Source organism: Periplaneta americana, chromosome 2 (assembly GCF_040183065.1).
Source record: "Periplaneta americana isolate PAMFEO1 chromosome 2, P.americana_PAMFEO1_priV1, whole genome shotgun sequence".
In the NCBI taxonomy this organism is placed as follows: domain Eukaryota; kingdom Metazoa; phylum Arthropoda; class Insecta; order Blattodea; family Blattidae; genus Periplaneta; species Periplaneta americana.
The window spans coordinates 151952118-152096296 of NC_091118.1; the positions used below are offsets into that span (position 1 = coordinate 151952118).

The 144179-nt window shown below is 33.4% G+C and overlaps 1 protein-coding gene and 1 non-coding gene across 2 annotated transcripts; one reads left to right on the top strand and one right to left on the bottom strand.

Moving 5' to 3' along the window:
- Window positions 1-28139: 28139 nt before the first annotated feature.
- Dfd (homeotic protein deformed) lies at window positions 28140-101241 on the bottom strand. Its single transcript, XM_069818697.1, has 2 exons — window positions 98698-101241; window positions 28140-35186 (listed from the first exon to the last, which is right to left on the bottom strand). Exons 1-2 carry the CDS (start codon window positions 99611-99613, stop codon window positions 34534-34536), a joined length of 1569 nt encoding a protein of 522 aa, XP_069674798.1. The 5' UTR covers window positions 99614-101241; the 3' UTR covers window positions 28140-34533.
- Window positions 101242-141711: 40470 nt separating this feature from the next.
- TRNAY-AUA (transfer RNA tyrosine (anticodon AUA)) lies at window positions 141712-141783 on the top strand. The gene has a single exon. It is a non-coding gene; the product is annotated as a tRNA-Tyr (tRNA).
- Window positions 141784-144179: the final 2396 nt, after the last annotated feature.

Below are 144179 nucleotides of genomic sequence, written 5' to 3' on the forward strand. Positions count from 1 at the left end.
AATGTTGGGTTAATGCATAAATTCGTAGCGTTTCCCGCTGTGATAAAGGTTTTTATTTGAGATATATAAAAGACAGAAATTAATCACTAATATATTCTCCTACATTATCTATGGGCAAATCGCAATATAGCGAACGTAGACGACCTCTTCCACTTTTCCATCTATAACTCTCTGCCAACGGTTGGGTAGTTTTTCGATTCCATGTCTGATGAAATCTGCTGATCTGGAGTTAAAGGAATCATCAAGTCAAGTTTGTAAAGTATCCTCGTTATCAAAGGCGTAAGCTCGGGAGAATATGAGAGATGTGGAACTATCTCCCAACAAAGCTCCTGGATCGTTGCTTTCTTCATATTAGCGGAGTGCGACCGTGTATTATGCAGTCTTCCCCATCGTTTTCCTTCAATGGCAGCCGCAAGGCATCTGAGTTGTTGACAATAAATGTCAGCAGTTGTGGTTAAATTCCAAAAAAACAATTCGTAGTAGCCCTACACGATTACTTCATTATCCCATCAGAAGCATAACATCATCTGTGGATGGACACTAACTTTTGTACGAGAAGTTGTGTGTTGAAACGACAGAATCATTTTCTTGCAGTGCTTTCTCCGATGGCATTCTCCTCGTACACGGCACAAATGTTTCGAGCCGCCTATGCTGCTTTTGATCCTCTAGTAAATTCAAACAGAAGAATAAGTCGGAAGTGGTCGTCATCCTCACCCCCACAAATAGCATAATCTTTCTTCAAATCCGACAAATTCAAGGCGTATTTAAGCACAACATTACAAATTAAAAATGATAAACGATAAACAGTCTCTTAACAACGTGATGACGAGCAAAAAAAGGCTACGAACTTAATACATCAACTTAATAAAATCACTACTTATTTAAAATTTGTCAAGAAAATACATACATGCTTAGAATAATGGCAAATACACCTTGCTCAAAACTTATGGAGAATATTGCCACCAGCGTGGCTCAGTCGGCTGAGGCGCTTGTCTGCCGATTCGGAGTTGCGCTCAGCGCGTGGGTTCGATTTCCGCTTGGGCTGATTACTTGGTTGGGGTTTTCCCGATATTGTCCTCGTCTGTAAAGTGAATGTCAGGTAATCTATGGCAAATCCTCGACCTCATATCGCCAAATACCATCTTCCTATCACCAGTCCCATCGATGCTAATTGACCCAATGATTGATACAGCGTCGTTAAATAACCAACTTAAAAAAATTACCACCATTGGTATTCCAACACTTTTCTACTGGACTTCCAAATTTTGCAGTATTCTTTTTAAAACTCCTTGGCCTTTGGCAGTGTTTGGCATGTAGAACATGACACGTTAGTCATAGGAACGCTTGTATAATGCTTTTAATCGTAACTTTGTTCTCTCGTCAGATATTTTCCGGCCTTCTCAATGTTGAATAACTCTTCTCGGGTTCTCAGCCAGGTGAGTTGGAGATTTGCTTCCAAGCTTTCGACGGCTAGCTCTGCCATCTTCTTCAGGGAATGAAGTGATGTGGGACCATTCCCTGAAGAAGGTGGCAGAGCTAGCCGTCGAAAGCTTGGAAGCAAATCTTCAACTCACCTGGCTGAGAACCCGAGAAGAGTTATTCTACATCAAACGCCGGGAAAGCCTCAAGTCATACACTCCTCAATGTTGTCCGACAAGGTTTCCAGTTGTCTTTTAGCTTTCTTGTGGCTTTCTGTAGACATAACTTTTTGAAGGTACACTTTTTACATCAAATGTAGTCCAAAATGCCCTTTCTCACACTTTAAATGAACCCGTTCTCCAATATTTACGTAAAAGCAACATAATGTTTAAAGAATTTATAATTCTGCAATTTTCAAATAGTGCTATCACGTTGCAGACAATTTTTCACTAATCGTCACAAAATTTCGCAGCATTTTAGCATGACGAGCAAGTTGAATATAGTAGTGTACGTAATATGTGATTGAAAAGTTTCCAAATGTAGTGACGTCTTGTGCTGAGTCATGTGTTGGGCCGAGTTCAAATCTCCAGCCGTGCCTGTGTAAACAGTTCTATCAGTAGGACATCATATTTTTTATTTTCAAATTAAGTGTGATGTCGAGGTCCTGATAAAATACAATTTAAAAATATTAGCATGTCCTTCATCATGAACAACATCAATGAATTTGTTTTTGATATGCTTTGTTATGGACCGACAGTCATTATTTAGCATCTTCTTTTAACTTCTAAAACCATTGGTTAGTATTGGTCTTCCTAAGCTTCTCTTTCCAATTGGAAATTTCTCCCTGGCTATTTTTACTATTCTGCTTATATGGTCATCCCATTATTTTCTTCTGCTTTTTATCCAAACGAATATTTGATCTATTTAAAAATCTCTTCTTATTTTTTGTCGCTTCTAATAATTTAGCTCTTTAAGGTTGTATTTGCTATTGCCTTCAGAACTGTCATTATTTCACGTGTTTCCAACAGACGTCTAGTTTCACTTTTTCCTGACCTAGGCGATTTGTATAAAATCTTCTCTTGATTAGTTTTTCTTCATGTAAAGATTCACCCCCCAAAAGTGTTTTTATGGGTTTATTATTAAGATTTTTAATACGCAATTATGGCTCAAGCTACAATATTCTTCAGGATGCAGGTGTAAATCGTTAAAAGTAAAATAATTTAATTATTCATTCATTCATTCATGATTCATTCATTCACCATCATTGCTGTGAGGATCTCAGTTATAAATATAGACTAATATTCAAGATTGGAATGTCATTGGACTTATAGCCTATTTGGTGCGCGAGGAACAATTCCCAAATTTACATTGGAGATCCTCAGAAAATTAAAGGTTCCTGAAAAGTCTCTTCAGATAATTGCATCAACCATTATAAAATCTTCATTGAACATCATCAATCACCATCTCTATTCATCTTTATAATATTCAGTGTATATTATTTATTTTCAATAAATTTTTATCGTTTTGATAGCTACCACATCTTGTCGCAGAATATTATTTTTTTTTAATTTAATTATTTATTTTTCTAACATTAATTTACATTTACTTTATTGTTCATTTGAATTGATTAGGATGCCGATATTTTAAATCCAAGATTTGGACAGCTATCATTTCCATTTACTACTTTATTTATTTATTTATTTATTTATTTATTTATTTATTTATTTATTTATTTATTTATTTATTTATTTATTTATTTATTAGTTTATTTATTTACTTTTTTATTTATTTCAATATATCCTGAACAAGATTAATCCAGTCCCGACCTCATATCCCACCTCCTTCAAATCTATTTTAATATTGTCCTCCCATCTACATCTTGGCCTTCCCAAAGGTCTTTTCCCCTCAGGTATTCTAACCAACATTCTATAGACCTATGCATTTCTAAATTCACCTATATGTGCTATACCTTATTTTATTTCAAGGAGTGCATTTCGGTGTTCAAAGGAGCCACCGAACTGCACTCCTTGAAATAAAATAAGGTATACATGCCCTACCCATCTCAAACATCTGAATTTAATGTTCCTCATTATATTAGGCGAAAAATACAATGCATTCAGTTCTGCGTTGGGTAACTTTCTCCATTCTTCTGTAATTTCATTCCTCTTAGCCCAAAAATTTTTCCTAAGGACCTTATTCTCGAACACTCTTAACCTCTGTCCCTCTTTCAAAGTGAGAGTTCAAGTTTCACAACCATACAGAACAACCCATAATATAACTATTTTATAAATTCTAACTTTCAGCTTTTTCGAGAGCAGACTTACTTACAAAGGCTTTTAAGGAACCTGAAGGTTCATTACCGCCCTTACATAAACCCGCCATCGGTCTCTATCCTGTGCAAGATTAATCCAGTCTCTATCATCATATCCCACCTCCCTCAAATCCATTTTAATATTATCTTCCCACCTACAGTACATCTCGGCCTCTCCAAAGATCTATTTCCCTCCGGTCTCCCAACTAAGACTCTATATGCATTTCTGGATTCGCCCATACGTGCTACATGCCCTGCCCATCTCAAACGTCTGGATTTAACGTTCCTAATTATGTCAGGTGAAGAATACAATTCGTTCAGTTCTGCGTTGTGTAACTTTCTCCATTCTCCTGAACTTCATCCCTCTTAGCCCCAAATATTTTCCTAAGAACCTTATTCTCAAACACTCTTAATCTCTGTTCCTCTCTCAAAGTGAGAGTCCAGGTCTCACAACCATATAGAACAACCGGTAATATAACTGTTTTATAAATTCTAACTTTCAGAATTTTTGACAGCAATCTAGATGACGAAAGCTTCTCATCCGAATAATAACACGCATGTCCCATATTTATTCTGTGTTTAATTTCCTCCCGAGTGCCATTTATATTTGTTACTGTTGCTCCAAGATATTTGAATTTTTCCACCTCTTCGAAGGATAAATGTCCAATTTTTATATTTCCATTTCGTACAATATTCTGGTCACGAGACATAATCATATACTTTTTTTTTCGGGATTTATTTCCAAACCTATCGCTTTACTTGTTACATGTAAAATTTTCGTGTTTTCCCTAATCGTTTGTGTGTTTGAGAGCAGACTGGATGATAAAAATTTCTCAGCCGATTAATAACAGACATTTCCTATATTTATTCTGCGTTTAACCTCCTCTCGAGTGTCATTATACTGTTACTGTTGCTCCAAGGTACTCGTGTGGTAAATTTTCAACTATGGCTCAAATATGAAGAGTCCACTGCAAGAATGATGGATGTCATTTGGAATACATTTTGCAGGAGAAGCAATTGAAAGTTTGAAATGCTTAGCGCTCAAAGCTTAACTGTAATTTTCCGATCATTACTGGACAATGACTATCAGTGTTAATGCCATGTAACTCTCTATGTACATTCTATATGTCTTAAGCTATGCATTGACAGTCTTGGTTCATTTTCGACAAGAAAGTGACATCCATCATTCTTGCAGTGGACTCTTCATATGCCTTAATGTCAATAGTTAGGTTACACATGTTTCCATACTAGAATCTAGTGCTCGTATAAAACATAATTAAGACAGAATAAATACAGTTTCTATTTACATATCTACACTTTAGCATGGTAATAGGCCTAATTAGAAAATTATTGCTAAATTGTAGAAAATAGGCAATTGTGGAATAACGTTCCCTGCCTTTCATGTGAATATGTTCACATGTTTGCAGTCCAGGGTGTAGTGCAGCCAGCATCATGGCCGAAGTGTCGGGGAGGCAGTGGGAGAGAGAGGCATGATTCTATTCGCTGATACAAGGATATCCACCCGTCCCCTAGTATTCTCACAGAGCCGGCCTTTTCTTCCATATACATGAATATGCTGCATCACACAGATTCTCAGCTTCTCTTCTACCCCCACCCCACCCCATTCCATTTGGGCTACAAACAAGACCTTTCCTTACCCTACGGGTTTCTATCCCCTCTTACAAACCAACCCTCCAGATGACGAAATCTAAAATGGCGAAACGTACATAATGCCTCTTTTCGGAGATAGGGGAGGAAAAATAAGAAAGCTTAGACATTGTTAAATATTTTTATCAAGATTGATGATTCTGCTCTCTGTACCACATCTCGAAATTAACAGATCACTGAATTTCTACAAAGAGTAGTACAGTTTTCTGAACAGAACTGTCACAATTTTATGCATGCTTGTTGCAGCCTGCATCAGCTTGAATAGTGGACGTGGGTAGAATTTTGTTTTGTTATTAGTAACCCATTGTAAAACGCTGATACTGAAAATTGCATTTTCCTGCTTTCAAACAGTGCAAAATTGTTTTGCTTATAGATATAATCGGAATTTTAAAGAACAGCGTAGACTTTCTTACAGATATGCAAAATGAAGAGGATAATTCTATAATAGAACAAATAATGTAGTCTAATGTATTATCTTATTGTATTCGCGCGTCAATTTTTTTTAAACCACGAAGACTATTCAGAAGTTGGACTTGTATTATAGCATTAGGGTAGGCCTATGCTATGGTGGCTTAAGAATTATCAAGAGAAGTGGACGTACCAAAAGATTTAATTGAATATGTTGTGAACGAAGCTCTGGTCACTGTGGTGAACTTACATACCACGCCAATCTGATGCTGGATCATGTACTGTATATCATTTCTAATTTGTTTCTTGTCAATTTCAATAGTTTAATTTCTATTCATTTGTTTAATAAATATTTGTGCTTGTGACTTAAATGTTTGTGTGTGAGCGAAATGTGTAATGTGTTTGTGTGAACTGTATAATGTGTGTTTGTGCGAGGGAAAGATATAGGCCTAATGAGCATTTGTGGTAGTGGAATGGGTAGACCTAATGTGCGTTTGTGTGAGTGAAATGTGTAAAGTGTGCTTTATGTGAGTGTAATGTGTAATGCGCGTGTGTGTGAAATGTGTAATCTGCATTTACGTGTGAATGAAATGTGCAATGCGCGCTTGTGTGAGTGAAATGTGTAATGTTTCATTTCATCGGTAGGGCCACAAATCACGTTACCCCCACTCCCCAATTTGTTTATTTCACAACTAACTATCTAACAACTAACGACTCATATACGTACACATACCTTATGTATCCAGAAGATCTGTGTGTGCACCGTCGTTATCATGACGTAGGTAACTGAATAGCCTACGACGCCATGTTCGACGAAAGGTTTTGCAAGGAAAATCTTGTGTTATATTCCTCAATGATTCTGCCACAGCAAAATTGCAATTGATTAATTACAAAATAAAAAAGAAATAAAAGATTAATATATTAAAAATATTAATAGGCCTATATTACAAGGGTAACGTGACTTATGGCCTTTCCTATATATTGTGTGCTATTTCTGCGTGTAATGTCAATGCATGCACTGTAGCTATGTAAGATGTAAGCCTACTATGCACTATGTAAGCTAATTTATGTACGGTATGTAGATGTATGCATGCATGCATGCATGCATGTATGTATGTATGTGATGTATGTATGTGTTGTATGTATGTATGTATATATGTATGTATGTATGTATGTATGTATGTATGTATGTATGTAGCTTATGTGTGGATGTGATAGAGAGCATGCAGTTAAACTATTTTTTTTTTAATATCGTCCAAAAATGTTTTCCTTTCGACGTAATACGACAAAAGTGAAAAATCTTAAGTCACCGTATTATGGTCCATGGCTGTTTTTAATTAGCCTATGTTTCAGCTATTCCCATTACCATGAAAACAATAGGTCTACAGTATGTCGCCGGCTGAGAATTGGTTTATTCTATCTCCAATTTTGGTGATTTTTTAAAATTAAGCAATTACATAACCGTAGGCCTATTCACACACTCATATATTTTTTTCACACAATAGGCCTAGGCCTATCCAAACATTTTCGTATACCAGGAACGAAAAGTAGTGAGTATGCAATCAATAATTGTATGTTCTGTATTCAGATGTACAGTCTTAGACAAAAAAAAATGATCGGATGCTAATCTGTTGGTTCTATGAGACCTTAGGTTTACACGTGAAGAAATTTATTACGCACGACTCCGTTCTGTTTTTCTTTTCTTTTGCTTGTTTGTTTGTTGTTTTGACTTAATAAAAACCAATTCTCAGCCAGTGATATGTTGATTTGTTTTCGTTGTATGTTACAAGATTTCTCTCAGGTCTGTCTATAGGTTAAATTTGAAATCATTAAAAATGCGTCGGTTTGTAATGTTGAATTAGCAGACATTCATATGGCACAAGGAATAGCTTACGATAGCCTAATGTTAATGAGGCCGTAATTTTGATTAAATAATTTTATAATTTTTTTCATTAAGTTACTGCTTTCATAGTAGTCTATTTCTGTTAAAATTTCGAACGAAGAGGTTCAGAACTTCAGCAACGTGATGATGAATTAAAGTAGTCATGAATCGATGCATTGATGAGACCCTAGTCCGTATTTAGAATTTCCAAGTTAACATTTTAAGGCACCTGATGACATTCATAATTATGTTACTTCCGTAGTCCATTTCTAGTTTCTTGCATATTCCTGGAAGTTACAAAATGATAACTGATGTAGCCTACTTTGAGAAAAATGTGCATAAATTTGACAAATGTCTCAGAAAACAAACTATTCCAGAAAAATATCATGTGTCTTACGCAAACGTTAGTCGAAAACTTTGAAATTACTAAATATTCAAAATGAACGTTACAAATGATTCAGAACAAGATGTTTAGTATGAATTGTAAGTCTCTCTTTTTCGAGGTTTCAAGTTATATGTCTTGATTTTCTTTGATTTCAAATTATAAGCGTACGTGATAGCTCCTTTAGATTTCAGTTATAGGCTACTCCCTAGCATTTTTCGGTTTCAAATTATGAGCGCCGATCTAACCGAGTTCCTTATACGCTCTGAAATTATATAGACTACATGTTGGTGTCGTTAGAACTAAAATTATAAACCTACTCACATAAATTTTAAAATATATGCCTTGCCCTAGAACTTCAAGCTATATGCCATGGTCTCTCAAAGTTTAAAGTTATAGGCATAGCCTACGCTATGGCTTAATCTGATATGCCCTAGTTGTCTTTGATTTCAAATTATACGCTCTGGTGTTGTTTGGTTTCAAATTATACTCTTTGGTCTTCTTCCAAATTATACTCTCTGGTCCTCTTTGGTTTTAAATTATACGCTTTGGTTTTCTTTGGTTCCAAATTACACGCTCTGGTCTTCTTTGGTTTCAAATTATACGCTCTGGTTTTCTTAGGTTCCAAATTATACGCTCTAGTCTTCTTTGGTTTTAAATCATATGCTTTGGTTTTCTTTGGTTCCAAATTACACGCTCTGGTGTGCTCTGGTGTTCTTTGGTTTCAAATTATACGCTCTGGTTTTCTTAGGTTCCAAATTACACGCTCTGGTCTTCTTTGATTCCAAATTATACGCTCTGGTGTGCTCTGGTGTTCTTTGGTTTCAAATTATACGCTCTGGTCTTCTTTGGTTTTAAATTATATGCTTTGGTTTTCTTTGGTTCTAAATTATACGCTCTGGTGTGCTCTGGTGTTCTTTGGTTTCGAATTATACGCTCTGGTTTTCTTAGGTTCCAAATTACACGCTCTGGTCTTCTTTGATTCCAAATTATACTCTCTAGTGTGCTCTGGTGTTCTTGGTTCCAAATTATACTCTCTGGTCTTCTTTGGTTTCAAATTATATGCTTTGGTTTTCTTTGGTTCCAAATTACACGCTCTGGTCTTCTTTGATTCCAAATTATACGCTCTGGTTTTTTTAGGTTCCAAATTACACGCTCTGGTCTTCTTTGATTCCAAATTATACTCTCTGGTGTGCTCTGGTGTTCTTGGTTCCAAATTATACTCTCTGGTCTTCTTTGGTTTCAAATTATATGCTTTGGTTTTCTTTGGTTCCAAATTACACGCTCTGGTCTTCTTTGATTCCAAATTATACTCTCTGGTGTGCTCTGGTGTTCTTGGTTCCAAATTATACTCTCTGGTCTTCTTTGGTTTCAAATTATATGCTTTGGTTTTCTTTGGTTCCAAATTACAGGCTCTGGTCTTCTTTGATTCCAAATTACACGCTCTGGTCTTCTTTGGTTTCAAATTATACGCTTTGGTTTTCTTAGGTTCCAAATTATACTCTCTGGTCTTCTTTGGTTTTAAATTATATGCTTTGGTTTTCTTTGGTTCCAAATTACACGCTCTGGTGTTCTTTGGTTTCAAATTATACGCTCTGGTTTTCTTAGGTTCCAAATTACACGCTCTGGTCTTCTTTGATTCCAAATTATACGCTCTGGTGTGCTCTGGTGTTCTTTGGTTTCAAATTATACGCTCTGGTCTTCTTTGGTTTTAAATTATATGCTTTGGTTTTCTTTGGTTCTAAATTATACGCTCTGGTGTGCTCTGATGTTCTTTGGTTTCAAATTATACGCTCTAGTTTTCTTAGGTTCCAAATTACACGCTCTGGTCTTCTTTGATTCCAAATTATACTCTCTGGTGTGCTCTGGTGTTCTTGGTTCCAAATTATACTCTCTGGTCTTCTTTGGTTTTAAATTATATGCTTTGGTTTTCTTTGGTTCCAAATTACACGCTCTGGTCTTCTTTGAATCCGAATTATACGCTCTGGTGTTCTTTGGTTTCAAATAATACGCTCTGGTTTTCTTAGGCCGGGTGCACACAGAATCAGACGCGGCGCGGCGCGTCTGATTCTGTGTGCACCCGGCCTTAGGTTCCAAATTAAACGCTCTGGTCTTCTTTTGTTTCAAATTATACGCTCTGATTTTCTTTGGTTTCAAATTATACTTTCTGATCTTTGGTTTCAAATTATACGTCCCGATATCCGTGGTTTGAAATGATACTTAGGCCTACTCTTTTCTCATTATTTTCAAATTTTAGGCTCTGGTCTCTTTAGATTTTAAACTTAGTCTATGTTCTAGTCTCCTTAGGGCTTAGCTTAGGACTATAGTACACACTGGAATTCTGAAGTTCAATAATTATGCGCCCAGAACTCCTGACTTTCTAAATGACAAGTCCTATTCTCCTTATAGTTGAAATTATACGTTTTGATTTAATGTCAGTTACAAGTTATATAGGGTATGTGCGCTTTCTTCATTATTACTTTAAGTTATGCTCCCTATTCTCTTCGGATTTGAATTTATGAGTCACAGTCTTCCTGAGTTAAAATTATTCTTCCTGCTTCGAAATTATTCATTATAGTCTCCTTACTTTTTAAATTTTAGGGCTACGTATTTTAGGGCTCAAATTATACGTTACGCTCTCGCAATGTTTCAAATTTTACCCTTCTGTTACCGTAGGTTTGAAATGTCCTGATATTGTTTGATTAATGATTACTGTACCTGTCCTGGCCTCGTTGAGTTCAAATTTATATACGCCTTGACATCCTTAGGTTTCAAGTTCAAGGTTTTACAGATACAAACTAAAATTTATGATATGGAAGTGTATTTGAAAATTAATTTGTTAATTGTATGTCTCTTTAATCTGCTCTGTTGCAGAATTATCAGTTTTTAGTTTAGTCAACTGTCCGAAAACAATTCTGGGCCCCACAAGTGACACCAACAAGGTATCAGTCGTGAGGCAACTAGGCCAGGAAATAATGGAGTAGAGTGGCCAGTTCCTTTCCACCTTCACTGCATATAGGCCTATCGCTGATTAGATACATACTACACTAGTCAGACTTCAGATGTATACAAAGAATTATTGACACACATCGTCTAGTGTAAAGGGTAAAGTTGCCTAATTCCGTGATACCTCTAATCCCGTGATACTTTTCTTAAATTGAATGTCAGTCAAGCCTAAAGCTTTACCGTTCGACAATAGCTCCAGACATTTTTCTCGAAAGACTGCATCTTTCGACCACTTTGAGACATCGATGAACTTCACAGCAAGATATCCAATACCGTGACATTCAACGAAAAAAACGTATCACGGAATTAGGAATATCTCGGAATTAGGCAGCTTTACCCTACTCCCTGATAATAGACGTAGATCTACATATCAGCCAGAACTTCAATCAGTATGTGGCATCGTTATATTACACTGAATAACTGAACTTTACTTCCTTATGTAACATAGTCTACTTTTTAATGTAAGAGTTACTTAGAGACAATGAGAAAATAATAATATTGCGATGATGAAGCAACATTGCAATGTTAATGACTACTCGGAGAAGATTTTCGATACAAGAGCATTGTTTACAAAAGAACTCATAGGATCTACCCGAAATTGAATCTCGATTTTTTTTATCGGTAAGCTTTCATTTGAGTATCGAACGGTCTGGTGAAAGGATGGCAGAAAAACGGAAGTAGCCGAAGAAAAACTGGTACAAAAGTGTCTGCTTCTCCGAAAGTCGAAGCTAGATCTCCGGCTAAAACTGTACGAGAGTCTTCAATTCTATGCATTATGTAACTTATCTTTCTTTATACAAATAATTATGAGTGAAGTAAGTAATTAGTATGCAGGAATTGTCATAAAAGTGTGATACAATACGCAGAAAAGTCGGTGAAAACCAGCGAAGAAGGGTTGGTAATCCCACAGAAGCTACTCGCACATTAGCGGCATTTGAGCAGAACTGTCAAGAGGAAGGTATTCGTTTTCTGCAGGGATTGACAAGGGGGTTGACAATGTTAAAGAGCCGAAAATGAGTGGGCTGAGCAAGCAATTAGCCGCCTGTAAACTATCCTCTTGAGAGATGTTTTCAAGAACGAAAGGTTTAAACAGCTTAAAGTGATATCCTAAAAGCGAAGTCCACTGTCTGTACCGGAGGGAGTGAAACATACATTTTCTGTGCCAAAAGTTCGTGGGAAAAGATTTTGAACATTAAATTTTCATGTTCTCTGTATAGCAAGACTTTTCTTTCGTTTGTAGCTGCTCATTGACTTTCTACAGTGTTGCCGTTTACTTCACTGAAATATATGTCGTCTAGTTTATAAATTAAAGATTAGCTACATATTACACTAATCAGACTTCAGATGCATTATATTATAAATTGTTCTTCCTATGATACATATCGTCAAGTGAGATGTACTGCCTGATAATAGATGTACATATCAGCCAGAACCTCAATGAAATTATGATTTTGAAAACATCCCATTCTTAGTCCACATTTACTCTTTCAGTTGGTTATATTAAACTTATTTGCAATAAAAATTAAATTCTTCTTCTTCTTCTTCTTCTTCAACATGGTTTAGACCTTTTTATAACTATTCCGGCTCCAAATTGCTGCTGCTCCCATGTTTTCTTGGGTCTCCCCAAGTTTCTTCTTCCTCGTGGTGAATAGTTGTTTGCTGCTTTTGTTATTCTATTTTCAGCCATCCTTGTTAAGTGTTGTTTCCAATTTGTTCTGTATTTCACTATTGTTGAATTATAATTCCTCCACTTTTAGTTGCTGTCTTATTTCTGTATTGGTTTTTTTGTCTGTTCTTTGATATCATGCTATTGGTCTGAGGAATTTCATTTGAGCAGCTTGTATTCTAGCAGAGTGTTGTTCTGTCATTGTCCATGTTTCGGATCCGTAAGTTATAGCAGGGACTGCCATCGTCTTGTATAGTTTCATTATAGAGTCTTTTCTGGCTTTGTTTTTTTTTTTTTCGAAGTTCTTTTTAGTGTTCCTGTTATATAGTTAAACTTATTTAGTTCATTAGTTATATCTGTTTCCGTTGTGTATGATATTTCGCAGCCTAGAAACTTATATTTTGTCACTTGTCCTATTGGCTTCTTTTCTAATATTATCTTTGTCCAAACTGGATGAGAACCATTGAAAGCCATTGTTTTTTATTTTTCTGATGATATTTCCATATTATATTTTTTTGATATTTCGTTTAATGTATACAATAACAGTTAGGGAAAAGGAATATCCCATAAAATATTTAAGTAATAGATAACTTACATAAAAATAAATTAAGGATACAATCCACCTTGATAACTCAATTGACAGAATGCTGGTTTACGAGCCAAAATCTTGCCGGCAACGTTTCTACCGACACTCTTTACAACTCCCCATTCATTAACATTTACATCTCGAAAAATAGGGTACCACTTGTGTTTGAGTAACACCGAATCGATCGTTTGCCATGTTGAATTTTTCTGGCGGTTCGTTCAAAAATTGGTAGATAACAATGTTGGAATTCTAGACGACTCCTTCAGTAGGTTTGCATAAAAAGCACTCAAATTACCCAGGTACTTACCTTTCTCCTTGATTTGGACATGACTTCTTAAGAAGGCCTAGATCTCTGAGATACGGCCACCAGAGATATGGATAAGGATTTGATGGCTGGACAGGAGTGCGTAGTGTGTCGGATTGCAGAGTCTGCTAAGCTGGACAGTAGAATCAGAAAGCAACTAATTCTATTATGCGTGCACAAAAAGCCTATTTGGGCTGCAGAGATTACGCATGCTACATGTTTCTCTCAATAAGAATCTCTACAATCTCTATAAATCGTATAATCAACATTTCTTTAATGTCGGAAAATATTTTCTGAGTTTTAGCCAATAACTGTTAGACGTTCACATGCTTAATAGGCCTATAACACATGGAAGAGGTGATAGTAGGAAAAAGAAGAAGAGTAGGCCTAATGTGCAAAAGATTTTTTATATTCTAGAGTCGACGCCAATTCGGAAGGCGGTTGTCTGCTAGCGTTTGCGTCGAGAGAGACAAATAGAGAGAGCAAGGCAGCGTACAACATTGCCACATCGTACTTCACGAGCACGTGCAATACAAATAGCGCAGGAGAGAATTTAAGTTATCAAAAGACAATAATGACCTTAGCCGTTGATTACTGTAAGCATGACACCAAACAAACCCTCTTTCCTTCACTAACAATATTTTTTGCACGGTTCTCAATCCCACACCACATGCTTCTCCAGTCGTTTCTTGCATGTTGGCAACGTTGCAGCCAGCATCAAGATGGCCGGCAGCGTTCTTCTCGTTAACGTTTTTAAAATAATTATACACCTTAAACACTATTTTCCGCGCCTGCTTGTGTAATACTTGTCTTTTTACAGTCTCGTCTTTCATTTATTTATCTTACATACACACAGTAAATGTTAGTTTTACTTATTCAATGTATTGAAACACTCGCACGTGAACAAATGAACTCGGGAAGTGCTTGTTATAGACTGATTCTGATTGGTTCTACTGTACAAGCTTGTGACGTCACATACCAGAAATGCTACGGCGCATATAGAAGCTAACCGCCTTCCGAAATGCCGTCTAGTCTAGTGATATTTAACTTATTTTATCTTCTTGTTTTCATATTTCCCGATAATGGTATATCTATAATGTGATAACTTGAGCTATACATAATCATAATTTTCCTTACTGTGTGTAACTAAAAATATTGTGTTCATTGTATGCTTTGTACTTATTATTATTATTATTATTATTATTATTATTATTATTATTATTATTATTATCATCATCATCATCATCATCACCATCAATATTATTATTGTCTTATATTTTTATACTTTGTATGTCTCATTTAATTTGACATACTGTTCACATTTTATTACGCATTTTTCTTTCTTTCCATATGTTAAATATTGTGTCTGATTTCTACTAACTTGTTGTTTACATTAGACTATATTATAGTTATCTTTTTCAGTTTCCTGTGTAAAATTGTAGTGTACTTTACTTTTAAATGTGTAGTGTTTTTTGTATCGCAGTTTTACTCCTGGTTGAATATGAGAGACGGCCGTATGGCCTAAACTCTGCCAGGTTAAATAAACAATAATAATAATAATAATAATAATAATAATTATTATTATTATTATTATTATTATTATTATTATTATTATTATTATTATTATTATTATTATTATTATTTGCTCATAATATGACGTTATTAGCAGAAGAACAGACGCTACTAAATAATATGCCACTGGAGTTAAATGAGAGCTATGAGCAGTATGAGATGAAGATGCAAACAAAACGAAGACCATGGTTATCGGAAGAAAAATGAAGAAGGTAAACGAAATAAGGCAGTAGAACAAGTGGACAGTTCAAATATTTGGTGTATACTATAAGTAATAACATAAGATTCTTCCAGAAAGTCAAGAGGAGAAGAGCAATGGCATAGAAGACTTTTAATAGGAAGAGCAGCATCTTCTGGGTAACTCTGGAAAAATATCTAAGAAAGAGACTAGTGAAGTACTCTGTGTGGAGTCTGGCATTCTGAGGGCAGAAATATGGACATTACGACGAAGTGAAGAGAAATGACGAGAAGCATTTGAAATGTGGATAAGGAGAAGAATGTAGCGTGTGAAATGGAGAGGTATAATAATAAATGAAGCTGTGCTAGACGGAGTAGATGAAGAAACAATAATGCTGAAACTGATCAGGAAGAGAAAAAGAAATTTGATGGGTCACTGGCTAAGAAGAAACTGCCTAATGAAGGATGCACTGGAAGGAATGGTGAACGGAAGAGAAGTTCGTGACAGAAGAAGCTATCAGATGATAGACAATATTAAAGTATAGGGATAATAATAATAATAATAATAATAATAATAATAATAATAATAATAATAATAATAATAATAATGTTGTTTTATTTTCGCTGGCAGAGTTAAGGACATAAGGCCTTCTCTTCCACTCAACCAGCCTTAATCAATACAATACATATTTAAATTACGAATATTTACACTACACTTAAAAGGTTATCCAGCAATATTCTTCAGTTAAGTGAACGACTAGTAGACTACATATTTATTTAAATTTAGATGAACCTATAAGGTAAAGTAGTAACTTAAATTATGAGCTAATTTAATTCAATCAATTATAATTAATTTGTGGTTTGAGATAGCTAGTAAAATGATAAAAATTAATTTAATATAAGCTTACTAGAACTATGTTACAGGGAGAAAGAAAAAAAAAATATATATATAAATCTAAAATATATTTATATAATGAGAATATTAATGTAATTGCCATTAGAGGTTTTGTGAATCTATTTAGAGAAATTAATGATAATAATAGGCATGGGCAGATGTTAGTTTCATTATATGTAATAAATATTAATCAGCAATTAATTTGTTAAGTAAGAATTTATGTAATTTTGACCTAAATAAAGTTATTGTCCAACAAACCCTTACATCATCGTATGCGGAGACAGAGAGGAAGGCTGAAATTAGGAAAGATTGGGGAATGCTGGGTTTGTAGTGAAAGACCTGCTGTATTATATGAAATAATATAATCCTGATCATCTAATCAGAATTATGCAAAGAAAACCTTTAATAATATAATAAAGGAAGACCACAGGAGGAGGAACGTGCGGGTTCTATTACTATGGTAGGAGAATAATTGTCCATTTCTTGCAGAGAAATGAACTCAAATGTATCGTTTCAACTTAAATCATAGAAGAGAAACGGTTATACAGAAATATTTTATTTATTAAAAACAAATTCATTTTGTGAGACAATGAAAACTGTACCGAAAAATGACAGTGTTAAGGGTATATCTACGTGGACGACCACAAATATTATTAAAAAAGGCAGGCTCTAGATTTCTAAAATTTTGTCAGGAAATGAACTCACAATTGGACAAAAATTACAAAGTACAGCAAGACTTATTAAAGCTTAAATATCTGATAAAAGTATAGAAAGGGTTGCTAATAAGAGTTTTAGGAATTCACTTTTTTTTTTTTACTTTAAATTAAATTTTCCAAAATTTGAAAATTTTCACACATTATTTCATAACTCCACAACCATTAGAGATAGAATTCTGAAATTTTGTACACTGATTTAACATGCATTTATGCAAAAGGTGGACTACAAAAATGTTCATTTCTTTGAAAATAGAAAAATTAGGTCACAAAATATTATGTAAATTTTAATATATTTTATATAGGACAAATACAAAATTAATTGTATTAAAATAAACAACTCTACATATATGAGAGTAGACTACCTTTCAGAAATAAGTGTTTATTACATGCAGGAAAAATATTAAAAATGTCAGAGAGACCATAACAATGTTATGGTAACCAAATGATGTAATTGGACAATTTTTTTTCATACTCTGATAAAACTGGTTTGAAAAATATTATTATTAAATACTTTTATCAGATACTTAACTTCTAATAAGTCTTCTTGTGGTACCTTGTAATTTTTGTCCAATTGCGAGTTCATTTTCTTATAAAATTTTAGAAATTTAGAGCCTGCATTTTCTGATAATATTTGTGGTCGTTCACGTACATGTACCCTTAACTAATAGTAAGAGGTTTTCAGTGTGCGTGTTTAGGGAAGGTACAGTGTTGTTGAGATATCAACAAATGTGTCTGGGAAAAACTGAGCGGGCGTGGTTCCAAAGACGAAAATTATAACCTTGTAAAAGGGTGAAAGAAATGACTTTACTGTGGGAAACAAGGCAGGTCAAGTTCTCAAGTGAGTGACAACTCTTCGGCTTCTCTTGGAACTGTTTCTCTATTCAGACAAGTCAAGTTTGTTGTGTCTGCTCCAGACCTCTCGAAACCCTCCGTATTAGGAAAGCTGTAAATTGTGTTTGACAACTGGTGATGATGAATTGGTGATCCATCACCCTCTGCTACTAATAATAGAACGTACCTAGGAGAAATCTCGAGGAAGTAACAGGTGTAATGGCATTGTGTTACTCAGGGAAGTTATTTTTGTTATTTGTAGCAGAAAAGGATTAAACCAAGAGACACAACTGGCGCCAGGAAGACAAGCCATCTGGTATGAAAGGGATACTTTCATTTCCTCTAAAATTGTACTTTAATGAAAATTAAATGTTTCTTTATCGCAACTCAATTGATGGTACACTCGTCTAGAAATTCAAGGGATAAAAATTCAATTCCCGGTAAGAACGAATTCCTTATCCAGAATTAATAATCTAATTTTATTTTACTTAATACATTTAATGAAGTAGCTATACTACGAAGTCTTAATTTTCAATCATTACATAGTTACCGACGGAAAAAATGAATTAATAAACTTCCGGTATTTTCTACGTGGTAGTAGTACCATTTCTAATGCCACCAATCAGTGGTTGGAACACAGATGGACGGACGGTATGTAGGCCTACTGCCCTTGCAACATGTTGACAACAAAACCAGGGACATATAGCATAATTATATATCTACGTAAAGATTATTATTTTTTGGTCCTACAGAATATATCTGTTATGGTAACAATTAGAGGAGAAAAATTCGCTCTGACGCCGGGGATCGAACTCGGGTCCTTGGTTCTACGTACCAAGCGCTTTCACCATTGAGCTACATCGAAGTCCAATCCACATGGCAGTTGACTTAATATAAAATGTCAACATACATGCCCAACTTGGAGTCAGGCCACAAAGGGAAAAATACTGGAGGAGGGGAGTTCGATCCGGTCCTGTGGATTGGATTTAGGTGTAGCTCAATGGTGAGAGCGCTTGGTACGTAGAACCAAGGACCCGGGTTCGATCCCCGGTGCCGCGCCGGAGCGAATTTTTCTCCTCTAATATTAATAATTATATATCCTAAGTTTCAGACTCAGTTTTTCAAAATTACATCGGTTATTTTGTGACGATGGAAATGAATTAAGGAATCCTAGTCACTGGGGTCGTTCATATACCTAAATCCATTTCACTTACCAATAGAACTCTGATTTCTATGATATAAAAATCTCTGGATATATGCATGCACAAAATATAACAAAAAAACTTTGAAATATGAGCAAAATTAATGCAATAATTTCCAAAAATCAATTAGAAGACTTTTTATTAACCATTCTACAAAATTGTGTTTTGACTATTAACACCTTTTATTGATCATAGTGGACTGTTTGAAATTATAACATAGAATGGGGAAAAGAATGGTGAAAAATGTGCAACGTCTGTCCTCTGCGCACTTTCTGTAAAGCTATGTTAACAGGATCACTGACTGTTTATGAATTACTACCTGGCAACCTCTTAAACGTCATATGTTTGGGAGAGATGGAGGGGGTGAAGGTGAAACCGAACAGCAACAATCTGGCCATATTTCTAACATTCTTTTGTCGTTTGAGATTTGACAGCTTACTACTGGCGAATCCAGTTACCTTCGAAGTTAATCATATAATAGTCGAAATGTATAGAATTTTCTTTTCACTTCTCTCTTCATGTTCGTATAAGTCGTGGTACTTTCATTTTGTCAGTAATGAAAGAAACGCAGTCAGAATTTTTCTTGAGTAATAAATGAGGTAGCATGGATCTACTTAAATACTGGCTTAACTACTTGAACTGTTGGACAGAAAATACATTTACAAACCGTATTAATTAAACTAGACTCTAAAGAGGCTCGTTAAAACAAGAATAATAATCCTGGGTTTGTAAATTGAAAATTATTTTGACTATAAACATCTCATACTAATTATGTTCTGAAACAGCAGTGCCTTTAAACAAAAGGAAAGCAGTTGGAGTATCATGGAAGTTGGACAGTTGGCGAGAAATAACTCGTTTATATCTTTTCATCACGATTCTTGTAACGTAACCTAATTAGTAACGGCACTTGGAGGAGTTTACTAATCTGAGAAATCGTTTTAATTAAAAGAATAAAGCCTGTGTACTGAATAATCCAAGGTGAGACAGTATAGATGTGCTTCATAGTGTGGTGATATCGGTTTATCTTACTGGCATCCTCGCCGACAAAGAGTTATTTTCAAATATTTCTTTATCTCATTTTCGACGAAGGGAGGAACATAGTAGAAGTTTATTTTATTCCAACCATAAATTCTTCCTTAAACGGAGAAGGATTTCTTATTCAATTTGACAGGAGGCTAAAGTGGGTTCCAGGATCATATTAAAAGTTTAAAAAGTAATATACATATTTTTTCTGTTTCTTAATTATCTATGTGATGTTTTGAGAAGAATTTGTTACGTATTAATGACTTATTTTGTATGAATTTCCTTAATTTTCAAATGATACAGATTAGTGATTGATGCCCTTTCAAAACAAATAGATTCAATTAATGTTGGCTAATGTATAATATAATGTACTATAGTTTTATATCTTCCAACACGAGTGTTGCTCATACGGGGGTGAATTTATTTAACTTAATTTTGTGTTTTAATATTTAATTGTTCAGTGCGTTTAATGTATTTAATTGTTGTACCATATTATCCTTTTATTTTATGTACCATATGTAAATCGTAAATTGTCCATGTTTTTATTAAATATGTCATAATATATAAAGTATTTTATTTATAACGATTCACAAAAAATGTGCAGCAAAAATTGGCAAAATATGTAGATAAATACGTAAATAAAATATGTAATTGTAAAAAATATATAGTGCTATGCAATTTAATATAGTGAAATGTAAAGCAGTGCAATGCAATGTAATATAATATAAAGTAATGCAATTTAATGCAGAGCAATATAATTTAATGCACTGCAATGTGATTTAATGCACTGCAGTGTGATTTAATGCACTGCAATGTGATTTAATGCACTGCAGTCTAATTTAATGCATTGCAGTGTAATTTAATACACTACAATATAATTTTTGCACTGCAATACAATACACTAAAATCAATGTAACTTAATACACTGCAGTGCAGTTTAATACATTACAATGCAGTTTAATGCTCTGCAATGCAGTTTAAAACACTGCAATGCAATTTAATGCACTGCAATACAATTTAACACAGTGAAGTATAATTTAGCGCAATGTAGTGTAATTCAACTAGTGTAATTCAACGAAATGCAGTGTAATTTAACTTAGTGTAGTGTAATTTAAAGCAATACAGTGTAAACAATATAGTGTAATTTAACTGAATGCAATGTAATTTAACGAAATGCAGTGTAATTTAAAGCAACGCAATTTAATTTAACTTAATGCAGTACAATATAATTTAACGCAGTGTAGTATAATTTAACGAAATGCAATATAATTTAACGCAGTGCAATGTGTTTTAAAGCAATGTACTGTAATTTAACACAATGCGGTGTAATTTAACACACTGCACTGTCATTTAATGCCGTGTAATTTAATAAAATGCAGTGTAATATAATACAATCTTTGTAATTTAACACAATGCAGTGTTATTTAATGCTATTCAATGTAATTTAATGCACTGTAGTGTAGTTCAACGCAATGCGGTGTAGTTAACGCAATACAGTGTAATTTAATGATATTTATTCAGTATAATTTAACGTAATGCAGTGTAATTTAACCCACTGCAATATAATATAATTTAACTCAATGCATTATGTATTAAAACAATACAATATAATGTAATTTAATGGGATGCAATGTAGAGAAATTTAACGCAATAAATGCAGTGTAATGTAATTTAACTCAGTGAATTTTAGTGTAATTTAACGTAATGTGATTAAATGCAAAATGATTTTTTGCTGTGTGATTAAATTGAAAATGTCATTGTGACTTTTACGTAATAAAGTGACTTAGAAAGTGATAATTTCCTCTTATACACGGTTTCCATTCAATTTCTTATCAAGATACAGTACACTTCGAGTTATACAACATATCCACTCGCTTACACCAAAATTAGATTTCTCGATCAGTGATGCATTCCCAGATTCATCTTAAATTTGATTGCTATGAAATTATAGCCTACGTGTATCACACTGGTTTACTAGAAGAATTAGGCTGTATAGAAGGTACAGGAATTGAACCTCAACACAGTACCTATAGTTATCATCATCATCATCATCATCATCATCATCTCAATGTAAACAACTAATTAAAACAACTTAAATCACATGAGCAGTTATTTATTTCTTTATTTTTCTGCTATTATTATATTAATGCGACATGTATTCACAGAATCTTGATTCACATTCACTCTCTTTTTGTATTTTCTTAAGAAACATACTACGAGCAGATTTTCACACACATAATTTAAGTTTTGTCACCACTCTTCTTTGAAAACACTTTGCAGCGAACTTAACATAGACACGACAAAATCATTTCGTATACATCATAATAGAATTAGTATTTGTTCAATGTCCTTGTCTTTTTAAAACTAAAATTCACCCTGAGTTTGGTTTTGAACTTGAATATACAAACAATAGTACATGTTTGTTTACATGGCTTCGGTTCTAAATATTAAAAAAGTAGAATAGGCTTCTATGTTATTTTGCGTTCACGTATTGTATGTGTTTACACGTAAAAATACAGCTGTAGCTATTTAGTCGGTAATCTTAGAAAACAGACATTCGTAAAACCAGTTATCCTCAAACTGCGTTTTAAAACAACTAAATCTCAAACTGACTTGTTTCTTGCTTATTTTTATGATATTACAGCCGAATATTCAAATATTAGTCCTGCAATTAGTTTCGTAGAATGTTCAGCATAAGAATTTCATAATAATTATAGTGAGATATTGAAGAAAAATATAATGAGGCAGAAAAAAAACTGTAAATTAATTCAAGAAATCCTGCAGTAACAACGTCTTTGTTCACTCCGAGATTTGAAACCGCGTCTGCAGCATGAAAAGCAGACATTTTAGTTGCTCGACTGATAGTGCAACTTCTGAAATTGTTATGTTTTAGAACTATTTATTTCCAACTTAAATGAATCAGAATATATTTCTTGTCAAATGCTTTCTTCATATTTACAAATATACACCATCTCATCAAAATAAAATATACGTTAGAGTAGCAAGAAATGATGAAGTTAGCCGTGAAATCCGAGTAAAGTGACAATATCCTCGTGAACGCAACATTTATTACAGCCCAATAAAGTTGCAGTAATTATTTTATAGTAATATTACTTGCACGATGGTAACTGTTACTTGAATAACCACGCATAGATCACAGTTAATTATGTAGAGCAGAGAATTTTGAGCATAAGTAGTAAGTACTCTCATTTAGAACCGATTCCGTGTCAAATTCAAAAATTTAAATTCATATTTGTTTCATAGTACACATTATCACTTACAGCAACATATATTTCAGTCACTCCTTTCTCATCACTTACAAAACTAATGTGGCACATCACTTGTTTGATCAACATAATTGAATATTATTTATTAATAATAATAATTAATAATAAACACACTTTGGAACAAAACAAAAAATATTAACACTAAAATTAATTGACTTGATTATAATACACACTTTATGCATGACTATTTGCAAATTCTTGCAGTTTTTCTCGCTATTTCAAAGCGAAGATTTAAGGAGACACATTCACAAAATCAATTGCTTTCTTTAATTACAAAAACAGAATATTATATCAATCCATTTTTCGGTAAATAATAATAGAACCCTCCTAGGATATTGTTTTGATTGTTACAAGGATTTAAAACGAGCTATTCATAGGTACGGTTACCTTTTGATAAGTATTACCTTACAAGATACCACTGTCATATATTTAAAGCAAAAGTATACATTATTCTGAAAATTAAAGTTTAAATTCACTTTGTAGTCATATTAAATTCATAAAATCTTACATATCAAAATAGATTATATTAAGGAGCAGGATACAGTGGGAACAATGCATTGTATCTCTTACATTTTAGATATATTATGGTGACTATTTGAAAGGTGTCAAAATAGAAAGCAGATTTTCTGTAATTCTCAGTTTTTTGCTGCTGAACCGGATGTTTTCCGCGTTTGAGACTCGTGTCCATATAGTGTCCTAAACCGAAGTCGTCTCCCATTTTAACTCTGCTAGGGACAACACGCATCAACTTTTTCGTGCAGTGTCGAAATTGATTACTGATCTCGTCAAGATTACCAGCTGGCACATGCCTTTGCGAGCGATATGAGTGAAACTTGAAAGAAAATTTCCTTTGCGATGGAATCTTTATTCGTCCGTTTTCATACGCTCTCTCGCTGTTATAATATTAATACTCGATAATAGCGATAACACGCTATAAATTCCACTCCACACATCATCTCTGTATTCCTCATCCTTCACTGTTGCTATTTCTCTTCACTGGAACACTCTACCGCCTGAAGCCAAGGGCTACCGAACCTTGAAATCTTCTAAATCCAAGTTAGAAAATTATCTTATGACGAATTACCAAACTAAATTACTGCTATGACAAGTGTTGTATTGTATGTTTCCACGTATTCACTATATTTTTTACATTTTTGGTGATATTTATTTTATTTCATCTGTTTTTGTTTCATCATATTTCTCGATTACTGTACAGGGGTACAGGGTTGTTTCCGATCTCTGATAACGAATTTGAATGACGTCGTGTGCGTTAGGAATCACACCGACAGCTGAATTGCGACGAGAGGTGACAGACCAGTAGTGAGTGATTTCATAATCAGAGTGGACGGTGTATAACAATAGCAATACCCAAGAAAATCGAGCCTTTTTGGGAGGGTTACATAACAACTCTTTCCGATGCCAAGTACAGTTACGTGAAAATCATAGGAGCCTGAAAAAAACGCGGATTCTTTATTTTCAAGAAAGGCATCTTGTGTGTACCTAATAAGACTGGCAAAGCTCGGATGAGATTAATTCCAGAGTAAAAAAAGCAAGCAAATCCACCCCCCGTCACAAGTTGCCGCAACTCACAAGATAATACAAATTATGTAACAGTCTAAATATTGTGTTCATTGTACGCTTTGTACTTTACTATTTTGTTGTTGTTGTTGTTATTATTATTATTATTATTATTATTATTATTATTATCTCATTTTTATACTTTGTACGTCTAATTTATTTTGATTTACTGTTCACATTTATTATGCCTTTAACTTTCTTTCTATATGTTACATGTTATGTCCATTTCTACTGACATGTTGCTTACATTGTATTATGATTATCTACTTCCGTTTATTTTTTTCGTGTGTGTGTGTGTGTGCGTTTGTGTGTGTGTGTGTGCGTTTGTGTGTGTGTATGTGTGTGTGTGTGCTGTATTTTGTAAATTTGTAGTGTATTTTGTAGTGCAGTTTTATTCCTGGTTGAGTGTTAGAGAAGGCCGTATGGCCTTAACTCTGCGAGGTTAAATAAACCATTATTATTATTATTGTTATTGTTATTGTTATTATTATTATTATTATTATTATTATTATTATTATTATTATTATTATTAAACAGGAAGTATATTTATAAACATTTTAGAGTTATAATTTACTTTCGTTAGAGATATCTTCCATCTGTACACTCAGTAATAATATTCTATGACCCTGAATTAGCAGTGAAAAGTGCATCCTACACAATCTAATCTAAATACCTCTGGATTGCAAATAATAATGACTTTTAGCTTTCTTGTCGTGAGAAATGTAAAATGAATGTGATGTTACAACAAACATACATAATATATGTGTTGGAACTTGGATTGAAATGTAATTACAGCAATTTCATTAACGAGAATGTTTTAATAAAATTATTTATCTCAAAGAATTTTGTTCTCAGACTTCAGGCTGTCGTATGGAAAGGAACGAAGAGCCCTTCAATGCTGAAAAGTTTGCTGAATTCAATTGGGTAAGCTTATCTGACGCCTTAGAGTTCTATTAATTTTTTTATATAAATAAGATAATTTATATAATTTACTTTCAATTTATATCGCTTTTTCGTCTGTATTTAATGTAATTGCAGGCTACAGTTGATTTGATATTTGCTGTTTCTATGCATATATTTTTATATTTAAAATGCAAAATTAAATTTGAAAGCGAAACAGAATCGTACACTTTCGAAGTTGTCTAAACACATCCTTTGTAGATCCGTGTCATATACAGCCGAGGATATTAAAGACTCATTTGATTGAAATTAATTTATCTCAGTCTTCATAAAGCTAATAGCATTTGACCTTATTAAACCGTTATTGTAATTGGTCAAACTGCTTCCGGATGGTTTTCTATAGCGAGTTCTCAGATTTGGAGCTCGTTAGCGGGGAGAGAGATAAGCGAGGTGTTCTCAATCATGTGACCGAGATGCAAATGAACTCATACTTTTTTTTAATCAGTAACGACGTTTTGATGTGCGTTGTTTTCTTCATTTGGTTTAGAAAGTTACCTCCTATAAATTAAAACTATAGGCCCTGTAAATTGAGATCTGATTTTGCCTTTCACATAGCCTATTGTAGGCCTGTTAATGTTCGAGGAAAGTTACAAGTACGAAAATTCAATAAGTGATTTCAACAATAACAGAAACAACCTACTCGCACAGGTGTGTGCATATTTTTATGTAGAGAGAAGCAAAGTTTTTTAATTTACACAATTCCTTTTTAAAAAAGTATATGCCTGCTCAAAATATAAGTAATAGTGTTTATAGGCTATTCGTTCAGGTCAAATATTGAATTGTCGCGTTGTTCTTTAATAAACAATATCTTCCTCAGTATTCTGGATAACAGTTTTCAGAGATTTAGATGTCGTGACTATGACTCTCTCATTGCTTAGATATTCATAGGATTCATTACAAATTTTTCAAGAAAGTCCCAAAGTAATGAAGATAATTTTCATAATTACAAAATCAGTATGATTTTTAAACAGAACAGAAACTGATGAGTGCTCGTAAAACTCAATAAACAAGTTGATCGTTTTTGTAAATCTATTAATGGGATATATTGATACGATAGTAATGAAAATTATTAAAACATTTCAACAACAAACAAAACATTTTCCTTCGGGAATTAAAAAATATTTATTTTGACTAAATATTAATGGTTAAAAATGTAACAAATTAACCATTTTACTTCCAATAAGTAGGAAAAGAATTTAGATTTCTTATCATATCATTCATGCCAGCTATAACGGCTGGGGGGATCATTGTGCTAACCACACGATACCTCCATTCTGGTTGGATGATCGTCCACCTCTGCTTCGACATGTGGGCGTGAGGCCAGCTGCCGGCTGGTCGGTCTAGGCTCTTCATGGGCTGTATAGTGCCACGGATTATTATTATCATATAATTCATCTTTCTCATCTCATCCATTAGACATATTCAGGGCAAGACGCATGTCTTCATCCGCTTACGGGGGAGGGCGTCCTCTCTGCAACCGTTCCTGGGTTCCCAGCCTTCCGCAATATCTTCTGTCAGGATTCATTCTTTAAGAGCACTTTCAAGAGCGCGTCGACACCTTGGAAGGGCCGTTGGAATAGATCCTGTGCTGCTTGGTCACCTTGGCGGTATGAACTTAGAGCGGAGGAGGGTAGGAGGCCTCCATTGAGTGAGCCAGTGAGGTGTCACATGCTGGTACACCCTCATCCTCATTCATCCCATACAATTCGGGGTGCAGGCCTCAGTATGGCCGACGTGTAAAGGGTTGTCCTAACCCACCCGTAGCGGGTCGTCCTAACCTAACCTAGGAATGACTTCTATACTGCTACTTACTAATGCTGATTGTCTCTCTGAACCTCTCCCTACTTTGTGGGCCTCCGCAGTCTGTGTTAGGAATAATTTTGCATTATTTTATGTAAAATATATTTAAAGGCCTGTTTGCTTGGTACTACAGTATGTTTAACGTTTATCTATTAAGAATATTTTCTTTCAAGGAATATGAAATGGTTGCGTGATACTCCGATGACAATAATGACGTTGATGATGCAGGTTTTGTGTTTTAAATTAAGCCCACATTATCTCCCACATTCTCGTAATGACAAGCTATTTACCGTAAGAGCTTTCACCACTATTATATGGTAGATACAAGCTATTAATTTTAACAGCTCCATTATGTCGACCCACAGAAAATTTAAAGTAGGTAATACCGGAAATAGAACTCGTTTGTTTCTTTTACACATCTTAAACGCAGAAATAATATTTTTAAGAAACATTGAGCTTATTATTATTATTATTATTATTATTATTATATTATACTGCCGTTTTGCTATTACCTTGAAATTTACTATAAGCTAGCGATTAAAACAGCTGTTTGTAAAATAAGAGTTTCAGTATTTATCGAAATATCAACATATAGGCCTGTTTTTAAATACACGGGTATGAATATTTGCATACTATTTTGAAATGGTTCAGAAGGCAGAAGAATGTGGTTATTGCTCAATTCTTTAATCATTACGTATTTATATTAATATTGGAGGATTTAATAATTGAATTTATGCTTATGTTTATTGAGCGATAGGCGTACTGTAGTTTATTAACAATATTAAGAGATTAAATTGTATTATTTCATATTTATTCTATTACATACAATTTAATTGATATCGCTCTCATACTTTTTTTTTAGCAGTTTCAACATTTTAATAGTCTTGAACCCTGAAGAATATACCTATGTATAATCTATTGTAATTTCGTATAATGCTTGCAAGTATAGTCTATCATATATGTAGGCCTATAACTTATATTTTTCTGTATTTGATGCACTTAGAATTTAAGAAACTGAGGAGGCTGCGAGAAATATATACTTGCGTATACAAATAATTTCTGTTTACTTATGTCAGACAAATTATTTAATCATAATTAATAATATTTAATTTACATTTCATAATGTTATTTATTTTTACTTTCCATATTTAATTACGTAATTCCATTGTGTCTGCCTGTTAGATGACGGGAAACAGCAGAATATAGTCGAAATGTGTTTCTAGCGTAATCAAGGTAGGCTGTCCCGAGAAAAGTTAGTTATGTATGCAGTTGAGTTGTTGAATGTGGTGCTAGTTTGACCTTTTTTTTGCTCTGTGCGTGATTCTCGCGGTTGTTTGTGTAATATGATAAGAATTCGATATAATATTAATTTATCACAGTTATGTAAAATAAATATTCTTACGAATCGTGCTAGAGAAAATTTCTTCGTATTTAACCTGGAATACACGTTCAATCATCAAGAATAAATTTTAAATTGGTGAAAAAAGTGCGAAACATGGCACTCTCGGTGACTTTTATTTGTGAGTTACCCACAAGCAAAAAGTTTGTGCAAACAATCCAAGCAAACTGAAGGATTTAAAGGATGACTGCATTGCAGCAAAATGAACCTCATACAATTTCCCCGCAATCTTTTCAACATTATTGACGCGTGTTTAAAAACAGAGGGAAATACATTGATCTCTGATGTAATGTTTAGTTTCATTTGATTGTTTCTGATAAGTAATTAAAGTCAGTACGCCAATGAAATAACTTTTTAAAACAATATCTAACATCCAAGAAGTGCAGTGCTTTGCGTAAGGCAAAAAATTGCCTTTTCAGCCTGACTAGTGAACAGCCGGTATTTTTTCGATAACCTAGGCCTATAATTATATGGTGATGTATTTCTTTCTCAGTGTCTGTAAAACAATGTTTAATTAGACTATTACACTTTTACTACGTCATACTACTTTTGACCAATAAAACGGTATGAAAAGATGTGTTTCAACCAATCATGGCTGTTTATCGCTACAATTTTATCATTTCCCAGTATTTGTTTTTATCACTTTCCTAGCATTTATTTATTTTTTGCCAACATTTCAAAATGCAAATTCTTTACGGTACTATAAAACATGCTTTGCGCTCGTCCTTTGTTTACCGCATAGTAGTCAACTGAAAATGACGGCTCCGTTCAGTCGTTTTGGTGAAGCTAACATTAGTAAAATAGAATTTTAGTAAGTCAATTAATACCTATTGTATTAGAGTACTTTGTTTTTCTTTTAATCTTTATATACTTTCTGTTTTTATCATCTCCCTACCATTTGTATCTTTATTTGCCAACATTTCAAACTGCAAATTCTTTACGGTACCGGTACTATAAAACATACTTTGTGATCATTTGTTTACCGCATAGTCAACTGAAAATGGCTGCTCCGTTCAAACGTTTTGGTGAAGCTAACATTAGTGAAATATATTTTATTGTATTATAGTATTTAATTTCTTTCAATCTTTATATACTTTCTCCTAATCGTGTAATAGTCATCCCATTTGAGTTTTGATTTTCTCTAGATAAATCAAGACCCCTAGTGAGACTACGTTTTAGAATATGAATAAATATGTATTTTACGGTAATTTAATTATTAATTATTTAATTATTCATTCGCTCTCGAAAAATAATATAGAATGCATTTAGGCGTTATTGGGTTGGAGTGGGTATTCGACTTTACTAATCGATTAAGAAATAAATAACACTCTTCTGCAAAAATATGTGCAGTGGTATCTTGTAACTTAATAATTACTTTTAACCTGTGTTGCTTTCCTCAAGTTACAAACACATTTCCTTCACTTCTTCAAACTCATATTTGATAAAACAAAATACACAGTTAGCCAGTTTCTGTTTCGGTGTTCAATAAGCGTTATAAAATGTGGAAATTCGAACCAGCTAAGTACTAATAATCATTTCAAAACTTGTTCTTAATATTCTTAACTTTATTCAGTCGCTTCATTATTTATAGCTACTAGTAAAATCAGAAAAATAGTAATTACTAATTAATTTTTAAGAATAACGAGAAAGGCAATTACGAAACGTTCGCATTTAGTACAAAACCTATAATATATTTACTGTAAGAAAAACTGAAAGTAAAATCTGAGTTCTTCAGCAGATTTGTCTCAGTATTAATTATTTTCATAAATGTTGTAGTATTTTGTTCCTGATTTAGATTCCATTACGAAGTTTTAGTGATCGTGTTATTGATGTTGGATTTTAAAATATTCCTGATCGTGATTAATTTTATTCCATTGTACACATTGTGCGATCACTCTACTGTTGCAGTGATAACAGTGATCTTAGTGTTAACATTGACCAATTATCTTCCTCATACAGTAATCTTGTTAACAATAACCGATTATTTTTATGATACAGTGACCTCATTAAAATTCACCGAATCGCCGGTTTAGCTCAGGCGGTTAGCACTCTTTTCTGTTGATCCGGAGCTGCACTCTGGCGTGGCTTCGATTCCTGATTGAGATGATTACCTGGCTGGGTATCTTCAGAGGTTTTCCCTAATCTTAAGACCAATGTCAGGTAATCTATGGCGAATCCTCGACCACATCTCGCCAAATACCTTCTAGTTATTACTAATTTCATCGATGCTAAATAACCTAGTAGTTAATACAGAGTCCTTAAATAACCAACTAAAAACATTGATGGAATACGTTTGTGATAAAGTGATTCATTACCGACATTAAACGATTATCTTTTCAATACAATGATCTCGTCATTAACATTACAGAATATATTTTTTAACGCAGTGATTTCATTATTAACGTTGACCAATTATTGTCTTTCTGATATATTCGTTATGAACACTGAACGAATGTCTTTCTGATACATTGATTTCGTCATTAACATTATCCGATTAAATTATCTTTCTGATACATTGATTTCGTTATTAACATTATCCGATTAAATTATTTTTTGATACATTGATTTCGTTATTAACATTATCCGATTAAATTATCTTTCTCATACATTGATTTCGTTATTAACATTATCCGATTAAGTTATTTTTCTGATACATTGATTTCGTTATTAACATTGTACAAAAATCTTTCTGAGACATTGATTTCGTTATTAACAATGACGAATATATTTTTGATACAGTGATCTCGTTATTAACATTGATTGATGGTCTTCCTAATATATTGAATTCTTTATTAACATTGTCCGATTGTCTTTCAGATAGATACTGTGTTCTCGTTATAACATTAACCGATTATCATTCTGATACCTTGATTTCATTGTTAGGCTAATATTGACGAATATATTTCTGATACAGTGATCTCATTATTTAACATTGACCACATATATTTCTGATACAGTGATCTCATTAACATTGACCGAATGTATTTCTGATACAGTGATCTCATTATTAACATTGACCGAATGTATTTCTGATAGTCATCTCATTATTAACATTAACCGAATATATTTGTGATAAGTACTGTGATCTCGTTATTAACATTAACCGATTACGTTTCTGATACATTTATCTCGTTATTAACATTAACCGATTATCTTTTCTATAGTACAGTATATTGCTCTCGTTATTAAAATTAACCGATTATATTTCTGATACATTGATTTTATTATTAATATTGACGAATATACGTAGGCTATTTCTGATACTGCGTTCTCATTATTAACATTAACCGAATTTTTTTTCTGATAGGTAATGTGATCTCGTTGTTAACATTAACGGATTATGTTTATGGTACATTGATCTCGTAATTAACAATACGAGATACAGTGACCTCGTTATTAACGTTGACCGAATATACTTCTGAAACATGGAATCTGTTATTAGTATTAACCGATTAATTTTCTTTCTGATACAGTGACTTCGTTACTAAAATTAACAGAATATCATTCTGATGTAGTAATCTCTTTATTAACCCCGATTGTGTTCCTGATATATTTAACCCATTACAAATAATAATCGATGAAATTTTTGATGCAATAATTTATCATAGATTTATACCGATTCCATTTTCCTAAATATGCTACTCCTAGTCATATTTCATCGCTGTAAGAAATAAGTAGAAATGTCTTATAATTTCATAATGTGTGCGCAAGGAACTACGAGTACTTTTGTTACAAAAGGTAACATCATAATAGTGTATATTCCGTGTTTTTTTTTAATTTTTTCGAAGAATATCTATAAAATTCTTCTAGTCTATATCAGTTGTGTGCACACTTACGGAGTACAATGTCTCGAATTTGGTCATTTCAGTTAAGTTATCACTGCAACAGAAGAGTGATCGCTCAGTGTTTACAATGGAATAACATTAATCACGATCGGGACCTATTTTAAAATCCAACATCAATAACATGATCACTAAAACTTCGTAAAGGAATCTAAATCAGGAACAAAATACTACAACGTTTATGAAAAAATTAATACTGAGGCAAATCTGCTGAAGAACTGAGCTTTTACTTTCAGTTTTACTTACAGTAAGTATATTATAGGTTTTGTAATGTTAGACTTTCATCACTATAATAATCGATATAGCCTATGAATGACATTCAGAAGATGGCAATTTAATGGGATAGCTTACCTTTCCAGCTATCTTTTTGGAAATAATTCGATAATTTTGGCATGAAATTTTCATGCTGATAAATGAAGTAGAATGCTGTTTCAATACATGTCCTGCAATTTACTGAAATATTTAGTGTTTAAAAATATTAAACATATTTCTTGCATCTTTCAATGAGCGTCCAGAGTCGATCAATCTCGATAGCTTCTCCGCCTATGTTCAAAAAGCCTTGTTCTTGAGAATCCTTTCTAGCGTTGTTTCGTCAGCAATTCTTATACTAAGCGTCTCTCTTGATTTTAATTGTTTAATTTTATCATCATCATAAGTATCCTATGATCTGAATGTATTTAAAACGAACAAAATTTGAATATATATTTTAAATGCTTAATAATGTATGTCTACTCAAAATGAAAGCACATTAATGAACAATCCTAATGTAACCAATACGCATTAAGGTTATAGCATTGAATAGCCTACAACTATACAAATTAGATCACAAAATCAATAATATCGCAAGACGAAAAATTATTATTAAATGAACAAACTGAAATACTTATTTAAATATCTTTGTAAAATTTTACTGACAGTAAGACTGATAAGTATGCTGTCCAAACTTCACAATGTTAAACGTGGAAACAGACATTTTTGGGTCTTCATACCATCCCAGATCGCATATAGATTGCTCGTTCCTATGTTAAAATCGTTTGCACTTTGAAGAGAACAACCGGCAGGATCGCCACCCGTCCGCCGTAAGCGAACACGAGATGGCAGTACAGTCGCTAATGCAATTCAAATGGGAGTTATGACGTAAGTCCTTATGTAACAACTAGATGGCAGCATAGTAAACCTGACAAAAGTTGTTACCGTCAAAACCTATAACGCTGAGCAATCTGGGTATATATGATCTAGGATACTATGTAGAAACATGGAATGCTTCACAGCTGTTTCGTTTCCATCTTAGTAACAGACATAACAAATAAGTTTTGTTTTCACTTGCCTTTCTTGGTAATCGAATCGACATGTTATTCTGAAACGGCCTACGTTTCTACATCTATGATGTGCTATACAATCCTAAAAATTCTCGCGTCAAAGTCGGACTTCGTGCAATAAAATAATTTTTCAATTTTTTTTCCCTCTATCTTATGATGTACTAGCACTTCACTGTGTTCCTATTTCCACTGCTACAATTTCTTAATACGGACATACCGAAAAAGCATAGTTTGTATTTCTAATTGTATGCTCAGAATGACTGAATTAAAAACATAAATAAACGGATAGAGTACAACATTTTATAACGCCGTTAAACCATAATCAGATTTAATTGTTGTTGGTGGAAGCGTGGGGCCACAAGTTTGAGCCGGTGTGAGAGGAGTCAACTGACTTAAAACCAAACTCGGAGAACTAAGATGCATTGTTGACTGCATAGTGGTAACTATACCGTGAGGATGCTGGGGATCTGAAACACTATTGCTCGATGGAGTAGCTAAGTGATGGTGATGATGGGGCTGGTGATGCTGCTGATGGTTGGTGATGTCGGTAGCTACAGTGTTCGTTACAACAATAGGATTCGGATTATTTGTATTGTTACTATTCGCACGCCTTCTATTGTCTCCATTGTTTTTCGACCTTGTAGTTGTGTTCTTGCCGGAGCTGTTTTTTGACGCGGTAGTATTAGTGGTTGTTACTCCAGCTGGGTTTGTCTTCCTACGGACGTTCTTAGTGTTGGGGAGCTTGTTGTCTTTCTTCCACTTCATCCGTCTGTTCTGGAACCAGATCTTGATCTGTCTCTCCGACAGCACGAGGGTGTGGGCGATCTCGATCCTCCGCCTTCTGGTCAGGTAGCGGTTATAGTGGAACTCCTTCTCTAGCTCGAGTATTTGGTGCCTCGTATATGCCGTTCTCTGGCGCTTGGGTTCCATACCCGGTTGGAAGGACCCATTCGCTGCAAAGATAAATGATTGCTTATTAATATATAGTTTAATTTTATATCCAGCTCTCTTTTATCACGAGGAAAGTAACACAAGAAGGAGAAGAAGATGATGATGATGAAGAAGGAGGAGGAGGAGGTATCAGATGGGCTTTGGATGAAAGGACAGTGAGTCAAAACGCAAATATAGTTGGACAAAATGAATAATTATTTCTCTCCTATATAACAGATTTCTATGAAACTTTGTAGGCCTACAGGAGTTACAGGTAGCATAATATTTTTGTGTAAAAACTCTGATTACGTTTGTATGGTACCTGTAACGTTTGTACAAAATTTCTTAAAAAATCAGTAAAATAGGAAAGAAGTTATTAATTTTGTCTAAATACATCCCTGTAAAGGGGTAGTTTCTCCAGTATAAATGTAATCAGAGTTTTTACACAAAAAAAATATAATTATGCTGCCTGTACCTACTGTACAAAAATCGATTAGATAAAAGATAAGTTATTAATTTTCTGTAGCCTAAATACATTTCCTATTAAGAGGTGGTTCCTCTTATGCGAATGTAATCAGAGTTTGTACACAAAAATATATGCTAGCTGGGAAACTTCTCTCCAAAGTTTCATAAAAATCTGTTAGATAGAAGAAAAGTTATTAATTTTGTGTTGCCTAAATGCATTCCCTATCAAGGGATAGTTTTTCTTATACGAATATAATCAGAGTTTGTGCACAAAACATACATACTAGCTGTAACTTCTGTACAAAGTTTCATAAAAATCAGTCAGGAGAAAAGTTATTAATTTTGTGTTGCCTAAATGCATTCCCTATTAAGGGCAGTATCTCTTATACGAGTTTATGCACAAAAATATAAGCTAGCTGTAACTTTTGTACAAAATTTCATAAAAATCTGTGATATATGAGAGAAGTTATTACGTAATATTGTCTAAATACACCCAATAGTTACTCTTATGCAAACGTAATCAGAGCTTGTACAAAAAAATATTACCTGTAATGTCTCTACAAAGTTTAATAAGAATGATAGAATAGAAGTTATTAACTTTGCCCAGCTAGATTTGCGCGTTCTGACGCACTGTGGCCGTTCTGAAGATTTCTTATTTAATTGAGGGAGAACACTTAGAGGCATATGGAAATTGTACAAACACTAACCAAAGATCTCTCCTTATACTAGGCCTATACGACCTATTATAAATGCGTAAACATTAGTAAAAATTATATAACTCAAGAGAAATAGAACACAAATTTTCAATGTTGATAAATAACGTAACTTGTAAATTTTTTTCTTTAATGCTGACGTTAAAAGTGGAAATTTACGAACAAATACAGCAGATAGTGGAAATGCATACTCTGAGGATCAGTTTCCATTATAGGTCTAATAAATGCACAATACACTTCTGCAAGACAAACCACAAGCTTAGAAAAACTGATAAGGAAGTTTTAATTAAAATGATCGATTTTCATGGGAATTAAAAAAAATAACAATAATAGCTATCATTATTCCATGCCGCTACGAAGTCCGGCAACCCTACTGCTGTGACGAAGGGACGGAATGCTGCCATGCGGATTGAGTGTTTATTAGTTTTCGTAGGCGAGTTGGCGATACGCTGCTGCTAAATTACGCAGAATTACAAAATGCATATATTTAATATATAACTTATTATTTTACTAATTTGTATTAATATTTTCTTAATTTATTTAATAACCTAACATTGAAGATATTCTACTCCAGTCTTCTTGCATCACTCTAAATATTAAGGGCCGTATTCATAGACATTTTTAGCGCGGGCTTCCGGTGGATGATCAGCGTTTTTCGTATTCATAAACCAGTGTTATCGATAGGATATGATTTGAATTCTGTACAAATAACCAGTGGATAGCCAGGGCTAGCTTAGTACGCTCGTAGCGCGTGCTGCGAAATGTCTATGAATAGCACTCTTAAGGACTGCATGATAAATCTTGAATAGAATTTCCTTTTTCTTACGTTCATAATTTTTATTTTATTTTATTCATTGTAAGCCCCAATATATTCTAATCAAACTGAAAATTAAAACGGAAAATTGTGTAACTTTTTAGTTCCTTAGAGAACACGCACAATTCTTCTTCTTTTTTACTCTTCGCAACACATTTGGTGACTCTGGTACACCACGATCAGAAGTCTACTTTTAACTGTTTGTGAAGCTCCATCCAGTTGTAACGAGGCGTGACAGACTGACAGACGTGTGGATGACGCCATGGTTATATTTACACATGCATAGCATAGAAAGCGTGTAAAATATGCATTTTTACAAAGGTTCAATAACAGTAAAGACCTTGGAAGTACTCTCTTGTTTTGTAAATGGAACAGAGCGGAAATTTTTGAAGGAATCTGAAACTATACTGATTCATGGCCACAGTTTCAGTAAACTGCGGTTAACCTCAGGTAGAAAATTAAGGAAATGACGCAAGCAGGGAAAGAACATCTAGAAAGTACAGGCGATTCTCGCGTCTCATCGAAGGGTCGTAGGGTGATTAAGTTATACGAGCTCCAAGCTCATTGACCACTTGCCTCACTCTTAATTGAACCGTTCTAAATAAGCATTTTATAATAGAAGGAAAAGGAGATCGAAAATAGGACGTTTTCGACATGGAAATACTAATGTAGCGAAATATCAACTCTAATGTTGAGCATTTGTCCTATATGAAAATGCATACTTCTATTGACGCATCATACCTTAAACAAGTTTATAATTTATTACATGTTTCATGTTTATTAAAGACTACTGACACATGGTTGTTAAACTATATAATGTGAATATTTTGAGTATTGGGGCATATTTAGACTTTAGGAGATAGCTTATTTCTTCCGTTTTCTGGACTTTTTAAAAAATATTTCGACTTCAGAGGATAACTTGTTCCTTGCAACTGTTTGTAACGTTAAGTGAATGTTGTTTCCTACGTTTTCTGGATTTTTAAAAATATTTCGACTTTAGGGGATAACTTGTTTCTTGCAAGTGTTTCTAATGTTAAGTGAATGTTGCTTCCTACGTTTTCTGGACTTTTAAAAATATTTCGACTTTAGGGGATAACTTGTTTCTTGCATATGTTTCTAATGTTTAGTGAATGTTGCTTCCTACGTTTTCTGGACTTTTAAAAATATTCCGACTTTAGGGGATAACTTGTTTCTTGCAAGTGTTTGTAATGTTTAGTGAATGTTGCTTCCTACGTATTCTGTACTTTTAAAAAATATTTCGACTTGAGGGTATAACTTGTTTCTTGCATGAGTCTGTAATTTTCAGTGAATGTTGCTTCCTACGTTTCCTGGACTTTAAACATTAGGGGATAACTTATGTCTTTACAGTCTATGTGTTTGTAATGTTTAGTGAAAGCTTCTTCCTACGTTTTCTGGACTTTTTAAAAGTACTTTGGAACCAAGGAGTGCAATATGAGAGACAGTAAATTGAGATATTAATTGATCTCATATGGTGAAGTTGCTGGTGTTGTCACAAGGTCCAATGCATAGTTATCAAGAAATAGAGATTAATTAAAAAGTGGCATCCATTTTATTTTCTGTGAAGAAGGAAGCATTTCATGATTTAAATTGGTTTATTCGTGGAACTTCACACAATTGTATACCATGAGCAAGCACTACAAACAAGATTCTCTACTGAAATTCGAAGCACAATTCCGGAAATTCCATGCCTTCACTACTACGTTCCACAATGCACAGAGGCATTCTTTCGATTCAGATGTCCGGCCAGCCAGCTGCTCCCTCGGATAACAAGGGAAAGGATTTCTACTTACGGAAATGTAGAAATTCGGCACAAAGTGAAGCAACTATAAAAACGATATTGTGACTTGGACCACCTAACAACATTTCTCTATCGTACTGAAGAAGGAACGCACCCAATCATAGAAACAATAAAATCTGCATTGTCGAATGCCATTTGGTGAAACTAATTTCTCATATTGTCAATAAACATATTTACTCAGTTAAACTATTTAAATTTTTATGGTCATTCTGCGCTTATGAAAATTATTTTATACTCTGTCATTACTGTTGGAGGTAGAGGATCTTTCGTGAGAATTTTTAAACAGTCACTAGAAATTAATAAATAGAAAAACTCGCAGTCTTGTGTTTGTCATTGCTTAAAATAAGAAAACAAACACAACATAAAAACTTGTATCAAGGGGTATTAATATAGGATGGTAAGCTTTGGATCTTCTTTATAGGCCTAAACAAAAGCGAAAGCAGTTACCATGGAAAATAAAATATGTTCTTCAATAAGCAGTATTCCATTCGATTATAGAAAGTTTAGGCGATTCTATATTGTGGATTTTCAAAGAAATTATAGCACAAAGAATTGAAGTTTGATAAAATTCAGCATCGGTGGATGATAATGCATTAATTTTTCAATTAGTTGTCCTGCAAGAACATTTATTCGGGTAGCCTATGGTGGATACATTGTAGATTTTAAGAGAGGAAGATCGGATATCTAAGCTGAACACCATGATGGAAGACCTGTTGCTGTGACCACTCCAGAAAATATCGATGCATTACATCACATGATTTTGGAGTACCGACGAATTGGACTCAAACATATAGGCCTATCAGAGATTTAAAAAAATTCTCATTAACGTGTTTTTTACATCGATATTTTGGAATGAGAAAAATTTGTTCTCTATTAAACGAATCTGTAAATGCCTGAACGTTGATAAGAAAAAGACTTAAGATGACAATTTACAAGTCACTTTGACATCGTTTTGAAGAGGATTTTTTTAACTTTTTGGATCATATTGTAACTATGTACAAAACGTGGATCCATAATTATAACGCAGAAATAAAAGAACAGTCAAATGAATGGAAACATTCTGGTTCTTTCCATCTAAATACATAAAGTTATTCAAAAGTAAGTTCCCATTTTGAAATTGTAATAAGTCTGTCAAATTTGTAGATTCCACAAAAATAAATACACATTTTTAGCTTCAGAACACTAGCCAATTAAATAAATGATACTTCTGAATAGTTATCCTCTATTTGTAATATTTTTTTATCCTTAAAACTAAAGAAAAAAGAGTATTTTACTAACAACTTCAAATATTGAGATTAGGACATATGTTTGTATGACATTTTTGCTCAGAGTGTTTTCGGAAATGAGTTCCGTAATTGACGGTAAATTCTCGTGCATCACCCCATATAAATCACTGCTTTAAATCCAATTATTTTTATGACAGAAATCAGTGAATTATTTTGAAAAAATATGCTTATAATTAATTGTTTAAGTAATAATTGTGAGCTTTCTTTCCAAAACGCACTATCTCCATTTGAAGTAGTCAATTAAGAGTGGATTCATATCCTAATGGTTGAGATTAGGTATCCATTGGTGACATTATTTTTTGAAAAATAATACTATATCTCTGTGAATTCTCAATGAAAGGAATGAAATTTTCCCAAAACTAAGAATGAAATTTTTCCAGAGTAAAATTTAGCTACTTTTTTCTATGAAATACTATGTATCCACAGGACCATAACAAAAATTCTCCAAGAGGAGCAAAATTACATGAAAAATAATGTAAGTATAAATTCCTATTTGATTTTTGCTTGTAGCGATTGCAGCAGAAATTCGCGTTTCCTCTAATAAAAGGTTTTTGAAGATAATGAATTTTGGAAAGAAAGCTCACAATATACAGATATATCCTATATGTTAACAATTAGATACCCATTTGGTAAATAATTAAAATCAGTTTTCTTTATAGCTATGCTAGTTACTTAAGAGATGAGTCGCTTTATTGAGTGTATTAAGTTGTTCTACTTGTAAAAGTGTAGTAAGAAGTTTGCTTTTAACTTAAAATGAGTAATCCAGGCCTAAAACTTGATTCAACTTGGGGAGAATTAATTTTTTTTTTACTGATTTTGTAGTGTATAGACCTATGTAATCGTGAAAATCAGACTTTGAATTCCGCATATAGCAGTCGTTTTTTCATGTTCAGATAGCAGGACATGGATTTTAGTAGGTTAGGTTCTTATCTCTAGTTTTGGAATTTAGAAAGGCACACAACCTCGAAGAAATGGACACGATTAAGGACATGGAAGCAAAGAGAAGATAAAGTTTTCCTAATATTTTACACCATTTTTAGATAAGTCTCTGGAGACTATTATTTCTATATGTGCGAGTGCCTCTCCACTGATAATTTGGAGCCATTTCAATGACTTTCTGTAGATGTTTCAAGTCACACGAAAGCACGCCACTTTGTATTTTAAAAGACACCATCTTCTTCACATCCAATATGAGAGACTTGAAACTTTCATAGTTGAAGCAAGAATGAATCAATACTAATACACTACATAATTTTGTAGGATGAAACACAGTCAAATGTGACAAATTATAAATTGCTTCTCTCTTGAATATCCTTTCAGTGAAACAAAAATGTATATGATCATGTTACGCCAAATAAAGTTAAACATACTTTATTCGATTTCCCTGTTGGATTATAGACGCTACTCAAAGATTGTAATGATAATGGGGTAATGTAGAAATAATGCAAACAAAACTCAAACACGATATTATCTACTCTACGAAAATTATTTGAATTTGAAGAACATGTATTGAATATTCATTAATTCAAAGTTTTCTGCCCAAGGACAGTTCCTTCACTGAAAACCCAGCATTCTTCAATCTTCCCTCTTTCCATCTTTCTTTTGTCATATTACCCCCAAAATTGGTTCAGTCTTTTATGTATTTGGTCAATGAAACATCTTTCTGACGTTAATAAGCTAAAGATTATTTTGTTTATTTTCATCCTATTATGAAATATTGTTTAAGTTCTGGTAATGAAGTTCGACAGCTAAAATTCTTACTTTATCAAAGATAAATATTGTTTAGATTCGACGCAGCTAAACTAGCTCTTTTAAATCTTTATTTCAAAAGTACCAAATACAGCGTCGTTAAATAACTAATAAATAAAAATAAAAAAGTACTACATACATGGAAATTTATGTTTTACCTAATGTTCTATGTAGGCCTATATATAGGCAAATATAGGGGAGAGTTGGGTAGTATCGGACATCGGGTAATATCGGACAATGAGTTTCTTTCGTCTACCACAAGATGGTAGTACCTGAATGACATGGTTACGTTTCTGTATGCGACATCACAGAAACGATGACCGATACTACCCAACTCTCCCCTAATCCAATAGGCTATAGATTCAGAAGTCACTTCAAAGTCATGGATCAAACGAAAAACCCTCGGGAACAAACCATGACGAGGAAGAAGAAAATATTTAAATTATTTACGAACATTATTACTCTTTGTGTTTTGGCAATACTGATTTTGTCGTCTAATGTATAATTCGAATACTTATAGAAATTTAAATTTCAGTTATGCGTCACATTTTTATTTTCTTCTTTTTCTTTCTTCCTTTGTCTTTCTCTTCATATTTCTCTTCTTGTTGCTGTGCCTCTTCAAGGAAAACGTCAGTAGAAATTATTCCTACGTAGAGATTGCCATCCCATTAATTTCAGTATTTCTCACATCTTGTCATCCAGATTGACACTCCTTGGTGGACAGCGTATTGAAGGTGTTTTTACAAATTGAAATTGATAGGCAGCGTTTTTACTTTTTCATTATACGAAGTTTAAGAGAAAGTATTACGAAGTAGCAAAAAATCGATATACGAAGCAATTATTTCGAGCTTGCCGTTTGTATGTCTGTGCAGCCATTTATTCTAAATTATTTCTACTTGTGACTTGTTAAATTATTTAAATGAACAACTTTTAAACTTCAATGTTAATGTTAAACTATGGCGGTATTGCACCTTAGGGCCGTATTCATAGACATTTTTAGCGCGGGCTTTCGATGGATTATCAGCGTTTTTCGTATTCATAAACCAGTGTTTGCGATAGGATATGATTTGAGTTCTGTACTAGTTACCAGTGGATAGCCGGAGCTAGCTTAGTACGCTCGTAGCGCGTGCTGCGAAATGTCTATGAATAGCACCCTAAATGACTAGTTTTGACGTGGTGTTCATCTAAATTATTGATCGGATTTTCTTCATATTCACTAGTATACGGTAAAGGCCTACAAATCAATTTATACGACAATGATGAACGTGAAAAAATAAATTTAGTAAAAATATTAGTAGACCTTTATTTGAAATGAAAAACACAAAGTGGCAATGAACTAGAAATCTATACTGACGACTTTTTGTCCTCAAATATTGTTTCTTGCCTAAGATGAAGAGAGAATGAAATCAGTCGAACGCTATGTTCATAGACCACAAAGCTTCTGAGAAATTAGTTGTTTTATACAAACATATTTCTACTTTTCCTTGCGAATTATGTTATGAATCCTTTAAAATTCCCTACATCACAGCAAGCTTAGACTGGTATAATCACTATTTTTAGTGAACGGACGAGTATTTTTGTAGGATTAGACTTCTTATCAAACATATGCTTGAGTGAACCACTTTTGAATGCCGAGTTTCCTAAATAGAAAAGCAATATTACAAATGACTACAATACGAGTATACGTACAGTACAACTACGAGGTGTCCCAAAATGATTGCTCCGATTTTAATATATTTATTGCGAGAAGTACAGTATATCAGCTATAAGAACGCAATTAGTTTTAATACCTAATATCTCCTACTTCAATAAGCGTAAGGTTACTATTTGCGCTGGTCATTGTTGGAAAATGTCTTCATTAGAAAATGGTGCTATGAAAACTTCAGAGAGCTTTTTGTGTCCTGAATTTCGCAGCACATCGTTCTGTTGTGACTGAAGGAAAAGGAAGATTTCATTTTTCAGCAAGATGTTGCATCACCTCACTTCCACCATTATGTGAATGAGTACTTCAACGAGTACCTCCTCAAAGTCGGATTGATCGTAGCATTGACGAGGATCAAACTTGATGAGACAGCCCCCGTACCCACATGAACTAATTCCCTGTGATATATATATATATATATATATATAAATATAATATTTCTGTGGGGATACGTAAAGGACAATGCTTACGTTCTTCCTTAGTTAATAATCTGCAGGAGTTACGGCATCGCATCACAGCTGCTGTGCAGGTTATGGTGACAAGCTGCTCAGAGTGTGGAAGGAATTGTAATATCTCCTAGAAGTGTGCTGTGTGACCAGAAGTTCATAAATCGAAAAACATACTTGTATAAGATATCAAATAAAGCTTGGAGAGGTTACGAGTCTGTTGGCACTTATTGTGTTGATGTAGCATTATTAGTTAGAGATTTAAAATATTATCAGATTGGAGTAATGATTGGAAAAAAAAGTTTTTATGTAAATTTCTGAAAAATTTTTACATGTACTTCACAAACCGTAAAATGTGTATTAAATAACGTTGAAGATATTAGAAATAATGTTTTGTTTGCAATCATTAAAGGAAGTTGATACTTGTGTATGTATTTATTCACATTGCAAATGGGTAAATACCCGGTGACAGTGGTAACTAATTACACTCAATACATGACAGTTAATAATAAATTACAATTAATAATAATAATAAAATAATAATAATAATAATAATAATAATAATAATAATATTATTATTATTATTATTATTATTATTATTAACAAGGAGCATCCTAAATTAAAAGAAACACGATTACTTAAAATAATATTTAAAGTAAATCTAATTTACAACTTAAGCCCACGATTATATATATGATATGTTCGTAAATGCACAAGTACCTTTAAGCACAACATTCATTTCGCTCTCAACTCACTCACTGTACTGGAACTACGACACATTTCACTGACATCCTGATTTCACTAACACTTCAAAACCATTTCACTGTTCAAATAATTTGAATTACGACTATAAACTATAAAACTTCACTGACACAAACACACTTCACTGACACAATATACTTCTTCACTGATACAACAGTTCAAATAACAAAACATCAATTACACCCTTATTATTCCGTACAATCGTACTTACTATATTAACCTTAAAATCGCTAGCCTAGACCCTATTGCAAGCTATTTTAGCACATTCACTACAACTCACACCCTTTCACTGTAAATCAATCTCTTTTCTCTGCCACTATAATTCAGAATTTGCCATTATCAAACATTATTAACACTATTAAAATTATGCACAGTTTTCTGTGTTGTAATGCAAGGTATTTTATTTCATAATACTATAGCTTATTGATTTTCTGAATTATGTACAATAGTGTAAGTAATGTTTGAGCAATGTAAGCCTTCATTATTTATTATAGGCTAGTAAAAGTAGCGTATTTTAGTGTACACAGTGTAAAGAACAGTCAGACATTGATTATTTTCAAAAGCCGATTGTCAGAAAGACTGCTTTTCGTCTTTAGAATGATTTTGATCTTTCTTCAAATATTATTACTTTTATAGTATATTCATTTTTAATATACCATTTTCCATTCATTATGTTAATCATTTCTTCGATTCAAATTGTCTTATTTATCACTACTCTTAGAATTACATGTAACTAAACACATCAACATTTTGCACTTATTATTTTATCATCATCATCATTATTATTATTATTATTATTATTATTATTATTATTATTATTATTATATTGTTTTCAGTATTGCCAGTACCAGTAAAAATAAACGAACAAATAATTTAAATTGTAGGAAAGGTCATCATAGTATCAATCTTTATCACTAGAATGCATTTTCAACAGTCTTCGAGGTCTAGTTTTGAATCCTGAATAGAACGTCAACTGCAATACAAACAAGACGCAAGTGTTCCCTGGTACCTCTGTTACGCTCCAAACATGACATCACACCTATATAGTCTATTTAACAACTAACCTTATCTCCGTACGCCCTGGGACAGAATACAATCCCTACACATAATATTATTCAACTGCATTTTGGGGAACCGATGTTTCCTTGTTAATTGTTCTGATTTATTTACTTATCCAATTGAATAGACCGCATAATAGTAATGTATGTAACTAGCGTATAACCTTGGTAATTATGGCACGCGTGTATATTTAGCGCGTTTGCATAAGCTAAAAAAAGTTATTATAAATTTACAAAATGTAATGTTATGACGTAGTAGAGACATGAGTACTAGATATGTCGTAAAATATAGTATGGTTACTATAATAATGTTTCTAAAATGTTATTTTGTTGTTGTTTTGAAGCTTTTTCTTACAGGTACGTTTTATAAAAATGTGTTGTGAAGGCAGTGATGACGTTATGTAATACTAGTTGCTAGGAAACCTTTTATGGTACCAGTGCCAGAAATAGACCAATTGTGCACGATTTATAGCGTCATAACAAGCCTGTTTTAATGCTGGGATTGCATAATATGAATTAAGGTTTTGCAATATTAAAAAAAATAACGTTAAACCTAGGTATAACTAATTTTTGTTCGGAAGAAGTTTTATTTATGTATAAAAATTGAAAGAGTATTTTTTACGCAAATAAACTAGCAAAAGTTTAAATATTCACATATAAGGTCGCAGGGCTCAACCAACTTGTATCTTCGCAAATGCCTTGCCCTATGTCGTATTGCACTGTTACTTTGTTAAGGCAGACTGAAACAAATACCAGGTCAATCAGCTCTTCTTATTCTGTAAGTGATCAGAACAAAGCAACGTGCCTTCATTATGTTCTTATTGCATTGTTAGTTATTGGTTGACCGTATTTCAGCTGTTACTTTTTATTTTCTTTGTCATCTTTCATTACACAGTTCTTAGTTCCTTGTTCAGTGTCAGTTCATTGCATCCTTGTCTTCAATTTTTCTACATAGCAATGAGTTGTAGGTATTACTAATGTTTAATGTTTTGTATGTACAATTATATTTTCTTTCATTAGTGAGGACATAGGCCTACATTGTATTACTGAATTAATTTATTTATTTTTCTTTCTGAAACTTTGATTTTGTTTTCTGATAATAAATGTTAGTCGTCATCATATTCTATTACGTGTATATAGAATTAGTGATTTGTTTCTGTCTCTAAGTGGATTTCGTCAGACTTTTCGAGGGTGTGTCAAGTCTTCGAGAATTATGCATGGATGTTGTTAATCTTGAGATATGCTGTATCCAATCTGTTTTTCACTATATTTCCTAAGTTTGTTCAGAATTGTTATAATTTTTATTTTCTTAACATATCTTCATTTGTTTTAAGTATATTAAGCTATATTCTTCTCTTTTCCTGACGAATTTCATTTTTGATGCGGTTATAGTAGATAGCAATAAAAATAGCATTTAATAATTCTATGAATAAATTATCTTGAAAATATAGATTCAACTTTATGTTTACAAAAAAGAAAAAGGATAGTTAAAATATGCTTAAAAACCTATTGATTATTCTTCCAAATTAATCTTTTCTGAATTTAAAATCTTCAAAATTGAACAATAAAATTATTCAAATATGTAATTATTATTGACGTATTATCACAAAAAATCGTACCATTTTCTTATTTTGACAATATTAGCCGGAATGCCAGTTTACCCTTAAGAGAGCAAAAATTTTCCACAACTGGAGGTTTAAAATATAGTATTAGTCTAAATACAAGATTATATAAATCCATAATTAAAATCCACCCCAAATTTTCAAAACTATCTGTATTTAATTTCAATAAAAAAATAAAAATCTACTTATTAATGATATTTAAAATTGATATTATGAAGACCTATGAAGTTTTTTTCATGTTCTTATATTTTGTTTTGTACATATATAAGCTTATGTGTATTAATCTTTATATTTCCGTATTGTAGCTTTGCTCATACGGATGCCCCTGATTTTTTATTCTGTATATAATTATTAATTTAGCATAAATAAATACCAAACATAAAAAATTGTTAGATGAGAATGCAAAAATGGTAAATTATATCTCTAAATTTATTAAATGTAACTGATGAAAGTTTGTTACATAATTTTATTCACAAAAAATAGCTTGATATTATGAATCTAAATAGGGATTTTACAAAATTCAAAGAATTTCAAGGTTGTTTAAAAGGAAAACCTATATTTAAATTAGTGAAATTTTGTCGATTTCCTGATCTGAAATTTTACAAAAATTGTTGATGTTAGATTACTATCTTTTCCTTTTCGATACAGATATATCCATGAGTTACGGCTAAATATCACTAAAGAACCGAGCTATAATTGTACATATTTTAATTAAATGTTTTAGTATTTTTATTATAGCCTAAGTGTTTTCGTGTTAAAAAATAGGGAAATTTTTTTCAAAATTGTCTGTTCCTTTGTAATTATTGTGGAATAAGAGTACATATTGCGATAAAAATAAAACTTAACAATTCTGATACATAAAAATGAAATTAATTCATTCACTATCCAATTTCTAAAAACTTGTAACATGATATCAAATATTCATTACAGAAGAACCAGAAACTTTGTGAGAGGTCTCCTAAGTTTTTAGCAGTAGGCCTATGCTCTGTTACTTAACGCTCATAATTTAATTTGATATTTAATTTCTATTTCTTATCAATCTTGTCTGAACATGGCGTATTTGATGCATTCCAGTTCAAATCCGTCATTACCATATCAAATACAATGTAAATATAACATAATAGTTTCACCAGTACTAGCCTATGAACTGCTTCTTAATTTTCCAGCTCTGCTAATAGCAGTATAGTACTATTTTATATTGAATATCTACCATACTATACTATACAATACAACACTAATGCAGTAATAATAATAATAATAATAATAATAATAATACCATAATAAACTCACTTCACTATATTTACCATTCCTAAATGTTTTACTATTATTATTCTATTTCCTCTTTTCACTTGTTTACTAAACTGTTAACAAGTTACTAATCTGGTCACTCCTAAACTAATAGAGTAAAGGATTTGTAGATTGAAGGATTCTCTCACATTATAATCTCTCTTCAACTAGTTCTTTTATCTTTTTTCCAATCAAATTTTGACACTGAACAGAAGTTTATCTTAGTCATTAAGCTTGTTAGTGTTTAACGGCCAACTTAGTTTTGTGAAGGCTATTTTCTCGTTTATCTTCAAAAATTTATGATCTATTCCGCTAACTCTGAGGTCAATGGTCGCTGTGCATTTTAGTAGTATATGTATTACGTCTTCCAAACACACGCATAGGGGACAAATATCCTTACCCACATTACCTCTTCTATTTTTGAGTCTCCAAATACCTAATCTCCACCAGGCTAATCCTACTCTCTCTTCTTTTGTGTTTAACCTGGCATCTGTTCCTGTTCCCAGAAAGTTTTCATTTTTCTGTAATACCTTCATAACTTAACTAAGAGACACCTAATATTTTTATCAAATACACTGATAAGTTCAAAATTTGAAATGAAAGCGAAGGATGTTACTATGCTGTTGTATAAGACTTTTAAAAAATCAGGAAAATCATTTAATTTTTTTTTATTTTCATAGATATTTCTGTTTAGATTATTTCACTGTTGCTATAATAAATGAAGTAAATAAACAGCAGTTCAATCTACACTTCAGTGAGTTAATGTGTGTTGTTGTTATTATTATTATTATTATTATTATTATTATTATTATTATTATTATTATTATTATTATTATTATATGTGTGTGTGTGTTTTTTTATTATTATCTTTTGCAATTTCATACCACAAAATAATAGTTTGGACCTGCACTACTAATTGGCCTTATTCAGTGTTATTATGAATGTAATAGAGATTCAGAATTCTAAATCAACTAAGTATATACACTGCAATTTGTCGTCATTGTGGAATCCTGTAAGACAATTTGATGATATTCAGCAAGACTTTCTTTCGAAAGATATTGAGTCCCTAGAAGAGAGAAAACTAATGATAGAGGAGAAAACGGCGAATGTTTTGAAATTGGCTTATTACCTGAATATACTCCAATGATTTATGAACAAAACTGTATTATTATTACTTATCTATAAACTTACTTGTTACAAAGTTGAAGGACTCTGAAAAGTTTCCTTACTTTTGAATTCCTCTATATAATTATTGCCTACAAAATTCAAACTAGAATAACGTTATAATAAAAATCATGTTATTAAAATCCTAAATAGCTTATGTACTCGAAAATAAACGTCAACTGGGCAAATCAATAAGTTGGATATACTGTAAACATAGTACAATCCCGTGTCAAAGAAGGTGTAATTTATTGTGTTTTGTATAAATTGCTACCAAGCCGCAGGTTGACAGACAAGTATGAGGGGAGAAATTACATTAATCAAAAAAAAGTAAGTGTCGTGTCTTGAAAGAGGTAAAAGAATATCGATATAAAAATTATACTTGATTTTGTGCTCAAAATCCACGTCCATGTTGAATTTCTCGTTGGGATATCCTATCAACTAGTATTGAGAACATGTGTTGACGATCCAATTTTAGCTTCGTGCCCTGAGAAATTATTGACAAACACCTCCCAACTGAGAATCGATATGTTGTCCTCCGCACCTGGAAATGGCGGCACTTAGAAGGGAACGAGAGAAAGTTCCGTATCGTATAGAACCTGTACATACGTTTAATTTAATTAAAATTTTGTCTAATATTATACCTTAAAATTTTGATACGTAATAATAAAGAAATAAATTTCCGAGAATTATTTTTGTGCTCTATGAGCTGAGAGTGATATTGAAGTCTTTAAACAATAGGGGAGAGTTGGGTAGTATCGGACATCGGGTAATATCGGACAGTGAGTTTCTTTCATCTTCCACCAGATGATAGTACCTGAATGACATGGTTATGGTGATGTCGCATACAGAAACGTAACCATGTCATTCAGGCACTACAATCTGTTGGTAGATGAAAGAAACGCACTGTCCGATATTACCCGATGTCCGACACTACCCAACTCTCCCCTATATGAAATAGAATTAATTAAAATAATAAACATTAACATAAGATAATGTTTGAGATAGGTAAAATATAAGAAAGTAATCAACTTGAAAGGAACTTAATAAGTAACAAGGATTAAACAAATAAAATAAATTAATTAAAATATTGGACCAAAATTGAATTTCTCTAGAATAGGCAATACACACAATATATTAATTCCAAACAAATATTTCCTATTATTATTATTATTATTATTATTATTATTATTATTATTATTATTATTATTATTATTATTTTTATTATTATTAGATAGATATTTGATAGCCGTTCCAATTAGGGTTTAATAATAATCGACCTAATCAATTCTAAAAGAATATTTATATTTAATTTAAATTTTGTTTTAATAGAAACCCTAGTTAGGTAGGCTATCATTGAAAAATTTATTGGAAATGCAACAAACAATTTAGGCTAAAACACAAATTACATTTTACAAAGAATATAAATGATGATTAATTATGAAAATCGATGACTTCACTGCAGTGGAAGATAACATCTCCAGGGTACTGTCAGGAACTTTTAATTTTCTGAAGACTTTTAAGGACTCTCGTGGGATTGTGCCTCTAGCCCCAATCATAATTCCTATAACGTCCCATGTCGCGATGTTATATTTGGCCCCCAAATCACTGCAGCATGGCAGATAAATTGCACGTTTTTCTTTGCAAATTTCTCTAGGTTGTTCCTCGTTGTTCTCAAAACGGAATGCGTGATCTATTATTATTATTATTATTATTTTATCATTATAATCATCATCATCATCAAATTGTCTTCACTTCATAGATGGTCAGATTTATTGCTCCCTATCTTAATATTTGACATGTTATTCCTTACTTTTGTGGGTATTATATGTGTTGTTTTCATTTCGATAGTAAATTTGTATATTTAACAGCTAAAAGAAGATATGAAAATATTCTATTCTGTAATCGTTCCAAATATTTGATGAATACTTTTTATGTTTTTAGTCTTTATACGATGAACTACGACTTAATTCTAAATCTTGACACCAGTTGGATCAGGCATTGCACTCGTTGATTTTTTGAGGCGTAGCTGCAAAAGACAGACAGAAAATGCCTTTTTCAAGCCTTACGTTATCGGACTCATTCCAGTCTATTCATTTTTCATTTTTGACTCAATTTTCTAAGACAGGTATAAAATGCATTTTTTTAAAAGCCCTACGTTCTCGCACTCATTACAGTCTATTCATTTTTCATTTTTGACTCAATTTTCTAAGACAAATATAAAATGCCTTTTTCTAGCCCTACGTTCTCGCACTCATTCCAGTCATTTTTGACTCAGTTTTCTATCACAGGTATAAAATGGCTTTTTTCTTGCCCTACGTTATTGCACTCATTCCAGTCTATTCGTTTTTCATTTTTGACTGAATTTTCTAAGACAAGTATAAAATGTATTTTTTTCAAGCCCTACGTTCTCGCACTCATTCCAGTGTATTCATTTTTCATTTTTGACTCAATTTTCTAAGACAAGTATAAAATGCATTTTTTTCAAGCCCTACGTTCTCGCACTCATTCCAGTGTATTCATTTTTCATTTTTGACTCAGTTTTCTAAGACAGGTATAAAATGGCTTTTTTCTTGCCCTACGTTCTTGCACCCATTCCAGTCTATTCATTTTTCATTTTTGACTCAGTTCTCTAAGACAGGTATAAAATGCCTTTTTTCTAGCCCTACGTTCTTGCACTCATTCCAGTCTATTCGTTTTTCATTTTTGACTCAATTTTCTAAGACAGATATAAAATGCTTTTTTCTAGCCCTGCGTTCTCGCACTCATTCCAGTGTATTCATTTTTGACTCAATTTTATAAGACAGGTATAAAATGCCTTTTTCTAGCCCTACGTTCTCGCACTGACTCCAGTCTATTCATTTTTCATTTTTGACTCAATTTTCTAAGACAGGTATAAAATGCTTTTCTCTAGCCCAACGTTCTCGCACTCATTCCAGTCTATTAATTTTTACTCAATTTTCTAAGACAGGTATAAAATGCCTTTTTCTAGCCCTACATTCTCGCACTCATTCCAGTATATTCATTTTTCATTTTTGACTCAATTTTGCATTTTCCAAGCCCTACATTCTCGCACTCATTCCAATACATTCCTTTTTAATTTCTTTACTCAATTTTCGGCTCAATTTTCATGTAGTAAAAATCTTCTAAAATATGTGGCTAATTTCACGCAATGGTTTCCACTGTAAACGTCATAATAACACTACACAAGTGACTCACTGCTCGGCGGCATTCCCTCTCTAACGAATTTATTCACTGTGTAAATTCTTGGGAAACTTGAAACTTAAACAACTTTATTGATGCTGTTATACAATAGTGTGGCTACATCATGTAAATCCCTCTTAATAGACAAGAAGAATATAAAGCGTGAGCAGTTATTGAAAGATAATATCTACAAAATCCCCAATTATTTAAAGTTATAAAATCATCAATAAATGTTCAGCAGTTATATTGTATGCTAATCGGACTGTTTTCATATCAATGAAGTACAGGCTACAGTACAACAGTCTTAATTACTTTTCTGCTTATGGCTAACAATTTGTTTTTGTGAAACTTGCTTGGTTTGCTGCGACACCCCTCAATTAAGGGTATAGGTATAGCTTACAGTAGTAAAATGTATGGCAATATTCGACATTTTTTTCCTCTATTACTGTATCTTGTACAATAATGAAAATTGGTATGTATGAAACGCTGTCCTTCTGCTACATAAAAAAAAAATAGTTTTACGATTTAAACAAAATTATATATATATATATATATATTTTTTTTAAATTCAATACCGGTATGATGGCAGTGTACTGTGCAGTGATGAAGCGTTTTCCTCATAATTCATAAATTTGTTAACTTTTTCATGTTCTCTCTCTTTTATTTTATTGCTGAAACTCATGTTTGCAATATCATGCTCTTTCAACTACAATCCTTAATAAATATTTTTTTTTATTTTGTGTTAGAAGAAAATACTGATATTTGAAATGCAAATAATATTTTTTTTAATCGTAAAAATATTTTGCTCATGTGTTTTACACAGAATAATTTTCATTACTGTACAAGATACAGTAATGGAGTAAAAAAAATGTTGAATATTTCCAAAATTTTACTGCTGTAAGCTGTACCTAATCCCTTAAAGTCTATTTCATGTTTCTTATCGATTAGGTAATAACAAGCATGTGTGCTGTGAAAAATTCTAGATACAACAACAATATGATGTCTGAAAAAATTGAGCAATATTATGTGTTTAAACAAATGTAGCGTCTTCAGTTCTAAGATAACAATTGTAGGGCTATTGTATTATTCACTATAATCTCCAGTGCCACTTTTAATTTATATTTGGTAAGTATGTTGACATCCATAAGATCATGGCTACAGTGACCAATGTTTTGAGATTAAGATGTAACTTATTGTTTTTTTTATATTATCATATTTTATGAGTTTTATTAGCTCTGATAGTTCGTTTAATTCGTGAATTACTCCTAACAAATAAAACTCGCAATTTTGAACTTCTCTAGATAATATTATATTATTGTGATGTACCGAAGTATATATGATATTTCCGTGTAGGAATTCTGCATATCATATGATGAAGGTTGGGTGGAGCGGATACGTACTTCGGTACATCACAATAATATGACATACGTAAATAATCACTTGGTGATTTAAGACTGCGCTCATTCCGTCGGATCCCGACCACTTAGTCACTCGTAATGAGTGCGCCTCTCACACATCTGTGACACAGTGCAAGATGGGTGACCACTAAAGGAAAACTAAGAGGTAGAACTTAAACTGAGAGGATTCAATTCGACATGGGAACTGGTATCCTGTGTGGCTTAGTGGATAAAGCGTCAGCATATAGAGCTGAAAACCCGGATTCGAGTCCCGATGCCAGAGAGAATTTTTCTTCGCTCCTCCCATCTTTCATCTTTCATCTTCTCTAGATAAATTCGCTCGTCATTAAAGTTGCTCGAGGACTTATCGGTAGTTCAATATCATTCGTGGCATTAAAAAAAAAATTAAAATAATCTAAATGGAAATTTTTCTGCACAGGTAGGCCTAATTGAACATAATAAGTTTCTTCACGCCTAAATTCATGCTTTCGCTGATAGTGATATCTTGGGTTGATCTTAGAAGGTCCTACATAAACACGGATCTGTTTAGGATAGAAATAAAGACAGTGTTCCATTAAGCTAAGTTAAGATTTGTAGTATTAAAATACCGGCAATAAATATTATGAAAATCAACAAGAATTTAACATATTCAAGTAAATGTACATTACAATGAATAAATATTTTAGTTTCTATTGAGCCACTGCATAGATGGTTGTAAGGTGAGAGGTGATTGAGGGAAACTCCATAATATGAAGCTGTCATATCCAGACATACCATGATATGTACAGATAGTTTGTGATCGATAACACCTCTCTACACTAAGCAAACTTTAGCATATGTTGAATTATGTAGAATACTTTCTTATCGCAGATGAAGTATAGGGCTAGTCACCGCTTTTCGAAGGTTACACATACATTCGTCTTCAGGTGAACTCAGAAATAATATCTTACTCGTTGATGTTATTTCTAATGGCTGAATGACTCAGTCGCGTGTTTTAACCATTCGTGATGACCTAGTGTGTAGGATAGATATCTCATCGTTTCGTTCATTTTGAAGACTAAGATAGCTCGAACCTTGGGAACGTTATGAGATTTTTTGTAGGCCTACATTGTAGGCCAGGAATGGAAATAGCCCAAGCTACAGCTCTTCTGAAAATGAAAATAAAAATGAAGTAAATAAAAAAAGTCATTGTAGATAGAAAACAATTTTTAACCAAAGTTTTTTCATAGGCTTATATAGGCCCTACATTAAATATTATTTTGAAAATATTGTGAAACACGTATAACTAATATCTTTAATTATAAGTGTTCCATTTTTTACGTTAGAGTGTATATCTCTCTCTGCACACAAATTGCCTAAATGCTTAAAATTTTCTTCAGTTTTATATCATTGTAATTGGTGTACGCCTGGAAACAGCTTAGTAAGGAAACTTTCGAAAAGTGACATGGAAAATAATGCCCCTCTTAGAGGTGATTCAGTGCGTCAGTTTTCGGTAATGAAATCTCGCGACTTCGACATTACAGATATATTTTATAGGCTTACCTTATCGGCTAGAACTGTCGACAATTTGTAATGAACATTTCACATGTTTTGAAAATATGTCTTAACACACCGGATTTCGTCTCTATCGATAGAAATACTGAACCCTAGACACATGGTCAGTTTCTTTCAAGTTTTGAATGCCTGTTGTCTTACAAGTTAAAATGATTTAGTTTTAACAATTTCGTCGCTTTCCAAGCTGATGTCTTGGATACTCCTATCTGTCCAGCTAACTTTCTTAACGGTTTCGTGGGAGACTGTTCTAGCCTACAGCCTATGTTAGTTAGGCCTTCTTTTTCGTTTAAAACTAAGCCAATTTCTCTCACTTTTTAAACGAAAACCCGTATTGTTTAATCGGATCGTTGTTAATCGCCAAGATATTTCCGTAGAAATATAGCATGCCACTTGTAAGATTTCTTTGTAATACACTTGTTATAAACAAATATTCATATTTCTACTGCGTAGGCCCTACTCCATTGTCGTGAAATTGGAATTCAGCTATACACTAACGCTCTAATTTTTTTTTATCCCTTCATCCTGTGTTACATATATGTCCACACTACGCAACACAAAACTTTCTTGCGCTTAATGTAGGGAAAATGTGCACACTGCTTTCTCGACAAACAAGTTCAATATAACAGTTGAAGTCCGACTGTTGACCTGAGGGAATTATGTTTCCTGGAAAACGCTCTTTACATGCGAGTCGTAAAACATTTGAAAGTGAACGTATATTTTCTCAGTTCATAAATACGTATGAATTGCATGAAATCACATACAAATTTTACTCTCCATCGTAATCAAAGGGTCCTATTCTACCTATTTCTTCTTCCCAGTACACTAAGCACTGTATTTTAAACTCGTATTGTGGTGTCATTGTAAATTCCGGTCATGTGGAGACGATGAACATAGACGGTTGCAGAAACGTATTTTCTGAGAAGATCTGTTCGCTACAAACGAGTATTATTGGACAAAAATATAAATGACATCATAAAAGAACTGTACAAACGCCCTGGGTTACATCTTTTACATAATTACCGACGAAAATTACAACACCACGTAAGACAAATGGACGACACACGATTGTTCCAATGGATGGTGTTATGTACATTTACGAATTAATTAACTAAATTAAATAGTGCATAATGAATGGGAATTGGTGAGTGAATTAATAATACTAAATTAATAGAATAACTAGTGAATTAATGAAAATAAGCAATAGAATAGACAAATTTGTGAACAAATGGGTGAATAAGCGAAGCTAACTTAGGCCTATAAGGTAAAAATAAATTGTTGAAATGATCAGTGAATATACTGATAAATGAGTACTTAATTTATTGGATGCAGAATGAACTGTTGAGTGAATTAGACCTGTTCGATAGGATAAATACATTGATTAAGATTTAACACAAGGGATGATGGACTCTCAGATGCGAAGTAATGACGACACAGACGGAAAAACGAATAATTGCACTGACGAGAAAGCGAACGAACTTAAGGATGAGGAAGCAAACGAATTCTTGGACGAGGAAGCGAACGAACTCACGGACGAAGAAGTGAACAAACTCACAGACGAGGAAGCAAACACACTCAAGAAGAAGGGTGTGAATAAACTCATAGACGAGGGAGTGAACAAACTCACTGACGAGGGAACGAAGGAACTCACAGCGGTGTTATCAAGCTGCGCAAATATATATTCAAACTTCGCAAATATGCTCCGCGGTCATAACAATAACAACTACCACCACCGTTTTTCCCTCCCCTACGTGATTAAAAGTATAGTGAAATAGGGAAGGAACTAACTGTAGTTGATGGATATAAATACAGGAAGTATTACAAGAACAAAAAGAACAGAAAGGAGGTGCATAGTGAAAATGTGTAATGCCAAAATAGTGACAATTGTTGAAGGTGACATTCCTTTAAATACAGGAGGAATTCCACAACCATGAGAAAGATTTAACTGTACACCGTCAGATGATTACAAATGGCGCGAAACGAAAAACCAGTTAAGAAGACTTGTTCGACAGACCTTCAGAATTAATCAGGAGAGAAATCTGCTCAACCTCATAAGAAATGAGCGAGAAAATGACCAGGGATATAAACCTAACAAGGAGGAACTTATACATGCAAAGAAGAAAACTTCATCCAAGACCACCTAAAACTAGCAAGAGGTTCATGACGCTCTACAAGTAGTCAACACAGAAAGCAATAACGGCGAAGATTGTTTTTAATGTCAGCAAACAATTTTTAAACGGCCAATATTGATCGACAAAGGCATATGCCGCTAGTCCTAAGCCTAGAACAGAGTACACAATATTGACATTACTAATTTGTTTACTCTGAAGTGTGAAGGGAATTTGCTTAGAATTAATGTGAAAGAGTGGGGGTAACTATGAGGGGAGATAGTTGCGCACTTTGATACAAGGTTAACGAGGGTTTTCTTTGTTGCGGAGCTTGATGGGGAAACGAACAAACTCGCGGACGATGGAACGAATAAACGCGCGGACAAGGAAGGGAATAAACTCACGGATGATGAAACGAATGGAAATAATGTCGAGGATGTGAACAAACTCACGGAAAAAGGAGTGAACAAGCAGACGAATGAGTGAACGAGCGAACTCACGGACGAGGCAGTAAGCGAATTCACAGATGAGGAAGCGAGAAAGCGAACGCACTGACGAGGGAACGAGCGAGCGAACTCACTGAGTAGGGAGCGGGCGAACTTACGGACGAGGGAGCTGGAAAAATTCACTGATAGAATAACTAACGGACGTACGCACGAAACGATGAACGAATTCGCTTACGAAAGAACGAACAAATTACTATTTTAGTGAAAATAAAAACAAACCTGTTTGAATAGTAAATGTAATATTATTTTTAGTTGAAAATACGGAAGAAATAACATTCTTTGCAGTTTTATTTGCGTTTAAATTCATTGAAGATACAATGGTAATTAATTGTAAGTCATTTGTCAGCATTTAGCAATATTATTTACAAGGACTTGCAGCCACGTGGAGAAGGTGAGCGTTTGTTTACAAAATTACGGGCAACACGTGGCATTGAGGCAGGTCATGCTCACTATTACACACACGCATACGAGGTAGTCTAGGCGGGCCGTAATTTATGGTTATGTCCGCCATTTATTTGATGCTCAGGTTTGTGAAAGAAGATGTGGGGAAAGGGACTGCGCTGTTGGGGAGGGAGAGAAGGGGTAGAGAGAGAAGAGATTTATGTCCGCCCCGCGGAAAACTTTTGTATGTGTATAATGGGTTCTAGTAGGAAAAACCTTGAATGGGAATATAACAACGAAAGATAATGTTGTCTGAATATAGATACTGTAATATACATGTATGATGTCTTATATGTGTGAAGTTACGCTCCGGGGCATGCGTGCATACCGAATACCTGCCCATGTTGTTACTTTTTTAATGGTGAAAGTAGGGTGTTGACTTTAGTGGAAAATGCTGAGGTAAATTTATGGGCCAGGGTTTAAATTATCGTCTACAATGAGCATGCACTTGTATATCGTGATTTAGTCAGTAATGGGAGATGTACATTATACTCAGATGGACTAGGCGCAGTGGTATTCAATTTTTTATGCTAATGTACCCTCAAAAAATATTTTCTTTACCTTCGTACCCCCAAACTGCATTGCAATTATAAAGGTTGTCCCAACAAGATCGCAGGATTTAATAATGCGGATAAATGCAACAAAATAGATAACAACGCCGCAAACCAAAAAGCAACAAAAGGGCGCAATGTCCCAACAATGTCTAGTTATTGTTGGGTTGATGGGTATGCGCTTTATTTGTTTTTGTTGCATTTATTTACATTATTAAATCCGGCGTTCTTACTGGGACACCCTTTACAACAAATAACACATTATCATTATATTATTATTATTATTATTATTATTATTATTATTATTATTATTATTACTTACGACTTTTAGAGAATCCGGAGGTTCATTGCCGCCATCGGTCCCTATTGTGAGCAAGATTCATTCAATCTCTACCATCTCCCTCAAATCCATTTTAATATTAATATTATCCTCCCATCTACGTTTCGACCTCCCCAAAGGTCTTTTTCCGTCCGACCTTCCAACTAACACTCTATATACATTTCTGAATTCGCCCATACGTGCTACATGCTCATCTCAAACGTCTGGATTTAATTTTCGTAATTATGTCGGGTGAAGAATACAATGCGTGCAGTTCTGCGTTGTGTAACTTTCTCCATTCTCCTGTAACTTCATCCCTCTTAGCCTCAGATATTTTCATAAGCACCTTATTCTCGAACGCTCTTAACCTCTGTTCCTCTCTCAAAGTGAGAGTCCAACTTTCACAACCATACAGAACAATTTATTAATATAACTGTTTTATAAATTCTAACTTTCACTATTATTATTATTATTATTATTATTATTATTATTATTACATACATAGCCTACATACATACATACATTAACACAGCGAATGAGGTATTTAGGGGTTAATGTTCTTTTTTTGTATTTATTGTGTGTGTTTTTCTCTTCTACTTGTTTTTTTTTATTTGCGTGTGTATATGTTTTTTATGTCTTACATTTATATTTATTATTTGGATTATTTATTTCAATTTTAATAAGGAATTAAATTGTTTATATATATATATATATATATATATATATTTCACTTCGTTTTTTCTCTTTCATATCTTACATTTATTTTTATTATTTTTGTAAAATTTTGTCTGAAGTTAGATTAGTTGTAATTGTGATAATTAATGATAATAATGATTATGTTTCACAATTTTCTATGTATTTTATATTCAGGAGTTTGAATAGATCCAAGCTAAAATTCAGTGAACTGTACTTATTATAGATAACTTATACTGTATATCTTCTGGCTGTGGTCCATTAAGTTGTGCTGAGTCCACACCTGTGGAGTAACGTTCAGCGTGTCTGGCCGCGAAACCAGGTGGCCCGGGTTCGAATCCCGGTCGGGGCAAGTTACCTGGTTGAGGTTTTTCCGGGGTTTTCCCTCAACCCAATACGAGCAAATGCTGGGTAACTTTCGGTACTGGACCCCGGACTCACTTCACCGGCATTATCACCTTCATCTCATTCAGACGCTAAATAACCTGAGATGTTGATACAGCGTCGTAAAATAACCCAATTAAAAAAAAAGTTGTGCTGAATTATCTTCATTGTTGCACGTATTGAAGATCACAGCTTTCTCTATTAACAGGAATGTATTGTATCTGATATCCAAACTTGTGTGGGATTACACCTGCTGCTGATTGAGTAAAAGCAAGATTTCAACATATATCTTAAAAAATTGTGCGATTTCAATCGATAAATCATATTTTTATATTTTTCGTTGACTGTAGATTGTTGATGCGTTTAAGACAACTAAACCAGGAGATAATGGGGTACGATAGCCAATTCCTTTCTCCCTTCATTCCATACATCACTGACTAGTAATGAAGTACCCAATGAAAATGCTAGTAATTGTTATAATATTGTAAATTTAAACAAATATAATATAGTATATTAAAGCTGTTTATTTTCTTATCATTTTACATATTATGGTACAAGGTTCAAAAACGCGCCTTTTAGTTCTTGAGTTATCATTTAGTTTAAGTAGTCTTACATTTTTCGTTCCTTGATTCCTTTACCCGGTTCCGTCGCCCGAATTTATCTAGTGATCCATATAGACGTATTTGCGTCAAAAGAGGTAAGATAATACAGACTGAGTAACTTAAAACCGGTCCGCTTCAGTTAGCTGTGCTGACTGCCATCTCAGCTCTTTTGTGCTGGTCTATTAGCTTATCGCTGCACAGGAGCTCATTTCCAACATATCCTACGAATAAATAGGATATTTTTGCGTTTTCACTTCTTCTTCACAGTTGGCTTCTGTACAGCGAACTGGTTTTAATTTGCTCACTCTGTAATTGAAGGTTAATTGGGAGACAGACAATTATTTATCGTTAATAGACAGTTATTTCACTACGTATGAATAGAAACAATTTATTAACTAATGTACAAAATTAATGGAAGAAATATACAGTGACAAGTGAAACAAGAAAGAGAGAGAATTTAAACGCGACTACAGATTATTCGAGAACGGGCAAAACTTATATTTAAGTAATGTGGTCAAATGATAATGTGGTCTGTGATATTGATATAATTAAAAAATATAAACTAGAAGATTAAAATAAGACTCTTGTAACATACTCTATAGCTAATCATCATGAAATCAGTGATCCTAGACGTCTGTCGAATCGTCGGAAACGTTTTATATCAAATGTATGAAATCATGCATATTGTATGTTACTTATAAATTCTTAATTGAGTAATTTTTCAAGTTACGATACCAAATATAAGTAACTTTAAAGGTAAAGATAATTGACGATATAATAATAATAATAATAATAATAATAATAATAATACTTACTTACTGGCTTTTAAGGAATCCGGAGGTTCATTGCCGCCCTCACATAAGCCCGCCATTGGTCCCTATCCTGAGCAAGATTAATCCATTCTCTATCATCAAATCCCACCTCCATCAAATCCATTTTAATATTATCTTCCCATCTACGTCTCGGCTTCCCTAAAGGTCTTTTTCCCTCCGGCCTCCCAACTAACACTCTATACGCATTTTTGGATTCGCCCATACGTGCTACATGCCCTGCCCATCTCAAACGTCTGGATTTAATGTTCCTAATTATGTCAGGGGAAGAATACAATGCGTGCAGTTCTGTGTTGTGTAACTTTCTCCATTCTCCTGTAACGTCATCCCTCTTAGCCCCAAATATTTTCCTAAGCACCTTATTCTCAAACACCCTTAACCTATGTTCCTCTCTCAGAGTGAGAATCCAAGTTTCACAACCATAAAGAACAACCGGTAATATAATTGTTTTATAAATTCTAATTTTCAGATTTTTTGACAGCAGACTGGATGATAAAACCTTCTCAACCGAATAATAACAGGCATTTCCCATATTTATTCTGTGTTTAATTTCCTCCCGAGTGTCGTTTATATTTGTTACTGTTGCTCCAAGATATTTGAACTTCTCCACCTCTTCGAAAGATAAATTTCCAATTCTTATATTTCCATTTCGTACAATATTCCGTCACGAGACATAATCATATACTTAGTCTTTTCGGGATTTACTTCCCAACCTATCTCTTTACTTGCTTCCAGTAAAATTCCCGTATTTTCCCTAATCGTTTGTGGATTTTCTCCTAACATATTCACGTCATCCTCATAGACAAGCAGCTGATGTAACCCATTCAATTCCAAACCCTCTCTGTTATCCTGAACTTTCCTAATGGCATACTCTAGAGCAAAGTTAAAAAATAAAGATGATAGTGCATCTCCTTGCTTTAGCCCGCAGTGAATTGGAAAAGCATCTGACAGAAACTGATCTATACGAACTCTGCTGTACGTTTCACTGAGACACATTTTAATTAATCGAACTAGTTTCTTCGGAATACCAAATTCAATAAGAATATTATATAAAACTTCTCCCTTAACCGAGTCAATAATAATAATAATAATAATAATAATAATAATAATAATAATTTGCTATTATGTGACAAATTTTAAGAACAATTAGTGTGCAATTTTTAGGTAACGAAAGAGAATTTAAACGCGACCACAGATTATTCGAGAATGGGTGAAACTTATATTTAAGTAATGTAGTAAGTTACTCAAAAAGTAGTAGGTTTATGCAGTAGACCTAGGCTATATAAAGCTGCAGAAAAGTGAGTTGTTTTTCATGTCTAGTTATAAATTAAGATATAACAGAAATTACTTGGATCGAAGGTTTGTTCAACTCAGGAAAACATTGAATAGAATTACAAATTTTATGTAAATACGCATGTACATGACGACTTAAATATATTGTTACTGTCGCTTACACCTTTACAGCTTTCGAGCACGGAAACACGAATTAGGAAAGTTAGGTGGGCTACGCCCCCAACCATTATCCTGTCATGTAAGATTTCACAAGATTTCTCTTTAGTTGTAAGAATGCGCCCACGAGGCCTTAAGTTCCTACTTAGAGACAGTAAATATGTTAATGCAAAACACGGGAAAATACGCATAATGTTATATTAAACGATATTTTCTAGGAGATATACGTAGATATCACGTCTGGTATTAGTGTGTAATATGAAAAGAAGAAATGTATCTGCAACAGTAACAAGGAGGAGAGTTAGAATAACAATGACAAAACAAATTAAATAAGGATAACACTATTACAATATGAATAAAAGATCAGTACTAAGGAAGAGTTTTTGAAGACGGTACACACATTCTCTTTCTACATTTCGCAACAATCACTTCAATTTTTACTTATAATTAGGGGGCGGATGTTGATGAAAAGTCATCTTATTTTTCACATTAGGACGATGCCTAGTAATATAGAAATCCGTTCTATGTTAATATCAACATAAAAAAGTAATATCTTATATTGCATTATATTGCATCTTTATATTTTTTAGGTATTTTTTGGTAATTTGTAATGCTTTGTAGAACTTTTAGATAATTTGGAATGCATTTTAATGTGTTCTTTACCGATAGGTCTGTTAAATCATGTTTTAACCAAATAGATCAGTAGTAATTACCAACTGAATAAGTGGATAACAGCGAAGTTTGAGTTTTATAGTTTGGAACAGACTCTAAAGTCCATCCTTCATTCCACTGAAGGCTTCACTTCACAAAATGGAATTAATATAACATACTTGACAGCAGCTTAGTTTAAGTGAGGACTTTGACCGCTACTGTTCTTTTGTCGATACGGGGATGTCTTTAGATTTAATGTTTGGAAGGGGGGAAACTTTCACTATGTCCTGTACAGGACGTTGTCTCCTTAATTTGGTTCGGAAGGGATGTCTGCTGTAGTAGACAGTATTTTTAACACAAAGATTGCAAAAATGCATGCTGCGCCCACAATTTGATTTGTCATTCACACTCCCATATCTGGAAGATTTGGTAACAAAAGTGAAGCGCCGAAGGAGGCGACAGAGAATGAAGGCACTGACATGGACCACTCCTGATTCAAATGCATTTTAAACCCTCATTAAAATCTATAGTTTTCCCTTAAAACCTTCATTTTGTTGCATGTTCGTTTTCTTTATCTTAGCCAAATTCCAGGAAATTGCCTCCTTTTCTCCGAGATTTTCAGGGCAGTTACTGGAACAAGGAGACTAATTTTTAAGAAGTTATGGTACGAGTACGGTAAATAATATTTAAATGTCATTTTCTTTTAATTTTATGTCATTTTTCCATTAGTTTAAGGGCATTTTAATGATCATTTTAAGTAGATTTTTAGGTCATTAACATCCGCCCCCTAATTATAATATTCCTGTTTGTAGTGCATTTTCTTAAGTTATTTTTGAAAAGGCCTACATGAAATGCATAATTTCTTGTCCATTTGAAGAACATAAAATTTCGTTAATGCTTTGCACAAACATATACCTATATTTTTATAATTCTAAAATAAAGTAAAATTGCTTACTACATTTGTGAATTTTAGTTTAATCAGATGTAGGCCTATGTAACTAATTTTATAGACATTAATATAAAATAGCTATACGAATGTTGTAACTTCTTTTTTTTTTTAAGGGTATATGTAGCCTACGTAAACGACCACAAATATTATCAGAAAATGCAGGCTCTAAATTTCTAAAATTTTACAAGAAAATGAACTCCAAGTGAACAAAAATTACAATGTACCATAACAAGAATTATTAGAATTAAAGAGCTGATAAAAGTATAACAAATTTAATAATAATAATAATAATAATAATAATGTTTTAAAAACCAGTTTTATCAGAGTATGAAAAAAATGCAGTTATATTATTTGGTAACCATAACATTGATAGGGTTTATCTCACATCTTTAATTTTCTTACTGCATGTAATAAACACTTATTTATGAAAAGTGAACTACTCTCAGACATGTAGAGTTGTTTATTTTAATACAATTATTTTTATGTCCTATATAAAGTATATTAAAATTTAAATCATGTTTTGTGACCTAACTTTTATTTTAAAAGATATGGGCATTACATTAGTCTACTTTTTGCATAAATGGATATGAAGTCAGTGTACAAAATTTCAGCAATCTTTCTCTAATGGTTGTGGAATTATGAAATAATATGTGTGGAAACATTGAAACTTTTGGGAAATTTAATTTAAAGTTAAAAGTGAATGACTTAGCTTACCTGTATTACGTTAGAACATTTCCAGTTAATGAGCATAAGTAAATAAATAAATAAATAAATAAACAAATAAATAAATAAATAAATAAGTGAATAAATGAATGAATAATAACTAAATAAATAAATAAACTTTATAAAATATATATCACTGGATTCAGAAAACTCTGCGCAATTTTTAATACAAAAAAAAATGAAAAGATTTTTCCAAAAAATACTCACGTACATATAGCCTATCCTTAATGTTATGACATGAAACGCTCAACTAGAAGAGAAAAATTGTAAGTTTTTGACACGAAAGTTTTACTCCGATGTCACTTGTAGTACCACCGAAATATAAGTGTAAGATTAACTTAGTGTCTCGTGATTTTCCAGGCGGTACGTCTCGAATAGAGGTTTTTCTTCCCTCATGTAGTAGTTATTAGGTGATATCTATTTTTGGCTTTTCCCCTTCAAAATTGTTTTGAATTCCTTCAACGGAATGGAGAAAAACAGAATGTTACAAGTGATTAGCAGGCTTGGAGTCAACATAGATTCTTACTCAAGACTCCAAATTCCTTTGCACGGACGGGCAATTGCATGCCTTTTAATTACTTCTCCTCCATTTTCCCTTCTTTCATTGCATCATTTCACACTGTCCGTCTCGCTTCATTATCTAATTATGGATAGAGTGTACTAATAGTGCTGGTGAGAGTAGTCCTATTTATTTAATTCTTAAATCCGCTCTCATCTGCCATAAAAAATTATATACCAAGAATAAAGACATTTCACGTAATCTAAGGGATTTTTGCTACTTTAAAAAATCGTTATTAAAATTGTTAGGTATATTAATTAGTGTTCTGCGATGTTCGAACATGAGAGAGGCAACCAAGACATTAAAAACGTAATCTTATTTCATATGAAAAACTATTCGTAGGATATGGGCTTATCAATATATATATTAAACAATCTCTGATACGTTACTATCCATAATCTCATACAGCAGAAGCTATAAGATAACCTAAGTAATGTAAACAAGATAAATGATAGGAAAGTTTTAATTAAGGATGATGAAATAAACATGAATCATTTTAAAAGGTACAATTATTGAAAGTACAATGTTGACAAACAAAGAAACAAATGCTAGGGAGGTGATAAAAACAAATAATAGGGAGGTGATAAAAACAAATGCTAGGAAAGTGATAAAAATTGTAGGATAAGCAGCCATGATTGAATGAAACACGTCGTTCCGTACCGTTTTATTGGTCAAAAGTAGTATAACGTAGTAAAAATATAAGTCAATGTAATATGTGAACAAATTCGTAGCATACATGCAATATTTCCTGTGTGTTAGTGTTTTAGTGTTACCCCCACCATAAAGTTCTTACTGTGAGATACGACACACTCCTGCATTTTGTTTCACAGGATAACAAATGACCTATACTATCAGGAATCCTGACAACTTTTCTGAAACAGATAGATTAGCAATAACGAAAATCAGTGCAAGAAGCGAAATATTGAAAAATGAATAAGACAAAGCAATTCATAAAGAAAAGTCAGAAAAATAAGATAAAGGATGAGAACATCTGGAGAAACATAACTTAGACTAGAACGAGAATCTTAATAAGGAATATAAGAACAAAAACTACATAATGAAGAATAAGGAAGGAACAACAAATGACCAGAAGAACTGAAGGTACAAATGAGATGATATTTAAAGAAACAATGTGAAAAGGAAGAACGAGGAAAAATAAATAGGAAAAAGTAAAGAACAGTAAGAAAAATGAGTTCAGAAATAAAAAAACAATGTTTGTTTGTTTTAATGATTTGTTTATTTCAATTATTCGTACGTAATAAAGAGTTCTATACTGGCATTATGATCGGACGAGTCATTTGTCGACAAGGAAATAATCGACGGCAGACAGATGGAAAAAAAAAATAGTCGAAGGCCGAGACTAAAGTCTGGAGAAAACACTGCACATTTTTAGCAGATGAGATCTGAGACTCTTACTTACACTGCTGTGACATACACATAAAAATATAAGCTTATGCAGTATTGTATAGAAAATACACTTTAAAGTTTTCTGAAATACTTTGATCGTTTTTAAGACCTTTATACGATAACTGCGCTTAAATAATTTCGACGGAATAAAGCTTTTTTTCGTCTTCAATACAATTTGTATCTAACGTTGTAAACAAATAATGACTCAATTAAAGTAATAGAATTTTAAATATATCATTAATTAGGGATGTGATTTTATGTTGATTATTTTACACTGATTTCGGTGATTAAAATGATTTAATTTCTGTGAATATTTCTAAAAAAGAAGCAATTTCGCGCATATTTCGTACCCTAAGGAAACTTAAAAAGTCATAAAATAACATCTTTTTATATTACTAACGAAATAATCCCTTTGAAACTAACTGAAAATTGTTTGCATAAATAATTAAGTTCATAATTCAATTTCATTCGACTTTGAGGGGATGATGGCATTGCCTTCTGATCTCATGAAGGCAGTTGTTACGGGAAAGAGAAATAAACCGTTGTCTGCTTGCGCTCCTCCCTGGAAATAGTCCTTGAAACTATGAGCACATCGTTGCCAGATGTCACACACATCTAATGCTGTACGATTAAATATGTAGAAATGTTCAAGTACATTTTATAATGAAGAAAATTTTCACTTTTTATATAGAAGAAAAGGTAATTTTTTTCTGCGAATTCTCCATAAAACTTCTTCTTTTTTTTTTTTTTTTTGTTAAAAATATCGTTATTATGAAGTAATTTCGTGGATTTCTATTAATTTCGCGAAAATTCGCAGATACATTTCACTTAATTTTGGACCTTCATTAAGAATTTGCATTTTCCATGCATAAAATTTAGTTTTTAACGCATTTCGCTTATATCGTTAATATAAAGAAAATCATATCCCTTTATTAAACTTTTCTTCACTTCTGAACACTCCAATTATGATCGATATTCAGAATTAAGAAGAAATTATCATGATGATATTTACTATCTATAAAGATTCTAAGAAACCATATCTACACTTGAATAGACTGATCTCTTTCCCATGGCGATCTGCTCACTTTTAAGTTGGGTCCTGCAGCTAGTGCTGAATAGAAGACTGCGATTATCTGATAAACATGATAAGTAGCGGGAAGAATTGATGTCTCTACTGGTATTAATGATGATTTGTTTAATCCTTCAATTACTAATAATAAAATTATATTATTGTTTTTTCCTTCTCAATTGTTTTCTCTTCTCCATTACGTTTGCTTACTTTTTATTTTTAAAAATAATTTTATGATAAGCCTTGTCTTTTAGGCAGCCTCCACTTGAAGGAAGCTGAATAAATAAAGTTTATTCTAAGTAAATAAGTTTTATTTTACATCTTACTGTGACATTTGTACAGAAGATGTGTTATTTTTATTCCGATGTTTATAATCAAGCAAACTGAATCTTGTAGGGGGGATATTTAAAGAATTGAATGTAATGACCTTGCCAGATTTGTTTATTTTTCATGTTTTGGTATAGGTAATTTGTTATCCCATGAAACCAAACTGTTGCGTGCGCCGTAACATATAGTAAGAACCGTATGGTGGGGGTAAAACTCGTTTGCTACAAATAGGAACGTAGCGAAGGAGGAAAGCTTCTCAGTCCATATTCTTCTTCCCCTGACGCGCAGATCAGTTTCACGAGATACCGAATGGCCTATATGGTAAAGAAAATTATGGCGCTTTAGATTTAAGAATTATGGTACAAGGATAAGTAATAAAATTAATCAGTCTCTTACTAGATTAAGTAAGTTACAACAAAACTATAAATGTATTACTTAATTTTCTTCTCCCTCGTGCAGAGTTAGTAAATAATGATAATAGATTTAAAATCGTTTTTAAAAAATGATTTACAGTGAATACTTTATACAGTACTCACCAATTTATAAGCTTAATAAAGTAGAATCCCTCTTTCCGGCACCAAAAATGGACCAGGCTAGTTCCGGATACGAGATTTTGACGGATAATTGAATAAATACCGATATATGAAAAAAGTTCGTATTTTATGGTGCCAAATGTTGAAAGTGCAGCCATGTGAAGCTTATTTCACTATCACTTGCTCATAACTGAATAGACATAAAAACTGTGTGGATTTTCCTTATTAAAACACATCACACAATATAAATAATACACTAATTAGGTTCTAATATTGACTGAAAATTAAAGTTCGTACAAAGTTCCTATTGTGACAACACTGACGGCCCGAACATAATTAAATAAACATAAAAACTGTGTGGATTTTCCTTATTAAAACACATCACACAACACAAATAATACACGAATTTTCGCTTCGAATATTCACTGAAAATGAAAGTTCGTGCGAACTTCCTAATGTGTCAACACTGACGGCCCGAACATAATTAAATAAACATAAAAACTGAGTGGATTTTCCTTATTAAAACACATCACACAACACAAATAATACACGAATTTTCGCTTCGAATATTCACTGAAAATGAAAGTTCGTGTGAACTTCCTAATGTGGCAACACTGACGGCCCGAACATAATTAAATAAACATAAAAACTGTGTGAATTTTCCTTATTAAAACATATTACACAACACAAATAATACACTAATTTTCGCTTCGAATATTCACTGAAAATGGAAGTTCGTGGGAACTTCCTAATGTGGCAAGTTCGTATTTTATGGTGCCAAATGTTGAAAGTGCAGCCATGTGAAGCTTATTTCTCTATCACTTGCTTTAAAAACTGTGTGGATTTTCCTTATTAAACACATCACACAACATAAATAATACACTAATTTTAGGTTCTGACATTCACTGAAAATTAAAGTTCGTGCAAACTTCCTAATGTGACAACACTGACAACCCGAAGATAACTAAATAAACATAAAAACTGTGTGGATTTTCCTTATTAGAAACATTACACAACATAAATAATACACTAATTTTACGTTTGAATATTCACTGAAAACCAAAGTTCGTGCGAACTTCCTAATGTGGCAACACTGACGGCCCGAACATAATCAAATAAACATAAAAACTGTGTCAATTTTCCTTATTGAAACACATCATCAACACAAATAATACACTAATTTTCGGTCCGAATATTCACTGAAAATGAAAGTTCGTGCGAACTTCCTAATGTGACAACACTGACAACCCGAACATAACTAAATAAACATAAAAACTGTGTGGATTTTCCTTAATAAAAAACATTACACAACATAAATAATACACTAATTTTAGGTTCGAATATTCACTGAAAATGAAAGTTCGTGGGAACTTCCTAATGTGGCAAAACTGACGGCCCAGACTGTGGCAATGTCGCAGATTTAAATTTTTTTTTTTGACCCAGTCAAAAGCGCCTTTGTTTTGGTATTGCCGGTTATTTGGGTGCCGGTTACGAGCGATTTTACTGTAAAAGAATTTGAATTTTTAGATATTAATTTTTGTGCCTATTTCATATCGGCCTTATGTGTTTACTTCTGACTGAATTTTAAATATAAATACAAAGCATTGCAGTTTATAATGATAATAATAATAATAATAATAATAATAATAATAATACTAATAATAATAATCCGTGGCGCTACAGCCCATGAAGGGCCAAGACCTACCAGCCGGCTGCTGGCCTCACGGGCACATGCCGAGGCAGAGCTGGACGATCATCCAACCAGAATGGAGGTATCGTGTGGTTAGCAGGATGAGGCCCCCAGCCGTTATAGCTGGTTTGCGTAACCGGATTTCGCTACCTATCGTAGCTCCCCAAGTGTATCACGATGCTGGGTGGGCACCGGTCCCATACACTGGCCGAAATTTCATGAGAAAATTTCTTCACCCATGAGGACTCGAACCAGCGCCCATTCCGTAACACGAGTCCTAGGCAGGATGCCTTAGACCGCGACGCCACGGCGCGGGACATTACAGTTTTATTCCTATGTACCTATATTTTTAGTGAAGTGCCTTTCAATTAGAGCCACAAAACGAAAATTTTTAAGTTAAAAGGTTTTTATCGTCTCATTATGACTACATTTTTAGTCTTATTCTCCTCGCTCTCATTTTCTTTATTCTTGTCTCATTCTTTCTCCTTATATTCTTATTCGTTCTTTTATTCTTCATTACATGCAGCAGGTTCTTTCTACCTATTATTGGTCTCAGGTTTTTTTTTGACCACAATATTAGATTACTAATTTAGAAATGCATGTGGAAGTCAAGTTTACCCTATCGAAGCAAACAATTTTTTATTTCATTCGAATACTGAACCGATGTTTATTCATATGATAAAAAATCCACGTAAATTTTTATTTGGAAAGAATATTCTTTATGTGAAATAAAATCATTTTACAACTGAATTAAAAACAACCATAACCAAAGTAAAAATTTCGAAGTATAATATTTTAAAAGAAAAACAAATGTTAAACGTCTGCTTCAAATCAAATTTATTTATTAATATTAATAAAATGTTCAGAACATTGGATTTTCTCCAACATTAAATATGTCGGTAAAAGTCTGTGGTGTTATTAACACTTTTATTAGAAAAATTGATAGCTTTGCAGATTAATATGTGCAGAAAGTTCATAACTGAATCTTCTTCCCTGCAAAAAACAAATTTTCCTGATATATAAATGTCAATCTGAAGAAATGCACTGCCAAGCAGTCTGAAGATACCCATTGCTATTCTTCAGGGAGAATTGGAAGTCATTTTTTGTTTTTTAGTTTTGCTCAAATATTTATTTTTCCTGATGTTTTTATTATTATTTAATATTACCCGTTTATAATTGTTCTACCCAATTAATAATTTTGCTGAATAACACAAAATCTTAGTTGGGTTGTGGTTCCTTTCTTCACCAAAAAGTGTGATTTTGATTTTCTTTCAATTCATAATAAGAAAGTGTCAACTGTAAAGCAACTATTTTTATCTTCTTATGTAGAAACTTAATTTTGGTATAGAGTTCTTTTACTCTCTTGTTTTCTGATATTGATGAAACAGTAGCCTGAATTGGAGATTTTGGATCTCAGAAAATGTCTGCTTTAGTAAATAAATTTATTCTCTAATTAATTATTGTTGTACGCACGCCAGAATTAATAGCTTCAAATTCAACGTTATAGTGTTCGCCCAACATATGGTAAAGGCAAAAACGTTCAAAATGTCTGCTCCTGATACATTATTTTGTTGCAGTGATCCATCTGTGTAAAAAATAACATTTATGACCCTATTTAAAATACTTCTTTTTTTAAGCATCGAAGGTTATAGTTAGCTGGATCTTTGCACAGATATATCCCGTAAGAAGTGTAATCCAGTAACAAGCTCATCTGTTGACTAGTATTATGCAATATTTAATTCTCAACTCTCAGTCCTACATTCTTTTCTCTGTTTGTCTGAGTCTGTGACTGCTGACTGTCCCACTTTTAGCATCCTGCAATTTCCGTTTGTCCCTCGTCTGTGTGCTCATCCGCCAGTCAGTCCGACTGTCTCCTGTATTTCCTTTCTACATCTAAAAATGTTTCTAAGTGCTCCCGCGCCAAAACTTCTCGATTTGCTTCAAAGTTTGTTTTTTATACTGAAGAAGATGCGCTTCTGAAATTTCTAAAATCCACAACTTTTGAACCGGAGAGTTACAATTTTTACTCTACCTAAATGCATACCAATACCATAATCACACATTGCAAATTTCATCTTTTCTCATAAACACTTTTTAAAAAATTAAACTTAGGCCTATTTCTTTTTTAATTTTCTTAGTGAAAATCCTATTTCTAATATATATATATATATACGTGTATATAAAATATCTAATTTTTTCTTAACGGTAACACTGCATATTGTGCAATAGAGCATTAGTAATGCCCTATTCTAATTTATTCATATGCAAAAAAAAAATAATAATTTCTTCAATTTTTTAAAACCATGTTGGTTCAAACTTATCCGATTATTTTGCAATAACATAAATGTTTTATTTAACATGTTGATTCGACTATTTTCAGTAGCGCATCACCTTAAACTATTCAAGGAAATCGCGTAATTTTATACCCAACAATTTTAACATTTTATAAAATAATTAATATTTATGTAACTATTTCAGCCATTTTTCAAGTAGAAAAGAGCTGTAACTCTTAATTATATTAAGCGGAAGATTATGAAGAAGACTATCTCAACAGAGATAAGAAAATCCATAATAGATTCCAAAGATTCTAAAAAATTAAAACTAGAAGTATGATAAGTTCTCGTCTTATATGCAAGGGGAATTATTTTTTGTGTCTGTAATACAGATATTTATATTTTGTGCCTAAATTTAATTCACGAAATGAAATAAAAATTAACATGAATTGACACTGAGACAGTTAAAAATAAATTTAAAGAAATTGTAAGTCGACATTTTTCTAATAGGTCCTATGGTTTTAAGATGCTAGGGAAAGGGTTCTTGATTTCTCCGTCAGTTTTCTACGCGAAATAGTGAGATAGTGAAATTATAAGTTGCGTTCACAGTTATCAAGACATAATATATATTTGCTGAAGTGAAAAACTGAAATGAACATCATCGAGTGTGAACTGGACAACATAACTATGTTTCCTTGGAAAGAAAGAAGCTGACAGAAGCTTGCTTTCGTATCAAAAATATTAATACTAATATACATTTTATAACTATGGACTTGTAGACATAATGCAAGTTCGAGAGCGCCTAAGGAATATGTATTGGAAAAAAGAGTAAAGTTAAGACAAAAACCTTTTCGGTTACTGAGAACTGAATTTATGACAGTTTTATACTAGACGCATGGTTTTTTTTATTTTATTGGGTTATTTTACGACGCTGTATCAACAGCTAGGTTATTTAGCGTCTGAATGATTTGAAATTGATAATGCCGGTGAAATGAGTCCGGGGTCCAGCACCGAAAGTTACCCAGCATTTGCTCGTATTGGGTTGAGGGAAAACCCCGGAAAAACCTCAACCAGGTAACTTGCCCCGACCGGGATTCGAACCCGGGCCACCTGGTTTCGCAGCCAGACGCGCTGACCGTTACTCCACAGGTGTGGACGACGCATGGTAATTTGAGACATTCTCATTCCTTTAAAATTTCTAATTATCTATAATTGGCTGTGTCCGTCTTATAGGAGTTTCCGCACTGTAGAGGTTTCCGCCTTAGCATGAGTAATAAACTATATGTATAGATAAACATCAGGAACACAATATTATATTACACTTTATGTGAAACAATAAAGCAAAGTAATATCTTAAAAACTAGCTAATTGGAGCTGTCCGTCTTGCAGATATTTCCGCATTTTAGAGATTTCCGCATTTTAGAGTACAAGTTAAACTGGAAACATAGGCTTTTAAAAAAACGTAGGCCTAAGTTTAGAACAAATGTAAAAATGTAATGTAGGTCAGAAAACGAACGAAACTAATAATACTATAGAAACGCAAGTATATAAAATTCCGATATAAATTTAGGAATGCATTTTTTGAAAAACTAATTGAAAATAAAATCAATAAACAGTAAGAAAGTTCACTTTATTTCAGTAATAGTTTTAAAATAAATATAAAAATATAAATTCTTAGAAACGTACTGCGGTTTGTTTTGTTTGAATTCCATGAGGAAACGCCGTTAAGAATGAAATGTCACAAAATCAAAGCCAAAAAAAAAAAAAAAAAAAAAAAAAACAGAGCAAAGCTCAGGGGGCGGTATGCACCTTAGGTTTGTTTTGAAAGCTGAACTTTGTGGTATACGTCCATTCTTCTGTTTTAAGTTTCGTGTTCACTGTTTTATACACTTCACATGTCTAATTTTCAGTCATTTTGTCTTCAAAATTATTGTACTCTCCTTCAGTGGAATAGCGATAATCTAACCTGAGACTATAGTGACCTACGGCTATAGGCATAGGCCTATTTAGTTGAACTATTCTAGATAAGTTACTTTGCACGAAAACACAATTTCCCTTACGTTTTAGGTAAATTTTCTTTCATTTTCGTGCTCTTTCTTCCACATTTCCTGTTAACCCACCGTATCTTACAATACTTCTTTCTTTCTTTCTTTCTTTATTTCTTTCGTTTTCTGCTCTATTTTAGTTCTTTATTTTTCAAATCCTTTCTTATAACTAAAATTTAATGCTTTTCTTTTCTTCTTTCTTTTTTCTCTACTTTCTTATTTTTTTTTTCTTTCGTTTATTTCTTAGACTATAACTTGCTAATTTACGTTTTTCACACTTCCTTTTTTCCTGCGTGACCGATTTTCGTACTTTTTTTCTGAACTTCTCGTTTCAAGATATAAAACATTAAAATATTACAATGAGGTATAAATATACTAATGAAATACAGAGATCAAAAAATATTTCATCGACAGGTAATTCTGCCAGGACTTCGTTGTATTAATAACGGAAATAAATTATGTCAGCATATTAATACGATTACAATATGCTTTTACTGTGATTCCTGTCACAAAATATTTTCTGTTATAAAATATAGCTAGGCCTAGTACGTATCAAACAAACAATGTAGGAATTCTCTGATAGGCTACTTGTTGCATGTTTTGTAGTTTATGCCTGTATTTTCTTCTTAAAATTCTGATATTCTAGGCTACTTTAATATATGTCGGATTAGGATAATAGCATAATAGCATTTCTTCTTTCTTTTAAATTTTGAGGTTACTTTTTGTATAAATTGAATTACGCAACACAGGCCTATTTCACAGTTTTTAAGGCAGAAAGTTGCGGCAGCACACCATTCTTAAGAAGTATTTTTGGATCGCTTATGTTTCTGTAAATATGCGAAATCAGAACGTCAGGAAGATAGTTTCACTTTCAGAATTGCAATCTCAGATACATTATTATTTAAAGAGCAGTGTGTATAATCCAAAGAAAATTGTGCACGGGTCATCGAATATTTAAATATAGTAAATGTTATTACCTTCTACGATAATAATTGAAATAATTAGTTACAATATACATTTAATACATTTTTTTATAAAATATGAGCAATAAATTATATAATTTGTAAGTTTACATTTTATTCTAGTAAATTTCCGTGTACTGTTCGCTAAAATAATATAACTTAGTTCAGTACCGTACCTACATGCAGGCTACGTACCTTATTATGTAGGCCATAATTTATTTTTGCGCTTATGGAATTGTACTTAAAAATGATATAGCAAACAATACAAATCGTATCTTGCATATGCTGTTGATGTTCAAACTTAAAAAAAAATCACGATTTTCTTATAACCATGAATTATATTACACTTCTTTCGGAGAAACCTCTTAAATCGATTTTTTTGTTAAAACAAGTTATTGGAATGACATTAATAAATTCCACAGTTCGATTTTATAGTAAGTTGTTCACAAAGGAATCAATATTTAATACATTTTTGCCATGTTTCTACATAATAAAAATTATCTAAGAACAATAATAGAAATAGCTACAATCTTATTATAAGAAAGGGATGTGTAACTCTTATTTTTTCTTCCATATTTGTTTATATTAATTAGCTTCTAAACTATATTCGAAGCGTAATATTAAACTTATTACACAACAAGATAAAGTACGATATTTATTGTCCATTAGTTGGTTTCTAATAAAAAAACATTTTTATCACCTACATTCATTCTACGCTTAATGAAAGATGTGTGTACGTACTGATTAATTATTTATGACAAACATATTTAAATATTACATTATTACAAATTGAACTAAATATTTTTATAACTCTGAATAGATTAATATCTTAGGCCCTGTACGTTTTATTATTTAGGATAGACCTCAAATAATAAAATATGCTGGTTCGTAATTTTTACCTAATTATTGGAATGCTACCAACCAAATGTTATATAATTTCCCTACGAAATAGGAATTTATGTTTATGTTTCTGCAGTGCTTGGGAAAAGTGACATAAGTCAGTTTCCACAAACCTTTTTTGATAATTTATTGACAACTTACGGAACATCTGCTCGCTTGGAAAAAAATACGTAAGTATTTCTTCCATTACAATAATTCATACAGAAAAAAATCAAATTGACATAAACCAGTGTAAGTTGTCAATAAATTATCAAAAAAGGTTTGTAGAAATTGACTTGTGTCACTTTTCCCCAGCACTGCAGATATAGGCCTAGGTAAATAATTTTGTATCTCTAAATGATCACCTTTTTTACGAGTAAATGTAGGCAAAAGTAAGTGAATTATAGTTTAACATAGAAACAGTTGAATAATCGTGAATTGAAATAATAATTTCTCTTCGAATTTGTATTCAACCCTAGTAGGGTAATTGCTGCCGTTATGTGTCTGAAGTTATTTTATAGGCCGGAAATGAGAAGTATACTCTTGAGGTGGTGACAGTTTGCTTCGGAGGTTATCGTGCTTATATTTAGAAAACGTTTTATGCTCAAATTAAAACTGTAAACATCATGTGGAACAGGATGGATGGGAATGAGTGCACAATATTTCTGAGTGTTTTTTTCTCTATGTACCTATATTGTCAATATGATATGCTAAGTTCCTTTGCGTGGAGTTCTGATAAATAAAGACCTCACACCACAAGCTTAGACTATATCCTTGTGCCTTCCATTGTGTAATGTGGAATCTTTACACTGTGAGGTAAAAAAAAATCTGCATGATGTAAAAGTGAAATGCAAACATATGAGTAAATAAAAGGAAACGAATAAAAAGAGAAATAAATAAATTACATAATTGAAAATAGAAACAATTAAATACAAAGAAAATACTGTATAGGCCCTATAAGTAGGTACTTAAATAAAATACCGAATAAAAATAAAATAATATTATCCAATACACTAAAAAATAAACCAAATGGAAAGGCAAATAGAATAAAAGAAATTAAAAATAGGGAAGATAATAAAGTGTTCATACAACTGTGTTTTAAATATATTGTATGTTTATTATCTAACCCATGAACACTGTTCAATTGACCTTACATGTGTGAGTTAAAAATAGGGAAATTTTATTGTAATATATGAATGTATAATTCAGCTCCAGAAATATCTCAGTTTTAATTTTATGTGGCTGTACTTTTTTCTCACTCGCATAATTCATATTTGTTTCATCATATGGGATAATTTCAAATATTTCGTACTATTAGGTCTATCAATGTTTTTACTATCTGACCTTCCAAGGCTTACCTATAGATACAATTTACAATAATGGTTATACATGAAAGATAAAAATCATAGATAAAAATTGAAGATAAAAACACAGATTGTCAATCACAAATATATAATTTTAATATTTATATACGCCTATATGAATATTTTCTTCGTAAAATGTACAGATTTCTTTCGGCAAATTTACTGTTTTCTTTCTCCTTACTCACTAATAACCATAATAAAATTAATGAAAGACAGTACTACTTGGAACTGTGGAGTGCTTCATTAACTTGATATTTATCTACATTCTACAAAGAGAACTGAAGTGTTGTTACATATAGAAGTGAAGGTTTTTAGTTCAGAAGAAATCTTGACAGACGTTGATTATTTTGGAGACGATAAAGCTGACGTTTAAGCTATTTTAAGTTAGAGTAGATTTAGTTTCGTGATGTAACGTGAAATCAATCTCGGTAATCTTGCAGGAGTTTTAGTGCACGAAAGCTTAAGTCAGTAATGCTGCGAATAACCTATGATTTTGTGTTAGTCCGTGATCATGAGAATCTATTTCTTATCCGCTCACGTGCACAAAGATTTTAGGCAACAATAGCATATTGTATATAACAAACATATAAAAAATATACATGCGATCATAATAGTAAGTGTAAGGTGCATAAAATGTTAGGTCACAGATTAACAGTTTTATAGGATGGTATTTCAAAAGTACAAATAAAATTCATCTCATTACTTTCATCTAGAATCAGCATGGAAGTCCACTAACACAAATTAACACAATTAAAATGGACAAACATTGGTGTCCAAGTCTAGTTTCGAAGCCACAGTTATAGCCTACACACAGTGCACTCAATTTTAGCGTATATGAGAGTCGGCATGATATTCCTTTTTGATAAAAATTATTAAATTAAATTTGTAAAAAACTATTTTAACTATTATTATTTTATGTAACAAGCTAGCTAATGAGTACAAATTAAAATTATAAAACAATATGTTTATAACCACTACCGTAAGAGCCAGGCTCGTGTACGGTGTGGTAAACAAATTTTATTTTGTTTGCACTGTCATGATAGTACATGGATGTCTTTATTTGTAATATAATGTTATTAATTCAGTTAATATCAAATGTTTATATAATTAAGTCTATTGAATAATTTCAATACAGTAAACTAATAAGCAATTAACTCCATATGTAGATGGAATTATTGAGAATCATCAGTGTGATTTTACGTATAATAGATCGAATATTGATAAGATTTTTTGTATTCGACAGATATTGGAGAACAATTGGGAGTATAAAGGTACAGTGCATCAGTTATTCATAGATTTCGAAAAAGCATATGACTGTTTTAAGAGGAATGTTTTATATAATATCACAGTCTAGTATATACAGTCACGAAGCTTGAGTTGTGAGGGTGCTAGGAACAATAGACTGTGCCGGTACTATTTCGCATTGTCTGTAATGAGGCGATATTAGCGATCCTAGTGGTTAGCAACTACCTATGGATGTATATTTACTACGTATTGAGCTTCGTGACTGTATATACTAGACTGTGATAACATTCTTCTTGAATTTGAGATTCCCAAGAAACTAGTTCTATTAATTAAAATGTGTCTCAGTGAAACGTACAGCAGAGTCCGTATAGACCAGTTTCTGTCGGATGCTTTTCCAATTCTCTGTGGGCTAAAGCAAGGAGATGCACTATCATTTTTACTTTTTAACTTTGCTCTAGAATATGCCATTAGGCAAGTCCAGGATAACAGATAACGTTTTGAATTGAACTGGTTACATCAGCTGCTTGTCTATGCGGATAACGTGAATATGTTAGGAGAAAATCCACAAACTATTAAGGAAAACACGAAAATTTTACTTAAAGCAAGTAAAGAGACAGGTTTGGAAGTAAATCCCGAAAAGACAAAGTATATGATTATGTCTCGTGACCAGAACATAATACCTTTAAGAAAGGATGTCACTGCCCATGCTGTCATCTAGCCAGAGAAGATAAAAACTAAATTCCCAAGGAAAAGTAGGATCCATTCCAGATTATAAGTAATTTATCTAAGGAAATAATAGTTTGTTCGATTCAAAACAGACTGTTTTATTTATAAACTTATTCTAAACAGTAGGCAATGTCACGAAGAAGATAATATGAAATAGAAATATAAAAATAGGAAATTTATCCTTTGAAGAGGTGGAAAAATTCAAGTATCTTGGAGCAACAGTAACAAATATAAATTACACTCGGAAGGAAATTAAACACAGAATAAATATGGGAAATGCCTGTTATTATTCGGTTGACAAGCTTTTATCATCCAGCCTGCTTTCAAAAAAGCTGAAAATTAGAATTTATAAAACAATTATATTACCGGTTGTTCTGTATGATTGTGAAACTTGGACTCTCACTTTGAGATAGGAACAGAGATTAAGGGTGTTTGAGAATAAGATGCTTAGAAAAATATATGGGGCTAAGAGGGATGAAGTTACAGGAGAATGGAGGAAGTTACATAACGCAGAATTCCACGCATTGTATTCTTCACCTGACATAGTTAGGAACATTAAATTCAGACATTTGAGATGAGATGGGAGGCTATTATTAAAATAGATTTGAGGGAGGTGAGATATGATGGTAAAGATTGAAATTAATCTTACTCGGGATAGGAACCGATGGCGGGCTTATGTGAGGGTGGCAATGAACTTCCAGGTTCTCTAAAAGCCTTAAGTAAGTAAGAAAGAAAGACTAGTGGTAATTTCAATTGATAAAAATCTTATAATATTGCTACTTAGGGCCTGTTCTAACTTTCAGAGTGTTTGCATTTCGGCCCTATATCAAATATCGAGTATATTTTCTTCTTTCTTATTTTCTTCAGACTTAGACTTTTAGGCCTGAAGCGGCAAGTGTCCTTCATCTCTGTATATTTCCTTTAGTAGCACTAAAATTTTGATTTTCAGAGGTTGAAAAGAAGAGAACATCGATTGTTGTTCTCCATAGTTTCGACGTGATGTAGCCAATTGGAGCAGTCGTCCATGTTTTTATTATCAGATCACCGTAATCATCATTATTATTACCTACATCTTCAAGAGTGAGCTAGTGAACTTCGTTCCGCTCATAAGTTATGCAGGTCATCTTCTCATCTTTTACGACAGTCAACATCTCTCTCACAGAGGGACTTACAGTATATTTTTTTGTGTAGGTCTAGTATCGTACAAGTCACCGGTGTAGCTCAGTCGGTAGGTGCGTTTGTTTACTGATCTTCATCTTCACTCGGATTCCTGCTTAGATTGATTTCCAAGTTGAGAATTGTAATTAGATGAGAAAAATTCGCTCCGGCGCCAGGAACAAACCCGGGTCCTTAGTTCTACGTAGGTTAAAGTTGCCTAATTCCGTGATATCCCTAATCCCATGATACTTTTTAAAAACTGAATGTCATTTAAAACTTTGCCGTTCGATCATAGCGCCAGACATCTTTCTCGAAAGAGTGCATCTTTAGCCTACTTTTGAGACATCGGTGAACTTCCTAGCAAGATACACAGCCCCAAGACATTCAGTGAAAAAACCTATCACGGAATTAGGGGTATCACGGAATTAGGAAACTTTACCCTACCAAGCGCTCTAACTATTGAGCTACGCCGAAGTTCAATCCACAGCACCGGATCGAAAGGGAAAAACATAAGAGGAGGGGGATTTGATCCGGTGCTAGATGCTGTTTTTGTCTTGATTTTGGTAGTTTAACTTGAACCGCAAATGTATTAAAATTTATAGGCTATAGCCTAATATATTTTTATCAACAGTAATCTCACTAGACGTTTTGATTTATCTAGAGAAAATCAAAACTCGAGTGGGATTTAATTGACTATTACACGATTAGAAGAAAGTATATAAAGATTAGAAGTAACGAAGTACTCCAATACAATAAAATATTAATTGACTTACGAAAATACAACTGTCTTCAAATGTATTATTGTACCATCTCAACATCACAAATATTACGCTAGATGCATGCTAGATGGCAGTAGTGAGCAATGCCTTGTCGTCGAGAAGTTCTCGATCTATTATACACGATGGCAATGTTACTAGTCAAGTAGGCTTTGTTGATTCAGTTTCATCTTTATTAAAATGCAACATTCCACTTCAATTATCCGAATCCCAGTAATCAACGTCACTTGACAGATGATTTTCAGTAAATCTTAATATTAAACAATCTCTGATACGTGACTATCCATAATATCATATAGCAGAAGCTATAACATAATCTAACTAATATACACAAGTGTTAGAAAAGTTTTAATTAACGACGATGACATAAAAAAATAAACATGAATAATTTTAAAAGGAATAATTATTGAATGTACAATTTTCAAATTTGAGTGTGGTTGGTGGTTCAATTGATGTTATATTGGACGTGTGCGTAATAGAAGTGGAACTCGTTGATTTAGGCCTACATGGTGTATTGAACTTATTCAGAATTTCCGAATGCATAATTTTGAAAGGAATAATTATTGAATGTACAATTTTCAAATTTGAATGTGGTTGGTGGTTCAATTGATGTTATATTGGACGTGTGCGTAATAGAAGTGGAACTCGTTGATTTAGGTATACATGGCGTATTCAACTTATTCAGGATTTCCGAATGGTCCTCTTCATTTATTTGTAAATCGGATTTCAGAAGATGCATAGGTATGATCAGTGATTTTTATTAATTCTTGTTCTTGAATGCCAATGCGAGTCATATTTGAAACTGCTGTGCATCAACTGGAGTGGTGTGTAATTTTATATATATATATATATATATATATTTTTTTTTTTTTTTTTTTGACGTCCAGACCAGCGCAGTTTCAAATGTTGGCAAACAAAGAAACAAATGCTAGGGACGCGATATAATTAAACAAATGCTAGGGACGCGATAAAATTAAACAAATGCTAGGGACGCGATAAAATTGTGCGATAAGCAGCCATGATTGGTTGAAATACGTCCTTTCGTACCGTTTTATTGGTCAAAAGTAGTATGACGTAGTAAGAGTGTAATAGTCATAGTAATTATTTATTCTACTTTATTTTTAATATTTCCATGTCATGCGGTATTCTCCTAATACACTTCACAGGAAGCTCATTTCAATCTTATCAATTGAACTCCTGTTTTCGTTTGTCATTATTCAAACGCGCTTTTATAATTAATAATAGCTGTTATGTCATTGATTTACAGAATTTCGTAACTCTTTGTATAGACTATATCAATTCTACGTAAGGATAAAAAGTGATTGATTTTATTCTAAGTCATTTAGTAAAGTTCACTGTCATTGTCAACAACTAATAACTCTCGTGAGTGAATGTAATTGGGTATATTAATTTATGTTGTAAACCTAATTCAGATATTTTTATAACTTCCCGGACTTAACACACACTGTTTTATAACAATATAGTTATGTAATTAATTGTAACTTGCAAACGACATAGATTACGATCAATTTCCTCACTCACATTAATTACCTTATAAAACACGGTATAACATGATAAATGTCCTGCATGAGGGTAGCAATTTCCCAGCATTATAATTAGTATCTTTCACATTCCGAGTAGACATAGAATTAACAGCACTGAGATATTTTGTCTTCATGCTTGCGACTATTAGAGTTTTTACAAATTATTCATTTTCTAAAGTATACAATTTTAGTATCAGGTAGGGGCAACCACTGCTAATGAGTACTAATAGTCGTTTCTTGGCTTATAAAGAATACGTAGAAACCCTGAGTCTCGATTTTTTGTAACTTGTCATTAGAGAAAGTCATGGTGAGGCCCATGTGATGTAGTATCAGCATGATACCACAGACTAGTATATACAGTCACGAAGCTTGAGTTGTGAGGGTGCTAAGAACAATAGACTGTGCCGGTACTTACTATTTCGCATTGTCTGTAACGAGGCGATAATAGCGATCCTAGTGGTGAGCAACTATCTAAGGATGCATATTTACTACGTATTGAACTTCGTGACTGTATATACTAGACTGTGATGATGCCTAGTTTACATTTAAGGGGTTAGGTACAGCTTACAGCAGTAACATTTTGGAAATATTCAACATTTTTCCGCTCCATTACTGTATTTTGTACGATAATGAAAATTAGTATGTGTAAAACACTGTCCTTCTGCTACATGAAAAAAATATTTTTATGATTGAAAAAAATTTTTTTTTTTTTTTTTCAAAATTCAAAACTGTGGCAGTTCACTGTGTAGTGATGAAGCTTTTCCCTCATAATTCATAAACTTGTTAACTTTTATTATGTTCTCTCTCTTTTATTTTATTCCTGAAACTCACGTTTACAATATCATGCTCTTTCAACTACATTCCTTAATAAATAATATTTTTATTTATTTTGTGTTAGAAGAAAATACTGATATTTGACCATTTTTAAAATGAATTTATTTTTTATCAAACAATCTATCAAAGGTAGGGAAGTGATTTTACATTATATTGTAGATATGACATGTATAAATACACACAAAAAATTTCATCACAGAATGTGGGATAGTTTTTGAGTTATGAGGGAAACGCTTCATCACTGCACACTGAACAGCCAGCATTTTGAATTTTGAAAAAAAAAAATATATATATATATATATATATATATAAACAATTTTTTTTAATGGTAAAAATATTTTTATAATATAGCAAAAGGACAGTGTTTTACATATACTAATTTTCATTATTGTACAAGATACAGTAATGGAGGGAAAAAAATGTTGAATATTTCCAAAATTTTACTGCTGTAAGCTGTACCTAACCCCTTAAGACGCCACCACATATCATATTGAGAACTGAGAAACGAAATCCGCTTCAACATTTTCTTTTTAGGTTTAGCTTAGCTTGCTTTCTTCTGGGAGGAGAGTAAATATATGGAATCCGTGTCGTAGACATACAACACGTGAAAGAATCCTCCCTCTTAAATGGGGCTCTAGACAAAACTTACTGTCCATGTCTCGCCCACGTTTCATTTACGATGCTGAATAACATTTATAGTTGAAATTTTATTATCTATTTTATTATCTTATAATAATAGGTTACTATTTCTTGGATTTTATAGCATTTAAATCTATATTAAAAACTACCACGATGGCCGTGCTAATGCATTAGGCTTATAAGCCAGGAGTCCCAGGTTCAAATCCCGATTAATTCACCCTAATTTATAAATTGTAGTGTGCAAACCTGTGGTTCTGGTAACACAGGTGTTTTCGCCTGGTACTCCGGTACCTCTGTGACATCCCAACAATAATATTCTCCATTATCATCACTCATTACTGCTGTAATGTAGGTCCACCGCTTGTGATGCACTCTGGATAGTCCCTGGCGAAAGTGATCTACGCTTCTCGACACTAGCGACATCTATGAGCCACGCTTGAACAATCGGGATGAATATCGGCAAGTTAAGGGCCCTGCGTTTCCACAAGAAATATTTAATGTCAATTCTACATTTATTTATATTTAAATAAGGTTTGGGATTAATTAATAAAATTAATTATATACAATAGGTTGATTCATGAGGATTTACCGCCACTTAATTGGTTTGTACAGATTATTTTATTTTTCAATTTTTAACTAAATACTGCATTGTTGTTACGCACTTATCACAAAAATTGTTACAAATCATACGACTTTACGAACTTGATTTTTTACAGTTTAATTATACATCCTAATTATGCATCATCTTGAAGAATCTACATGATTGGCGTGATTTGTAAAAATTATGATAATGCGTAAGAAAAATGTAATTGTGTAGCCTAGTTAAAAATCGAAAAAAAAATCTGTACGAAGCAACTACGGAATTCACAACACATTTTTAGCTTCAGAATACTAGCTAATTAAAGAAATGATACTCCTGAACAGTTCATTCTTTATCTGTAATATTCTTTTATCCTTAAAGCTAAAGAATAATGGTATTTTACAAACAACTTCAAATTAATATAACTCTGAAAATATTGAGATTAGGACAAATGTTTATATGACTTTTTTGCTTAGAATGTCTTCGGAAATAAGCTCCCTAAGTGGCGGTAAATCCTCGTGAACAAATGTAACTCTTAGGCTATATATAATTTTGAATTCGTAATGCGCAAAGATATCGTGGGAGTGGTTAGGCCCTATCTATGATAACTTAGGATATCTCTGTCATTGCACATAATCGCTTTATTACCACATAGACTACACCGTGCATTTCGTATGTCCGTAACGTTTCGAAAATATTCATAGGTTGCACCATGAGGATTAGTTCCACACCTGGAGGATCGCATACTCTGTTGATCCCATTATGAGAGACACTGTACCACCCTGATGATGGAAGCTGTATACAGAAATAATCCTGCAGATGGAAAGGGACTATATGGTATACTTAAATGTATGGAAAACCTACATTACGTTTTGTGATTAAAGACATGGTTAATTAGAAAATTAAAAGTTGGATACTTCAGCTGTCTGGTAACATCGCCGCTAACATACTCCTATTTCTTCTCGTAATACAGATGTAAGAGGTCAACGAACTAATGTCTGTTTCTCTAGGTGAACTACCTCCCACCTCTTTCTGGCTACAATGTTGCAAGCTGGTCGCATGATTCAATGGCTTAAAATTAGTGGTTTTTAAATTAAATTTTGCACTAAAACCATCCACTCTATTGAAATATACCAGAGAAATAAATGATTCTGTATTACATTTCTATCGATATGGACAAAAATCGCGATTCTACTCTTAATAGTTACCGAATAAGAGATTGCTAAAATTTGAGAAAACTATGATATTACACTGTTTTGTTACGTAAAACATGAGCTATTCGCTCTGAAAATTTGCAGGATTATTTCGCTTCCAACTGCATAGTTCAGAAGTATCTTATTGGAGAAACCAATTCCAAGTAGGATACCGTGTAAAACCTAAAATTTTGCTTCTAAATATGCTTATTACCTGGAATTAATTAAGTAAAGGTCAGTGGTGTTTGAAGATGTAGCTTTCATGATTTTTCTTGGTGTCGACATTAGGACGTGATGTTATCAGCACCTCGCTCCTACCGCCTTTTACTACCAAAAATAACAAATACTCAATTTTATTATTATTATTATTATTATTATTATTATTATTATTATTATTATTATTATTATTATTATTAGCACCATCATCATAATCATTATCACCATTGACACTACAGCCCAGAGTGAGCCTTGATCTTAGTCAGTAATCGTCGTCATTTATCTTTATCTTGTGCGACAAACTTCCAATTTCTACATCCCAATTTGGTGGAAACTTCTACTGTTCCAACAATTCATCGTACATGTGTGTGCCCAGAATTTGTAGAAATTATTCTTTTGCATAATCCATTTCCATCCATTCGCGTAACAACTCAGTTTTATTGGTAGGTGAAAATAGAGTAGATCTTGAAGTTTTTTTGGGAAGTTATGGCAAGATGAAAAGTCTTCTCTTTATCCCTGTTCACATAGGCTACTTACACATATATCTAGATGATGCATAGTTATTTACTTATATAAAACTTTTATTTGTCTGTGAATAAGTAAGTCTTTGTTCTCACAGTATTTTAATTTGTTTATCGAATAGAATAATATTGTTATAATAGTACAGTAAATTATGATTACATAATTAAATTTGTTTATCGAATAGAATAATATTGTTATAATAGTACAGTAAATTATGATTACATAATTATATTTTCTACGTTTTCATATCACATATTTTCATCTATATAACCATTATCATCTTCTTCTTCTTCTTCATCTTCTTCTTCTTCTTCTTCTTCTTGAAGTATTCCTTTCCAGAGAATATTAGCCTACAGTTTCATTATTTGTTCAAGTCAATTTTTCTACATTTTCCGTGTTTTCATTCTGATCTGTATTTAATTTCTTCGACTATCGTTCCACATCCACTGCAGTCATTAAAATTATTTTTCCTGCTCTTTAATATTTTTTTTACATAAGTAGGCTTAACATTTCATGTGGAAATGATGAAAAAATATGCATGGAAGTTGCGCAATAACAAGAAGTAATGGAAACTTGTGCTTCACATATTTGACTGTGATAAGAAAAAGAATAATAATGGTCATTAATATCATAGTAGACACATGTCATGGTATCGTGGGTTGCTTCTCAATAGGCGTATATACGCAATTCAGAGTCGGCTAAGTTGATTTCTGGCAGGGTAATAAACAGTTGCCACTTGATAGTTTTTATTTATAATAGTCCTAAGCCTTACGTATTTTGTCACTCAAAACGTATCCATTATTATTATTATTATTATTATTATTATTATTATTATTATTGTACAAAAATTAACTTACAACGCCATTGTAGAAGGTATGAGCCTATAACATACCCTACACTTGACACATGGCAATTAAAGAAAAGGATAAATTAATGACAACTCAATTAGATTATTTACGTCGGCCAGCCGGTATATCAAGAAAGGAAAATAAGTAAATCTGTTATCCGAGGAAATATGAACGTAATTATAAGACATTAATCACTAACTATATTTAATCAACACAATTAAGTTGGTAAAGGCACGTACAAAGAATCGAAGGTCACAGGTTATCGAAAAATGTTTTAATTTGGTACACGAATAGAAGAAGAAAAAAAGTAAAACAAAGAAATCGTGGAAAAAAGTATCAATGAAACAATTCAATAAAAAGGGTTTTAGGAGGGTCAATAGATGAACCGAACGGCTTCGTCGTTGGGAACGACTTGATCGTTAGGGATCGGAAAATGCCAATGACGTTAATGAAACCTATATATATATATATATATATATATATATATTATAATAAATCAGGCGTCTCGGATACGATATCAGAAATGTCCAAAATTCTTGTTCTCTTTAGTGTAGACGTATTGATAGTCTAATGCTCAAGGAATGGAAGGAAGTAAAACTTCAATATTTAGTAGGGAATTATTCACGTTTGTTGCGATTATAGTCTGTACTTTCCACATAAATCGTTTTTAAAATTGAGATCTGTATTTCTCTGTAGTTTTTCTGCTTCATTATTTATTATATATGAACTAGAAAATTCCAAATAAATTAGTTGGCAAGTGCTGGCGTTATTTTAACATATTATAACATCTAGTTTAGTTGCTTTCTATTTTGTCTGTTTGTGTTGGAAAATCCCACAGTATTGTGACATTTTCTATTTTGTTATGACAGCATTCGGATAATGAAGATACCACTATTCAGATACTATTTCCCGTAATTTCGTGCTTATTTCATAATGTTATAATTTGTATATGACGCCAGTCTAGAACATTCTGACACCACAAGGTCTCTGTTTCTTTAATTCTTTTTACAAAATCTCTAACAAATGTCCACTTCCCTATTAGAGAAACTATTAGGTTGCTGCTTTGCTGAAACAAATTATTTGGATAGTTTTACTTATATGTACGTTATTAGAATTTCTGAAGCAGAAAAAATTATTTTGAGCATTTCATCGGCTAGTCGATCCATTCGACCTGTAGGATTTACATGACTTACATTGAAAACATTCTCTACTAAAGTACTAGACGGGTTTCGTTCATATTCATTAGCAAAAAGTAAATTTATTCGGGAATATTAGACATAAAATATAATAATTGACAATAAATATTCATTTGTAAGAAAAACAAAATTACAAATTCTAAATCAGTTCAAACGATGTTTTTTTTTTATTTCTTTCTTTCATAATATAGGCTAAAGCGATGAATGAAATTATTAGGGCCTATCTGTGTCGAGACCTGTATATTCCGGAGAAATTAATGAAACCTACCGGGGTAGATCGGAAAGTAACTCACAATAATTTTTTCTGCGTTGGTATTGTGGCTGGGATGTTGACATTTCGTCGAGATATAGTTTGAAGTTTTCACTACAGACAAAATTTGTTTTGCATGTGCAGCTCTTGCGAGAGAAGCGTGAACTACGCAACAAAGACAGCGCGCATGTCACTGTCGTCAACTTGTGAAGAGCAGCGAAAGTGTTGTGCGATTTTTGTGGGTTAAAGGACACAACCCGAGTGAAATTCAAGGGACATGTGTGGCGTATACGGGGAAGACTGTATGGACCATAGAAAGATCTCCAGGTGGTGCGCATTCTTCGCAGTCGGCCGTGAGAACCTTTGTGATTCACCACGTTCCGGGCGGCCGGTAACAGCTGGGACCAAGTGAAATGTCACAGGCATTGAAGCGGCAATTTTGAACGACCGGCGCATCCAACTGCGAACCTTATCTCAGCAGTTCAACATTTCATACGGTGCGGTGTACGATATCGTGCGTGACACATTGAAATTTCATAAAGTTAGTGCACGCTGGGACCCTAAGGACGTGACAGACGACCACAAGGGCCAGCAAATGAAGACATGAGTTACGCATTCACCATACAGTCCAGACCTTGCACGTCGGACTGTCATCTGTTTAGTCCCATGAAGAAATTCCTGGTCGGTCATCGCTTTGCGACCAATGCAGAAGTGCAATCAACTGTCCGCAGATGGCTATATTCCAACCGAACGGATTTTTATGAACAGGGTATAATGAAACTGGTACCACGATGGGAGAAATGTGTTGAGAAACTTGGCGCCTATGTAGAAACGTAGCTGAAAGATGAGTTCATTTCTGTATTTTTTTTTATTTTTGTTTACCTATTAAACGTTTTGTTTTAGAAATTATTGTGCGTTACTTTCGGATCCAACCTCGTATTATTAGATATGATAGATTTTATTAACATAAAATAAAAAATATAGCACTTTTAAAATCAAAGTTAACATTTTTATATCCCTTTTAGTGTTAAAATTTAGCATTTTGTAGCGTTTTGGAACGAAAAATTTTCTTATGAAAAGTTTTATGGTAGAAATTCAGTGTCATCAATATTTCAAAAGCTGTATTTTCTAAGTTTTCCAGATAAAATTCTTGAAAATAAGTGAAGGAATATATAAAGTTACAGTGGAATTGTGAGCATTAAGAAGCTTGTCAAAAGATTGGTAACACAAAAAGAGACCGATATGTAACTTACCTATTTAAAATCGGTATTTAAGACAAAAAATCGGTATTACGAAAATAATTTTCAAAACTATCTCGTTTGTTCTCGAAATTAAGCCAATTTTTTTTTACGGAAATTTGGTTCCGGCTGTTCTTGTCTCCAAAAATTGAGCCCAATTTTATTTGAACACGTTTATTCCAACCCAGTCAAGTTGTCCTCCCATATTATGAGGTCTAACGTTCGCACCAGCCTATTAACCTTATGTAAGGAAATACGGAAGATTAACATTATATCACATACTGTAAGTAGTATATGTAGGCCTATATCGAGTTGATTCGTATTTTAAAAAAATCACAAATTACTAATTTTAATTAAACAAGAGATGAGCAACCATGTCTTAGCAACAGAAGCGCATTATTTTTTATCATTTTAAAGAAATGAGCAATCATCTCTCAGCAATAGAATCGCATTATTTCAACATTTTAGAGAAATAAACAAGCATCTCTTAGCAACAGAACAGCATATTTTAACGTTTTACAGAACTGAGTAACTAACTCTTGGCAACAGAAGCGCTTTACCGTAACATTTTACAGAAATGAGTAACCATCTCTTAGCAATAGAAGTGTATTATTTTGGCATTTTAAAAAATGACCAACCATCTCTTAGCAAGAAAAGCGCATTATTTCAACATTTTACAGAAATGACCAACCATCTCTTAGCAAGAGAAGCGCATTATTTCAACATTTTACAGAAATGACCAACCATCTCTTAGCTAGAGAAGCGCATTATTTCAACATTTTACATAAATGATCAACCATCTCTTAGCAATAGAAGTGCATTATTTTGGCATTTTAAAAAATGACCAACCATCTCTTACTAAGAGAAGCGCATTATTTCAACATTGTACAGAAATGACAAACCATCTCTTAGCAAGAGAAGCGCATTATTTCAATATTTTACAGAAATGACCAAATCATCTCTTAGCAACAGAAGCGCGTTATTTTAACATTTTACAAAAATGAGCAAGCATCTCTCAGCAACAGAAGTACAATATTTCAACATTTTACAGAAATGAATAAGCTTCTCTTAGCAACAGAAGGGCATTATTATAACATTTTACAAAAATGAGCAACCATCTTTAGCAATAAAAGCTTATTATTTTATTATTTTACAGAAATGACTAAGCTTCTCTTAGCAACAGAAGGGCATTATTATAACATTTTACAAAAATGAGCAACCATCTTTAGCAATAAAAGCTTATTATTTTATTATTTTACAGAAATGACTAAGCTTCTCTTAGCAACAGAAGGGCATTATTATAACATTTTACAAAAATGAGCAACCATCTTTAGCAACAGAAGCTTATTATTTTAACATTTACAACAGTTCTTTAGCAAGATAAGCGCATTACTTTAACATTTTACGTTCACACCTGTGGAGTAACGGTCAGCGCGTCTGGCCGCGAAACCAGGTGGCCCGGGTTCGATTCGTGGTCGGGGCAAGTTACCTGGTTGAGGTTTTTCCCGGGGGTTTCCCTCAACCCAATATGAGCAAATACTGGGTATCTTTCAGTGCTGGACCCCGGACTCATTTCACCGGCATTATCACCTTCATCTCATTCAGACGCTAAATAACCTAAGCTGTTGATAACCTACTTTAACATTTTACGAACATTTTATTTGTCCTATCGGGAACTAATGTTTCTGGACGAACTGACAGAAGCGAATTTCTTAAGTAACACTGATCATCACGGGCCCAATTTCATTCTAGAACTAAGTGTCGTAGTACGAATTGTCGAGGCGCAACTCTGTTTCTTTCCCATGCATTTTTCTTTGTTTATCAATCTGTTACAGAAATAAATGGAGTAAATTATTACGGATAACATAATAAAACCTGTGTCTGGAATATGACAACTTTTCCTAGTAATAGGCCTACTATAGAGTCTATTTGTTAATATTATTTCATTTACGCGATTTAGAACTTAGGCTACATATTTGGAAGCTTACGAAATCATTGATTTCTCAGTCGTTGTTATTTTTAAAGTTAATGTTTCAATTTTCTTCTTGCCCAAGTTCATACACTCGTTATCGTGCATAGGCCTATACTTTCATACCACTGTCACTCGACGGAACTTCCTTGGCTTGGGGTGAGCACAACGCTGAAAGTCTATAGGCCTATGTCATAACTTCAACAACGAACAAATACGCATGTCCAAGATGGGATTCGGACTGCAACGCAGATACGTAAATTTGTTTGCTGCTTTTAAATATAGATTTAGATATTTTCGATACGTCTGACAGTTGTCATTCCTTATGTTTAGTCGTCAGTAAAACACAATATCTTATCCACATCTCAATCCATTTAAGATTTCTAGAGTATCTTCCGTCTCCTAGCATTCAGATTTTCTCTTGTATTGTAGATATAGCAATGGAAATTTGCTGCGGCTTTTTACATTATTTATTGACAATCATACTATTTCTACGTTTTTACAATGATCTCTGCTAGTGTAAAACTCTGTAATATTTAGTTTAATTAATTGTAAATTGAAAATATTATTATTTTCTTTATTATCCAATGTTATAAGCCCTATTTCACCCTGAGGTATATTAGGGTTATAGTTGGCATCAAAATACATATTTTATAACCATTGTGATCTGTTACAATACCAGAAACATCGTGTTTGCTATCCTTACATTCAATTTTTAGTTCCTATAGGTAATTAATGCTAATATTCTTAGACATGACATTATGATACTACTGTTATTATTATTATTAATATTATTATTATTATTATTATTACTATTATTATTATTATTATTATTATTATTATTATCTTATATTCATCTTCTGTTTGTGTATTGTGCTGAACTTATAATTGGCCTCTGGCTGTTGTTCAGCATACAAATATTAATAATAAATAAATGAAATAAATAAATAATAATTATTATTATGTTATTATTATTATTATTATTGTTATTATTTATTTTTATTATTATTTAAATACATAAGCCTACACTTCACTGTTATCTAAAGAGCATTATCTCACTCACTTGAATAATTTATAGTAAACTTATGGCAGAAGACAATACAGAATTCAGTATGGATTAACGTTGAAGGAAGGATTCTCATAATCTATTATTATTATTATTATTATTATCTCTTTAATTGTTGTAACTTGTCCTGTTTGTGGCGTCTTACCCAGCGGATATTTTATGTATAGCACCGTTAATTCCATTCAAAAATGAGAGGAACTTTCAATACGCCATGCCTATAATAGGCTATTGTTAGACCAGTGCAATAGGCCTATTTTGCGTTTAAGGTATCACATTTGCTGAAGATGATTTTGTCAGTTGTTTTTTATATTACTCCTACTGATGACTCAAAATAAAATGAGAAAACTGCATTTTCTTTCTGCTTTAAATTCTTTTGAATATCATTTTTAACAGTTACTTTGAAATTAGCGACATAGTCTACATAGTATATACATTCCTATTATATACTTCCCTTTGATTTTATATACTTGTAATAAAAATGGCTTGTAATTCAATGCCTCGTTGATTATTTTCTTGTTTATCCCACTAAGTTATTAACTTATTACTTATAACTTACAAATGGCTTTAGAGAACCCGGAGTTTTATTGTCGCCCTCACATAAGCCCGCCATCAGTCCCTATCCTGAGCAAGATTAATCCAGTCCTTACAATCATATCCCACCTCCCTCAAATCCATTTTAATATTATCCTCCCATCTATGTCTCGGCCTCCTCAAAGGTCTTTTTCCCTCCGTCCTTTCAATTAACACTTTATATGCATTTCTGGATTCACCCATACGTGTTACATGTCCTGCTATTATTATTATTATTATTATTATTATTATTATTATTATGCATACTGTATTAATTATATTTACTTTCAAATTATGTAATAAGAAGAATGTATTTAATATTATTCTAAATTTACTGTCAACAAGAAACTCGAAGTAAGACTGTAGGTCTACTCAGTACCAAATATTAAAGTTTTAGTAAAAAGAAATTTATCTAGCGATATTGAAATATTAATTATAATATGTCCGTAAATTTAGTCTTGAAGGTAGTGTTATAGTTACAAAATTGTGGTTTATTTATTAATAGAAGGTTGCTTTTTGTTGATTATTTATATTTCCCTGGGAAGACAACATTTATTTCAAAAACTTTTAAGTGAAATGAAACAATTCATAGAATATTCCTTGAATTTGTGAATGGCTATTGTAATGAAATTATAATATTGATATTAAACTTTATTTATGGTGTTATTAAGTCTGAAAATTCTGTTGACCCTACCATAAAAGTTTGACAAATTATACAACCTAGGTTATAAAGACCTGGTATAAAAAAAGAGGGTAGAAATTATTAGATATGGTATTTATAAAAAATTTAAAGATGATGATAATATAATAATAATAATAATAATAATAATAATAATAATTATTATTATTATTATTATTATTATTATCTAATTTAGTCATAAGAATTTTTTTTTGTCCGCAAGGGCAACAGCAGTATTTTACATGTTTACATTTAGTCCTTTCTGAGGAAAAATGTGTTAGTCCTATCTTAGAAGAAGATAGCCTAATGTTTACCTCAAATAAAGCATATTTATGACGTTACGTTTTGCGCAAGCCCCTGATAATAGGCCTAAGCAATGTTTTTCAATTGAAAAAAAAAATCTTAAAATTACCTTGTTTTAAACTTACGAGTTTATATAATAGGCCTATGATGGAACATTGATGTGGTTCGAGGAGGAGGGTATTTATCCTTACGACCGCTGTATATTCGAAATGTCGTGACCTTATGTTTAGACATATAATTATATTCAAAACAATGGAAATATTCCAAAACAACTTTTCTTTATAATGTAGCTAAAATTGGTAATATTATAACAATAATGATAGTAACTATGATAAACCCTGAAGCATAGACCTATTTGGTCCTTCCGTCTCCATTTAAGTTATGTCAGAGTGTTCAGCAAAAATGCTACCCTGTAGATTTACAGTACTGGGGCTACATGATACATGGCCAGTGTGATGTAAAACACTGTTGTGTCACCAACAAACACGATGTTAGGAACGCACAAATTGCTATGGAAAGAAGGGTGAGATTCACGTGTTTGGTAGCAATTGAACCTAGGTCCTCTATAGCTCTGGCCGATTATGCTGCAGTTAAATTGTAGCCGTAACATAGACCTAATAATAATTGTATTTATTATATATTTTATTAATGTTATGACTAGTCCAACAGCAAAATAGCATAAGAAACATTCGTATTATCACAATACAAAAATTATATATTCCAATTCAGCTGTTAATAAGGGCGTATATTACTCAATACTTTAGCCAATAGAGGTACCGTCTATTTTCAGAATATTAGTTGTGCGGGGCTTATTATTTTTAGAAATTAATGAGACTTTTCATTTATCCAGAGTTAAACAAATCTATGTTCAAAATGTAATACAGTGCCGTTTAGACGTTTAATGACTTTGATGATAATCAAGAAGGCGTGGTGGTGGTGGTGGTGGTGGTGGTGGTGGTAGTCATAATTAATAGTTACACCCTATTAGCGGTTTTTCAAACCATTACTACACATGATATATTTTCAATTATTCATTAAAAACATCAACTCAAAGAATTTGATTGACCACAAAGGGTCCTGAATACAATAGTTAAACATGTACAATATAATGTGATTTGAAACATTAAAGAAAAAAGAAAGTTAATTGTTGAAGGCAAATATAATTACGGATCGTGACATCTAAATAATAGACGAGACTTCACATTAATAGCCTAAATAAAAAGACAGGGAAGGCTATTATAGGCTATAAAGATATGGATTTACATTTCAAAAGTAGACAGTTACAATCCCTGATACAAGAAATAAAAATGGCGCAATTTCAAGAAGAAATCTTCATTGTACCATTAGACTTTTCATTAGCCTGAATAACACTAAAGGAAATACAAATGGGTCTGCGGAAAATAAAATTTATATTACGATATTGAATACAGCTGTCCTATGTTTAACCAATATTCTTCGCGAGTTAATGGGCAGTAAGTATGTGATTGTAGTCGTGAAATTATTATACCAATAGCCAGTGTAAAGCGGAGAAAAGAAATAATAGTAAAAAACTACAAGTATAAATTAAAAACTTATTGATAATACTTCGACGGTATAACATAGGAATAGTCTAAGTTATGTGCAATAACTCACCTACTCCTGCGACATGGATCTTCTTCATCCAGGGGTAGATGATACGATCGCCGGACTCGGAGCTGTCGTCCTGGTCCAGTTCGAGCTGTTCGTCCTCCATGTCATCCTGTTCGTCCTCATCGTCCAGCCTGTGCTGTTGCTGTACCAACTCCTGGAGCGGAAGCTGCTGCTGCTGACTTTGCTGAATTATTTGGTGATGCACTACGCTCGGCGGCGATGATTCACTGTCTTGGTGCGTAACAACCACAACGGATGTCGGACTTAAGTCGCCATTGTTGGCAAGCACATTTGTCGCTTGAGGAACATTGTTAGCACTGAGTCCCGCTGGAAGAATTGTTGCCGTCGTCTGTTGGGGTTGTATCCCGCAAGGGGGCGGCTGCTGGATTGTCGGGGGTTGTTGAGCTTCTGGAGGAAGCGGTATCGCCGACGGAGGATGGTGGTGCGGATGAATTGTGTTATGGTGAGGGTGTGGCGGCGGAGGTATCTGATGGTGGTAGTAATTCCCATAGCCACCATAACCTCCGGGGGCCGCTGTCCCGCCGTTGATTTGAACCGAAGTAGCTGTCGTTGCTCCGTATGGCGTTCCAGTCGCCTGGTGCTGGTGGTGGTAGCCATATTGGTGGTGATGGTGGTGGTGGGTGAGGTGGTGATGGTGGTGATGGTGTCCGCTGCCGAAGAAATCACCAGTCGCAGACGGTATGTAGTTACTCTGACTGTATTCTTCACTTGGGGGAAATTTCGGATCTACAATAACAGCGGCTGCCGTCGCGTGGTGATGGTGATACGGTGATGAGGACGAGGGCGACGATGACGACGAAGATGTAGCCGATGTCGGATGCGGCACAACTGCCGATGATGGTAAAGATGTTGCCACAGTAGCTGAAGACGGGTTCATCAAAAACGAACTCATGATCATTAATTTTTCTCAGGGTTTGGGTTTTCCTTCGTATAACAGCGAAGTGTAGTTCGTTTTCGATGAGGAGGGCCCGAATCCCGAGTGGAGGTGGTAGTGTCGGTGGAGGGGGGAGAGACCTGCCGTTCAAGTGCCGTGGAGAAATGGCGTTGCGACACGGGGGAAGGGGGGAAAACGTTACGAATTATTTTTTGGTCTCTTCTCTCCTCTTATATTCTCTCTTTAACGTTGCCACTCGCGAAAATTTTTTATTGTCTATCTTAACACTTCGACTTCACAGTTCCACGAGGTCGGGTATTCCCCGAGCCTTACTTTTTGGGGATTTTGAGTATAGTGAAGAGAAACTTTGTCTCTCCCCGACCCACCAAAAAAATACACTCGAGCCTTCTCATCATCTCCCTCTCCCACAACACATCAAAAAGAGTAAAAACCCCCCACAGCTGATTTTTCTCTCTCTCGCTCTCTCTCCTCCTCCTCCGCCCCTACTTTTGGGTTGAAAATCTCTCTCCTCCTATTCTACGTTACGACTACAACAACTAAAAAAAAGTTCCCGCCCACAGTCACCCAATTAGCATACCACGTGACTTGCCTCCCGACCAATTAGAACGTTGCAACGTCACCGACCATGATGGATTACCCTCGGATACCTCGACAATGTAACGACTATGGCGCCACCGCCAGACTGAGTGGCGAGACTTGGAACTACAGTATCTGTCTCTGTCTTTTGAATTCTGGTTGTGTTGAGAACTGGATGGTGTATAAAGGGGTGAGGAAGAGAAGATTTTTTATAAGAGTACTTTTTTGGAGCAGGGGGTGGTAGTGGTGTTTGTGGTGGTGGTAATGCATTCAAACTGCGCAAGTTTTAACTACGTTCTGTTTTCGAACCAAGGTGTGCGTCTTCTATTACAACCTCGCGTTATGTCTCGTATACGTATGAATTTCTTGCGGAATTCTGTTGCGCCCTATTTTTTATACGTAAATCCAACGTAATAAAATACAATGATGAATATCCATCAACGTTACTGAAATGAGAACACTGGCACTCAGTCTGTTTGTAGATAGGCTACTTGAACTCATTATAATAAGTTAATTATTAAAAACAGCACAATTATAAAATTTAAATTGTCATTATATATCACACAATCACTGAAATTTGTTCTTCATAACCTTGTATTTAACTACTATAAGTTTATTTACAGTGAATAGTATTTTAAACGTGTGTGGCTACAAAATTACTTTACCGTGAATAAAAGAAGTCCAGCACAACAAACACAACATAAGATCAAGACATGATCTTAAAAGAACAGTCATTTCGTTTTACAAAAATACACAATTTATATGTTGATACATAAGCTTTAAATTACGTAAAGATTTCGTATTAACTCTGGCGTTTTCACTGTCTCATTTCTTACGTACGTAACATGCACCTAAGTGTTATAAAATCACTTCCACCGTGTTGAAAACAGGTGGGAATAATCACATTTCCTCGCGTCGTAACTCTTGACACAACCAGGCACTAGTGAAGTTAATGCAGTAACAACTCGAAGAGAGAACCCATCAATGGTTCTTGTTGAGCTTTGACTGATACAACACATACGAACGAACCATCTAACTACTCTCTTTGACTATGACCATCCAACACGTCACTTTACACTGTTTTCTCACTCTCACATACTCGCTCACACATCACGACAACTGGTAAACTCTCTCTCTGTCTCTCTTTCGCCATGGTTGTCCGCTAAACTGACACATTTCTGTCTCTCTCTCTATCCTCTCCTCTCTCCATTCCTCGTATGGCTTTCTCGTTCTAGCTTACGAAACGTACACATCTATCCCTTTCTTCATCCCTCTGTTACTCTTCAAACCCCCCTCTCCTATTCATTCTCTCTCTAGCTCTCCTCCCGAAACCCACCCCTGAAGAGAGCTGTCTGTCAAGCAAAGCTAGAGGAGGGATGGTTGGTCGGTCCAAGATGTGTTGCAGGATTCCTCCTATAACGGCACCATCATCTTAGTCGTCATTGTTGCAACCCTCCGACGACCGACAAGTTTCTAGGATGCAGGCCGCATGCGAAGTCTGCGTCTGCGTCTCCAAATAATAATAATAATAATAATAATAATAATAATAATAATAATAATAATAATAATAATAATAATAATGTATTATCTTCATTATTTTTTGCTGTATTAAACAAGGGCTAGGTTTACAATGTCAATAATTCGGATTAACACAGGGGTAAGAGAGTATAGGTAGGCCTATTAATTTTTTAATCTCCGTTTCTAAAATATGACATAGACCTATTTATGTTACTTTCAGACTATTGTATTATACTGGCACTAGACGACGTTAAAACTATATTCGAAGAATTAAGGATATATGTACGTGAACGACCACAAATATTATCATAAAATGCATGCCCTAAATTTCTAAAATTTTAGAAGAAAATGAACTCATAATTGGACAAAATTACAAGGTACCACAATAAGACTTATTAGAACTTAAATATCTGATAAAAGTATAAAAAAAGGTTACTAATAATATTTTTCAAACCAGTTTTATCAAAGTATGAAAAAAAAATTCTGCAGTTACATCGTTTGGTAACCATAACATTGTTATGGTCTCTCTTACATATTTAATATTGTTCCTGCATTTAATAAACACTTATTTCTGAAAAGTAAACTACTCTCAGATATGTATAGTTGTTTATTTTAATGCAATTTTTGTCCTATATAAAACATATTAAAATTTACATGATGTTTTGTGACCTAATTTTCCTATTTTCAAAGAAATGGGCATTTTTGTAGTCTACCTTGTGCATAAATGCATGTTAAATCAGTGTACAAAATTTAGAATTCTATCTCTAATGGTTGTGGAGTTATGAAATAATATGTGTGAAAATTTTCAAATTTTGGAAAATTTAATTTAAAGTAAAAAGTGAATTCTGAAAAAATATTGCAGTATTAGTAACCTTTTTTGTACTTCTATCAGATATATAAGTTCTAATAAGTCTTGTTGTGGTACCTTGTAATTTTTGTCCAATTGTGAGTTCATTTCCTCATAAAATTTATAAATTTAGAGCCTGCATTTTCTGATAATATTTGTGGTCATTAACGTACATATACCCTTAAACACACTGAAAAGTGTTCATCGTTATGACAGTATTAAGTTAAGTAAAATGTGTTACTAGTAACGCATGATTACGTTTTTCTTTAAATTTTCTAAATGAAAATTATTTCAAAAATGGATGCTACAGAATCTTTCCCAACGTGCTATTAGATATAGGTCTACTAATACATTACTGTGACTCATTGATACATATTCATTTATTTATGGAACTGATATTTTATTCTGCTGTTGTCTATTTTTTTGTCTAATTTTACTTTCATATTATTTTATTTGGCCCATTTTTAATAGTGCATAGATTTCAAATAAACCTAGCTCAAATAAACCTTAAACCATTGGATCAAAACTGAGAAGACACTGGAGATGCTACCACTTCATAGCTGATTTATTACACTTCTTTTAGTTAAGTGCTTAAGTCTTATGTGAAGTTGCCTGCCTAATGACACAACGAATGTGCAACTTTCAGTACCGCGATTTTTTCCCCCTTTGAAAAGCGTAGGTCTAATATTATTTCACGAAATTATATAAAGTTTTAATAGAACTTAGCTTAGCTCACTATAGCTTCTGCAATCATTTAAAAATCTATTTTAATAGCTATTAATTTGAAACAGAAGACTCATGAACTTATAAAATGTGGTTAGGCTATATTACAGTAGACATATATTCAATTCATGTTTTTGTAAGAATTCAGTAATCGAATAAATATAAAATGAATTTAGATAGACTAATGAATTTTATAGAAGTTCACCCTCTTAGATTCATGCATCAGCCGTAATATTCTTATTGCTATTTCAAATAGCTACCAATAAGAAATATATTTTCAATTAGCGAATATTTTAAATTGTTTAGTTTTCAAAATTTTAATTTCTGAAAATTAGCCTATTACAGTATTTCGAATATGGGCCTACTCGTAAATTCTATAGATACACTGTCTATTCAGGGGATTTTTTTGGACTTTTTCCATTTCTGTAGACTATAAGAAATTGAAATGTTCCAATGATGTGTGTATATTTGTAGTAATATGTAAATTCCGATCAATAACTTCTTTCATTAAAGAGGTAATTTCTTTTCAAGAAATGAAAAATAAAAAAAGGAAAGAAAATACCTCCTCGTCGTCAAAATTAGTTTATGTTGTTGCAATGGAGAAAGTTTAAATGTAAGCTTATATAGTTTCTTACTCAAATTACTTTATTTTCCAGCAAAGAGACTTCCAATCAAATCATATTGTCAACGAAGTAGTGCACTTTTCAACATTGTAAAGTATCCGAACGAAACCTTCTCTCGTTATAACTCACTTTTCTTTGCAGAAAAGAATAACTTCAAAACATTCCTCTCTTTATTAGTAAATGTAAAATGTTCAAATGAAATCTCTCTTTATTTAGGCCTAAGTGGTTTATTTTTCAGCAATGGAAAATGTTTGTCACTAAAGTAGGCTAGTTTGTATTACCTAAAACAAATACAAAGAAAACTTTCTCGTAAACGTAGTTTATTTTTTAGGATTGGAGAACGTCGGGAAGAGTTGAATATCCTGGGATTCCTTCATAACACGAATAACCATTCCATCACACACAAATACGTAATAAACGCTTAACCAGACCAATAGATTTCTCATTAAACATATTAGGCCTAACTGTAAGCTTCACCTGAGTATTAGTTTGAGATAGCCTAAATGTAGGCCTTAATTTTGGAAATAATTAAATTTAACATAAAAAATTTGAAATTTTCAAGCAAAAATATTCAGAAAACCAAAAAGTCAGAAACTAAACGAAATATATAGACACAAAAACACATCCAAATGAAATTCTCAACACACAACTCTATTTCAGAACACACACACTCTTTGATTCCACATTACACTACACAAACACACCCCCACAGGAAACACAAACAAAAGGCGCCAAGACCAGCAATAACCAGTTCTGAAGATGGCCGATAACAGGCAGAAACATGCTAACGCGGTAATGTAAAAATTTAACACGAGAAAGACACATAATACGTTTCCCGAAGTGACATAGTGTTAAAAGTTGTGTAATCAAGATGTATATAAAAATATTCAAGTTACAACGATAAGATAACGTTATGACTTTTAGAGTAATTTATTTATAAAGGCCTGTTATTAAAATTTGTGTAAAATATCTTTTAATTAAAAAAATCGAAACTTATTATAACTATCATAATTGTTATTTTCATCAGTTGAACTTGTATATTTACATTAAAATTATTAAAAGCTACTTGAAATTTTAATATCATTATGCATTGGAATTTCATATAAAATTTAGTAGGCCTGATTGCAATTTAAAATACTTTCTTCTCCTACATTATATGTCAATGCGACATTTCTATTCCTACACTAAAAATAAATCACGGTTTTGTTTATATCTTACCTCATTGGCTTTGAGTTGTTGGAAGAATAAGATTGAAATGAAAATAATATTAATTTCTTACTGTTTATCAAGTTACGGCAACGTAAAAAGAAATGCCTTGAGATTTTCTACAGAAAATAGCCTCTTTGTTTCAAAGGAATACCTAAGGTTCACAAGATGTATTAGGGATTACACTATTCTGAGGGGCGAAATATTCGGACATAAGGCGAAAATAATAGATTCTGCTAATGAATTTTGAATACGCTTGATAAACAGTTGGAGAGTCGGCTATCCACGCCGAAAATCCATGTTAAAATCCCGAAAGGTTGCAATTTATTTTCTGATTTTCAGGTATTCGGGACAGATTTCTACTACCATTGACGTGTAATTTAAATTTACCTTCCAAGATGAAACACGAGTAGTAGCAAGGACAGCTAGATGATACAAATTTTTGTGCATTTCATCTAGAGATCAGCTATTAACAAAAGAAATTGAAGTAGCTACACGTTGGTAGGCACAAACTTTTTATGAGTCGAGTAAATTTAAGAAAATTATCTCTAACACAACTGTGTGGTTATGTAGCCTAAATGGGTTACTTAGGAATATTTCTGTGGTATAAATAGTTGTACATAATCAGTATGAAACAAAAATGAAGAGTAGGCCTATAGCACAGAAATAATGTAAAATCTAAAGAGTTCTATCTCCAAGGCTAGAGCTTATTGAAGCAAATATCTTCATGCAGCCTTTAATTTAGCCTACCTAATCCGTGTTATGAGATCTTATTAAATTTTTTCTTTGTTAAGTTCTAGTTTAAGTTACAATTTATAATTTTGTACACCCTATGAAAATGGGTTAAGAATATCTTCGATCTTTTCAACCTACTTACAAGTTCCAACATCAGGATCGCATTTCCAAGATGTTGAGAGTCACATAGGCTACTCTTTTGAGTCCCTTATGGTTCACTAGCGCAAAAAACTGAAGATGTTGATGAAGGATGAATAGAATAAAGAAAAATTCTCTCTGGCACCGGTAATCGAACCCGGGTTTTCAGCTCTACGTGCTGACGCTTTATTCACTAAACCACACTGGAGTTCAGTTCCGATGCCGGATCGAATCTCCTCAGTTTAAGTTCTTCCTCTCAGTTTTCCCTTTGGTGGCCTATCCTCATGTAGGTACTGTGTCACAGAATATGAGCCGTTCAGAGCAGAAGTGGTGTAAGTCAAAAAATGGGTAATGAGGGTTAAAGTAAACATTCTGTAAAATATAACGCAAAATAGCAATTAATATTCAATTTATTTAAACTATTAGTAGTCAGTGGATAGCAAGAAAGACATATTAACTGCTACTTTGCGCTGTATTTTACAGAATTTTTACTTTAAACCTCATTATCCAGTTTTGACTTACAACAGTTTTGCTCTCAACGGCTCGTATGTGACAGTGGCACAATGTCCAACGCACTATGTACAGAGGTGCACTCATTTCGAGTGACTAAGTGGCCGGGATCTCTGTTCTAGCCATCCTTCTTCATATGGTAACGCAGAATTCTTACTCTGAAATATCATATGTACTTCGGTACATCATAATAATATGAAGATATTGAGTTTTAGCCAGGCACATATCAAGGAATTTTATTTGGAGGAGTCCAAAATAAAATACAGTGATCGTAAAGGTTATAATATTTAAGTGTTTTACTTAAAAATGAACATAAAATTAGAAGTAGTAATTAGCCTAGGAATACCATTTTAATGGAGAGAAAAATATTTTTATAATTTCTTATTTGACATAATTTAAAAGTCATAGCAATAGTTTTCAATGGTCTTGGGGGGGGGGGGTGTCTTGGCACCCGGTTGCATTGCTTGTCCTAACACATGTTTGGGCTATTCGAAATAATTCTGACTACGCTTACATAAATGTAGGCCTATATTTTGTGTTGCGGAGTTTACTGAAGATAATGAACCTATTACTTTAAACGTGTTCTGGATTATTGTACTGAATAAAATAACTTATTTAACTCTGTATATTGACATAAGTCTAAATTAGGTCTGTATAATTAAAATTAATCCGCAAATAAATTCCTCATAATTACAATCATTGTATTAATTATTATACTCATATTACCTTCTTTCTCAACATTCCACAGTCATTATCATTTATAAGAATCGAATTAAATTTTTTTGAACTGTTAGGCCTACTCTAACACAGATGGAATTAAATTTAGATGGAATTTTTTGCGTTTGTTATGTGATTTTTAGAAAAATTGTAATAAGCGAACAATTGTTTCATAATTATTACATTAGTAGGCCTACATCGACAATAATAGGCCTAGTATTTAGATAAGCATGAAATTATTCTTGGTCGATAATAGTACTGACAACAAATGGCGATGATGATGATGATGATGATGATGATAATAATAATAATAATTTATTTATTTATTATTTATTTATTATTAATATTTGTGTGCTGAACAACAGCCAGAGGCCAATTATAGTTCAGCACAATACACAAACAGAAGATACAAAGGTACAAAAACAATTAAATAATATCTTAAATAAACAAAAACATACATAAATAAAATAGATAACAAGAACAGTAAATACTAATAATCAAACCGAAACTATACCTTAAAAGGATCTAAATTGTGCCCATGCAAATTGGCATATTTTATGCATCTACAGACTGGAGAAAGTGATTTTAGAATTTCTGTTATAAAAAAATTTTTGAAATCTTAAACCTTTTGTAGGAATACGAAGGCTGATGTTGTTTATGATAGACTCACAATCAATATCACCATTGATAACTTTGCAAAGAAATTGATAATCAAGATTTTGACGTCTAGAATAAAGGCTACAACAGTTAAAATATTTACAGGTAATCTCATAGTTAAAGTCAGAGGAATTGGGTATAAATCGAGAAGCACATAAGGAAATAAATTTTCTTTGAATATTTTCCAATTTAACCGAATCTGTTGAAGTAATGGAATTCCAGGGTACAGATGCATATTCAAGTTTAGATCGAACCAAAGTAAAGTAATAATAATAATAATAATAATAATAATAATAATAATAATAATAATAAATTGTACATATAGGCCCTACATTTTGATTACACAACTTTTAAAACTGTATCACTTCGGAATATGCAGTTTTTTGCTTTCGTATGATGAATACTAGGCCAAGGTACGGTATCTTGTTGACTAGTTTCAGCATGTTATGGGCTATCCTCAGAACAGAAAAAACTACATATTCCGAAATAATAATTTATTATTATAACCAAAAAATTATTTTTTTTAATATAGCCTAAACAATCACTCTGGCAATTCCAGAAACTATACTCGTGCTCAGGAGGCATTCCACAAAATTTTAAGATAAGCATTTTATTAATTAACAGAATAAAAAGTAAAAATAGAAAAAAATATAAAGATAGATATTGCATAAATTGAAACTTTATATTTTATCTCTAAACAATAACTTCTTTATTAATTTTTTACGGATAATTGGAGAAAAAAAGGGTTTTCTGTTTATTTTTTTTTTGTTTTTGTTTTTTTTTTATGAAAGTGAGTCTGGTAGCTCCAATACAATGAAGGGTGTTTTCATCGTCCATGATGATTTTGGAAAAATATTGAATTGCAAACGTCAAGTTAGGTTACATTAGTGAAGAATTGATACAAGGCTATTTTGCATTTGAATGTGCCAATTCTGAAAGTAAACGAGGAAGCAAGACAGAAATATGTTTTTAGGCCTATTTGCTTTCACTTCAAACTACCACGATTACATCGTTTTCCAAACATCGTTCGTTTTTGAGTGTAAGTTATAGAAATAGAAATTAATGAAATAATGCACAGAAAAATATTTCTCCTATTGCACGTACCTAGCATATTGAGTTGCTTTTAATTTTCATATCATTATATTTCTGCTAATACATTAAGTTTAATATTTTTCTTAATTATTACATTAGTAGGCCTACATCGACAATAATAGTATTTATGCTCGACCATGCCGAAATGTAGTAATTATACACCTGGTAGCAGACCTTTAATGCATGTCATTAAAGTACACCTACTCATTAAAGGTCAGGTCTTTCAGCCAGTGACGACTCAGGTTACAACTGTTCAGCCAATGACAGGTCAGCTTTCTACATTTATAAAACCGCAAGTATCGATTATTCTCGGATATGCAATCGAAAGAGAATTAGCGAAAACTCATGGAGGCTGGAAATCCAATACTGTCGCAGAAGGTTATGTTCTGTTACTATAATAATTAGCGTTAATTGTAAATAATATTCAAATAAATTCAATTTGTCATCTCGTTTTTCAATGTTTAATTTTATTTTAATGTTATCTCTGTAGGTTCTTATGGCCTAGCAAGGTTAATGTGGACATCTGTTCCTCGGAAAAAAAAGCAATACTTTCGCGTCTGCGCACATCTCACAACATACGAGACATTGCTCCAGGTCAGATACAATAAAATTAATATCAAGTTAGAAATATGGTCGAGCATAAAAAGTCGTATGAATCTCGCCTATAATGGTAATTAAGAAGCTCGTATGAAAATTATGAAACTCGCTTGCGCTCGTTTCATAAATATCCATACTCACTTCTTAATTACCTTCATTATAGGCTCGTTGCATAATGTACTAATATAGGCCTATAGGCTAAGCATTAAATTTTATCTTGCATGAAATTATTGTTGGTCGGTAATAGTAGGCCTACTGACAACAAATGGCGATAATAATAATAATAATAATAATAATAATAATAATAATAATAATAATAATAATGGTATTCATTCATTCATTCTGACGGAGTAAAGGCCAGAAGCAAAATTAGCTGATACAATTTGCAATGAAAGGTAATAAATAATTATAGTCTATACATGTAGGCCTATATAGTATAATAAAAGTTACAAACATGTGTATCATATTCTATATCTATCTTCTAATCTTCGTCTACAAAGTTTAGGCGACGTGCCAATTCCGGCATCAAATTTGTAGGCCTATAAAATGTAACTTATTGCGTTTATAGTAATCAGGTACTCATCTGCGGATAGAATCTGACTGAGGAGTCAAGATGTCCACCTGTCAACATCGGATTCACGAATGCCACCCAAGACACCACCTGTCGGATTTGGACAATCATCGCATATATAAGCGCACAAAGCGCCAAAATAAGCCTAATAAGCATTTTCATGGGGGCAGATAGAAAAATTATTTTTTCTTTCACCATATTAATAATGTCAAAACAAGTGCTTGTACAAATTTTGGCAACTCGAGCGAAACTACGAGGGGCGTACAAAATGAGTTTCCCTGGGGCTGTTTACAGAAAAGAACACAAGTGAGATTAATTTCTGTATCCCTCTGTCGTAGAAGTCTGCCGCCTGGGATTGGAACAAGTGCGTGACAGCCATCTGCACCTCTGTGCCGATCCCACGGTATGACAAATGTCTCAATTCCAGTGGGGAATATGTTGAAAAATAGCTCAACAGTTACTGTATCAGTTCCAATAATTTTTTCCATAAAATTGTGTTTTCTTTCTGTAAACGACCCCAGGGAAACTTATTTTTAACGACCCTTGTAATTGCGCTTGATTGGCCAAAATTTGTACAAGCACTTGTTTTGGCATTATTAACAAGGTGGAAGAAAAAACTTTTTATCTGTCCCCATGAGAATATTTTCTTGTGAGTGGAAGCATTTGTTTTGCGTCCGGCTAGGTATTTTGATTTATACATGTTTCTCTTACCAGGGGGTTTATAATTTTGATACTCTCTGTGACTAGCCCTCAAAATGATTCGGGATGGCGGTTCTGCAATCTCAAACATTGCACTTTGTTACGAGTAAAGGAAGCGTCTATTATTCTTCAACGGTACTGAAAGCATTTCATTCACCGGTGATGCTACTAACTGTAAAATTACGAAGAATCATTGGTTGATAAACTAATATTTTTTGCAAGTACTGCATAACTCTTGAGTGGTGGGGCATAAAAATCACTCGTTCAGAACCATCTTCCGGAGTAGTGATATTTCCATTCGTAACTTTCCTCGATTACAAGTATATTATTATATTTCACCTGTTACCGTGCTAACAAATTATATGTAGCCAATAACAGGATAACACAAAAAGCCTACACGCTGTAGTCTACATGTAGGCCTACAAATTGTAAACGATAGAAGTTGTCAAGCTTTCCCTGGACATAAGAAAAGCATTTGATACAGTGAAACATGATATCTTAATTGAGAAATTAGACTTATTAGGAATCAAAGGTAATGCTTTAAATTTAATAAAATCGTATCTTAACGACAGAATTCAAATGACGATAATTGACAATTATTCAAGTGAACCTTCTATTATTAATATAGGTGTTCCCCAGGGCACAGTTCTAGGCTCTATTTTATTTTTATTATAATATTAATTACTTATTAAAAATTGACTTACAACAATACAATGGTGTTCATTATTCTTATGCAGATGACACAATTTTACTTTTTGGTGGAAAAACCTGGTATGATGCATATAATAATTCAAATAATGGATTTAAATTAATAAAAAAAATGGTTTGACAAAAATTATCTTTCTATCAACGAAAATAAAACCATAATTATTTCATTCTCATTATCTGAAAAATGTAACAAACCTCGTACATCTATATTAAGTATTAAATCACATAATTCTGATTGTTGTCTTATACAGTGTAAATGTCCGATTATTAAGAAGTCCTCTGAAGTTAAGTATTTAAGCATAATTTTCGACAATCATTTAAAATGGAACCAAGACATTAATAAAATTACTTCGGTAATAAATTACGTAAAATAATATATTATTTTGTTTTATTGAGGAATTACTTGTCAATAAGTTTATTACGCACAATATACTTAACTTTATTTCAATCGGTAATTATGTACGGAATTATAAGATGGGGTAGCTTATTTAAATCCAATTTTAATCCACTTTATTTATTACAGAATAAAATAATTAAAATATGTCTTCATAAACCTATTGATTTTCCATCTCAAAAATTGTTTTTAGACTTTAATGTTCATAACATAAGACAAATTTATTATATTGTATTAATAAAATTCATACATAAAAATCGAAATAAATTTGAATTGTATTCTCATTGTTATAAAACAAAAGGTATGAATTCTTTGTTTGAACCAAAATACAACACTGCTACAGTATTTAATCATAGTAGTAATTTAGGCCCAAGAATATATAACAAATTTACATTTATATATCCTAATCTTGTCAATTCTAATAGTTCTAGTATTAAATTTAAAAAGTTATGTATGGATTTTATAAAAATTGAAAAATTGTAAATTTAAATTTATGTATTCTTATTGTGTAGTAGACATAAGACAAATTGTATTATATACTTCCTAATTTCAATTCAGGAATCCGTCCCTGAGCACGAGTTCTACTCTTTCAGGAGCGAGCTAAAGTTTTTCTGCATATATTATATTTTATTTTACAATTATTAGCAAAATTAAATAAATAAATAAATAAATAAATAAATAAATAAATAAATAAATAAATAAATAAATAAACAGGTGACAAGACAGAACAAAGCTCACCGAATAAAATTATTTTATAGGCCTACAAGAATTACGTACATTGCAACATCATTATCTAGGTATGAGAAAAATATTTGCTAAATGGATCCCTAAATGCCAGAAAGTTGATTAGAAACGATTCATAGTGACAATTTACAAGTTGCCTTGCCGCCGTTTGAAGAAGAATCTTATAATTTCTTGCGTCGCAATGCAGCTCTGGATGAAACATTATTCCATCATTACGATTCAGAAACAAATAAAAAAAATCGTGGTAGGCTGTTTCGGAGACAGCCGCAAGTTTTATGCGTGAATACGTCGCTGTTAGAATTGCTGTTAAGGCAAACGTCAGCAGTAACAATCAACATCTCTTCTTTCCAGGTGGGGCCTACCCCGAAAACCAAGTATGTCTTTGCTGTGCTGGGATGCCAGGAAGTAGCCATCTTGTAAGCATTCAGAGTAAACATGTCGATTACTATAGTAACCATCATACTCTATCGTTTGCTATCCGTTGCTAACACGTCCGCTCCCATTTTAACTGCATGTGTATATTTTCTGGATTCACCCTACTTCAATTGAGAATTTTTTTCAATTTAATTGTCGAATTCTGATTGTTGCTCAATTGAGATTGTAGCCTGGTTCGTTAAGGAAGCGTTTGACACCACTGCGAACGTCCTATCGCTTTCCATTCTCGAATTACCTACACTGCGTCGGCTGCCGCGCGACCAGCCAATTTGTTCCTAAAATTCATCCTTCCCACATATCGCTAGGTGATGTCATGCAACTCAAGGTCACGTTGAATACATTGAAACTTCGTCTATTAATGTCCGTTTACTTCATTGAAATATGCATTGTAGTTTAGAAATTATAGGCGCGACAAAAGTGGCCTGGAAACGTGAAGGTGGAATTTTTGAGATGGCACCCTAGCACTGGATCGAACTTATAGACGTATTCATGTCAAAAGAGAGGAAAAACACTGTCAATCATAGAAATATCGCGTTTAAAATTCGACAAAAGAGTCTTTCGCGTCAGTTTTGGGACAAAGGCGGAATAATTCCGACAGGTTATTATAAAACTATAAAACTGTGACGGGAGTTATTATTCTTTGTTATTAATAGGCCTAAGCTTGGAGTAAAAACAATTGTAGAGAAAATTGGTTGTGAAATTTCCAAAGTTGTGCTGTTCTTGCAAGACAGTAGGCCTATACTCAGTCACAAGTTCCTGATTTCGCTTCAGAAAATTTATTAAGTTCACTTTGAAATTATTTACTCTCTCCCATAGTCACCAGATTTCACCCCGTCAATTATCCGAAAGTGAAAATAACATTGAAATAAAAGACGTTTGTTTTCATTGGATAAAGCAGTAATAAATAGTGTAGAAGACTGGTTTACAGACCAAGACAAACAATTTTTTGAAAACCTTATAATTGCTTTATGAATGTTGTGTTAGTTCTAAGATATAAATAGACTTAAAAACTATTACGCCTAAGTTGAATGAATACATATGTATTTCGAACAGTAACTTTTCCATGTTGTTTAAGATCGTATTAGTACCACATCGTGTAATCAGCAAAATGTTGTATGTGATAGATAAAAGAAAAAACCAATTCAGCCAAAAAGTCAAAACATATTGATAGGCCTATAGCGATTGAAATTACGAAACTTTGGAAGCTGTTGTGCAAATATTGTCATTATTCATGTTAGCAACAGGTGGAACTCCACATATTTTCATGCTCTTAAATATTTAGACACCAATGATAACACGTGATATGTTTCTTCAGCAAAGCAAGTTATGGATCAAAACAAACTGATATAGTAGACTTACATATTTTCGCTGATCTTCACCCTGGTTTATTAAAACATATGGGTCAAGAGTTCCTGAAAATTCACGAGAAACAAATAACGCCAATAAAAATATACAATAGTAAGCATAATTTTCAAATATTGAACTTCAATAATTTGTTAAAGTTATCTGTTATTCTGTTATTCACGTTTGTGTCATGTTTTGGTCTACAAGATTTTGTTCCAAATGTCGCTTGTAACTGTTTGTATAGTTTGATTTATGCTTTTTTATTCTGTGTCCTTTAAAATAAATAATTATTTAAACTGAGTTCGCATTTCTCCCCTTTTTAGTCTGTCGTTTCTTGTAATTCATATTACAGGTGATAAATATAACATTTCGATTACCTAGGCTTATAACTTGCTTAAAAACTACGCATTCTATGAAGTTCCTCTTTTGTAATTGCACGTTGTATTACCATTATTTAATAAAACTTTGATTATGTTTCTTTTTTATCACATAAAGTAATCTTTGTAACACCACATAGGCTATTATATAATTTACTTTTTTTTTCAAATCCATTATTTAGGCATTATACATTTTTCTTTACTGATAAATTTAGTAGTAACTTCAATTGCGAGTAGCCTAAATTTATCTGGGAAAATAAAAACCTCGAGTGGTAGCCAATTTATTAGGACTATTTCGCGAACGTAATAATAAATAATACAAACAAGATGAACATATATTTCATCAAATAATAATACTTACTTACTTACTTACTTACTGGCTTTTAAGGAACCCGGAGGTTCATTGCCGCCCTCACATAAGCCCGCCATTGGTCCCTATCCTGAGCAAGATTAATCCAGTCTCTATCATCATATCCCACCTCTCTCAAATACATTTTAATATTATCCTCCCATCTACGTTTCGGCCTCCCAAAGGTCTTTTTCCCTCCGGCCTCCCAACTAACACTCTATATGCATTTCTGGATTCGCCCATACATGCTACATGCCCTGCTCATCTCAAACGTCTGGATTTAATGTTCCTAATTATGTCAGGTGAAGAATACAATACGTGGAGTTCTGTGTTGTGTAACTTTCTCCATTCTCCTGTAACTTCATCCCTCTTAGCCCCAAATATTTTCCTAAGAACCTTATTCTCAAAAACCCTTATCTCTGTTCCTCTCTCAAAGTGAGAGTCCAAGTTTCACAACCATAAAGAACAACCGGTAATATAACTATTTTATAAATTATAACTTTAAGATTTTTTGACAGCAGACTAGATGACAAAAGCTCCTCAACCGTATAATAACACGCATTTCCCGTATTTATTCTGCGTTTAATTTCCTCCCGAGTGTCATTTATATTTGTTACTGTTGTTCCAAGATATTTGAATTTTTCCACCTCTTCGAAGAATAAATCTCCAATTTGTATACTTCCATTTCGTACAATATTCTGGTCACGAGACATAATCATATAGGCCTACTTTGTCATTTTGGGGTTTACTTCCAAACCTAACGCTTTACTTGCTTCAAGTAAAATTTCTGTGTTTTCCCTAATCGCTTGTAGATTTTCTCCTAACATATTCACGTCATCCGCATAGACAAGCAGCTGATGTAACCCGTTCAATTCCAAACCCTCTCTGTTATCCTGAAATGTCCTAATGACATATTCTAGAGCGAAGTTAAAAAGTAAAAAAAGTAAGGAATAATAATAATAATAATAATAATAATGATAATAATAGACTGTCTCTGTCACCACTACTACCATTACTACTATAATCACCACTATCTCCATTGCCACCTTCACTGCATATTTCATAACATTTCATGAAAAGGAAGCATCGTTATTATGATATTTACAATTAACACTAATTCTTCTGTGGAAAGTTAGCTACTTGTGGAATTTGTTTTGGGATATATGGAAGTGAAATTTCTGCAGAAAATACAGATTTAAAAATGTAAATCGTGAGTTTCATGACAATAGAACTTGATTACTTGCTAAGAAATTAAATAATTTATGGATTCGAATACGTTATAAATTAAGATAGCCTATTAGGGGAAAAAATTAATGGCAAGGAAAACGTAATAAACGGAACTAAAAGAAAACGGTTGAATAGGTTTGGACACTTTTTGAGAATGCCGGAGCAAATAGGTCTATGGTCAAAACAATAGTTAGTGTTTATGAACGGAAGACACCAAAGAAGAGGAGAAAAGGAAGATCAAAATACAACATGGAGAGATGGCATAGGCCTACCAAAGAAAGAGACTAAGGGTGGTATTCATAGACATTTCTCAGCACGCGCTACGAGCGTACTAAACTAGCCACGGCTATCCACTGGTTACTAGTACAGAATTCAAATCATACCCTATCGCTAACATTGGTTTATGAATACGAAAAACGCTGATCATCCACCGAAAACCCGCGCTAAAAATGTCTATGAATACGGCCCCAAGAGTTTAAGATGTACAAGCAAGAAGGCTTTGGAAGATTGGTACTGGAAGAAGGCAGCGTGCTGTATGAACCGTTATCTACAAATAATTCTTTATTCTGAATCGACATTATTGTATACATGTTTTCTTTCACTGTTATATGAACAGCTTTAGTAGTAAATATTTTACTAAAGCTATGATGGTCCTCAGCTGGAAAACGGAGTTTTAGAAATTTTAAAATTACGTGCTTATAGATTAGAAATTTAGGTATCTCTTCTTGAATATAATTTTCCTAATGTCATTTTAAGCATTTTGTTGTTCCTTTTATGGAAATTTTATTTAAAGGAGCTTTTATATGGATGAGATAAGATTTTTAACCGTGAAAACTCAGACCCGATCTAAATCAAGCAGAGTTGATTTATGATATCGGATATAAGAAGGTTGATACATAAGATAGATACGCATTATATGTTTTAAGTTAGACTTTTCTATATATCGGGGTGGCATGATTCCCTTATCTCTCTCTGTCTCTCTCTCTGTCTCTCTCTCTCTCTCTCTCTCTCTCTCTCTCTCCGTAGCTTGTACCCTGCCGCTGTTTCCGGAGACGGAACACAATCAATCACAATCCGCGCGCGACGCTCAATTTTCTCTCCTTTTCTTCCCTCTTTTTCCTGCGCCCCTCACACTATTTCTTTTTCAACCCCCGCCAACCTCTGCGTCCATCCGCCCTCACTCAACGCTCACTCTTTTCCTCTTCTTGAGACGCAAACGACAGTGGCGGATCTGGACAGTGTGATTTGTCCAGTCTCTGATTTGGGGGGGATCTCTGGAAAGTCGCTGTTCAAGTTCGCAAAAAAAGTTCCGGGAGAATTGATTGATTTGTAGGAAGTTAAAAAATACAAACAAAATTGAAAGTATTCAGCTAACTTTCGAATACAACCACGTATCTGAATCTATATTTATTTTATTTTCCTGAATTAATAACAATAAGCATAAAAATTATGTTGGGGTTTCGTAACAAGTTGTTTTTTTACGGTGATATGAAATATAAAAATCGAAAATTTATACTTCGAAGAGGTGGAAATATTCAAATATTTTGAAGCAACAGTAAAAAATTTAAACCACACTCGAGAGAAAGTTAAACGCAGAATAAATATGAGAAATGCCTGCTATTATTCGGTTGGGGAGCTTTTGTCGTCCAGGCTGTTTTAAAAATACTGAAAGTTAGAACTTTTAAAAGAGTTATATTACCGGTTATTCTGTATGGTTGTGAAGGCTTGGACTCTCACTTTGAGAGAGGAACACAGCTTCTTGTCTATGTGGATGACGTGAATATGTTAGGAGAAAATTCATAAACTATTAGGGAAAACACGGGAATTTTACTTGAAGCAAGTAAAGCGATAGGTTTAGAAGTAAATCCCGAAAAGACAAAGTATATGATTATGTCTCGTGACCAGAATATTGTACGAAATGGAAATATAAAAATTGGAAATTTATCCTTTGAAGAGGTGGAAAAATTCAAATATCTTAGAGCAACAGTAACAAATATAAACGATACTCGGGAAGAAATTAAACGCAGAATAAATATGGGAAATGCCTGTTATTATTCGGTTGAGAAGCTTTTGTCATCTAGTCTGCTGTCAAAAACTCTGAAAGTTAGAATTTATAAAATATTTATATTACCAGTTGTTCTGTGTGATTGTGAAATTTGGACTCTCATTTTAAGAGAGCAACAGAGATTAAGGATGTTTGAGAATAAGGTTCTTAGGAAAATATTTGGGGCTAAGAGGGATGAAGTTACAGGAGAATGGAGAAAGTTACAGAACGCAGATGCACGGTTTATATTCTTCACCTGACATAATTGGGAATATTAAATCCAGACGTTCGAGATGGGCAGGGCATGTAGCACGTATGAGGGAATCCAGAAATGCATATAGAGTGTCAGTTGGGAGGCCGGAGGGAATAAGACCTTTGGGTAGGCCGAGACGTAGATGGGAGGATAATATTAAAATGGATTTGACAGAAGTGGGACAGGGGCCTATGATGGTAGAGACTGGATTAATCTTGCTTAGGATAGGGACCGATGGTGGGCGTATGTGAGAGCGGCAATGAACCTGCGTGTTCCTTAAAAGCCGTAAGTACGTACCGTAAACTAGAACTACTTTGGCTCACTTTTTTCATTCTTCACTTAAAAAGTAGGCTAAATAAAAAAATTATTTTTTTTCCAAGAAAAAAAATCAAAACAGTTATATCATTATTGCTTAATAGCTGGAGAGCCAAGTTTATAAATTATTTAATCAAATAAGTAATTCGGTAGCGCAGAAGGGGCTTTAGAAAAAGTGGGCCAAAATTCCCCGGACTTGGAGCCACCTTTGTTTTCTTAGTTAAACATTATGACTAAGCTAGTGGGATAAAGTTACCATAAGGAATATAATTTAAAACTGATAAGAAAGATGTATGGCTGAAAAAAGTATTCGTTTTTAACAGTTTTACTAAGAAATAGAAACTCGCTCACAACACCATATCACACTCTCCATTCCTAAACACAGAACATCCTTCTACTCTTCCCTTTCACCGTCTCTGTAGCTCCTCTCTAGAACTCTCTACCACAACATGTCAAAGACTGTCGGACATTGTCTAGTTTCAAAAATAAATTAAAATTGCACTTTTTCATTTTAGATTCCTTTCAGTTATATGCCCTTTTCTCTGCGATAGTTTTGTAAAAATATAGGCTATAACATTTATTTCCTTCCTTTCCCCTTTTTGTTCTCTTTATCAGCCGATGAATTTATTAACATAGCCTTTTTATTGTGAATTTTATTTAATATTCGTATTTCTTTTCTTTTTTATTATTATTTTATTACATGCCATTTTGTTATATTCTTCCTTACGTTTTCCATATTAACTACAGTATTTGTACTAAATGAATTGATTTTAATATATTCCAATGTATTTTACTTTCTTTTTTCTATTATGGTATTATTTTCATGTTGTTTGGTGTCGATTTTATTATGCTATCATAATTTTTTTATAATATGTTAGTATTCTGTTGTTTAACGTTTTGTTAAATTTTAACTGCTTGTATACTGTGTGACCTGGTAGAGTGTAACAGAAGGCCCTATGGCCTTAACTCTGCCAGTATAAATAAAGAATTATTATTATTATTATTATTATTATTATTATTATTATTATTATTATTATTATAAGAAATTATGCAAATAAGATACAAAATATTATAATCAATCCGTGACAAGTATTACACTGGAAATTGTCTTTATAAAGGTTTGTGTTATTAATCTACAACACATACAACTGGAGTTCTGGAACTTGAAAGTACTCACGCTTGGTTTTTCTCGCTGGATGAATGATTCTAATTAAATCCTCCCAGGAATGAAACATTTCGTTCTATTGTTCAGGCCATTTATTGATTTCTGTAACCACACTAGGGTAATCCTGCCCATTATATAACACAGAAACAAAATTTCCAATTTGTAATTTGACTTTTAGTTCTTCGCACTGCGCAGTTGCGAGCGTCGTTAAATAAAACATAACATTTTTCTTCGCACTGCTCCTTGATTAGTTCCGCATCTTCTTCCGTAGTTTCAAAAGTATCATCAGACTGAAACGTCAGATCATCATCATCATCATCTTTAGAAGAATCTCATGACATAACATAATTTTTTTTTTTGGATCTTCCTCTTCTGTTGCTTCCACCAACTGCTTGGTCACATCCAAGACTTTCGTTTACCAATTTCAGGTTCACCAGTACAAACGAATCATAACCTCAATGCCGTGGACCATTGTAACCCCAAAAACACAAACATGGCACAGTATTTGCAAGAATGTAAAATACAAATTATGTTCTGTATTCTAATGTTCATAACAACTTGTAATTAGTATTGAAACTAATTAAGCAGTTCAAAATGTACTTACTTACTTATACTTTAATTTTAGCAGGACTGGATTGCTTCACACAACAAGTTTGGCAATAATAAAAGTGAACAATTTGTTGTATCGTATTTTATTTTTCAGTACACGATTTATTTTTATTACCAGCTTGTCCTCCTACATTCTTCACATGTTCATGGACTATATGCTGCAATCTTCGGTCCATGTTTAAATTAAAAAATTATGCCGGGAATATATTAATTATAACATTTCCCGTAGCATGGGCTATAGTTACACTTAAAATGCCTTAGTAATCGCAGTTTACGGTGACTTATTAAGCGCAATTACTGGACGTTGGTATCTTTGAACATCTACCATTACAACAAATCTCTCGTTTTTCACATATCGAATGAGGTCTTTGTTAAATGAATGAAAACGGTAGCGATAATTTTTGTACAATAGAATATTTTTACCCCATGATGAAGTAATAACGTGTGCCATGTTGGATCTACTAAAAATAGTATGGATGATGTAACGCCATGTATAGGCCTACTAATAACAATGTTGATAGTATATTTTGTAAAAGTATACGTTTCTTTTTCTTCCTTTTTTTTTTTTTTTTTTTGATCGCCAGATGAATTTATTATCATACCCTTTTTATTGTTGATTCTATTTAAATTTCGTATTTTTTTATTATTTTATTACATTCCATTTGTTGTATCCTTCCTTATGTTTTTTCGTGTTAACTATATGTACAAACTGAGTGCTTTTATTATATTCCAATTTTTAGATTTGTATTTTACTTTCTTTTTTCTATTATGGTAATATTTTTATATTGTTTAGTGTCGATTTTGTTATGCTAATATTTTTTGTAATATATTATTATTATCCTGTTCTTTAACTTTTTGTTAAATTTTCACTCCTTGTATACTTTGTCACCTGGTAGTGTGTAAGAGAAGGCCCTATGACCTTAATTATGGCCAGTAAAAATAAATAAATAGATAAATAAATAAATAAATAAATAAATAATAAATAAGTAATAAATAATAAATAAATAAATATTAATATTAGTATTATTATTATTATTATTATTATTATTATTATTATTATTATTATTATTTTAAGTAGGTTACTGGACGAAGTGTAATATTGGACGAAAAATGATCGTGTACGTAAGGTACGTATGTATTTATTCACACTGCAATGGGTATATACGCGGTGGCAGTGGTAACTAATTACACTCAATAGTGACAATAATAAACTTATTAATTAAAAGTACAGTTAATAATACCAATAATTAATACAAATAATTAATACTAACAATAATTTATAATAATAATAATAATAATAATAATAATAATAACAATAATAATAATAATAGGGAATATCCTAAATTAAATGAAGCACGATCACTTAAAATAACATTTAAAATATATCTAATTTGTATCTTAAATCTAAGTTCGAACTAAAACCCACGAGTATGATATGTTCATATCTGCACAAGTACCTTTCCACATTACACTCATTTCGCTGTCAACTAACTCACTGCACTGGAACTACGACACATTTCACTGATTCTATCCTGATTTCACTAACACTTCAAAAACATTTCACTGTTCAAATACTTTGCACTGCCACTATAAACTATAAAGCTTCCCTGACAGGAACACGTTTCACTGACACAACACACTTCACTGACACAACATAATTCTTCACTGATACAGCACTTCAATAACAAAATATCATTTACATCCTTTACATACTGTGTATATTTACCGTCTATTAGTAGAGTCCTTAAGCCTATTTTTAAATACGTTTTTGGTTGTTGGTAAAGCCTTTAGTAAGTCTGCAGGTAAGGCATTCCAGCCCCTGATAGTACGATTGAGAAAAGAAAACTTTCCAGTGTCCGTCCTCTGACTTCTTTCCCTCAATTTATATGAGTGGTCGTTCCTTGAAGAGTAATTTGGCGGTTGCAACCTATTTTTTATTTCTCTCCAGGCAGGCTCACCTCTGTATGTTTTGAACAGTGCGCATAATCGAATTCGCGTTCCCCTGTCCTTGAGTGTGTCCCATTTTAATGGTGAATTTTTCCGACAACACTTGAGAGCCCGTTTTTGAATCTTTTCCAGTGTCTTAATATGTTCTAATCAGTAAGGATCCCAACATGCAGCACCATATTCCATTACTGGACGTACTAGTGACTTATATGCAATCTCTTTGGATTTATCAGAGCCTTTTCTTATTACCCTCATCACAAAGTGTAACGCTCTCCATGCTTTTCCCGCTGTGTCCGTAACGTGTTCCCCCAGCCGAGATCGCTGCTAAATGTTATTCCGAGGTATTTACATTTGTTAACTTCCGGAACGATTTCACCCCCTAACGTATACGATGCGACTATTTTATTTATTTTCCTTGTAAAGCTAATGGCTCTGCTCTTTAGAGAATTTATTTGCATTTTGTTGGCTATTGCCCAATCGTTTATTCTATTTAGGTCAGTCTGAAGAAGAGTAGTATCTTCATAACTTTTTATTTCCCTGTATACCATACAATCATCCGCGAATAAGCGAACCCTAGACAAGATATTAACTGGAAGATCATTTACAAAAGCCAGGAATAGAAGAGGCCCCAAGACACTCCCCTGTGGGACTCCGGAAGTAATTTCATTTGGGTTGGATAATTCCTCCCCTACCCGTACTCTCTGAGTGCGACAAGTTAAAAATTCCTTGATCCACTGGAGTACTCTGAAGTCAATCCCCGTTGATTGTAGTTTAACCAACAATATATCGTGTGGGACTACATCGAATGCGCGTGAAAAGTCAATAATCACTGCATCTACTTGGCTACTGGAATTGAAGTAGTCTATAGTAGTGGAGGAAAAATGATCGTGGACGAAATGTTCATGGATATAATTAAGGTACTGGACGAAGTGTAGGGTCCACACCTGTGGAGTAACGGTTAGCGCGTCTGGCCGCGAATCAGGTGGTCCGGGTTCGATTCCCGGTCGGGGCAAGTTACCTGGTTGAGGTTTTTCCGGGGTTTTCCCTCAACACAATATGAGCAAATGCTGGGTAACTTTCGGTGCTGGACCCCGGACTCATTTCACCGGCATTAACACCTTCATCTCATTCAGACACTAAATAACCTGAGATGTTGATAAAGCGTCGTAAAATAAGCTACTAAAACAACAATGAAGTGTAGTAATGGACGGAAAATGATTGTGCATGAAATGTTCGTGAACATAAGGTAGTGGACAAATTAACATTGAACGAAAATTATCGTGGACGAATTGTCCGTGGGCATAAAGTGGTGGACGAAACGTCCTCGAAGCATTAACTTTGTATAATTATTCCTCGTACAGCAAGCCGTAGTAGCTAAGTTGGTAGAACAGCAAGGCGTGGACTGGAAAAAGTTCTCGCATACGATTCCGGTGATTCCCGGACATTTTCCAGAATCCGCGTTCCCGAACATCCATTTTCCCTAATAGTATTTTTCCCGAATCCACATTCCCGACAGACATTTTTCCGATTTCTTTGATTTCATTTTCCCGAATACAAAATTCCAGAATCCACATTCCCTATTTCTTTGATTTCCATTTTCCCGAAAATACAGTAGTGTATATTACCACACAAATGTATTTAATATAATTATGGTATAATTAATTACACTTTTTCTTTACAAAGTGAAATAATGTCCAAGTGTTCTAAGGTAACCGAGGTGTCTGTTATCGGGTGCATAGATGTGATAATCCTGTATGATAATTCGTATTCGTGTTTGAAGTTGTAGCCACTCTCTCTTCGGCTGTCCCTCAAAGTCTACACAATGTGAATTCCGCAATCATGGTCCTCGTATCGCTTTCTTCCTTTTGGATCTCAGTCAAAGCAGTATAGAAGCTTGGATGGTGTCCCCAAACAACACTTCCAGACGATTTTGGAAGCCTTCCGACAGATTATTTGTTCGGTGTTCATTATTTACTGTGGAATTGTACTGGTTCCACAATGTCTTATCATATCGAGGAGGCACAGGTCGCCTTCTGCCAAGAGCTCGTGTGCCACTTATGTAAGTGACATCAAAGTAATCAAATGTTTGGGAACTTCTCGCATAATATATTCGGGATGTCTAAGCGGATGACGAGAAAATCCACAAACGATTAGGGAAAACACGGAAATTTTACTTGAAGCAAGTAAAGAAATAGGTTTGGAAGTAAATCCCGAAAAGACAAAGTATATGATTATGTTTCGTGACGAGAATATTATACGAAATGGAAATATAAAAATTGGAAATTTATCTTTTGAAGAAGTGGAGAAGTTTAAATATCTTGGAGCAACAGTAACGAATATAAATGATACTCGGGAGGAAATTAAACACAGAATAAATATGGGAAATGCCTGTTATTATTCGGTTGAGAAGCTTTTACCATCTAGTCTGCTGTCAAAAAATCTGAAAGTTAGAATTTATAAAACAGTTATATTACCAGTTGTTCTTTATGGATGTGAAACTTGGACTCTCACTTTGAGAGAGAAACAAAGGTTAAGGGTGTTTGAGAATAAGGTGCTTAGGAAAATATTTTTGGGGCTAAGAGGGATGAAGTTATAGGAGAATGGAGAAAGTTACACAACACAGAACTGCACGCATTGTATTCTTTACCTAACATAATTAGGAACATTAAATCCAGACGTTTGAGATGGGCAGGGCATGTAGCACGTATGGGCGAATCCAGAAATGCATATAGAGTGTTAGTTGGGAGGCCGGAGGGAAAAAGACCCTTAGGGAGGCCGAGACGTAGATGGGAAGATAATATTAAAATGGACTTGAGGGAGGTGGGATATGATGATAGAGAATGGATTAATCTTGCTCAGGATAGGGACCAATGGCGGGCTTATGTGAGGGCGGCAATGAACCTCCGGGTTCCTTAAAAGCCAGTAAGTAAGTAATATATTCGGGAAACTGAATAGGAAATAAAATTCGGTCCGTGGCTTCGGGAAAGTAGCATTCGGGAAAAGGTATCTAACTTTGGGAAAACGTCCATTCGTGAATGCGAATTCGGGAAAATGGGTGGGAACGGATTCCGGTTGGTGGCGAAATTTTTCGTCGCCATATCTTCCGGAATGGTTTCAGAAACATTCAATCTCTTATTAAATTGAGTAGACCTATCGAATGTTTCCGGAAATAAAAAGACGATCGGAGCCTATCACCTTCTTCTTTTGCTGAGATCAAGAAAGAATAAGGGCTACTATAGGCTACTTCCATGCCTTCATACATTTACCTTTTATTCCTCGTTAAAGAGTGGTTTATTAGCAGTTCTTAAACACTTCCGTCATTGAAGGCTCCTGATGCTACCAACCGCCCACTGAGAATGAGACCTCGAAGTTGGACACTTTCCTTGTAGGTTCTATCATGCGGGCAGAAGATTGGATAGAGATGAAAAGATTTCCATCTACATTATACACGCGCGAAAGCATCTGAAAATCTTTATTGAAGTCCTCTTAAGATATGTTAGCCTTGTGATTTATTTAGCCTACATCAAGCCCAGCCATGGCTTTGTAAACTGACCGCCGCTTATGAAAAAGAGAGTGCGACCTTGTATCTCAGAGTCTGAAAGGTTTTTAAAGGACAAAGCTGTTACGGAGCAGGTTTCTTCCACGTATATTAGCTCTCAGTTATTACCATTACAACAATGTTCCAGCGCCACCATATCTTCTCATCTATTCTAAACAGCTTCTTAGGATTGAAAGGATCATTACATGGGAAATTATTAACCATGGCTCGTTCTGAAAGTTTTCATTTAGTACTTTATTTCACTTCAAGTTTTAACTGGGTTATTTAATGACACTGTTCCAACCGTGAAGTAATTTAGCGTCGGTGGAATTAGTGGCAATGACATGGTATTAAGTTAGAAGTCCGACGGTTCGCAATAGATTTACTTGACAGTCATCTTTAAGTGGAGGAAAACCTCGGAAAAAACAACCAGTTCGTGAGCCAAAGAGGGATTCAAAGAGCCAAGAGCATTTAATGTTGAGCAGTGAACAAAATAATTATAATGGTGATTATTATGATAATGATATAATAAAACAATAATAATAATAATAATAATAATTATTATTATTATTATTATTATTATTATTATTATTATTATTATTATTATTATTATTTACTATTGTTTATTATGCTGTACAACAGCCAATAACAGTTCAGCACAAAGCATAATTACAATTTGACAAAATTAATAATGACAAAATTACAGTGAAAGTGCATAAAATAATTATTACACATAAAGACAATTATAACATTGAATGGACGGAATAAAATAAAATACATAAAATAATGACAATTAAAAGTAATTGTAATTGAAAATGAAAGGATGGAATCATATAAATGAATAAACTATAAAATGATATAAAAGATAACGAGAATAATATTATAATACTGTACATAGGGTAAACTAGGGTCTGTTGGACAGTCGGGCATGTTGGACACTCTGTATTTTAACGTGTTACCACGCCACTTGTGGGCACCACATTCAGCTAGAAGTCAATGATGGAAGTAGCCCCACTCGTGCCTACTTCCGTCATTGACTTCTAGCTGAATGTGGTGCCCACAAGTGGCGTGGTAACAGGTTAAAGTACGGAGTGTCCAACATGCCCGACTGTCCAACAGACCCTAGTTTACCCTATTTAAACAAAGTCATAAATTAAACTGATATAAAAGTGCAAAAGTATATACTACTCATTAAATGGATTCAAGTTAGATCCATGCAAATTAGCATATTTTATACATCTGCAGACCGGAGAGAGAGATTTATAATTTCTATTGTAAAACAATTTATTAAATCTTAAACCCTTAGCAGGAATACGAAGACTGATATTGCTTAGGAAAGATTCACATCAATATCACCCTAAAGGACTTTACAAAAAAATAAATAATCAAGATCTTGACGTCTGGCACAAATAAACTACAGCAATTAAAATATTTGCAGTTAACCTCACATTTATAATCATCAGAATTAGGTAAAAATCTATAAGAACACAAGGAAATAAATTTTCTTTGAATATTCTCCAGCTTAGCCGAGTCAGTGGAAGTAATGGAGTTCCATACAACAGATGCATATTCAAGCTTGGATCAGACCAACGTATAGTATAAAATTAATAAACACATAGGAGCAGAAAAAGAATAAGTTATAGATCTAATTAGACTAAGCATTCTTAATGAATGGGTATAAATATATTGCGCATGAGCATGGAAATAGTATTCAGAATCAAGTAAGACACCAAGATATTTAATACAATCTTTCTTAGTAATTATGACATTATTAAGAGAATAATTAAATTTGTTAACGTTACATTTATGTAAGCGTTGTTACAGCTCAGAATCTGTGTAGGAATTATTCTCCTATAATTCTGTGATGATATAGTGGAAGAAAATTTAATTCTCCCATATTTAAATGGGATTTCTGTGGAAAAATTAGAGCAGTATTATTGAGAAGGTTTTTTGCTAGAAAATATGTCGAAATCAGGACTCGAAAGGACGAGAACATGGCGTGAAAGAGAGTGTGGAAATGAGCCGCCGAGAATTGAGCCAAAAATAAAAAAGAGTAGACTGAATAGAGTGCGAGAATGCACAATAATAATAAAAAAAAACAAAAAGGCAATTTATAACGTCTTTTCTGCAGTTCAGTTACGAAGTACCAGACATATAGTGAATGTTCCTACTCCGGCAACAACTAACCAATCAGCAAGTGTAATGCCTGATACAACTGGTGTCATTGATTTAGAACAGTGTTTCTCAACCGCCGGGACTAGGCCCGGTACCGGGCATGGGCATCAATTATACCGGGCCGCGAGATATTCTCCTGCAATTTGTCATTTTACGTTTCTGAGCATTTTCACGAATAAAAATTTTATAGCGGAAATATTCTTAGGATAATAATTTTCATGATTGTGTCGAAAAGCGCAGATCTAGATCGTCTCTATCCAGAATTACACGACATGGCAATCAGATTTCTTCTTTGTTTTTCCACCACATATCTTTGTGAAACTGCACTTTCTGCCGTGGCTGTGCATAAAACGAAACAGAGGAAGCCACCTGCAACTTCATTTCCGTTTGGCTATCACTTCAATAGTCATCACAGAATTAACAAGCTAACAGACAGAAAACAGCAACAAAAGGCTCACTAATCTCGCAAAATTATTAAAAATTTTCAGTACGTATTTAAATAACATAATATGTTATACTGAAGTGTTAAATTAAAAAGAAAACAGTTGTAAAATGTTCCTTTGTTCGTATTTTACTTTAACGGACTTTAACTAACTACATTCCTCTTAACAGAAAACTGACACCTTAAAAGTGTGAAGTAAGGCGTTTTGAAATAGATAATTCTTCAAATAAAATATGGTTTTGTGTCTAAACTTCTGACAACCGTTAAATTTATGGAAAAAGATCTCACAAGGTTGTGTGTTCCTGCTAGAAACCATTTATTGAAAAAGCTTAAGATTTCATTTAACACTTGTAGCTGATATGGGTGTTCATTCCACTTAGAAAATAGAAGAGATTCATTAATATTGAATTCTCGATAATAATGACACTTGAAATATTGTTCACCCCCTGAAAGTCATTTACAAACTTATGTTATCTGAAATGCACGCCAACAGATTTAAATGCAACTGAGTTAAAAATGAAACACGACATTATGAGGGCATGGCGGTATGTCCGCTGATATCTTTATTCACGGAAAGACATACACTTCTGTATAATTTTTAAAATATGTTAGATTCTACAAAACAACTGCCAACCATACCATTCAGAATGGTCTATAGGCCCTATCATTAATTATCACGTCTTGACTGTTTGACGGAAGACAACAAATAGTAATAAATTTCTGTTACGGTACTATTATTTCTCCAACTACCTGTCAGAAACTTTATTTATTTCAAATTTGTTGCCTCTACATTTTCTTTTATTAATGTCCAACTTTTTCATCAAGGTCATAATCATTTTCAATTATGTATCTATTATATCGCATATTCATTATGTATGAGGTCTCGCCCACCTCATTGAATATTACACGACTACTCTAAAGTAGCCAATGTGTATTATTACTATTTAATACAAGAAAAATTCGTACCGGCACCGGGAGTCGAACCCAGGACCTCTCAGCTCTGCGCGCTGAGCGCTCCTTCCAACTGAGCTATGCCGGGACACGATACACGGCGCCGGCCGAACCCCTCTCGTAATGCTTTTATGGCCTTACTACCTGCATTTGAGACGATACACGTCATATAGCCTATGCAGGAGCGCATATTTAAATGACTTTACGAATTTTTCTCGTATTAAATAGTAATAATGTATCTATTATATTGAACGATAAATTCAACTATAGAGGCTATTCAACAACGAAGTTCATTAGAGATGCGGTTCTTTCACGTGTGGTCAACCTATAGACATGGGATCCATAGCTTTACTTCCCTCTCGAAGAAAGCCATGCCAGGATGTTATCACTCTTTCAAATTCATCGACCTCTGCTGCGCTTAAACCCGCTTACTCCAGATCCAACACCTGGCATTGTAACCACTAGATCAGCGGTCATTAGCAAAGTACACCCTCGGGCTAGCGTCTCTTACTCGCGGATAAGAGCCAGCGGTGCATCCGTGGCTCCTGGCGGGTATGCTCTCTCCCTCTACCTGCTGCACTACGGGGTTTATTACGATACACTGCTTACCCGTCACCCATTTCAGCGAGTGCTGAAGACCACTGCACTAGATCATCGAGGACATCACCGTTATTACGAAAACAAAATTTTGCTTGCTTTTACATCAATTTAAATACTTCTTAATTTTTATCACTGTTTGTCTTGTAATCCCACTTGCTTCTTCCTGGTCTTCCTGTAATCCTCATTCAATCGTTGTTCTCGCAATGCTATCCAAAGGTATCCTTTCACTCTTTCTATGGGCGGTGACCAGGCTTCGAGACTTTGGACCCGATACAATAAGTTTACTGTGCTTGTACTATAGGTTGTTGACTCGCTGCAGGTAGCGAAAGGTAGAGATGTGTTGAGGTAACAACGTTGCTATTTAGAATAGAGTACGGTAGTATGGGGAAACGCACACATATGGACATTCTGAAAGTAAATATATATTACACAATGACAATGTCAAAAGAATGTGAAAAGCATTTATTCTTCTGTCTTTTATAAGCATTTGTGTTTAATTATACACAGTGTTAATGGTGGAAATAAACATTTAGCTATTTTAATTTATTCATTTATCCTATTGGTCGTCTTTAGGAAGTGCAGTTACAGTACCGAATTGCAATGTACTACGAGATACATTCTCATTGTCTCAAACGTAAGTCTTTTTCATTTCTCTACCAAACACAGTTTGTACTGTGAAAAGATGCGCTCTACGTCGCATGACTTTATAGGAGCAAAACGAAATAACCTAAATCATTGCAGTCTCTAAGAGACAGTCCTTCATTCTCGGGTGACTCTTGTCCACTAATTTACTGTTTATATTACACAATGCTCCATATCCGTTATTTTTACATAAAATTGATTTCTACTTCTGTTTTACACGTTCAGTAACCGGTGTACTTGGTGTCTCATTTCCTCAACTAATTTGAGGGCTTGCCCTGACTTTTCTAACCGTGTAATAGTTTCAGTCACAGTTTGAAAATAGGTTTGTATGAAAACCAAATTATTCATCAGAACCTTCAAATCCAGAGCGTTTTTCTTTGCGTATTTGTTGTCATTCATTCTACAGTACCCCCACCCACTGTACGCTTTACCATTATGCTCAGTACGCCGTTATGCAGATTTCCCACTGAACTGCTCTATCGGGTCCGAAGTCTCGAAGCCTAGCGGTGACCAATCCATAAGTCTCTCAAGTTATTATGTCCAATAGTCCCATAGATTAGAAACTTCTTAGAAAATTTTCGCTAGTAGGCCTAATCATGATTGCTCAAAGCTCAATGGCTAAATTTTATAGGATCTGAAGACTAATACAATGAATAATAATTGATTTTGTGTGTTTTGAAGCTATTCTACAAATTTACATTAACCAAATCAAAAAAGATATTCCTTCAAAATGTGTAATATCCTTCAACATATGTAACATATGCAATATATGCCAAAATATGTATTATGCACTAAAATATGTAAAAATGTAATGTACGTAACTTAAAACTTCGGAATAATGATCACTTTGCTGTGATTCGCCGACATTTTAGCTTTTCTTATAGCTACATAATATTTATAGGAATATAATATGTAATTAGGTACAAAAAAAACCGGGTTCTAGTCATAAATAATGCGAGATAATATGTGATATTATTGCTTAGTTTATGTAAAATAAAATTTGAATTGAATAAGTACACTGAAAATTTATGCATTAATCTCATAAGCTTATATGAAAACGAGTATTCGGCATTTTATGAGAGAATAATCATGATTGTTTATCTTGAGAAACTTGAAAAGTGACAGTGAGGAAAGTGAATAAAAATGAGTGTGAACAGTATAGCGGAGTGTCACGTATATTGTGATTATGATGATTTAACTTATATCTTCTGTTTCGAAGATCCATCACTGCTTTACACACGCACGTTGGCCAATGCACGCACACACACGCATTCACATGACAATAACGGCCCTTGTTACATTCGCGTAACATGGATTAAATCGATTTTCCTATCTTCTCAATGTAGGAACTGAAAGCGAAATGAAAGTCGTCTCTAGAAAAGATTTCCCTTCTTTGCCCCCCTAACTTTCAACAAAAAGGCTTTTCAGAATGGGATTGTTGAGCGTTGAAAGAAAGGGATAACACATCTCGTCTTGAATCAAATCCTTATATAAAAGAGGTGAATAAAATACATGGAACCGCAGATTAACGATATGGAAGATAGTTCGGAGTTCACTATTAAGATGGCATAGGATTATCTCGAACTACTTTTAAATACGGCAGACGTCAATGATGAATTAGTTTTAATTAAAATATAAAATTAATGGCAATGAAGAGGCCTATAGCTACATGTGATAAGAAACCTCTGCCTACACATTCCAATCACTTGATGCGTCATTTAGTGAGATGACCTTTCTGAAAACTGCTTGGGTAATAAGTTTATTGCTCAGTAATACTTTAAACATCTTGATGGCTGTGGTTCCATATGGTACTCCTCAAATTGATAGGATTAGGCCTATACCTTTCCTCAATTGGTTTGGTAACGGTTTGTGATCGAAGAGAACTGGAATCCCATATCGGTCTTAATCCGTGAGATTTGTACTGAATGAGGGCAACCGAAGGAAGGTTTTCTCCAACTTCTTCCCATTTCTGAACAATTCTAATAGGCTTACTACAATTGATCCATTAGTATCATTCATTCATTCATTCATAACGTTCTGTCCAAGGGCAGGTCTTTCACTGCAAACCCAGCATTCTCCAATATTTCCTATTTTCTGCCTTCCTCTTTGTCTCCTCATATGATCCATATATCTTAATTTCGTCTGTCATCTGATATCTTCTTCTGCATCGAACTCTTCTCCCGCTCACCATTTCTTCCAGTGCATCCTTCAGTAGGCAGTTTCTTCTCAGCCAGTGACTCAAACAGTTCCTTTTTTTCTTTCTGATCAGTTTCATCATCGTTCTTTCTTCACTCACTCTTTCCAACACAATTTCATTTCTTATTCTGTCTGTCCACTTCACACGCTCCATTCTTCTCCATATCCATATATTAGTATCATATCGTCATCTAATTTTGTAACGTTAATTAAAGAATTAATTTCCGATTCTTCAGAAATGAGACAGTATGGAAAAGAGTGGGATTAGAAAATTCGATAACCAAAATATTGGGGGGGGGGGGAAATACTGTAATGGTATGGATATGTTGGACAGATGTCGGAGAAGAGCAGATGGCCCAAGAAAATCATGCAGTGGACGAGAGGAAGGCCTTGTATGAAATGGAGAACATACCTATATTATATGAAGGAGACACTGGAAGAGCGAAATTTACAAACAGGGACTGGGAAGATATCAACTAAGGGAAGCTTTCAATGCATTGGCCATGAGTTTGATGCCAGATGACTATTTTAATGTAGGATATAAACAAGACTTTGTACCTATTCGCATGAAATGTGTAGGCCTAATATTTATGAAAATTACCATCTTGCTGTACATTTAAGGAATCAAAATGATTCATTTTACTTATCATGGTCCTCCAATGTTACTTAGACCAGTAATTACACACATTACGTTCTGTAATTACCAAACGAAAAGTTTCAAGGTATGAGTTCCTATGTAAAAGTTGTTCATAACTATCTCATCTATCTACCATGAAAGTTTGTAACTAAGTCACAGAATCACCCTGTATTATTACAGAAAGTAAGAGAAATGGGAAACCTATCAATTGTGTCTATCGTTGCATAGTTCTTGTTATGGTAACGGATATAACATAAAGGTTTCCCAGTTTCTTTGTCTTCCCTGATGATGGAATTTATGCATTGGATGTTCTGCCAGTTGTAATATAGTGAAACATAAAGGTTAAATTGCGCAGTTTTATGTTACAAGAATCCATGGTCATATTTTCAAATTCGGTCTCTACCATAGATGTTGCAGCTGGCGCCAACGTTTTTGGCGTGTGTCCTAGATATATAGTGCCCTGTTTGTGAGCATGTTGCTAGTGCAACTGAGAATGGTACCACTTCCTATACACGTCACATCAGCCATTTGCCAAACACAGTTGTCAGACTGACTGCGGCAAATGTAAAACACTCGCACTTAACGTTCCCATTACTTATTTCACACGCCAAAAATGGTGACGCGGACTGTATTCGGTTGTACAATATGTCCTCCCTTGTATTAAGTAGAAGCCAAAATTATTAAGCGTGTTGACCAAATAACAGAGGAATATCATCAGTTTATGTAAAACGGAGGTCAAAGGTTCCAAAAATATATAGATTGAGTATAAATGCAGCTACTACAAAGCCTAGATATTAATTTGTTGTTGTTGTTATTATTATAATTTATTTTTTCGCCATCATCCACATCAAAGATTAGAACATTCGGCCAGTTCCGTCTCGAAATTCTTTATGCCATCTTTTCAATGCTCGATCCAAATTCCGCTTTTCTATAAGGCTGTACTGAAAGGCAGTTTCATTATCTGGCATGCGCTGGACATGTTTTATTCAGTTTATTCTATATATTTCAAGCAGCTCTAATTGATTCAACATTAAATCATTGTCTTGTGTTGATAATTACTTCTTTTACAATCTAATAAGATTTATCTTGCTACAAAACGGAGAAATCTCATTTCTGATTACTCTATATTCGTCTTAGTTAATATCATTTTAATGTGCAGCTTTTTCATCCCTTTAATAGTAATGTAGTAATGATAATGGGTTTGCTTCGTGCAGTTTTACTAACGGTAATGTTTCTTTTCGCGTTTTGTGTTTTAATTTTGTTATATTTTCTCATAAAACTGTCTGAATCTGTTTAATTTTATTTCAATGTCTTCTCATTTTTATATGCAGTATTGTTACTAATTTTATTATTATTATTATTATTATTATTATTATTATTATTATTATTATCATCATTATCATAGGTGTTACTTTGTAGAATCGTTCCTCTAGCATAATACTTTTTTGGACAAATTAATGTAAATTTAACAGTGGCGTAGCTTTCACTCGCTGCATCTATAAAGTAATTATAAAACGTTTATGGAATGTCATCAGCATGTCGAGTTCCAATATTGTGCCTATGAAGTTACATAAGACGGAGGATATACACAGTGATTTACGAGGATTTACCGTCGAAGACATTCTGAGCAAAAAATTTCATATAAACATTTGTCCTGATCTCAATATTTTCAGAATTACACTAATTTGAAGTAGATTGTAAAACACCATTATTCTTGAGTTTTAAGGTTAAAGAATATTACAGATGAAAATGAACTATTCAGAAGTATAATTTCTTTAATTAGCTACTATTCTGAAGCTAGAAATGTGTTGTTAATTCCATAGTTTCTTCGTAAAGGATTTTTTTTTTCGATTTTTAACTACAAAATTACATTTTCTTACGCATTTATCGCAACAATTGTTACACATGACGCCACTCTTGTAACTTCTTTAAGACTGTACATTAGGATGCATAATTAAACTGCAAAGAATCAAGTTCCTAAAGTCGTATGAATTGTAACAATTTTTGTGGTAAGTACGTAGAAATAATGCCATTTTTAGTTAACAATTGAAAAATAAAATGTGTACAAAGCAATTAACAACACATTTTTAGCTTCAGAACACTGACCAATTAAAAAAATAACACTTCTGAATAGTTCATTCTCTATTTGTAATATTTTTTTACTCTTAAAACTAAAGAAAAAAAGTATTTCACTAGCAACTTCAAGTTAATATAGCCTAACTTTGAAAATATTGAGATTAGGACAAATGTTTATAGGATGACATTTTTTGCTTAGAATGTCTTTAGAAATAAGCTCCGTAAGTGATGGTAAATCCTCGTGAATCACCCTGTATGTAGGCCTATACTTGTAGCTACAGAGAATTGATTCGTACCATTCAAACGTTACTGCTCTAGGAACAATTTAGAATAAAATCAGCATAATGAGTTGCAATATTGCACCTATTACGTTCAAGACGAGGAAATATTCATACTTGTGGCTTCAGAGAATTGATTCGTGCCATGAAAGTTACAGCTCTACGAACGATCCTCCACTCTGTTCTCACAGAAGATCAGATCATACGCCATTGTCTTCCTCGCAATTTTCTCTTCTTGTCAACGATAGGGTTGTCTTCATTAAGTTTTCCCTCTCTTCATTTTGGAAGACAAGGGGTAGTTCTATCGTCATTTCCCCTTGACTGGGAACTATTTCACCCTTCACTTGTGATTGTCTTCTGCCTTGATCACCAACAATATCTTCAGTCTGCTTGTGATGAGTCAATTAATGACTTTTTTCTCTCTCAATACGTCATCACGTAACTAAAAATAGACTACAATCGTAAGTGGAAAATGCACTTTCATCCAGTTCGTTGCGAGTAGTCATGCACAGACAAGCCATTTTTCTGTCCCCTCTAATTTCAGGGAAAAATGACTTATTTTAATAAAGGGTCCAGTCATATCAATCAGTTATGCGATAGATTCTTGTCATAGAGCTCGGAGTTCGTTAGTAATTGTATGATTATTATACTTATTCTTAGATCCGATATCCGTAGATTTAAACTCTGCCGAAAGGGATGGATTTAAGAGTGACTATTACACTTTTACTACATCACACTACTTTTGACCAATAAAATTGTACGAAAGCATGTCTTTCAACTAATCATTGCTGCTTATCGCACAATTTTATCGCGTCCCTAGCATTTGTTTAATTTTATCGCTTCCCTAGCATTTGTTTATTTTAATCACTACCCAAGCATTTGTTTCTTTGGTTGCCAATATTTCAAACTGCACTGGTCTGGACGTCAAAAAACAGAAAATTACAAACCACTCCAGTCGATGCACAGCAGTTTCAAATATGACTCGCATTGGCATTCAAGAACAAGAATTAATAAAGATCACTGGTCACAGCTATGCATCTTTCCTGAAACCCCATTTACAAATAAATGAAGAGCACCATTCGGAAATCCTGAATAAGTAGAGGAATGCACCATGTACATCAACGAGTTCACTTCTTTTACGCACACATCCAATATAACATCAACTGAACCACCAACCACTAAAACATTCAAATTTGAAAATTATACTTTCGATAATTGTTTCTTTTAAAATTATTCTTGTTTATTTTGTATTTCATCATCGTTAATTAAAACTTTTCTTGTTTATTTCATCATCCCTAATTAAAACTTTTCTAACACTTTTTTATATTATTTAGATTATGTTATAGCTTTAGCTATATGATATTATGGATAGTCACTTATCAGAGATTGTTTAATACTAAGATTTATTGAAAATCATCTGTCAAGTGACGTTGATTACTGATATCCGGATAATTGAAGTGGAATGCAACTGTTTTAATAAAAATGAAACTGAATCAACAAAGCCTTCTTGACTAACAGCCGTCCACAGAGTTCAATGAAGATTCCATAGTTGGCACAACTGATAACAAGAAAACAGCTAATCATATCACACTACTGCCATCTAGCGTAATATTTGTAATGTTGAGATGGTACAATAATACATTTGAAGACAGTAGTATTTTCGTAAGTCAATTAATATTTTATTGTATTGGAGTACTTCGTTACTTCTAATCTTTATATACTTTCTTCTAATCGTGTAATAGTCAATTAAATCCCACTCGAGTTTTTATTTTTTCTAGAAAATCAAAACCTCTAGTGAGATTACTGTTGATAAAATATTTATCACAATTTTCTTATTAAATAAATTTAAATTTGAAGTTCCATATTGTACATTTTTGGCATGTAAAGGAATCCTGATGTTCAATATGAAGGTTAAAAGCAAATCTTGAGATCTGTATCACGGCTATGTCAAACTACACTGATCCTTAATACATTATCAAGTTGAATGTAACGAAAAATAAGATAATAATCAATACTGGACATATGTGGTATATAAAGTGGCCGTGAATCATAATATTTCCAAGTATTTCGGCTTACCCTGCTGTTATTATTCCATTGACATCACATCTCAATGACTTTGCAGTTTACACCCTTGAGGAATTAGAGAGATTGCGACCTTAGTTTTGCACAGCAATCCAGAGATGGAATACATGCGAATAGTTGTTTGTATAGTCTACCTTTATACACATTACACATATCATATGACCATAAATATACAGTCTGATCCGTTTGGGTATGGATAATATTAATTTATTATTATAAAGCTATTATGATAGTAGGAACAATTTCTTGCTTGTTATATTATGATTAAAAGATGGGAGTTTCCATATATGACAATCAACAATGCGTAATCTGAAAGGACAAATTAAAATTGTTAAATGATTAAAATGGCTACTACAAATCAACAACGAGCACAATGTGTTCCTTAGTATGCTAAAATTGAAAGTGTTAAAAGAGTTCAAAGGAAATAATTTCGACGTGAGTACGTACCTAAATACGATTCCATAATGTTGTGGTATCGAACATTTGTAGAAACACGTTCCGTGTAAAAAAAAAAAAAAAAAAAAAAACATGCAGGAGGTCGCAGGCGAAACCCAGTACAAGAAGCAGCTATCTCTTGGTTTGATCCCCAAACTCCCCCGATCTAACCCCTCCTGACTTCTTCGTGTAGGGTTTTGTTAAAGACATTGTCTATTTACACAGAAATCCAGGAACATTGATAATCTAAGGGTAAAAATGACTCAAGCTTTTCAAAAAATCATCCCTCTTATGTTACAACGGACATGGGCTGAATTTCTTCACCGTAATATGGTTTGATATTCAAGAGTCCCCTTAGTGTTCACTGATAACTTTCTAATGGCGTACTCTAGAACCAAATTAAACAGGCATGGAGCCAGTCCATCTCCTTGTTTGAGTCCTTGCTCTATTTTAAAAGATTCTATAAGTTGTGCTTGTATCTTAACTTGGGCCTTTGTATCTGTCATAGTCGCTTTGACCAGTCTTATTAACTTTTTATTGATGTTAAATTCAGTGTAAATATTATTAACTACTGTATAATAAGTTAAAACATCGTTTACTTACACATATTAAGTAATAAAACGGCAAAGCTCTTTGCCTTCTTGTTCCAAACATTTGTCCCACTTGTTTATGAAGTGACATCACTCGCTGAAGTTTCCATTGTAAAATAGAAGCGATATTTCTCAGATGCTATTTCTCAGTTCTTCCAGGATATATGGACTACTTTGTACACTTTGTCTTTCATAATTTCACAGAGATATAAGCTACCGGGGATGAGGTCAGATGATCGAAGGGACCACACACACATCTGCTGTTCATTCTATCCTCGAATACTATAGAAGCTCGTTAAAAAATATTCGGCTGTATGTGTTGTTGCAGAATCCTGTTGGAAAAAGCATTAACAAGCTCCCTCTCCGATAGGATGCGTTACTTCTTAAACAGGTACGATAAGTATTGGAACGAAGAAAAATAATTTCAGCAACTATTTCAAAATTTGGGTAAGGAAATGTTGTTTCAACTACTTACATTTAAGTAGTATTTTACATTAATAGTTTGTAGTGTATCGAATCACAGAAACTCCTGCATATCACCGAATAAGCTGTTTACGTAACTCGTAACTAATATCTGTAAACGGCTAGGTCGAAAGCCGGATTCCAGCGTTGTGATCTCTAAAAAAATCTGTTCACCCCAGTATTGGTCTATCTTCCGTATCCATACGAGTTTATCACGTACAGGTTATAAGGGCAGCATATTTTTTTTTTATGAAAAGTCAAACTGGAAATGAAATGCAAGATTTTAAGTAGGGTACCGGTATTATGTCTTTGGCCACCCTTGACGAAGTTTCACGGCAATTGAATTTGCCAATGAAATAGTAATTTATATACTAAAATGAGAGACTACTACTATGTTTTGAAATGATACAACAGCTGTTGTGGGAAGAAAGCTTTAGAAGACCCTTCACAGCTTTTAATTTTCGACCCGCGGTATTAATTACGCCTTGTTAAGCTGTTGCTAGCTTCTGAATCAGCCGACTTTTTATGTTCACATCTGCTCGAGGAACATTTTTTGAATGCCCAGCATGATTGAGCTTTTAGATGTCATCGAAATGATAATTGGTTATTGAAGATATTAAATCGATCAAACATTATTATTATTATTATTATTATTATTATTATTATTATTATTATTATTATTATTATTATTATTATTATTATTATTTACTTACAGAAGGTTTTTAAGGAACCCGAAGGTTCATTGCCGCCCTCACATAAGCCTGCCATAGGTCCCTATCCTGTGCAAGATTAATCCATTCCCTACCATCATATCCCACCTCCCTTAAATCTGTTTTAATATTATCCTCCCATCTACGTCTCGGCCACCGGAAAGACCATTTTCCCTCCGGTCTCCCAACTAACACTTTAGGCGTATATGCATTTCTGGATTTGCCCATACATGCTACATACCCTGCCCATCTCAACCGTCTGGATTTAATGTTCCTAATTATGTCAGGTGAAGAATACAATACGTGCAGTTCTGTGTTGTGTAACTTTCTCCATTCTCCTGTCACTTCATCCCTCTTAGCCCCAAATATTTTCCTAATAACCTTATTCTCAAACACCCTTAACCTATGTTCCTCTCTCAAAATGAGAGTCCAAGTTTCGCAACCATACAGAACAACCGGTAATATAACTGTTTTATAAATTCTAACTTTCAGATTTTTTGACAGCAGACTAGATGACAAAAGCTTCTCAACCGAATAATAACAGGAATTTCCCACATTTATTCTGCGTTTAATTTTCTCCCGAGTGTCCTTTATATTTGTTACTGTTGCTTCAAGATATTTGAATTTTTCCACCTCTCCGAAGGATAAATCTCCAATTTTTATATTTCTACTTCGTATAATATTCTGGTCACGACACATAATCATATACTTTGTGTTTTCGGGATTTACTGTACTTCCAAACCTATCACTTTACTTGCTTCAAGTGAAATTCCAGTGTTTTCCCTAATCGTTCGTGAATTTTCTCCTAACACTATTATTATTATTATTAGTATTATTATTATTAAATACGTATTTCTTATAATATTCTTGCATTAAAACTTCTTCATGCAGGGTACGAGTCGAACGCTGTGATACAAAATTTTATGACGGAAGTTTCAAGAGGGCTTTGCGTGTTGTTACTAAGGGATTGTGTACGTTACTGTATTATCACGCCAGTTTACACAAATTAATACATAAATTAGTAGGAGTGGGGCTGCTGCAGATGAGTGCACCTCTGTACATACTGCGTTCAACATAGTGACACAGTAAATGAGGGTAGACCACCAAAAGGAAAACTGAGAGGTAGTACTTAAACTTAGAGGATTCGATCCGGCATCGGCACTAGAATCCGGTGTGGCTTAGTGGATAAAGCGTCAGCACATAGAGCTGAAAACCCGGGTTCGAGTCCCGGTGCCGGAGAGATTTTTTCTCTGTTCTATCCATCCTTCATCATATGATAAAGCAGAATTCCTGCACAGAAATATCTTAATATGTACTTCGGTACAATAATAATAATCAACATATTCTGGTTATTTGCCTACATTTTAAACGGACACAATGGAAGTCACGTGACATGAGAACTCTACATCGTCAAGTCTCGAATTGAAGAAAATGTAAGATATATTGATAAGGAATTCAAATTTAATACAGTAGCTTCTTTGCAACATCAAAACTATGTTCTAACCATCGTTGCGTATCCTTCGAAAGCTCTGTAGAATTCCTACCGTTAGGGTATAATTCTGAAGATCCGACACTGGACACAGAAATGTAAACACTATTTTAAAAATCACAAGTGGATGAAATATGCCAAATCATGTTACCGTACTTTGCTTTTGAGTTGTTTACAAGATTCGAGAGGGAACTGCAATTCCCTGAAGAGACTGTCAGGTTTTACAAGATCGCGGTCGAGTTTTTTCTTATAAAAGCTGTACTATACGACCCCTAAGGGGGTGATTAAATGAAACCAGGTTTGTTTTCAAATGTCCCAGAACGGACAGATTCTTCTCCGGCTGCCTTTCTGCATCCTCATCCATCACGCGCGTTAAAATTGGGTTCCGACATGATCTTTCCACCTGATATTTCCAAGTCCAAATATTTTAGTTATACGAAAACGTTACTGTGATCCACATGTCAGTTCTGTAATACCAGAACAATAAAGGTAGTCACTACTAGAATTTTTTCCTTCATATTCTTACGAAGAATAAAGAGTAACCCTGTAAGTTATTCTTGTCCACACCTGTGGAGTAACGGTTAGCGTGTCTAGCCGCGAAACCAGGTGGTCCGGTTTCGATTCCCGGTCTGGGCAAGTTACGTGTTTGGGATTTTTTCCGGGGTTTTCCTTCAACCCAATATGAGCAAATGCTGGGTAACTTTTGTTGCTGGACCCCGGACTCATTTCACTGGCATTATCACCATCTCATTCAGACGCTAAATAACCCAAGATGTTGATAAAGCGTCATAATATAACCTACTAAAATAAAAAATTAAATAAAAGTTAGTCCTATATGAAACTTCACTGTTAGTGTATGCAACTGCAGTTCAGAAAGAAAAAAGTAGTTTATCTACAACCAGCTGTATATTTCAGGCCAGGCGGGAGGGTACTATTTTTTGAGGCTGTACAGAGTCAGGCTCCAGAAGCTCATTATAAAAAATGGATGTCATTTGGAGATTGTAATTGTAAAAACCTAAATTTGTCCTTTTGCGTCAGGAAATGGTAATAATGCCTCTTTTCGACAAAAGAATAAAAGAAATTTTACAATAAAGCACAACTTTTTGTCTCATTTCAAAATACATCAAATCTTTTTGCCGGACCCTTTATAGACATAATACCATTAAACTTTTCTTATACGAGTATTAGTCTGTGAAGGCGGCAATGAACCTCGAGTTTGTTAAATACCATTTGTAAGTAAATAAGTAAGGAAGGGTTCCTTAAATATGCTGATACAGTTATTGATAATTCACATAGTTCAAAGGCTGGTTTGTATATCAACACGATTACAAAATTGGAGCGTAGATTCTCTGATCCCAACGCATACCTCAACCATTTTCATTATTATTACTAGGGCTCAGAACTTGAGGAAAAAACTTTTTTTTTTCCGAGTGTCCGAATACGAGGCCCATCATAATACAGAGTTTTAAGAAAAAGTATCCAATATTTTAGGAGGTGTTAGTATGTATCAAAACAAGAAAAAAAGTCTAATAAACATGGGTCCTACAACACATACTTTCTGAGATCTAAGAATAGGGTTATTTCTATTATAATAATTACTTATATAAAATACAGATTATCTACAGAGTGTAACAAAAGTTTCTGGTAGAGTGAAAATTTTAGTTTTTTTTTTTTTTTTTTTTTTCAAAAAATTTGATGATAAATAGGCCTGTCACATTTTAAGCCAAATTAATAATAAAGGATTGCATCACACCACAATCAAGTAGTACCAACTCCTACACCATAAAATTTGGTCATGGTTCCTGGGGAAAATGGAAATTAACAAGAGAATAATTTTAACATACTGTTACAGAAACTTTTGTTACACTCTGTATAAATAATACAGCGGACACTTGTTCATAGGAGGTGTTCAATGTGACATCCATTCATGGTAATGCATTCCTCTGCCCTTCGGCGTAAGGAATCACGCACTCTTTGAAATTGACCTGGTTGTTCTTCATAACCAAAAGTCTAGGGGATTTAGTTTGAGGAACGAGTGTGGGCCTCCACAATCAATCCAGCGGTCCTGAAATATCAGCGTCAGGTGTTCACGCTCATTGCGGAAAAAATGTGCTGGTGTCCCATCATGCATGGATCACATCTGTAA

Coding starts and splice junctions, on each gene's coding strand:
- Dfd (XM_069818697.1), bottom strand. CDS start 99,613: ATGATCATGAGTTCGTTTTTGATGAACCCGTCTTCAGCTACTGTGGCA. Junction 35,187..98,697: donor GATCCATGTCGCAGGAGTAG/GTGAGTTATTGC, acceptor TTATCTTTGCAG/CGAATGGGTCCTTCCAACCG.